General features: G+C 38.0%; 3 protein-coding genes across 5 annotated transcripts in view; 2 read left to right on the top strand and 1 right to left on the bottom strand.

Moving 5' to 3' along the window:
- Positions 1–4,936, top strand: part of AP1G1 (adaptor related protein complex 1 subunit gamma 1) — a 53,353-nt gene extending 48,417 nt beyond the window's left edge. For both annotated transcript variants that reach the window (XM_044663128.1, XM_044663130.1), the window contains one exon: positions 617–4,936. In XM_044663128.1, the coding sequence (XP_044519063.1) occupies positions 617–718 (102 nt within the window). In that variant the 3' untranslated portion in view covers positions 719–4,936. The remainder of the gene's footprint in view (positions 1–616) is intronic.
- Positions 4,937–27,585: 22,649 nt separating this feature from the next.
- On the top strand, positions 27,586–125,891 carry PHLPP2 (PH domain and leucine rich repeat protein phosphatase 2). Of its 2 annotated transcripts, XM_044663126.1 has the most exons (18): positions 27,586–27,851; positions 43,610–43,743; positions 72,262–72,452; positions 72,815–72,940; positions 74,402–74,556; positions 82,330–82,476; positions 83,607–83,837; positions 85,757–85,959; positions 87,389–87,449; positions 89,657–89,752; positions 90,867–91,022; positions 93,015–93,215; positions 95,488–95,650; positions 95,891–96,021; positions 117,183–117,293; positions 117,845–118,039; positions 121,889–122,120; positions 124,503–125,891. In XM_044663126.1, the coding sequence occupies exons 1-18, from the start codon at positions 27,592–27,594 to the stop codon at positions 125,649–125,651; spliced, it is 3,942 nt and encodes a 1,313-aa protein (XP_044519061.1). In that variant the 5' UTR covers positions 27,586–27,591; the 3' UTR covers positions 125,652–125,891. The 2 variants fall into 2 exon arrangements, with proteins under 2 accessions (XP_044519061.1, XP_044519062.1); XM_044663127.1 differs by lacking the exon at positions 93,015–93,215 and having other exon boundaries at positions 27,592–27,851.
- Positions 125,892–134,123: 8,232 nt separating this feature from the next.
- Positions 134,124–144,179, bottom strand: part of MARVELD3 (MARVEL domain containing 3) — a 21,754-nt gene continuing 11,698 nt past the window's right edge. Inside the window, exon 3 of the mRNA XM_044660491.1 lies at positions 134,124–134,942. Within this exon, the coding sequence (XP_044516426.1) occupies positions 134,305–134,942 (638 nt within the window). The 3' untranslated portion in view covers positions 134,124–134,304. The remainder of the gene's footprint in view (positions 134,943–144,179) is intronic.

Here is a 144,179-nt window from a genome sequence, read left to right as displayed (position 1 = left end):
GGAAACTCAGTATTCAAAACTTTAAAGAGATGAAAGTAGTGGTTTTCTAGTATAGAAGTTGTGCCATATAGACAGACTTGTTTTAGAAGACCTAAGTCCTGCTGCAAATATGAATTGGGTAAAATCATTAGAAATCTCTGGATCTGTTTTCTTATATGTAAAATGAAGGGGCTTAGACTCATTAATGCAAAACCTACTCTATTACTCTAAATGTATGATCCTATAATTTTTCTTCTTGTAACCCTTACCTTCTGCCTTAGAATCAATATCAAGTATCATTTCTAAGATAGAAGAGTAAGTAAGGAGGAGTGTGTGCGTGTGTGGGTTACTTAAGTAAGTGACTTGCCCAGTCAGCTAGGGAATGTCTGGGGTCAAATTTGAACCCAGGACCTCTCATCTCCAGACCTCGAATTCTATCCACTGAGTCACCTAGCTGCCCCCAAAACAGTTTTCATCAGTGCTTCTTCATCTACACAAGAACAAATTCTAAAGTTGTACAGATCCCTTTCGATAAAGTATAGTTGCATTTATTAATCATTGTTTGTGTTTAGGGAAGTGTTTTATGAAAGATCCTGATGGTTTTTTTTTCTCTCTCCTCACCCCTGTACTTTTGCAGCAGCAGCTCCGAATGAGGATCAAGCTTACGTATAATCACAAGGGCTCTGCGATGCAGGATCTAGCTGAAGTGAACAACTTTCCCCCTCAGTCCTGGCAGTGAGGCTTTGGCACCATTCTTACTCTCGTCCTACCCAATCAAAGGAACTCTGGGAAGGAGGTTGTGATCCCTGGCAAGCCCCCCTTCCCACCCTCCCCTCCCAAACTGCACTGTGGGCACGAGGAGCCGAGGAGAGCTACTGAGGAGGATTTTCCTAAAGTTACTGCTGACCTCAAAGCATAGCTTGTTAAAGACTAATCTCCTCCCCTCCTCAGTTGAGGCTGGCTGCTTCAGGAGGCTACTGTGCACTCTTCCTCTTCTTCCCTTTTTTTCTCCCTTCCCCCCCTCTCCAACCCTCCCACATTCACAGCCAGAAAGAATATTCCCCGGGCCCCTAAGGAAATATGCAGCTTGTCTGGAGGAGAAGACTGGAATTCATGGCAAGAAAACACTCGCTCTCTCTGAAGCAAATGGTTGCCCCTTCTTTCTGCTGTTGTTTCTGTGGGGTAGGGGAAGTGAGGACATTTATTCCTCACTCTCTGGGTTACCATCTTCAGGCACTTTTGACATCTGGCATTCAGGATGGAAATCTATCAAAAGGACATTAGGGAGCCCTGCCTTTTTCTTTTGGTTCCCCCAATGTTTGAAAGAGGCGTTAGGTTCCTAGTAGCCTTTTCTGTGCATTGCTGTATACACACAGACACACACACATGTATGTTCGTTAGCTGTATGATAACCAAGAGCAGGTCAGGCCTTGAGAGGTTATTTGTAAACACTGGACAGATGCAGTAAAAAATTTCTGATGAGATTTGGTGTGAAGGTCATGGTGCTCTATTTGTGATAGAATTTTCCAAGGCTCTTCCAGCTCCCCTTGTTCACCACTCCTTGGCTATAGTCATGTATACTTAAACAGTTTTCAAAATAAATCTCTTCCCCTAAAATGCAAAGTAGACAGCTTATAAAGATACGCTACAAGCTATCATACCTCTACCTCCCCAAGAATTTTAACCTTCCCAAGCCAGTGACTTGGCTGCTTAAACATGGTAGCAGGTAAGAAAAGAGGCGGCACCAGTTGTAAGGATCAGACTAATGGACACGAAGCCCCTTTGCCCATATGAAGAGTGAATATTTGACTCATCCTAGAGCACATTGGAGAGTCTTTTTTTCCCCATTACTCCAAACTACCCTTTTATTTCCTGAGCCTGGCTTGGACCTTGGCATTCCGTTTGAATTCCTTCTTCTAACTGGAACATTTGTGTTGTATCTGTAACACTGGCACTGAAATAAAGACCATACAGTTAAAGAAATCTTTCCTATATTGTACTTAATGGTGTTGGAATGAAGCCTTGTAGCTTCCTCGCCCCCTGTGTCAGTGAAAGTCACTTAGAGAATGTAGGATAGGATTAACATCCTGAGTTTCACAAATAATATACTGTTCTCTCTATGGAGAAAATCTTTTCTTGAACATGTGGGCCAAAGACCCAAGGTCTGAGCTTTTTTGAGTGGGGTATGCTGAGTGCCTTTCAGAAAGGATCAATGTATCACTAAACTGTGCACCTTAGAATTGATTTGATAGAGTAATGAGGTGAAGATGACTCCTGTAGTACACATTGAGTGTACTGTGTACATTCAAATATATGAGTACTGTGTCTTTCAGGCTCTAGAAGATGGGGAAAAGTGGTGCCCACCTCTCGATGTCATCCTTTATAAGTGCTACTGTGTTGAGAACAGTACAGATAACTCATTTTTCTGTTGTCTTAAAACTGGTTAAAACCCATTTCTTCATTCCACCAGTCTGAGGCTGAAAGACTTTTCAGTCCCCTGTCAAACCTAGCTCTGTATCAGATGCTAGGATATTGTTAACGTATCTGACAGAGTTGGGCTAATGTGAATGTCCGGGTTTTGTTGACACAGGAGAATAAAATCAGCTGGAACTTTTATTCCACTGGTATAGGATTGACTAAATCTGGATCCAGATATGTTACTTTTGCACATAGTCTTTAGTAAATTGTGGACTTGTCAAAACTTAAGGAATCTGGTCCGCCTCTGTTTTGGAAGGTAGTTCTTAAAGGTTTCTTTTCCCAATACCTTTATTGGGTGCTGTGAAGCCTGAGCTAGAAAAGCCTATATATAATTTGTGGCTTTTTTGATTGGAATTTTGCTTTAACATACTTTTGTAGTAGTATCTCTGTTTGCTCTCTTGTTTATAGGTGACCAGTTGAGATTTTTAAGTTGGAGAACTGAGTTGAGGTGCTGAAGAAATTTATGGGCGATATTCTCTGGATAGGACATAGCTGACAAGTGGGACTAGAAAGAATGAACCACACTGACAAAGCATTTCTGGTGGATCATAGTTTGAAGAGGAAATAGTATGATCCTCCACATATATATGTCTGTAAGGAAAAGATATCTTAGCCTTAACACAAAGTATATTGGTTGGGACATGAACATATTTGGAGACAGAAGCCATAAAAGTGTGGCCCAAACTCATCTGACCAGTGGTAGAGCTCTTTCCTGAAGGATTAGCAGTCAAGTAACTGTGTAGGGTACTGATAGTTGTGAAAACTCTTTCTAATGTTTGGATAATGGAAAGCTTCAGTGTGCCTTAGTTTCTGGGACCTGGATTTGCTCTCCTTTCATTCTGAATGACTTGCAGCTAAAAGAATTTACATAATTGCTGTGAACACTTGAACATTTCAGCATTCAGTGATTCCTTTCCTTAGGAGTACCATTTCAGGAGGAGCAAATAGGGGATATTTTAGCTACAAGGACCATTGTGGGGAGCTAGACACTCTCTAATCTGTTTTAATAAAACTTGGGGTTGGGAACTGTACTTGCACACATGCACACGTCTTGGACAATTTCACATGCACTTTTACCTCATTATCTCCTCCAGAGTAGCTTGCATTTTCCCCAGAAGCAGTCCTGAGGGAGGATTCATCTAAGTAAGCATATAAAACTGTGAATGGCTCTGTCTGAGAGACTTTGACCACAGGACTCCACCGTTGTTATCTTGAAATGCCTGGGACAGTGTAGTGGAATGTTTTATGCCATCTTTAGGGCATAGTCTTTTGAGATCATCAGTTAACTATGAGATCTTCCTCATTTAAATAAACATTCCTCATTGTAACATTTGGAATACTTTTTTCCCTTTTGCTTGGATAAGTTATGGTTTTGTACCCCTTGCTTATTCCATTAATGTGTGAAAGAATTTTGGATTTAGCCCTAAGAGTTTGAGTAATGATTTGCATCTGTTTTATGACATGCTTCTCTTTGTGCCCTTCTGAAAGGAGTTATAAGTTAGGGGATTCTGACTTGGAGATTAAACTTACCTTCTTATACTGTGTATTGGAAAATAATTAGAGCCAAGAGAACACATGGGAGAAAGGAAGTGGTGGAATGGCCAATGTTTTTTCTAGTGAATGTATTTTAACTTCAGTGTCCTGAACCAAGAGACAGCAGGAGAACAGCAAATAAATATTTAAGAATTGTGTGTATGTATGTGTGCACCTGTGCATGTGCCTGTGCGCATGGGGGCTTGATTGCAAATTTGGGGTTTGGAGAAGAGAACTACCAAGGCTTGAAGGTTGAACCTCTTGTAGCCAGCCCTGGTAAGGGGAGAGAGAGGAAGAAAGGAGACAGGGGCTCGTGGACTGAATGTGAACCAATTCTCTTTGAAGCAATAGCAGTGACTGGTTTCAGTTAACTGCACAAGGCCTTCAACATTTATCCACAGAAGAAAATGCTGTGGCAGCTTGCACAGACAGGCAGCGCATTCCTTGCCACAGGGCTGGTTCTTGCTGCAAAATGGAGCAGTGAGGAGGTTTTTAAAAAAAGAAAAAAGAAAAAAATGTTAAAAACAAACCTGCTGTTGAGCTTTGTGTGTTCTGTGTTTTATTTTCTATTCGGGGGCTTCGAGAGAGAAGGAGCCACTGAACTGTTTCTATGTGAACTTTCACTTTGTTCCTGTGAAGTCCCTTTTCTTTCATGATGTTGTAAGTTACATTTCACATCAAGCCCCATCCCATCTCCTTTACTGTAAAAAAAAAATATTAAAGGCTCTTTCCAAGCGGGGTGCCTGATGAAGTTCTAATTACTGCAGACATATTTTTGGGATGTAAAAAAATTCAAAATGATAACTCTTAGAAGAGAGCGAGGAGTATAATGGATGTAAACATTTACATGGGATGCATTAGAATTCTGCTGTGTGTATTGTCTTTCGGTTGAAACAAATTATGAACGGTGACTAATAATAAAAAGTCAATACTCGATGATTTAAAACTGCTTTGCTGCTTCTTACAAGTGCATCAGAAGACCTTGATGGGTTCTTAACTGAGTCTTCAGCTTACTCACTAACAACTTTGTTCATTTTCAAAATCTAAGAAACCTCCCCAGAGATAGCAACCTGAACAGTTAATCTAGGAAGTGCCATTGAGCCTAAGTAATACAAGGTAAGCAGAAAATGAAACATCTTCAGCATGGTAAAAATTCCTCCATAAATGTTTAATTCTGTATTTGCCTTTTGTCCTTTATTTCTCTAGGTTGTGCCCACTTGAGCATAAATAGATTAGCAAATTATTATGTGTAACTGAAATCTCTGGTGATGAGGAATGGGTGGCTGGGGCTTTGGTTACTAGACTTGTTTGTGAAATTTTCAGCTGTCTGGACAAAGGGAAGGCTTGACTAGCCAAAGTGAGATTTGTTACATAGCTTATTACGTATAAATGCTATTCCTTGTATCTGATAGTAGCTAATGATTTGGCAGCTACAGATAGCTATTGTTCTGCTCCTAGAGATGATCCCCTTATTAAGAAAAAATCTTTAATATATTATTTAACATTGCCTTTAGTAAATTATTTGTTTTGTCTGAAAGTGCCCTTTTTTTTTAAACCCTTAGCTTCTGTGTATTGGCTCCTAGGTGGAAGAGTGGTAAGGGTGGGCAATGGGGGTCAAGTGACTTGCCCAGGTCACACAGATGGGAAGTGTCTGAGGCTGGATTTGAACCTAGGACCTCCCGTCTCTAGGCCTGACTCTCAATCCACTGAACTACCCAGCTGCCCCCCTGAAAGTGCCCTTTAGTTGAAACTTAGAAATGAAAACTCAGTCTCTGAGGTTTTATGAAGTGATGCAAAAGTACCTATAGCAAAATTGAACTAATATTTTGTATCTATGAAGTAACACACATAACACATTTTACTCTTAACTCTAGAGAAAAAAATGTATTATTGTGCTGTGTATTAAATAATTATTTTTATATATAACTATTATATAAGTACATAATAGTAAATTATATTTTAAATGTTATTAATATTTAATAAGCATGTTACTGTTTCTTGTTTATTCATCCCTATATTTTATTAGCCAAAAAATATTTACCTTACCTTAAATTCCTTTATTCAGCCCTGAAGGCAGGTTAATGTTTTGTGGTATAGATGTCTCTAAGCCATGAAAGAAATGTCCTCATTTAACCAAGCTGTGGTGTAACTTTCAGATGTGAAAGCTCGTAGGACCCTTAACCATTAGCTATAATATCTGTCTTGAGATTTTGTGGGGCAGTTTTGATAAGTGTTTCTCTGCATTGACTGCTGCTAAACATCTCTCTCACACTCTTTGGCATTTTCCATGGCCATCCTGTAGTGTAAGTAAAGGTAGCATTGGAGAAAGAAGACTGGACAGCCCTCTTGCCTTGATCTAAATTTGGTATTTTGGGGAAGGAGTTTGCTTTTCCCCAGAAGAAGAAAACAGATTTTTCCATGATTACTTGTGATATCTGCTCTGAGAGATTGTTAACTCTCTCCAGAAATAATGAATGCAGTCTTTCAGAACCAATATATATGATACTAATTATATTTAAGGGTCCAAATTTTCTAGTGGGAAGGAAAATTAAAGTACCATTGGTTTTTTTTTTAAACCCTTACTTCCCATCTCAGAATCAATAATGGGTATTGGTTCCCAGGCAGAAGAGTGGTAAGGGCTAGGCAATGGGGGTTAAGTGACTTACTCAGGGCCACACAGCGAGGAAGTGTCTGAGGTCAGGTTTGAACCCAGGACCTCCCATCTCTGGGTTTCACTCTTAATCCACTGAGCCACCCAGCTGCCCCCACCATTGGTTTTTAATATCACCTCTAGAATCTATTATTTTGGTTTAGACACTACTTTTACTGATGTAGAATACAAGTATTCTCTACCTTAATATATGTTTATAAGTTTCATGGCCAAATAACTCATTACCCTGAAGCTGATCCTGATAACTAGGCTAGACTTAAATCAGTATGGTCCATTACTAGACTAACCTTGAAACCTTTTCAACTGGGCAAGACTTGCTAGAACTTGTGGCATTTTGAGTACCTGGCGTCTCCTCTAGAATCAGAGAAACATGGTAATGAAGGTTTGATAATAAGTCCACATTAATTTAACAATAACATCTTAAGACATTGATCCACATCGAAAGGACTGCTAAAGGGAGTGTTCATCATATTTTGTGTCTAGTGAAAAGGGCTCAAACAGATTTTGTTTTTTCAGTTTTGAAAAGAAGATGATGAAAATTCAGATAACCAGAAAACAATGTCAATTACAAGAATTAATCATAACCCTTTATGTTTTACTTTAAGCCTCTGTTTTAATATACTTCTAAAAAAAACTTCCCACCTCAAACTTTTACTTGGCCGCTTTCTGTTACATTCTTCCCTCACTATAGTGCCAACAATATCTCTAACCCAAGTAGAGGGAAATCCTACATGTGCTTAGAGATCTTCAAAATTTTAAAGTATGAAATTTCAATAAATATACCTACTTAATGCAAAATTCTAAACTTGGGTTGGGGATACAAAGATGAAAAGGGAGGCCTTGCCCTTAGGGAGCTCTATATTATGTTCCTATGCTGATTGTTAACATAACCTCTCCTTTTATGTCTTCCCAATCACTTTGAATTCTTATTCTTGTCCTACAAATCCAGATGCAAAAATAGGGAATCATTTATTATAAGTGACTTCGTGCTGTCAGGATACAAAGGCAAAAAAAATCATTGTAGAGCATGTAGGGGCTGTTGGGTGCCAAATATAAAGCAGTCCAGCCCCTACATACAATTCTTGTGTGGGTTTAATCACCTGAGTAGGGAAGCTGAAAGTCAGAAAGTAATGGATTAAGATTAAGAACTAGAGAAAGTGAGGCATAGATGAAACAGAGACATGGAACACAGAACTTTTTTGTGGTGTCAGCAGGTCAGTGCTCAGGAGTCGGAGAGAATCCAAGAGAACAGGCTGAGCAAACTGCATGTTTTTTATTATTGGATTTTAGGATTGGGGATCGCATAATGCCAGCTAAGTAAGTGGCACAACAGAAGTATTAATATAATATTGACAACCAATAACAAGATAAAGGAATCGAATAGCAACACAATAGTATAGCTGGGTGCCCAAGGAAGAAGCTTATTTGAAAGTCCTTCCTGATTGGAACACAGGCCCAAGCTTATTCAGATATAAGGGTATATATGTCTTTGACATTTCAAAGGGCCTTTACAAATAGCTATCTTCCAGCCTGCAGCTAATAATAAGAGGCTTAATTTTTAAGTTCCACAAAATTTAGATCCCGTGCAATTTAAGGATTCAGAAATCAATTGTGAAATATTAGAAATATATCCATGTCTGGTCCATGAACACTTTGCCCATTAGTCAACTTTTGAATACATCCTTAATACCTTCATGATTTACTATAACAAATCCTTCAGAGACACATAAAAGTATAGGAAAAGGGGCTTAGACCTTTGATTTCGCTAATGTAGGCAAGGGTTCATGATGTCATGAAACTTATACCAATCTTCTACCAGAGTTGCTTGGAGCACTGAAAAGCTGTGGTGGGCCAAGGTCAAACCAGCATGTTTCAAAGGCAGAACTTGAAAATAGGCTTCCTCACTTGAGCCCATCTCTTCCCCTCTGCTACATTGGCTACTCAGAAATATCAGAACAGTGAGATGACATGTTAAAAGCACTTTGCTATCCTGAAAGTACTGTCATCCTCCTGTCATCATCATCATTGCCATCGTAATTTTTAGGTGGGAGAAAAGGTACTGCAATAAGGAGTAGTGAAGGCACTGAATCTTGGAAAACAGGATTCTAAGAGGTAGGGGAACAGCTAAGAGCAGAGGTTCAACAAGATTTAAGAATGGAATGGAAATGTAAAAAGATGTATAAGGCTAGAAAGATAGGCTAGATGTAGGCAAAGGAAACTACCAACTAACAAATTACTATTTTATTCTAAAGGTAAGAGAGAATCACGAGTTTGAATAGTGGAGCGGTATCTGAACTTTGGATGGGGATATGGAAGATTGAGGGAAGATCTTGAGGGCACAGAGACCTTAGCTATTGCTGTATCTCAGGTGTAAGGTTGTAGTGGAAGAAAGGAGGGATCAGTTGAGTGAATCATGGAGATTGGGCTGAGGTGTGTCAATTGGAGGTAAATCAGGAGCTAACTTGGGAGGCTAGAAGGATGCTGGTACCCCTGACTTGAGTAATTCTGAAGAGGAAAGGGATTGATCTGATTAATTAGAGAGCTTCCTTTGACTCTAATATTATGAGAATAGAAGTCACAGGTAGAACTCGCTTATCTTTGTTTTTTGTTCCCTCTTGCTTTTTATTTGAAAGTAACCTAAACTTTTCAGATCTGGAAAAGACGATTTAGTCTTTATGATCTCTGGTAAAACTACCTCTTTTGTAGACATAATCTATTACTTGTAACTGAGAATTCTTGTTGAAAAGACGAAAAAATTTGCAATGGAAATCCTCAAATTTGTATTGCTTTATTGATAAGTTTCTAGAAAATCAAAAGAGAAAAATATAGTCATTTTACACTCGGATCCTCTATCTGATTGAAATAAGATTGGCTTGTTAGAGTGTAGAGAGTGCATCAAATTAAAGTAAATAATAGCTATTTCATATACCACTTCTAATACATTTGAACCTCATCCTCATGAGATAGTAAGGAAAGGGAATGAGCATTTATATAGTTCCTATTATATGCCATATTTTGTGCTCAGGGCAGAAATGACTTGCCCAGGGTCACACAACTTGCGTGTGTAGTTAAGATTGGAACTTGGGTCCTCCTGACTTCAAAGACTTTGGTCTGTGCAGTGCCAGCTAGCTGCCTGTATGATGTGGGTACTATGGAAATGTGATGAGAGATGGACCAGTTGGAAAAAATAAATTTGCTGTTTTTAGAAGTGATTTATCTAGGAGTCGGAGTGGTTGGATAAGCCAGTTTCCAGTCTTAATGTACTTTCTGCTAGAATATTCCGTTTTTAAAAAAAAAATCTTTTTTTCACAAGTGAAAAGAACAGGTAGCCTGAAACAAATTGGGTTGTAATGTCACTTTTTTGATGTTCGTAAGTTTTGCTGAATCAGTTTTTTGTCCTCTTATCCTTTGTGGTAAGCTTGAGATTTATAGTTGATGGTAAAACAAAAGATAGTAAAAATTTTAAGGTGATTTATTCTCAGCCTTTCTGGCAGATTATAGGTGGTTTGAGACGGGCAACTTTTAGCAATAGAAAATTGGTGATAGTTTTATTTACTAATGATCTCTAGAGATTAGTGGCTTTTGCTGCCAAGTTCCTTACAAGCTGCTTTTGAAGGATGAGTCATTAGCACCTGTGTGAGGACAAGGTCTTAGAAATCTGGGAGGCTTTTGGAGAGATAAATATAGGAGGAATTACCGGGTAAGACAGCAGAGGGAGGCGGGGAAAGGGAGAGCTCTGGTATGTTCACTTAATTCGGAATGGAAATAGAATAGCTGAAATATCTGGAAACGACTTCTGAAGCAAGTGCTTGTTTGCCCCAAACTGAAGGGCCCCAATGGGCAGTGACAAAACCCTTGTATGTCCCGAGGTTGGGCCAGCCCTCTTCAGGGGCACATCTTCCTGCTGCTTCAGCCGCCAAGAACGGTCCGCAGGTCCAGGGGTCGGGCCCAGGTCCAGTTTAGAAGCCCGAAGAAGAGCTTTCCTCGGCCACTCCACGACGTCTGCTCGCGGGAGCCTGTGCACGGGTGGAAGCGCCGAGGAGCCGGGAAGGCAGGCGCCGCCAGCCCACGTGCCATCTCTGCCTAGGGCTTCTCGGGCTCCTCCAGCGGCTCGGGTGGCTCCGGGGTCACAGTTCATCATTAGCATAATCTCCCTCCTCCCCCTCTCATTCCCCCTCCCCCAGCTTCAGTCACCAGAACCGTGTTCAGCCAATGGCAACGGAGCGGAGGCCGAACCCTGCAGCACTGAGTAGGCTCCGCCTGCCGGGGTTGACTGCGGGAGCCCGGCGGTTCTGCGGTGAGGCCAGGACGGGCCCAGCCTCGGGGCGGGGCGGGGCGGGGCGTAGGGGCGGGACTGCACTAGGAACTGCGGGGGGGCGGGGTTGCCTCTGCCTGGTCTCGCGCGGTGGTGCGTCTCGCGCCGTCTGTCCGTCGTGCGGGTCGTTTCTCTCTTCTCACCGCTGCCTCCGCCGCCACCGCGGATGGGGGAGGTGGAGCAGGGGCCCACGGGCCCCCTGGAGCCTCCGGAGCCACCCGAGGTCTCCGCCGGGAGCCGCCGACCGGGGGGGATCCGAGTCCTGAAGGTGAGGAGGGGGTTGCGCATCCCAGGCCTGCGGGTCCCCCAGGCCCGCTCCAGCATCCCCTGCCCCTGAGGTGGGGGTGGGGCAGACTGCCCTGGGGAGGAGCGGTGTCTTTCTGGCCCAACTCTGGAGGACATCCTGTCCTGAGGGCTGGGGGTGCGGCGGCGAGCATTTATGAAGTACCTGCTGTGTTCCCATCGCTGCCCCGAAGTGACCTGGTGCGGGAGATTCTCTGGCGTGGGACCGAAAAGTAGTACCTTCTTCCCAGCTAGCTCTCCTCCAGTGCCGCGAGCCCGGGTGGGAGATTGAGCAGCCTGGGAGGTGGGGGCAGCTGGCCTAGAAGAGGAGGATAAGAGTGAGCGTAGGAAGGAAGGCAGATAAAGGGGCGCGCTTAGATTACAGGCTGTGGGGCTGGGTGAGGAATTGGGGGGCGTTTAGGAAGAAATGGAAATAGATGCAGGTAAGGGGGTAGTAGCGCGTTCTAGGGCCTTGAAAGCCGGGAGCAGAAGCTTGGATTTCATAGAGAGTATGAAAGGAGGGGCCGGGCAGGGGAATGTCACCAAAGTATCCAGAAGGGAACTCCTTGGAGAGGGTTTCAGGGTATAGAAGGCGTATCCTCCCCCCCCCCCCCGGGTTGTATTTAATTAGCTTAGGGAAAATGATTGTAAGTGACATAGATGGGCAAGAGCTTCATCTAAAGACCACACAGTTAATCTGTTCTAGGCAGAATTTTTTAACAGCTTATTGCGGAAAAATTGTATGCAATCTAATTTTTTAGAAAACAGCTCATTATCAGTTAGTAAGGAGCATGAGACTCACGAAGAACCTCTATTTCCATGTTAACTGTCAGAATGGAGAGAGCTATAACACTGGAAGAAAAAAACAGTAGGTAGATAGGGGAAATTGTTTAAACCCTGAGAAGGAATAAAATTATGAAGTTATTTTTACTCCCTTCCAACATTAGTATTTTGCTTCTACCTCGTCCATAAACTTTTGAGTTTTACCATATGGTGATGACAATAAATTGCATTTGCCTAAAGACTTTAAAATATTTATTCAGCAATATATGGCAACACAAATATATATGTTAAACACTTCAGGGAAGAAAAAGAAAGTTCAGTAAGGCTCTCCTTATCAGAGAATAACAGGCCTTAAAGATAGGTATTGCCCTCTGTCCTATCAGGCAGACACACTGGATTGTTTTGACTTTAGTGCCCAGGAACTCTGGAATGAGTACCTGTCTTGGAAGATAACTTGTCACTTAGTGCACCAGAACTTAATCTGAGGACTTATTGCAAAAACCATTCAATTTATTTTCATTATAATACTCTGATCTCATCATAGCTGGTGCTATGGGAGGGTGAGGTCTCTAGGGTAATTAAGTATGTCTTTACTGATTACAGTCCACAAGTTGAGTAGTTTTGCAAATAAATAGACAGCCAGTGGAGAATGTTAAAAGTTCCCTTAAGTAGATGAGTAGTATTTTAGAATGTGAGACTACTGTCTTTAACAGTTTGTAATTTGTAAGTGGGGGACAATAGAGAATTCTATTTAGTTGATCCTAAAGCTTTATCACAAAGAACATTTTGCACATGCTCTCTGTGGGGGTTGCAACCACATATCTAAAAAATAGCAACTTTAGGCCTGAAGTTTGTATACAGAATTATAGATTTGGTAGATTTAACTTAAATACTTCTTAAATAAATTTTTTTTCTTCCAAGTGAATAGAATGAGTGGACTTAATGCTTTTTTTTTTTTTTATTATTCTTACTCTCCCTCTTAGAATAGTTATTAAGTATTGATTCCAAGGCAGAAGGTAGGAAGGGATAGCCAATGGGGATCAAATGACTTGCTCAGAGCTCAATCTGAGGTCATATTTGAACTCAGGACTTACCATCTCTAGGTCTGGCTCTCAATCCACAGAGCCATCTAGCTTGCCTCCTGGACCTTTGGTTTTAAAATTATTTTTTATAAGGTGGACTGTCTGTGTTGAAGAGAAAGTAGATGTTTAGCTGCTTTATATCATGTTTTCATTTTGTAACTCGGTCCATAGAAATTGCATGAGGTAAAGAAATACTAAGATGATATTCTTATGTGTATCTCCATGTGACTAGTCCTTCCAATTTTAAAATTTTAAGTGATGGAAAATTAATTTCATTATTTAAAATATTTTGCATTCAAAATGTACTAACATCTGGGTTTCTTTATTATTGCTCATTAGTATCCTTATTTTGGCTTTTCATTGGATACCTGTGATGTCACTGATGTAGGAGACTCCTAGTGAGGTATTCCTTCCTCTCTCTTCCTCTCCCTCACCCCCTTCTTCTCCCTCTCCTAATGTGGCACTTAAATGAGTTGAGTGTTTACTGATCTCATCATTCTTCTTTTAGCCTAGGATTTCTGTTCATTTTTGTCCACTTAAAAATGTAAAACTGTAATGGTAAATACCCAAATGCAATTCTTGGCTAGAAAGATTTGCTTTCTGGAAGTATCTTTTAAATATTAAATATTTTCTTTATATTCTTCTTTTTTGTAAAGATTGGTTACAGCCTTATTCTCCCTTAGATGAACTATCATGAAACCAGCTCATGGATGATACCGTAGGGTTTAAATGCTATGTTTTTACCAAAGAAGAATGCTGTTGAATCTAAAAGCTCAGAACTTCTCAGAGACAATGCTTAGGACACATTTCAGGCAGCTTCAGAGAGGAAGAAATCATCAATACTTTGCAATCTTATTGCAACACAGCCACTGACAGGTTTTTGCCAGAAGGATTTAACTTATTTAGTCTTTTTTAGTATGATTGTGAATCAGTTTAAAAGAATTGAGGATAACATACAAAAAATTAGAATTCAACACTTTACCTAAGCAAGGTTGAATATATGTATATTGTGTATTAAGGAGCATATAGATTGATAATCTGTATTATAGATATCGAATCTTGTGTTCAAAGTACTTAATACAAATGGGAAGAGGTTATATTGACTTATAGATGTTTCCTGCTTTCAGAATTTTGGGATTACTTCATTTTTTAATATATCTGTAATCTCATCATGGTTGGTTATTACCAGGCCAGGTGGCAATCCATTTATATTGCTTTACTATATATGTATATATATATATATATATATATTTCCATTTTCTTTACATAAATCTTCCTTAAAGGATCTATTCTAAGTGATAGAAGTTGCCTTCTGATACTTCTAATATTTTATGGATACTGGTGTAACATGTCGATTCATCTTTTATCCTATACACAACTGATACACTTTTTTTTCTCATAAACATTTTTGCCATGAAAAAGGAAATCCAGACCTATGTGAGAAACTTTATTATGGGGCTGGGTGGATGAGGCGAAAGGACATGTGGAGCAGAAAAGGAAGGAAATTCCCTTAGCACTTGAAAGGAACATGTGTACTCTAAAATAGTAACTACCTATTCTCTTAAGGAATGTTAAGTGGACAACATAGTTAAGTTGTAAGTTAGGAGATAATAAGAGTCAGAGGAAAACAGGTTAGCAGCTACTGCTTTTTTTTTTTTTTAAACCCTTCCCTTCTGTCTTAGAATCAATAACTGTGTATTGGTTCCAAAGCAAAAGAGGGGTAAGGGGTAGGCAATGCATGTTAAGTGACTTGCCCAGGGTCATACAGCTAAGAATTGTCTGAGGTCACATTTGAACCTGGAATCTCCTGTCTCTAGGCCTGGCTCTCAATCCATTGGGCCACCAAGCTACCCCTATAGCTTCTTCTATGAAGATGGTTAATTTAAAAAAGATTTGGTGGGTATAGTGGACTGTAAGTTAAATATGAGTTAATAGGCAGCCAAGAAAACTGATCTAATCTTAAACTGTGATGATAGGGATAATTAAGGTAGCATCCAGGACTAGGGAAATGGATTGTCCTGTAAATATTATGCCCTTTTCAGATTATATCTGAAATATTATGTTCAGTTTTGGAATTAAATTGATAAGCCACAAAGCATCCAGAGGGGAGCAGTTAGGATGGTGAAGGGCCTTGAGTTTATGCCATGTAAAGAAGTGTTGGAAATATTGAGGATGATTGACAAAGAGAAGAGAAGACTTGAGGTGAGAATGACACAACTATGTTCAAGTATTTGAAGGGTTAGCATATGGAAAATGGATAGACTGGTTCTTTTTGGCCCCAGAGGACAGAACTAGGAACGATAGGGCGGGCATTACAAATAGCCAGATTTATTCTTGATGCTGGGAAAAACTTCTTAAGCATTAGAGATAATCCAAAATGAATGTACTGTTGTGTATTCTCCCCTTTTTGAAGGTCTTTAAGCAAAATCTGGATGAACACTTGTCAACTGTGTTCTAGAAAGATTTCTTGTTCAGATCTGATTTAGATTAGATGGATTCAGCTTCTTGAATAAAAAATAAACCACTGACAATAAAAGATCCTCAAAAAAAGAAGAAAAATATACAATTAAAACCATACTGAGGGCATCTGGGTAGCTCAGTGGATTGAGAGTCAGGCCTAGAGACGGGAGGTCCTAGGTTCAAATCCGGCCTCAGCCACTTCCCAGCTGTGTGACCCTGGGCAAGTCACTTGACCCCCATTGCCCACCCTTACCACTCTTCCACCTAGGAGACAATACACTGAAAGTTAAGGGTTAAAAAAAAAAAAAGAAGTAAAAAAAAAACCATACTGACTTGAATTTTTCAGCTCTTTATTATAATTCTTTTAACTTTTAACTTTTTAGAAAACTATACTGGGACAGTATAGAATCACAAAATTACAGAATTTGAGAGTTGTGGAGGAACTCGGTGGCCATTTAATCCATATTAAGGAATTCCCACTGTAAATGAGAAAATATTTGTAAAGCCCTTATAGTGCCTGAATAGAGTAAACAGATACTTATTAATAAATGCTTGTTTTCAGTTCTTCCCTGAAAAAGGAGTCATCCAACCTCTGTTTGAAGAAATCCTTACTTCCAAAGTCATCTCACTTCATTTTTGGGCAGCTTTAATTATTCTTATTCTTATTCTTATTCTAAATCCATACTTTCCATCTTAGAATCAATACTGAGTATTGGTTCCAAGGCAGAAGAACAGTAAGGGCTAGGCAACAGGGGTTAAATGACTTGCCCAGGGAACCTGGTTCTCTTAAATGCCTACTAGGTACAAGAGATAGCAATAGGCTCTGGAGATACAAGAAGATCCTTCTCTTAAGGAACTTGTATTGAAGAGTTACAACATATACCTAAATAGCAGGGATGCATTTATCCTGCTTATCTAAAGTAAGTCAACGGTATTGAAAAGGTATCCTCTTTCCACAAGATTCCTTTTTCTCTGTCACCTCCTTTCTCAGGAGATAACTTCATCTGCTGAGAAAATCAAAGGCTGTGCCATTTTGGACTTCTTCATCTCCTGTATTCCAAATCTGATCTGCCCTGCATCTAAAAACATATTTTATTGATGCCTTATTTATACTTCATTGTCATTTTTCAGTAATCCCTTCCTTGTATTAACAACTTCCTTTGTAATAAACACTTAAGGAGAACAAACCAATGCATGGACCATGTCTGACAATATATGTAGTTTTCTTCATCCCTAGTCCCCTGCCTTTTTTTTGAGAGAACCCCTATATGTATTGACCCCCATCTCCCCTCTTTTTTGCCAGGCTCCGAGGAAGATGTCCTTTTATTTATTTGTCAAGTTCAGCCCTGCATTTTTACTCTTCAGTCTTCTAGGAGCTTTCCTCAATGATTATTTCCTCATTGTTCCTCTTTTTTGTTCTTTCCCTGTCTATTGTCTCCTTTCTTGTTGCCTACAAACATTCTTAATTCTCTCTCAGAATTTAGATACCTTTACTTGACCCTGCAATCACCTCAAGTCCTATGTCTCTCCTTCCTTTTGCTGTCAGACTTTTTAGAAAGAATGGTCTGTTTTCCCTAGCTTCACTTTTCCACATACTTCTCAAACTATATATTTGTGTTTTTGCTCTCCCAACACTACTGAAATTTTTCTCTCCAACATTACCAGTGGTCTCTTAAATGTTGTATGCAGTGGTCTGTTAAGTCTTCAATGATGACCTTTTTATAGGCTTTTCCATTTAATTATTCTCTCTTTCCAACTTAATCAATGTGTATGATGCTTCAGCAAAGGAAAGTGAGAAGGAACAGACAACAGGAGAATCAAGGACAGAGAAGTGTCACAAAAACCCAGAGAAGAGAGGGTGATCAACAATGTTAAATCAGAAAAGCATCAAGGATTGAGGAAAAGAATATCGGATTTGACAATTAAGCTATCACTGCTAACTTTAGAGATAGTAGTTTTAGATGAGTGAAATCAGAAGCTAGATTTCAAGAGGTTGAGAAGTAAATGAGATTTCATACAATGGGGGGCAATGAATATAGAAAATATTTTGAGGAGTTCAGCTGTGAAAGGGAGAAGAGATATGGGGGACATCTGGATGCATTTGTAGGCAGTAGGGGAAGAAATAGTAAATAGAGATTGAAGATGAAAAGGGATAATTGTCAAAGGTCTATTGGAAGATGGGGGTGAATCCATAGTATAAATGAAGGGGCTCATGTTCATGAGAAGGACCACTTCTTCTTCAGATACTGAGGTAAAGGAGGGCAGAATGATGTAGTGAGATGTAGACCAGGGAAGAAGAAGCTTGCAACAACCATTTATTTCTTATCATTTTGCCTTCTATTTTTACTGTAAAGTTGAAATTCTTTGTAGTGAAGATAGAAGAAGAGGTGGTATGGGAAACTTGAGGTATCAAACAACCCTTCCCAGTCCTATACATAAGAAGTCAATTTCCTCAACCCATGGATAATATTTGACATTTCTCTTGATTGAGTTTCAAATCATTAGATTCAACTCAAAGCTCTAGCACAGTGATGGTGAACCTTTTAGAGACTGGGTGCCTAGACTGCCAACCTCAGGCCTCATGGGAGTGAGCTGCCTGCCTTATCCCAGACAGGAGAGGGAGGCAGCACTCCTGTTGGGCTGCTGGGTGGAGGGGCAGGCCATGTGAGAAATGTCCTCATGCACACATGGAGAGGGGAAAAGGAGCAGCCCCCTCTGGCATATGTGACATTGGTTTGCCAACATAGCTATAGCACATCAGGTTCTTTTATTTCCTCCTAATTCTAACCCTTACCTTCCATCTTAGAATCAATATTGTAAGGGCTAAGCAATGGGGATTAAGTGACTTGCCCAGAATCACACAACTAGGGAGTGTCTGAAGTCAGAGTTGAACCCAGGATCCTCTTTCTCTAGGCCTTATTCTTAATTCACTGAGTCACTGAGCTGTCCGCTAGGTGCATTTTTTAATTGAACTTGTCATATTCTGGCAGGCCTCCCTTCTCCCCACTCCAAACTAGGTGGCACAATAGAGTCCTGGGCCTAAAGTCAGGAAATCTTTTCCTGAGTTCAAATCCTGCGTCAACTACTGACTAGCTATGTGACACTGGGCAAGTCATTAAGTCTATTTGCCTCAGTTCCTCATCTATAAAATAAAAATATTAACACAGAACTGATTATAATTTAGTGGTGCACCTGACTGTAGATCTCCTGCCAAGTTTACATTGAACTGTTAATGAATTATCTATGTATTTGGTTACTTAACCAGTTTTGAATCCTTTTAATTTTACTGTCTTCTTGCTGATATTGCCTAAGATTTATTTTACCAAATGCTTTGCTGAAATTACTAAACTGTAGCCTTGGTTGTACCTTGAGTTCCAAGTTAGTTACTGTATCAAAAAATGAAAATAAGTAGCCTGCCATGTTGTGTTCTTGATGACACAATGATAAGTCTTTTTGTGATCCTTGCTTCTTGATTTGGGTGGTCACTAGTGATTAATAATGTTACAGCATTTTCTCAGTAATCAAAGCCAAGCTTACAGACTTTTTGTTCTCAATTTCTTTTTCTTCTCATTTTAAAAAATCTCAGCATTTGCCTTTCACTAATCCTACAGTGTATCTCCTGTTTTCACTATCTTAAAATATTGACAGTGGTTCAGCGATCACATTTAGCAGGGTTTTTTTTCTTCCCAGAACCCAGAACATGGTTCATCTTAGCCAGTGATTATGAGTTGATCAAGGACAATTAAATGCTCTCACTCTTTTTCTTGACTTGTCTGCTCACTTTCTGTTAACCATTTTTTAGTCCTGCCCAGCCCAAAGGTCATTCTTCTTGGCAAAGGAAATAGGAACAAAAAAAGGAGTTAAGCAGCTTTACCTTCAGTCATAAAGGTTCTTTCCTTGTGGTGTTTTTCCTTTCCTCACTATAACTAAAAAGAAACAAAAGAACTCTTTTTGGTTTTCCTTAGCATTCTTCCTTAGCTTTTGCTCATTCTTGACACTTGTATTTACAGAATCATGCATTGCTTTTGAATTCATCCTCTGTTGTTTTCCTTTGAATCCATTTTTGGGCAAATCCTTTCTAAATCAGAGTGGATAGGTGAATTACTTGTATAGTATGTTGGTCTCTTAATACAATTTCCATTTTTCTTCTTCATTGGATTTTTTTCCTTTTATGATTTCAGAATCAGCTTTCCTTTTCCTCTTCATCTAATATGCTCTGAGGGTTTTTAGATCATTGGATCCTATTTATCTTTCCTCTAAATCCCTTGAAATGTGTTCTTCTGAAATCTATGATATATTTCTTTTCTCTTCTCTATCATAAACTCTAGGAGGGAACATTAATTTTCTTTGACGGTCACCATCATTTCCTCCCAAGCAACTAGTTTCTCCCTACTGGTGAAAATCAGATTTAGGATAGGATTTTCCTCTTGTCTAATTCCTTCACTTTTGAAGAATGAAGTTGTTATCATAGCAGGCCAAGAAGTTATTAACATCTCCACTGGATGTTTAAATAATTGATGTCTTCTTCTTTTTTTTAATTAGAAGTTTTATTTTTTTGATGAACAGAAATCTATTTTCTCTTCTACCCATGCTTCTCCCCCCTCCCCCGCCCCATTGATTTAAAAAAATTCCTTGTAACAGATAAATAGTCAAGCAAAATATATTCCTCCATCACTGCTACAGTCATGTCTATACCAGGCTCGTGATCTGTTTCCACAAGTTATCTATTTCTTCTTTTTGCTGGGGTGGTCTGTATACTTGACTGACAAAAAAGTCTTCACCCAAATGCTCTCTGTTTCCCTCTTCTGCTTTCTAGATTTCTTCATGTGTATAACTTCTTTTTTATACTTTTATACCTTACTCCCAACTCACATTTTCCTGTCCATCTAGTACCTCTGTTCCTATTATAGATCTTATCCCACCAAGCTTCAGTGATGCTTGTGAGATCTAACTTGCTTCCTTGTTTCAAAAGCACTAATTCACTTAGTGCCTGAAATTTGGACATTTTAAAAAATAGATATTCAAGGCCAAAGGTTTTACTCTATCTTCTTTCTTGAATTTTTGTGTCTCCTGTGAGTTGTCTTTACAGTAATTTTTCCTATGTCATAGTTTCTTTATATTATCTAGTTTGATGAAAAACTTAGACGCTTTTCTCTTTCTTGTCCTTTTAGGTTTAAATATTTTCTCTCCACCTCCCTCCCAACCTTGTCTGTAAAAAGGCATGCTTTTAAAGTTCCAACCGATCACTATTCTTTTTTTTTTTTTTTTAACTGATTTATTTATTTATTTAAACCCTTAACCTTCTGTGTATTGGCTCCTAGGTGGAAGAGTGGTAAGGGTGGGCAATGGGGGTCAAGTGACTTGCCCAGGGTCACACAGCCAGTAAGTGTCTGAGGCCAGATTTGAACCCAGGACCTCACGTCTCTAGGCCTGACTCTCAATCCACTGAGCTACCCAGCTGCCCCCGCCGATCACTATTCTTAATATCGTTCGTTGTTTTTCTCCCTTTATATTATATTTGTTATTGTATACACATTTCCATTTAAGGTAACCTAGTAGCTCTAATAAGCCATCTCACATGTCTGGAATACAACTTTGTAGAATACTCGCTTTCTTTAACAGCTCAGCTCTGGGTTCATCTTCATGAATCCTTCACTAATGCCTGCAGTTGTTAATGCTAAGTATCTCCTCAAATTATCTTGTATTTACTTACCTATGGACATAATATATATTCTATTAAGGCAGCTGATGAGAAATGGATAAAGCACTAGTTCTGGAGTCAGAAACATCTTAGTTCAAATCCAGCACCAGACAGTGTGGCACTGTATAAGTCACTTCACTTCATCCCCAAAATGTGGGTAATAATAGTGTCTTTAAAGGTTCTTTTGAGGATCAAATGAAATAATATTTTAATTTTATTTAGTTAAAAAAAATTGAAAACCCTCATTTTCTATATTAGTATCATTTCTAAGACAGAAGAATGATAAGAGTCACACATTTGGGGTTAAATGACTCCCCAGGATTATACAGCTAGGAAGTGTCTGAGGCCAGATTTGAACCTTCTGACTCTAGACTCTATCCATTGTATTGCCTAACTACCCTGAGATAATATATATATTTTTTTTAACCCTTGTACTTCGGTGTATTGTCTCATAGGTGGAAGATTGGTAAGGGTGGGCAATGGGGGTAAAGTGACTTGCCCAGGGTCACACAGCTGGGAAGTGTCTGAGGCCGGGTTTGAACCTAGGACCTCCTGTCTCTAGGCCTGACTCTCATTCCACTGAGCTACCCAGCTGCCCCATGAGATAATATTTTTAAATAGCACAGTGCTCTTAGCTGAAAGATATCTTTGATAGAGGCAGAGATTGCTTTTTTTCCTTCCCTTTGTGGCTTTAGCAGCTAGCACAATCTCTTCTTGAGTGTTGTAGTGACTTAATTTTTAAAAATTGAGTACTACGATGAAAATCCACGTTTATATAAAACATTTTCTCATAACCCTGTGTAGTTAGTAAGTTCAGAAGATAGAAGTAGAACAGCCTATCCATATGGACTATTGTAATACAACATGCTATATAATACATGTATTTTTTTTCCTCCCTTCCCCTTCCCTGTTCCAAATACAGATATGCCACCAAATCTTTTTTTAAGTGGGTGGTAGATCTAAGATTTTAAAAGGGCTCTTATTGATTTCCTTAATTTATTGATGAGGGCATGCTCTCCAATAATCCAGATCATAGATGATGGTCCATCCCATACAACTGAAGCACATTCTTTAGGCTTACCCTCAGAACATTAATTTTATACTGGCAGGCAGAGTTCCATGAGAGTGACTGCCAAATTTCCCCTCAGTGGTCTAGGAGTAACCTTTGAGGAATTGTGTTTTTTTTTTTTTCTATAGCTTTAAAATTTTTTAAATTTTTACTATAGTTTACAAAACCCCACCAATATGTTTTTCCCACTGATTATAAGTGGATCAGTTGACCAGAATTAATTACCGTTTAGAAACTGCTGTTCAGGTGAAATTGATCTCTGAGAGAGAGAGCATTTGGCAAAGGAGTAATTTCATGGTTCCTCATTGCTAGAAATCCTACCCTTGTCTTCTACTTCTTAGGGGACTTGTGAAGTTCTCCTTAGGTTAGGTATAGTATTGTTCTGTTGTATTCTTGGAAGAGTCCTATTCTAGTTTTCTTTTTTTGGGAGTTGATTTATGACTTGTTCATTTTCTTTTTCTGAGTGTGGGTTATTTGAATTTTTTTGGTTTATAAATCCTCATTCATTTAATATTTATTTGTTTTATTGGCATATAATAGACAAGATATTTTCTGCTATTTTCTTTACTAGCCATTTCTTGTGAATTTTTTGATACTGGCATTTTTGATATTTCTTTAAATTGAATTACCTAATGATTTATCTATTTTATTGTCCAGGTATTCCTTCCACATCTGGAGGGTTATCAGCACAAATTATTTTTGGCCTCCCTTCATACCAGTCCGAATTGTTTCTTCTGTTATGGGGTGTTTATAGCACCTTATTGTAAAATTTGGATTAAGTATTCAATCATAGGCTATATGTAGTTCACTATTAACATTTCTAGCTTTTGTTGTCTATTGGCTTTTGCGGTATTTTTGAAAACTTTTCTTATTTTAACTTTAAGAAAGAAATTGTGGATATTTATGGTATTAAAAGATGAAATATGTTGGCATTATGCAATACTGCATACATATTTTATGCATTTCTGAATTTTTAAACTTTTAATGTGTTGTTTATTGCATGTTGTCTGTGGCTTCTGTAAAACTCTAAAAAAAAAATTCCCATTTAATTTCTCATACCAACTGGTGATTTATTGAAACTGAAATGATAGAAGTTGCATTGTGGAAGGAATACATGTATTTTTTAAGGACAAACTTCTAGTTTTATTAATTTTCTTTTTACTTTTGGTTTTGTTAATCTTATTTTTGATCTTCACGATTTCTATTTTGGTTTTAAAATGAGGACTTAAACATTTTCTTTGGAGAAAATTGCTATTTCTTTGATTTTTCTTCTTCAACTCATTAAACTCTCTAATATTAAGTTATTTGACCTTTAATTTTCAATCCTTTCTTCAGCCTCCCCTTTAAAATATAATTTCTATTACATCGTGGTCAATAAAGTATATATTTACTATTTCTGCTTTTATGCATTTGTGACTGTTTTCTATTCTACCACATGACCAGTTTTTGTGAATATGCTCAGAAATATGCATACTCTTTCTATCCCCATTCAATTAATTGCCAGAGATCTTTCATATCTAACTTTTGTAAAATCTGTTCAAATTCTTTCTTTATTTTTGACTGTCTTTCTCCTTGTAACTTGATTAGCCATTCGGTGCATATATGTAGAATATTTATATTCAGTGTCTGTTTTTTTTAGCAAATCATAGGGTTGCATGTTAATCTATTTTGATTTTGGATTTGTTTGAGACCATGATCGCTACTTCAATTTTTTTCAGTTCTGTCTTATTTTAACTCTGAACCCTTGCATTTCAAATATGTATATTGTTAACAGCACATTGTTAGATTTTTGCTTTCTAATCCATTCTTCTCTCTTTTTCTGTTTTATTGGTGTTTATCCCATTCACATTCACAATTATGATGGTTAATTGTGTGTTTTTCTCTATCTGTTCTCTTATGTTTTTTCTACTGCTTTTCCCCTCATTCCCTTCTTTACAAAGAAGGAGAGTAGTTAGAATGAAGTATGCTTAGGGCTTGGTGTGGTCTGCTTTTTGCTCCCCTACCTACCTCTCTTCTTCACCCATCTTCTGAGGTTTTTGAGTTGGTATTGCCTATGATTAATTTCTTTCTCCCTGAATCTTCCTTCCCTCTCCTCTTCTTGTTCTCAAACAGTTGCCTTGTTGATTTGAATGCATTACCACTACAAACTTGTGTGTGTGTGTGTGTGTGTGTGTGTGTGTGTGTGTGTGTTCCATCCTTCTTTGGACCAGTTCATAGAAAATTATAAAAGTGAAGTTCAATTGACAACTTGTCTTCCTACTACTCCCCATTTTCATGTTTGCATAATCTTCTTATTTGTTTGCTTTTTTAATATCTAATAAACTGAGGCCATTGAAGAGAGTTTTCTGTTGCATCATGTCTGAAGACTTGTTTGATTTTGACAGATGGACAGCACTTTTTTGGAGGGGGAACCTTTAAAGGAGTGTTTAGTTCTCCTGAATCAAATGCATTTTAAATAATTAACAAACAATAAGCAAGAGCACAGTAGGATCTTGTGTTCACTACCTCTTTCAGGCAATTGAATGACCCCAAAAATGTGATCTGTATAATATTGTTTAGAAAAGCCTTGCCTTCTTCAATCACAGACCTTCATCAAGAATGCCCATTAATGTAGATGTAGATTACAATCAAAGGTTATATAGAGGTGGGAGAGAAGGCAGACTTTTTGTGTGTGTATGTACATACATGTGTGTACGTACACACACATACATTTTTTTTTGGTTAATTAAATTTAAGGTGTTTTCTAAGCCTCTTTCTTCTTTCCTTTATCATGAGCATTTTCTTTAGTGCTCTCAAAATTGCATTGCCTCTGTCTTAGAAATTTCTCTTTGTATACTTGGCCTTTTTTCTTTTTTTTTTTTCCCAGTGCATCTAGGACTATGGTATTGAGAGTCCAGATGTGGTAGGAGATGCCACTATTTTTGATACTGAAAAGAATTCATTATAAAAATGTTTCTAGATCTCCATTTCTCATCTCTTTATCTGTTTAGTTTCATTCTTAAATGCCCTTAGAAGGACTTGTCTTAATTTTCCCTCACTATGCTTTCTGTAAATGGTTATACCCTTCCCTGTTTCTGTTTTGAGGTAATACCACTCCGAAATTTCTGCCTTTCTCTTTAAGATTTTATTGAGTTATATTCTGAGCCATTTTTTAAAATGTTGTATCTTTCCCCCTTGAAAGAAGATTCCATTTATCTCATGAAGATTGGTTTGCACAGTCATATCCTAAGGCACTTTAACCTGTATCAGTGATGTGCAAAATGGGTAAGAGATAGACCACAAAAGTTGGTCTGCATTCATGATTTTCGACCTCCCTTTTGAATGCATGTTTATAGGACAACTGTACATTCCTCTTCTCACCTTTACCTTATAGAATATCTCAGTTTCTTCTGAGTTCATTTTATATGAACTCCTCCTATGGTCAGGCCTTTCCCAATTCCTGACACCCCCACACACACACACATACACTTCCCTTCCTTCAATATAACACTTGGTATGTATTTTGTATCGACTTTAATATGTACTTGTTCTTTTCTCCTAATAGATTGTAAGCACTTAGACAGCAGGAACTGTTAATTCTGTATCTACTCATTATAGTATGAAATAGGCGTGTGACTGCTTACTGATTGATAGGTCCGGTCATAGTTGTCATAATGCTCACTGTATCTTCTCGTTTTAGGCTTTCTTTTAATTTGTTTTGTTTTTGTTTTAACAAGTCTGTGACCTGTACACAAACCACTAACTTAGGGACAGCTAGGTGCTCAATGGATTGAGAGCCATCCCTGGAGATGGGAGGTCCTGGGTTCAAAGGTGGCTTCAGACTCTTCCCAGTAGGGTGACCCTGGGCAAGTCATTTAACCCCATTTACCTGACTCTTGACTGCTCTTCTGCACGTTGGAATTGATACTTCGTAATCAATTCTAAGACAGAAGGTAAGGGTTTAAAAAAAAACATCTGCCCAGTGACAACTTTCTTTTTTCTGTTAAAATTATATTTAATTCTTTATGATATTATTTGATATTTTCCATATCTAGCACCTCTGGACACTTAAAAAATATGAGGCTTCTTCTGTGTGTGGTATAAGTTTTTTTCCCGAATCGTGTTTTTTGACTCATTTTTTACTATCCTCCCCATTCCAATACTTTTCATTAAAGTCATTAAGTATTAAAGTATATGTTGACTTAATTTGGAGCGTCTTATCAGTTGCTTTTTGTAGGCTTCACTTAGGCAGCTAGACCAATGAGCCTTAAGCCAGGAAGCCCTCAGGCTTAGACACTTAAATCAGCTGTGTAACCCTGGACAAGTCACTTAACCTCTGCCTGAATTTCCTCATTTATAAAATGAGGATAATAATAGCACCTACCTCTAAGGACTGTTGTGAGAATCAAATGAGATACTATTTGTAAAGAGCTTAATTAATGCAGTGCCTGGCACATTAATAAATGCTTATTTCTTTCCTTCTCATCCTTTTCACTTAAATGTTGATGCTTAAGTAAACAATTCTTTCATGGTATTCTTGGTAATGTTATCCTAAGTAAATGCAATATAAGATGATTAAATATGCCCTGAAATGTTTAAAACTAACCCTACCGATGTATTTTTTGTTTCTTAAGGAGCACCTGTGAAGCATCATTGCAAATAGTTGTAGTTTCTTTTTGTGTGTTTTTTTTTTTAATTTAGAATAAGGATATCAAGATTGAAATGGTTAGTGCTCCAGTAGTCTGTTCACTTATTGGACAAATGAATTGGAAATTCTTCCTGAGTAAGAGGAGGCAGCAGAAACATTGATTCAACAATAGGCATATTCTCATCAGGAGAACTTTGTCCCCTTAGGCTCCCAGTTGTACTGGCAGTGGGAGAACATGGAGACTATGGAGATGACTTTTCAGTTTATTGTGGTGGCACTTAGGCTTTATGGGATTAGTAGTAAGAGCTTGTGAATAGAGCTGCTATTTCTAGTAGATCTGGAGTTCCATGTGTCTGCACTGGTGTGAAAAATTTGTCAGATGCAGGAATGATATAATTTTTTTAAAGGATCCTCGGGTTAGGGAGAATGCAGAGGGGAAGTTTTTGGTTCTGTCATGATGTTGCCTTTCTTGCTTAGTGAGAGAGTGTGAGAGTGGGTTAGAGAGGAAGATGAAGGTGATGAAGTCATGCAGGTGACTGTACAAACAAAATCATTTGATTAGGAGGTTGGCTATCCTAGCCAGTAATTGCTCTTTGTATTCCTAGAGAAACATGAAACGGAGTGGAAGCAGGCACTGTTTGCACAGGAGAAGTAGGTTCAGCTCCCGGGAGAGAGACTGGCTGAAAGAGGATGTGAAGAGGGGCTGTGTCTACCTCTATGGAGCTGAAACAACTGCTGCCACTGCCGCTGCCACCTCATCCTCTTCAGAATTACACCTCGTCCTTTGTACAGTAGACACAGCAGCATCTGAGATATGTGCTGGAGAGGGAAAGGAAAGCCTTTATTTACAGCTCCATGGAGATCTAGTCAGGTAAGTTGGAGTTACAACCTATTTTCTTAAGGAATATAAAAATACAATTAAGGCATACTGCTTGAAAGTGGATTATAGGGAGAGGAGTCTTTATGCTGGAATGGATGTGATGTGATCTTTGACCAGAGTGACCCTAGAATTTGAGGATTTAAATTGGGGAATGTCTGGTATAGGAATTTGTATAGTTAATGTCAGTTTGAATTAAAAAAAAAAATTAATTATCTTTTTTTTTTTTCAACTTTAAATATTTTTAATATAAAAACAAAACAATCAATAAAACTTTAAAAAATTGTTGTTTCAGTGTCACCTCTGTGAAACCATCCTCAATTTCCCAGTTGATAATGCTTCCTTATTTAAATTTTGTATCTTGCATTTATTTATCTGTCATGTTATAAATTTCCTTTAGTTCATGGGCTATGTTGATTTTTCTTTCCTTTTTTCTCAGAGGTTGTCTCTTCTGCTTGCCAAGTCTGAACACTCTACATCTATGTAGGATTTCATCTTTTTCCACACTTTTATGAGTTTGTCTCATTGATCATTACTATTGCTTTGCTCTAGGATGCAAGATATAAGTAAGCACTTAAATACTTGTTGATTTATTCATCTCTCTAATACATTCACATCCATTTCCCCCCATGCTGCCTAAAAAACATATTAAGACCTTTTCTATATNTATCATACACTGTCTTGCTGATGTCATTTATCCCCAGTCTATTCCATTGATCCTCCTCTCTATCTCTTAGCCAGTACCATATTGTTTTGATGACTGCTGCTTTATAGTATAGTTTAATATCTGGTACTGCTAGGCCCCCTTCCTTCACATTTTTTTTCATTATTTCCCTTGATATTCTTGATCTTTTGTTATTCCAAATGAAATTTGTTATAGTTTTTTCTAATTCAGTAAAGAAGTTTTTTGGTAGCTTGATAGGTATGGCGCTAAATAGGTAAATTAATTTGGGTAGAATGGTCATTTTTATTATGTTGGCTCGACCTACCCATGAGCAATCAATGGCTTTCCAATTGTTTAGATCCAGTTTTATTTGTTTGGAAAGTGTTTTGTAGTTATTTTCATATAATTGCTGTGTTTGTTTTGGTAGATAGATTCCTAAGTATTTTATATTGTCTAGGGTGATTTTAAATGGTGTTTCTCTTTCTACTTCTTGCTGCTCTAGTGTGTTGGAAATGTATAGAAATGCTGATGATTTTAATTATCTTTTTATGTCACCTACATTTCCAGTTGTATCACTTCCCCTCCCTGAAAGCTGTTCCCTTTAAAAAAGAATTAAAAAGGGAGGAAAAAAACCAACCCAGAAAATGAACTAATACGTGGAAAAATCTAACATATGCAGTATTTCCCATGCATAATCCCCCAACTCTGCAAAGAAGTTGGGCAGGTATTTCCTTATATGTTTTCTTTGGAGCAAAAGTTGGTTATTTCACTCTCATTGCATTTAGTTAGACTTGTGATATTTTTCTTTTTGGTGTTGCCAGTCATTATGTACATGTTCACTTTTAATCAGTCAGTCTGGGAAAAAATTTTTTGATGGATCTCTGTTTTACGCTTCATATTCAGTATATAGTAGGATTTATAAACTATCAGAGGTGACTACCTTCATTTTGCTAGGTCCAAAGAGGTGACCTGATTTGTGACAAGAGAATTTGGTTCTCTTGCCTTCTCATTCTACTCCTCTTTCTATTATCCTCCAAATGGATGAGATGGTGCTCCTCTCCCTGTGTGCCTGTGAAGGCTGTGCAGAGAAGTAAGTGACTTGTTTGAGTCACCACTAGGAAATGTAACTTCAATTCTATCTTGAAGCCCAATGTTGTTCTTAGTAGTCTGGACTGTATGAGAGCGTATCTCTCAACTTATACTTTAATTGACTTCCTGAAAAGGTATGCAAATGATTCCCCCTACCTCTCCAGTACTACATCCATCTTCAAAACTTTCATCCAGCTCCTCTTCCCTCTCTAGTCTCCTCTTCACCACATACTCTCTGATTCCTCAACCATCCCCCTAGCTGTGAGCTTTTTCTTTGGCCTTTTCCTGAGAATTGTTCCTCATTCACTCTTCTAGCTTCCCTGGCTTTTTTCAAGTCTCAGCTAAAAACTCCTGTCTTCCTTTTGCAAGAAGCTTGTCCCAGCCCCCCTAATCTTAGTGTTTTCTCCAATTTATAGCAATTATTATTTAAAATCTACTTAATGATTGTCTCCAACTCACCTCTGGTGTGTCCTCCTTGTACTTAGTTGTTTGCATGTTGTCTCTGTCATTAGACTATCTTTGCTTTTTTTTGTATCTCTCCTGCTTAGAGTAGCGCCCAGCATATGGTAAGTCCTGAGTGAACACTAGTGACTCCAACTAAATTGAGTCATAGTTATTCTCATACTTTAATTTCAGAGATTCCTTGTGTAGATATGGTCTTATTTGGGGTTTTAGTTGTCTCCATTCCCCAACTCTTTTGGCAAATAGATAATGATACATCATCCTCTTTGACTACACTGCTGCAGCTTTAAATACTGTTGGTCAGTCTCCTCTATACTCTGTCTTCTTGACTTCTGTGACTGTTCTCCTACTGTGAGTTAGAGTATTCCTTCTTACATTTTCGTTTTCTGGTCATCATCCATTTTCTGCCACCTTGGTTGGACAGCTGTTGCATAGGTGGTAGTTCTGGCCTGTCTTCTCTGTTTTTCACTTAACTCATGGGGGTTTCCAGCTCTAATTTCTCTCTTGAACTCCAGTCACACATTATCAACTCCTGCTGGATATCTCTTTGGGTACCCTCTAGGCATCTCATACACAGTATTTTATGTCCAAAACAGAACTCTCTAGCCTCCCCCAAACTGCCTTTCCTACCAGCTTCTCTCTTTGCTTGAATGTATAGCGTCTTTCCAGGCACTCAGGTTCATAATCTCAAAGTCATCCTTTACTCTTCCCTCTCTCTCTATCCTCTCAATATTCAACCATTTGCCAAATCTTTAACATTGAAAGCTTTCTACAATCCAGCTTTTATCTATGCTTGCAGTCTTATTCCTTTCAATGTCAAACTAAGGAATTTGTATTTTATTTTATTAAAAATTTTTTAAAATAATTTTATTCAAATATATTTTATTTCCCTAATTACATGTAATAATAGTTTCCAATGTATGTTTCTGAAATTATAAGATCCAAATTATCTCCCTCTCTCTTTCTCTTCCCTCCCCCCTCTTGGAGAAAGTAAGCAATTTGATCCAGTTACACATATATTATCATGCAAAACATATTCCCAGAAGAGAATACTCATATAAAGCCAAAACCCAAAAGAAAACCGTAAATAAATTGTGAAAGGCAGTATGCCTTGATCTGCATCTTACTCCAACCATTCTGTCTCAGGAAGTGAGTAGGATTCTTTGTCATAAGTCCTTCAGAATTGTCTCAGTTTATTGTATGGCTGTGAGTAACTAAGTCTTTCACACTTGATTGATCATTGTACAATATTGCTGTCACTTTGTATAATGTTTTCCTGATTCTTCTTATTTTGCTCTGCTTCTGTTTCATGTAGGTCTTTCCAGCTTTTTCTGAAATCATTATGTTTATCATTTCTTAAGAGTGCCATAAGCAGAAATTTGTGTTTTATCCAAAAGGCAGCAGGGAAAGTTTTTGGACAAAGAAATAACTAGATCAAATTTAATCAACAGCAAGATTTGGCAGCTCTGTGGAAAATAGATTGGAGAAGAGAGAAAGTGGAAATAGAAAGACTAATAAGAAGTCTACAGTTATAGTGAAGGCAAGAAGTGATGGTGACCAGAGCTAAGGCGGTGGTTGTATGGGGGAAGGGCAGGTGAAATATTTCATAGAGGCTGACTGTATAAGAGATATCCAGCAGGGAGTTGATCAAATATTTTTTGAGTTCCAAATATTCTTCCTATCTCTTGCCCATCCCCCAGTCCATGAGAGGGCAGGTGATATGTTATCAATTATACATGTTAAGTTATGGAAAACATTTTTGTTTTTTCCATGTTACCAAAAAGAAAAAGGCAGAAAAATTTTAAAAAGTGAGAAAAGTCTGTTTCAATCTGAAGGGTTCAAAAATCAAAAAGTAAAAAAAATATTTTTCACTCAGTATCCAGACTTCACCAATTCTCTCTGGAGGTGAAGAGTATTTTTCATTATGGATCCTTTGGAACTAAGTCTTTCACAATTGAAACTAAGCCCTGGATATGGGATTCTTGATTTCCTGTCCTCTTGTCCAACAAGCTAAAGAAACTTGGTAACTTCAGCTTCCCTCATAGTTGGGCTTACCCTTGTGTGTCCCCTGGCCTGGCCTGGCTGTCTTATATTCACATTGGCTGCTGAATGCAGTTGGGAGAATTTCTACAACCATGTAGACCACTATTGTCTAATGAAAGTTCTCTGATGATGGGAGGGCTGATGGTTAGGAAAGGAATCAGTAGAGAGGGAAAGGTTTGTAGATAGAGTAGAGTAGAGTAGAGTTTACAACTGGCTTAACTGCCCAGATTAAAGAAAGAAGAAAGTGAAGCCAGAGCAGGGACCAGTGGCCTTGGAAAGTTCTGACCTCTAAGGATATGAGTGCAATTCCTACCTCTTATTACTTGACATTTGGGTAACCTTGGATAAGTCATCTCATCTCTTTGGGCCTCACTTTTCTCATTTGTAAAATGAGAAATTTTAAGGTTCTTCCAAGTTCTGAAATTTGGATCCTGTGATTTACATTAAGTTTACAGTCTATCTGGGTCCCCAGATACATGTCTCTTCCATCTAGTACTTATGAAATTGGTCTTTTCAAATCCAAGTGAAAGACTGTATTTATCCCTCTTCTCCCTTGATTTGGCCCAAAGTTCTAGGCTGTGCAGGTCTTTTTTGACTATAATTCTTTCATCTAATGTATTCAGCAGTGTAATTCCATTTGTGTCATATGCTGTCTATAACCCTGCTCTGTCCTGCCTTCCTAATCTCCTTACACTTTACTCCTCATCACTTGCTTTTTAATCCAGTGATACTCCTTTTCTCGACTTGGGGCATTTTAATCTCATGCCTGTTCTTCATGCCTAGAACTTTCTACCTTTTCATCTTTATCTACTGACCTGACTTCCCTGACTTTCTTTTAAGTTAACTAAAATCCCATCTTTTATTGGAAGCCTTTTCCACCCACTCTTTAATTTTAATACCTTCTCTCTTAATTATTTCCCATTTATGCTTTGTACATAGTTGTGACTGGTCCCCATTAGGTTTTTTTTTAAACCCTTACCTTCCATCTTAGAATCAATACTGTGTATGGTTCTAAGGCAGAAGAATGGTAAGGGCCAGACAATGGGATTAAGTGACTTGCCCAGGGTCACACAGCTAGAAATGTCTGAGGCCATATTTAAACCCAGGACCTCCGGTTTCTAGACCTGGTTCTCAATCCACTGAGCCATCTAGCTGCCCCCTTTCCCATTAGATTTTAAACTCCTTGGGGCAGAGACTGTCTTTTGCCTCTTTTTGAATCAATGCTTAATAGGTGCTTAATAGTTTATTGATTAGTTCATTGATCTGAAGACTTGATAAACATGCCATCTCTTCCTTTATCCAAGTCATTGATAAAAATATTTAAAAGCACAGATCTCTGGACCCCTTCTTCTAAGGTGACATCAAGGCCACTGTAACTCTTCTTGGGGTCTAGCCACTTTGGCCACTCCAGACTCCACCTTTAACTCTCCCATCATTCTGAGGGCCTGAGAAGGATGAGGATAATTAAGAGATATTGTTAAGGGGCCAACTTTGGAAGGATTGGTTTCAATTGAATGAAGAAATTGGAAGCCAGATTATAAATAGAGTGGAAAGATTGTGGTGTTCAATTCTAAGTAAACAGCATCTACAGTGTTCCTGTGATCTAATCAACCTGTCAAACAGAACTGAGTTCAAGACTGCTAATCCCTCCTGGCTCTTTGGGATCATTATTTTCCTCTTCCACATTCACTGAGCACATCTTTTATTTGTTGTATATTATAGAAGTTTTATAAAGAACCAAAGTCTAACTCTGGAGTCTGTGGTTTTCATACTTCCTTCACCCTTCCCTTTTGTTTCCCCCAGTAAGAATGTAAGCTCCCTGCAGACAGGGACTTTAAACATTTTTTTCCCTTTGTACCCTCACTATTTAGTACAGTAACTGGCACAGAGTAAAAGTCTAACTGCTTGTTGATTGATTTTTGGAAATCAAGACATTTGTGCTTCTTTAGTCTTGTAGTTCTCCCATTCTCAAGGTCTTTTAGAGATGAACGATAAGTGTCAATCACATTTGCTGGTCTTTCAGTACCTAAGTATGTAATTTATCTGGTGCTGATGAATTAATCTTATCTAGGGAAGCTAGATGCTTCCATTTTCATTTATCTCTTAACTTAGCTGGAAGTTGACTCCTCCTTGTTCTTTTCAGACCAGAAATCACCCTCTTGGCAACCTTTCTTACCCCCCTCCCCCCAACAACAACAACAAAAACAGAAGCAAAATGAATTGAGCATTCTTAGTTTTCTATAATCATGTTTCTGTTTACTCTGAGCAGTAATTTGGTTCTCTTTATTTCCTAAATAGAAAATAGAAACCAACAGTTTGTTATTTTCTTCATCAACCTCAACTCATTCTGAACTTTAGTACTTATAAGACTATTTTTGCATTTTTATCAGTTTCTTTTTTTATGTCATTTTTACATTTCCCACCATACCTCTTCCTCATTTCTTCCAAGGAAACTTTCTCTTCAAATAAAGAATTTAAAAAAGAAAGAATACAGAGGTCAGTGAACCTAATCAATTGAAAATCTCTGACATAGTCATTGTACTGCAAGCAAGATTCATCACCTCCACAATGAGAAATGAAGCAGTGTAATCACATAACTTCTTTTTTTTAAAAATATCTTTCCATGTTTCCATAATTCATTTTCTTTCCCTTCCCTCTTTTCTCCCCACTCCCAGAGTTGATAAACCAGTTCCACAGGGTTGTACAGATATCACACACTTCTTACAGGATCATGCCTCATTTTTTATATTCATCTTTGGCTATCCTTGTTTTAATAATCTTCTGCACATAAACTTTTTTAAAAATCTAAGATTGTTGAGTTCCTTATAACATCATCTACCTTGTTTACTTTAGATAGTTTTCCCTTTCCCTCCTCATTAAATGATTTTTTCGTGCATTCGAATTTCAGCCTTGAACTTCTCATCCTTTCTCAGTTAATTGTATTCTTCTATAAATTGTAGTCCAAAGAAATCTTTTCCTTTCTCCAAACTCTTTATTTTTTTTTAAAAATTTAAATATTTTATTTTTTTTTTTTAAGAAAAATTTTCCATGGTTACATGATTCATGTTTTTACTTTCCCCTTCACACCCACCCCCCATATCCAATGCATATTTCCACTGATTTTAATATGTGTCATCAATCAAGACTTATTATTTCCATATTATTGATAAATAATAAATTATTGATAAATAAAATTTTCCATATTATTGATAATTACATTGGTGTGGTTGTTTTGAGTCTACATCCCCAATCATGTTGGCATCAACCTAAGTGTTCAAGCAGTTGTTTTTCTTCTGTGTTTCCACTCCTGCAGTTCTTCCTCTGAATGTGGGTAGTGTTCTTTACCATAAATCCCTCAGAATTGTCCTGGGTCATTGCATTGCTGCTAGTACAGAAGTCCATTATATTCAATTTTACCACAATGTATCAGTCTCTGTGTACAATGTTCTTCTGGATCTGTTCCTTTTGCTCTGCATCAATTCCTGGAGGTCTTTCCAGTTCACATGGAATTCCTCCAGTTCTCCAAACTCTTTAAAATGGGCTCTTATGAGATTTAGATTGTGCATCGAACTCTACCTGTCTTCTTTCTCTTCTCTCTGAAAACTTCTATGATATAGTGATCACTCCCTACCTTCTTTTTTTAATGTTCCTTTTATGTCAAGGTTGCTGACATTTCTATCCTAGTAGCTAGTTCTATCTTTTGGGGAGAATCAGATTAAGAATAGCATTGGCTTTTGATGGTTTCCTCAAGTTTGACATCTCTGACCTAGAGCATTGAGAATGTGACTTGTCCAAGGTCACACAGCCATTCTTTGCCAGAGGCAAAACTTGAACCCAGGTCTTCCTAGATCTAAACTGGTTCTGTGTATACTATACCTTGTGGAATATCATTTCTATTTTTGATTACAGCATTTCTGTTTATTAAAGTCACTTTGAATTTCAAAGTACTAGAAGCTTCAGATTTTGTGTATGTCTTTACTGTTGTCCCGACTTGAGCATTAGCTTTTATCTCTAATTGATTGAAGCCTTAGATTTGGACTGTGTATAATATCACATGTGATATCTCTCCAACTTTGGGATATACACATTGAATTGAGAGGAGAGTATGTCAGTTTAGTTTAATGAAGTTACCATTTATAATATCGTAGATTTAGAACTGGAAGGGACCTCCAAAGCAATCAGAGCCAACTCCCTTCTTTTATAGATGAGGACAGAGGCCTAGAAGGTGAAATTACCTGCCTTAAGTTCACACAGATGGTAAGTGCCTGAGCCTGGATTTCAAAGCAAGTCCTCAGACTCTAAATGCAACAGGTTCTTTCACTGTTCTATGCTATTTCTCCAGGCTTTGTGTGTGTGTGTTTAATTTTTAAAATGCCTTTTGGTTCATATGTTTTGTTTTTACATTCATAAATTTCTTGCTCTATCTCATCCTCTGCTCCTTTCCAGAGTGCTATCCTTAGTAAAAAAGAATATTTAAAAGAAAGGAGGCGGGGGGGGCAGCTGGGTAGCTCAGTGGAGTGAGAGTCTTTCAAACCTGGCCTCAGCCACTTCTCAGCTGTGTGACCCTGGGCAAGTCACTTGACCCCCATTGCCCACTCTTACCACTCTTCTACCTATGAGACAATACACCGAAGTTAAGGGTTTAAAAAAAACAAAACAAAACAAAAAAGAAAGGAGGGGGGGAAAAGTTCAGCAAAATAAAACCTGACTTACAATGTTTGATATCCATGAACTCTCATATGTACAAGTAGAGGTGTCTTTTCATGTATAGATATATTTTATAAGACTTTGTAACACCCCTTATGTCAGATTGTTGCTATTAACATTTCCTTCTCAGACTTTTTACTATTATCAGTTAAATTTTGAGTTCTAATAGATATAACTTGCATTATACTGTTATTGTCATATGAAGCAAAATGACCTACAGAAATCTGATCTTGTGAATTAATGAAACTTTGTTTGAGCCACCAGGATACATCATTTCACAGTGAAATTCCTTTGGTTTGAATGCATTTTAGGACACATGAAAAGAAAGCATTTTAATTAATCTGGAGAAAACACTTATTAAGCAGATCCTCCAAAATCCAAGCCTGGACCTATCCATTGTGTTACCTAACTGTCCTTACAAGCATTTATTAATACTTGTTATGTCTCGGGTATCGAGCTAAGAATTGGGCATATGAAAAAAAAAGGCCAAGAAAACACAATCCTCTACAGTCCCTTTTCTCTAAGAACTTACATTCTATTAGGGAAGATAAATATGCAAATAACTCCATATATCCAGATATGAGAATGTAAATAAAAGGTTATCTCAGCTGTTTGGCCCTTGGGAGGTTGGGAAAGAAACAGGAGAGGCCTCTTGCCTAGAGAAGTGAGTTACCTTGAGAAGTTCAGAATCAGCATTGAGGAAAGAGATTCATTTTAGTGTTGGAGGACATGTTTGGGAAGTTGAAATGTTTTTATTTGAGGAACAAGTAGGCCAGTGTAGCTAGATGGCAGTTATGGTACACAGAAGAGAGACTACCAGAGATTGGCAAGCTATCTATCCCCTGCCTGGCCTGTGGGTCCTGAGAGTTAAGAATGCTTTTTTATATTTTGAAAAAGTTAAAAAACAAAACATTCTTTGCTTTACCAGAATTGGCTCTCAAGCTGTATAGTTGCCAGCTCCTGGACTAGAAGATTGGAAAAGTAAAAAGAGATCTGGTTGAAAAGGGCTTTAAATCCCAAACTAGATTTTAAATTTGATTCTTGAGATAATAGGGAACCAGGGAATTTTTGGAAGATAACATGCTTAGGCTTGTATGTTAGGAAAATCACTTCAATAACTGGCTAGAGAATAGGTTGGAAAGGGAAGAGACTTAAGATATGGAACCAGTTAAAGAAGGCTATTGAAATAGTCCAGGGAGAGGGGAATGAGCACTTGAACTGTGAAGGTAGTGGTTATGTGAGTGGAAATTAGGGGACATATTTGGGAGATATTTGCAGAGGTAGAAAATGATAAGATTTGGCAATGAATTAGATATTTGGTGTGAGAATGAGGAGTGGAAGATAACACTTGAGTTTTGCAAGCCTGGATGACTGGGACAGTGAGGGTATTCAAAGTATTGCCCTCAAGAGTAATGGGGAAGTTGTGAAAAGAAGAGAGTTAAGGAGGAAAGAGTTCTACTTTAGACATGTTGTTTTAGAAACCTATAGGACTTTAAATTCAAATTAGAGATGTTTTGAGATGCAGTTGGAGAAGGTACTGGAGCTCAGAAGAGAGATTAAAGCTGGATGTAGAGATCGAAGTATCATCTTGATAGTTGTAGAGAGCAATCTGTCAAAGGACCATATAAAACTGTGCATACTCTTTGGCCCAGCAATACCACTACCAGATCTGTATCCCAAAGAGAGCATAGAAAAAGGGAATGATCCTATACATTGTTAAGGGAGAAACCAGGGAAAGGTACCTTAAACAGTAAACAGGTAGGTGTGTGGGAGACAGAAATGACAGGAAGGGGCCCAAAAAGTAGGGAGAGTAAAGTTTAACAGCAAAAGGGTGTCTGTTACTGAATTGGCAGTTAGGTCCAACTGCCACTCTGAAGCACCAAGACTAGGCCTATGGTAACCAGCAAAGTAAAGGCAGGAGTTTATAAGTTAAGGCAACACATTTAATCGAGGACAAACTAAGATTAAGGATGGGAATAGGGTTTACTATACTTAAAAGCTAAGGGCAAACCACAGGGGCAGGGGTAGGACTTGACTACACTCTCCTATGATCTAAGCAAGATAGGTATCCAGGTAGGGAGAGATAGTTTGCAATGCTGTCCACCAGATCACAAATCACTTCCCTACTCGGTGCAGCTCTGCAGGTCTGATGTCCTCTGCTGTAAGCCTTCACCACTCTCAGGATCCCAGGGAATCTGGATACGACTCCCCTAGCTCTGAGATCTCCCAGGGTCAGCAACAGTTTGTGCCAAGCCACTTCCTCCTTCCCCTGCATTCCATTCAGAATGTCCATGACCTCCAGCTAAGGCTTTTTCTAGCCTGCTTACACACCTACTTTTAAACTTATGCCTCTTATAACATGCAAAAATATTTATAGCAACTCTTGGTAGCAAAGAACTGTAAACTGAAGGATGTCTGTCAGTTGGGAATGGCTGAACAAGATGTGAACAAGTATATGATGATAATGGAATGCTATTGTGCCACAAGAAATTCTGAACAAGATGATCGCAAACAAACAAAAAAATACAACCTAGAAAAACTTACATGAAGCTGCAAAATGAAGTGAGCAGGGCCAGGACAACATTGTTTACAGTAATAGCAATATAAAGTACACTGATCAATTGTGAATGACTTAACAGTTATCAGCAATGCAAGGACTCATGACAACTAAGGACTCATGACAAAAAAGGCTATCCATCACTATAAAGGGAGCTGATAGAATCTCAATGCAGATTGAAGCATACCATTCTTCACTGTATTTCCTCCATAAATTTTTCTTTAGTGTAAATGGTATGTGTTTTCTTTCATACTGAGATGAACATGACATATTACTTGTCTTGGGGGTGAGATAGTTTGGGGGGAGAAGAGAAGAGAGCCTAGGACGTGTGTGTGTGTGTGTGTGTGTGTGTGTGTGTGTATGAAATTAAAATTGCTCCTAGGATTTTGGGTCCTGGATTCTAATTCTTTCCCCGATTTCGTGATATTTTTTTGACAAATCATTGAATATCTTTATTATTCTGCTTTAAAAAAATTAAAATGGAAGTAATCCATTTTTGTTGTGGGATTTGTGGCTGTGAATAAGTTAAATCTGTAAGAATACCTTCCAAATAAATTACTTCAAAATATAAGATAAATAAATAAGATTATTATTATAATAAACCCTTACCTTCTGTCTTAGAATTCGTTCTAAGACAGAAGAGTGGCAAGGACTGATCAATTAGAGCTAAGTGCCCAGGATCATACAGCTAGAAAAGTAGCTGAGGCCAGATTTGAACCTAGGTCCTTCTGACTCCAGGCCTAGACCTCTCTATCTGCCATGCTACCTAGCTATCCCCAAGATAAAAGAATGATTTTAAACATTTTCTTGTTCTTAAGACCATTGGAGCACTGAGCTTTTATCTGAGAATGCTCACTAAACCTAATTCCAAATCAGCCACTGATTTAAGGAAATTAATGCATCCTTTCCTGTGACTTCATTTTAGTAGGCAGAGCTTGTTTCATATTACTGATTAGAATTCACATTTGTGAAATATTTTAAATAAAATTTAACTTTTATCTATCTTTGGTGAGTCTTAATTGCAGATACAAGCATAGGATATCTGCAGTACTAGAATGACATTGCTCTTGGCAAAAAACCCTGAGTTTTACAGATAAACATTGCTGTATTCATTGGCTACTTTGTGGAGGAATGGGCATATATGCATGCTTTTAGCTTTTATGAGAACTGTTGTAATTTTTTTAAGCATTTAGAGAAAATCCAGAAACATTTAAAGAGCCCTAATATCTCTTTGGAGCAGTTGTTTGTATGCTCATTTAAACTCTCTACCAACAATTTCAGTCCCTCTCCTGGTTTATACCCTATTACTTTGACTTCTGAAAGATTTAACAAATAGCTAAATGTCAGCCTGTTAAGTCTTTGTAACTTTGAAACACAAAATTGAGCTGTAAGCAGATTATAGCTTTTTCCTTCCCCCACTGTACAGCATTTTAGGAGAAGAGTTTAATGAGTAAAGTGGAATTAGTCTTTTGATGTGCTTGTTTTTTTGCAATTCTTGAAATGTTGCATATTTAATTAGTTTGGATTCTCTGTGTTTTTCACTGAGGAAAATTTTGAGTTGCTACAGAAATATGCAAAACAAAGGTCTCGTGGTGTGAGCGGCATTTCTGTAATTTAGGGGGCCTGGGGTATGCCTATCTTTCCTTAAGCATTCATTAAATACATACTATGTGCTAGACATTGCAGGAGACATTGCAGATACAAGGAAAGGCCTTTCCTAATAGAACCGACAGCTCATTGTGGGAGATAGACCTAACAATAGTTAGGTGCTACACCAAGCACACATTCATAGTAAATGGTTCTGGGAGCTGTCTTGAAGGAAGCCAGAAAACTAAAAGTTAACCAGTGGCTAGGAAAAAGAACATTCCTTACATATACAAAAGGTGTTGCAGCTACATGGAGCCTCGTTTTTTAGAATCATAGAGTGTATAGAGGGGGTGAATATGGAGAGAAGACTTGAAAGGTAGGAAGGGGCTTCATAAACAGATTTTCTCTTTGCATGTGGAGGATCTGGATTGGTCATCAAATGGATAAAATTAACCTCTAAGTAGGGGAGGAAAGGTTATTTTCTGGGTGATGATGACAGGGGACAGTACAAGGGAAGTCAGAGAAAGTGTGGTCAGTATTGGAAAGGATGGCAATAGAATTCATGTCATCAGGAGAGAACTAGATCTTGAGCCAGAATATAGTAGTGAGCAGAGAAAGAGAAGTTTACTTATGGAGCAGGCATTCCAGAGGCAAATTTGTTTTGCCCAGAACTAATCCTTTCCTTAATTTACCACTTTTTCCCTTTTATTATTATTCTCTTTTCCTAATCTCCTAATTTTGTTCCAATTGAACTATTTTTTGGTACCTATGATAATGATAAATTTCCTCTCCTTTTTGCTGCCACTCTTAGAAATTAAAATTAAAAACTCCTGGCCTATTCCTGATGTTCAATGGTTGCCTGTCTTTAGAATCAAGGTATCTAGAACTCATCAGTCCAAATATTCAGAAAACTGGGAGATCTGGTTTACCATCCAATCCAAACTGATTCCGTCTGAGAGCCACTATAAACCAGAAAAAAATTAAACTGATTGTGTACTCTTGGACTTCTTAGTCTAAGAGTCCCCATGATCCAGCCAGTTTTTCAACTGTGCAAATCCTTAACAGACTTGGGATGCTTTAGGGTCATTTGATCAAGGACCTCCTCCTGCTTTGTCCCTGCTCCCCTGGATCTCTTATACACACACAACTCCCACCTTGCCCTGTTTCTGGCCAGGCCTCTTGCCCTGTCACGCATTCACATTCAAGGGAACACTTCAGAGCCCAGACTTACTAACACCTCCCCTCCTCTTGGGCCCCTATGCATACATACATAATTTTTGTAGCCTTTTGTTTCAAATCTTCAGTGCTCTTTACAACTTGCTCTCTTATCCCTTCTGGGTATAGAAGCTGGCAAAGACTCACAGACTCCCTCCCCTTGGGAGGGTGGCCAAAGTCATGACTGAGAGCCTGGTGCTTTTCCAGAATCCCCCAACTGAGACCCCAGCTGAGTGGGATAAAATAAAAATGGCCTGAAAATTTCCCACTTAAGAAAGTAAACCAGAAAGCAAGAAGGAAGATGCCCTAATGGCAAATGCAAATGCATGAGTGCAAGAACAGACCTCTTATAGAATATTAATGCTAGAGTACCCCAAGACTTATATGCTAATCACATAGGCTAGGTTCAAAGAACAGTGAAATGAGAGACTACAATATACAAAAGAAGAGTTATATCTTCGAACGCTCACATGATTAAAAAAAAAATAACTGAATTGTGTATTGCCCTTGAATCAGGGGCCTCTGTACTTTCCCAGACTTGCCTTGGAATCCTTCAGATAAATGGTCAACAAAGAACCCCTCCACATCTCCCTTTCAACTGGGGTACAGCGGGTCATTTCTGCCCTGAGAATATGGGTTTGCAAGCCAAATGCCATTCTGAGAATAATACACTTAATTCCATCTCACTCAGTTCTAAATTAGACAGTTTCTTATATTGACCTCAAAAAGTAACCCTCTGTTACTTCTAACTTTTAGTCTTCCATCTTCTGGAGTTTTACAATCTGTTTATTTCATCAGAGTGACAGCCATTCAGATATTTGGCACTAACTCTCAGTGTCTCCCTTTAACTTTCTCTATACTCTTGCCATTCAGTTAGAAAGCATTTATTAAGCACCTACTGTGTGCAAGACACTGTGATAAGACATAGGGATTTTTTTTCTATAATTTCATTAATAAAGGGCATCTTTGATGAAAAATTCCTTTCCTAATGTAGATTGGCATCTGCTCTGCAGTATAGTCTTAGAGAGTTGCCAGAGGTACCGAGAGATAAAATGACTTGCCCAGTGTCTCTGATATTGTTTGTCAGAGATGGAAATTGAACTAAGAGTTTTTGATTCTTTAAAGACAGTTCTCTATCCACAATTCCATACTTACTTTCTTTTGATCTAATAATAGGGGCTAGGCACATCTACTAACAAATATCAGAGGTAAAATATAACAAGAGGACTATGTCTAAGTCTCTTATTTTGTATTTCATAATTCCCTAGCTTTTATGTCGACTGGTTACATTCTCATTGACTAGGAATGTTGTATTTTAATTAAAAGTGAAAATTAAAAATGTATTGGATAGTGTACTTTGTGAATTAAGAGACTAGACATTTATTTCTTTATCAAATGCTATTTTTTTGTTTTGGTTTTTATCCTCAGGAGGCTGGATCCTGCTGAAAGACCTCTTCAGATGGTGTATGAATATTTAAGTAGCCTGGGCTTTGAGGATCCTGTTCGTATACAAGAGGAGGCAACAAACCCTGACCTCAGCTGTATGATTCGCTTTTATGGTGGTAAGAATCTTATTGGCTTAACTTAACAAACTTATTAGCTGTCCTTAATAATCTCCAAGTAGTCTAGATTTTAACTTGGTATCAAAACTTGTTTTTATCAAGACTTTATTTTAAAGTCTTTACCCAGAGTGTTGATCAGTTTTTCAAAAGGTTATTTTTCATACCACATCCATTTCCCAATACCTTTTCTCTCTTAAGAAAGTAAAACAGATGCCCTATAGGTTGATTTTGCTAAAGTGTAACAGTATACAGATTTCTGTATCTATAATGTGCCATTTTTTTTATCAAACTGAAGGAAGTATCCAAATTGTTATTTTTAAAAGGAAAACTCAAATGATCTTAGGATGTAGATATATAAAAAAATGACAGCTTTGATGTTTTTATTCCTGGATTTCTAACCACTTTCTCATTCTTTCCTGACTCATCCACTTTATCACCTTCAAACCAAGTCTTCCCTAGGTTTCTGTTCTAAGCCAAATCCTAGGACTTGATCTTTTCTCTCTTCTTCCTCTTGGTAACCTTTACAGCAACCATGGGGGTAACTACCATCTGTATGTAGATGACTTCCGAGTCAATATTTAGGGCATTTCAAACTAAATTTACTAGAGGGGAAGTGGTTGGGAACAAACATTTATTAAGTGCCTATTATATAGGCACTGTGCTCTGCCATTTACAAATATGATTTCTTTTGATCCTCACAAGATCTTTTATTTTCCCCATTTTACAGTTGAGGAAAGTGCCTGAGGCTGGATTTGAACTTCGGTATTTTTGATTTCAAGCCTATCCATTGTACTTTTTAGCTTCCTTCTTCTAGAGACACCTTCAAAACCACAAACCTAAACACGAACCTATCTTTACTCTCTTCCAAATTCCCTATTTCTTTAGAAGGCACCACCATCCTTTCAGCCTTCCAGGTTTAAAACCATTATGTTCAACTCTCCACTCACTGCCATATTTAATCATTTGCCATTCCTCCTTCACGGTGTCTCACACATGTCCACTTCTCTTTTCTCATCTAGCTACTACTTTAGGACAGGCCCTGATCGCCTCTTGCCTAAATTATTGCAGCCGCTTCATCATTGATATCTTCTTCTTCTTCTTTTTTTTTAAACCCTTAACTTCTGTGTATTGGCTCATAGGTAGAAGAGTGGTAAGGGTGGGCAATGGGGGTCAAGTGACTTGCCCAGGATCACACAGCTGGGAAGTGTCTAAGGCCGGATTTGAACCTAGGACCTCCCGTCTCTAGGCCTGACTCTCAATCCACTGAGCTACCCAGCTGCCCCCCATTGATGTCTTGAAGAAGTCTACTCTGGACTGTCCTCTCGTAGATCTGACCCTGTGACTCTCCAATTCAGCCAACTCCATTGGCTTTCTGTTGCCTCTGGAATAACATACTTGTTGTTCGCTTGTGTTTTTAAGGCTCTACATTCTGTCCTTAAACTATATTTTCAGACTCTTTGGATATTATTTCTCTATTCACTGCTCTTCCAGATTGTCCTTTTTTCTGTTCCTCACATATGACAGTTCAAATGCTTGTCCCCTGCTTCCAGACCTGTCTTGGATGTAGTCACTTTGCATTTATTTTGACTGTCAGCTAATATGCATTTATTCAGTGTTTATTATGTATTGTGCTATACTCTGGAGATACCAAGAAAAACAACCAATATCAATCTACATGAACCATTCTGATGGAGGAGACTGCCTTCCAGTCCTCACATCCATAGACACATAGATGGTGTGCATGTTATTGGGAAGGAGAGCACTAGCAGCGAGGGGCCTTGGAAAGCCTCATACACAGAGTGGAGTTGAAGCTTTGTCTTAAAGGATGTTGGGAGGAATGAGGGGAGGAAGGAGTCTTCCCAAGCCAATGAAAAGAGACAGTCAGGAGATGGAGCACTGGGGGAAAGGAACAGCAAGAAGGCCATAGTGGCTTGGCTGTAGAGTGGGGTAAGTGTGAAAAGACAGGAAAGGTAGAAAAGGACCAGGTTATGACAGGCTTTAGAAACTAAATCAGAGGCTTTCTCTAGACTTGATCCTGGAGGTAACCACTCGAGTTTAATGAGTAGGTCAGGGTGGCATGGTTGGGCTTGTGCAAGTAAGAATTCTTATTCCTTTTCATTGTATTCCCAGTGCCTAACACAATTTGTAGAACAGAGTAGGGACTTGTAGTTTGATGTCATAAATAGAAATCTTCCTTTTTTTAAAAAAAATATTGTGCCATTTACTAAAATTCCATTCTGCTTTGTGTTTGTGTTAAGGAGATGGTATTCGTCTGAGTAATGATGGTACAGCTCTTTGAGAACTTGTTGCATGGCCAGATTTAGAGTAGTTGTTAATAAATTGATGTTACTCCGAACATAGTATCAGAAAGTACTATTTGGACACCTACTGTTTAATAACATTTTTATCAGTGACTTGGGCAAAGGTATAGACAGCATGTTCAAGAGATTTGCAAATGATGCATAGCTGGGAGGGATAGTTAACACCCTGGCTGATAGTCAGCTTCCTCAAACATCTTGAGCAATTGGAGCACTGAGCTAAATCCAAAAGCTAAAGGGAGCAGGGAAAATACAGAATTTCATTCTTGGTTTCAAAAAAATCAGCTTTACTAGGACAGATTGTCAGCTCTGTGTGTGAGATTCAGGGGGAGGAAGAGAGGGAGGGAGGAGAAAGAAGGGGCGGAGAACATACTCAGATTGCAATTTGTGTAAAGTGATCTGGGGCTCTGTGGACCAAAGGCTTCTTATGGAGTTATCAGTGCAATATCTTGGCCTTCTTTAAGAAAAGGAGGCTTCTTCCAGGGATGAGACATGCACGATAATTCCACCATCCTTTTCTCTGGTCAAAACACATCTGGAGTATCTTGTTCAGTTCTGGGTGTCCCAGTTTTCAATTTAAGAACATAATCTGGAGGATGTCTTTGCAGTCTGAACCTTCACAGCAGTCCATTTTACTAACTTGAAGGATGTCAGGTGTAAAAGGGGTTAGACTTGTGTTGTTTAGACCAGACAGAAGAACAAGAGGCAGTGGGTAGAAGCTAATCAGAGACTAAGTTAGACTAGAGGACAGGACAAACTTCCTCAAAGTTAGATTACCTCAGAAAGGGGTTACTTTCCCTTCACTGGGGTTATGATTAAAATTGATATACATGGATATCAAATAAAGTATTAATATTTTATTTAAAGTCATGTTGGTAAATTCAAGAAGACCACGCGCCTGCTAAGATCTAATTCAAATTGCCCGCCATACCTTCTGCCCACCTGGCTGCCTCGTACCAAAGAGAGACCTCCCCCAATGACATCAGGAGTACTTATACTGTTTGTCTACGTAATCACACTTCCTGTCTACCTGTATTACAAGAGGAATCATTGGAAATGTAGTTTCAAAGTTCCCTAAACGTCCACAGGAAGTTTATGTCATATATCTAAATATTTAAGGCTCAAATGAACCCCAAAGAACCCCCAAAATTCCAAATAACACATTCCCCCCTGAGATCCAGCAAAAAGACTGGTCTTTCTTGACGGATCTTGTAAACATAGCCAACTTTTAAATTACAGGAATTTGGGCATAAAGAAAAGAGGATAAAAAACTAGCCACGTTGACAAAAAGCCAATTGGGGCAGTCCCCTATTGGCATAAGAGTGTACATTCAAAACAAATCATTCAACTCACCATAGTTCAATCAACTGCACCCCAAACTTCAATTTGGATCTTCATGATCCAGTGAAGGCTCTTCAGGCACCTTCATGGTGCCTTTTCCAAATAGGTTTGTTGTCTGGATTCTGGGGAGATGGCAAATTTCTTATCCTAAAATTACTCTCAAAGAATTTAAACTTTACGTTATAGATTATAAAACATACATTTCCTTCTGAGAATTATACATTCCCCTCTGAAATTACTCTTAAAAGAGTTAAAATTTTGCATTATAGATTATAATACAAACATTATGATTATAAAATTTAAATACCTCCCTGAGGAAAATTCCAAATAACACATTCTCTCCTGAAGAGGGTACCCCAGGTCAGCTAAGGATACATGGCTGAGTCACGGGGTTGTATGAAATCAATTGGCAAAAGAAAGAAAAAAATAAAATCCAAATAAAAGAGAAAAAATTAAATTGTGAATGACATGTAAAATGTCAAAGTCTTATGTGCAAAAAAAAAAAATGTAAGGAAAAATAAACTTATAACAAACAGGTCCTTGAATCAAGGTCCAATTAAAGTGATTTAAGCAGTTTGCAATTACCCATGTGGGAGCCAGGACTACAGAAAGTTGCCATTCTGTATATAAGAGAAATAACAGGACCAAATATGTGTGCAAGGGAAGTGTCTTTTGCTGGTCTGATTTCCTGCACCTTCTCAGGGAATAAGGCATAATGATAGCCTATCTTAGGTACTTTACTAGGAATTTAAATTAAGAGGAAGTCTGGCCTCTAAAATGTTAGAAAGCTGCAACCCCAAAACTCAAGCCCTTCATTATTGGCATAGAATTTCCTTAATCCATGGTCTGCATGACCTTGCTCCTTGGCACTTATATTCTCAGTTGGTCTCCATGACCTTGTGGCTCTTTTTCTCCCTTCTCCTGGAATCAGACAGAGAGACATTAATCACAGTCCCATAATATTTACCAATAATTGGTGGGTTACCATAGTCTAAGGCTTTTGGGGTATGCATTAATATTATAGCAAATATATATTTACATTAAACTTATATCACTGTAAAATAAAAAAGGATTAACATTGATTATATGTACTTTAAGTAAAAAAATGAGAAAAAAGAGTCAATTATTCTATTAAAAATTAAAAGGAAAAGCAATAAGAAAAATTTTAAAAATCCAGGGAAAAATACAATCCTCTCAAGCATAAAAATGAGAGAAAAGAACACATATTGCATTTGCACATACAAGGAAGAAAAATAAAAGAATGTTTTAAAAATCAAAAAATATATAGCTTAGAATTAGTGAAAGGTTTTTCACCCAAAAATGAGATCCATTTCGTGTTAAGCTTTTGTATGAACTGTGAGTGTAAATGGTTTTTATAAAATAGCAGATTCATAATGCACATTCAAATAAAGTACCATAATTTCCAATAACATATTTAAAAACAATAGCAAACAAACCCATTATTATAACCACTTGTTATGATGTTTAAAAAAAGTTGTATACTTGTTATAAATTCAACAGGTATAGTAAATCATTCAACCTTGGCTAAGATATTTTCTTAACAAGCTCTTATTACTGCCTCCATAGCAATTATGGGGCAGAGCCTAAAAAAAAAAAATCTTTTTAAAAAAACCTTCTGGATCTAAATTATCCTCAGGAATTCTAGATCCTTCTGATGGGAAAGCAAGTCAAAATATAGAGACTAAAAATCAAGCATACAGGATCTCTCCTGGCTTCTTATGTTAAAAAAAAAAAAAAAACCTTTAAGACAACAATTCTTTATAATAAATATGTAAAACCTTATCATTTATACAGAAGGGTACTCGGCATCTAAAGTCAATTCTAAAGACCTCTTATAAAATTATAATTTAAAATTCTCAAGGTATCAAAATCTCCAAGGTTGTACACAATTATCAAGATAGAATAAAAACTTAAGACATGTGATCCTATAGTTGAGATGACAAATTCAGTATACATAAGGCTTATGGGCTTTTACAACTTAAAAATGTTTAAGATGTTCATAAATGGTACAGATAACAGAATTAGATTAATACAGGTAAACTTAGAAAAAAAATTGAAACCTTAAAGAAATCAGGAAATACAATATGAAGAACAGATTACAAGCAATGTAGTCAAAAAACCTTTTTTACCAATTCTGATAGATTTGTTCACTATTTGGGAGTTACAATAAAATCATAAACAGAATTAATCTAGCAGCCAAAACTTCATTAGCTTAAAATGATTCAATGCAACAGAAAAATCAACAAAACAACAGAATTAATTTACAAAACTAATCAGCAAAATACAATAAGATACAGAGACTTTTTAAAAAGAAATAAAACCCATTCAGTTCTGAGGTTTTAAAATCCACCTCTGGTCCAATTCAAGTTCCTTCTAACTGAGCTCTGAGCTTGAGCACAGTGTGGATGACTCCATAAGGGTATATAGTTCAAAGTCTTGGGCAGGCCTAGAGTGTATACGGGGTGAATTTCTCCCCTGAGTTTCAGGCAAGATAATCGCAAGGAATAGTTTGAAATAGGCCATAAGGCCCACACTTGCCATTCTACTTTCTGTTTGAAGAGTAAAAACTAGGGCCCATGTGGAAGCCAACTGGGGTAAGGGCTAGAGAAAACTGCAGGTTGGAGATCCCACATGGAGGCAACCCCCGCCTAGGCCAGGTTTTAGAAAAACCACGTGGAGGGCAGTAGTGGAGTAGAAGCTCCCTTCAGGTTAAAAGTCATTAATGGAAAATCCCAGGTGTGTGAAATGAGAGAGAAAGGGTTTTTGCATACTTCCCAAGTCTCAGGAGGTGACAGAAGCAGCTCCAGAAGTGGCAGCTGGGGTCGGGATCAGCAGCAGAAACAGCAGCACCAGCAAAGCAGGAAACTGGCATTTGGGTGGAACATCAGGTTTTCAGCTTAGCAGGAGTAGGGATTGGCTCTGGGCAGCAGGAAAACGCTCTGGACCCAGGGAGGGTCCTGTGGGCAGGACCGGCAATCGTTGAAGCCAAGTCCATGGGGAATGTATGAAGTAGCAGCCAGAAATGGGCTGTTGGAAAAATGGCATTCCCCTTTCCTGAAAAAGTCCCTCAAAAGAAAATAGCGGGTATAGAAAATTAACTTTCCCCTTTCGAAAAAATGCTCAAAAGAACTGAGCAAAGTGGCCAAAAAGAAAAGCGCAAAACCGGCAGAAGCATGTCCATAGCTCTGAAGAGGATTTTAAATGCTCTCAGAGTTACATGGCTTGGTAGGCTATCTGAAAAATTGAGAATTACGTAAAAAGGCTGACTTGGGGATAGTAACAAAAGTAAATGAAAAGTCAGGAAAATATAGGAAGATTGAGGGTATCCAAAACTGACATGGTCAGCCAAACTGTTTATTCTTTCTCCCTTTTATTTCCCTTTTATCTCTGAATTATTGTAAACTTTAATTTGATTATGTTTTCATGATCCATTGGGGAGACTGGTTTCCCAAAGGATCACAGATGGGAATATAAAGTTGAAAAGAACTTGTAACCCTTTAAACTACATTACCCAAACGCCTTTTCACCATACCCATAATTCCTTAGGCCTTTTCCTATTGGTCGTTGGTTTTCGCGGGCTTTATTGTAATTTGTGTTTTGGCCTGGTGATGGGGCTGGTGGACTCGAAGCAGTGTGGTGAAGGGTGAGTTGGGACTCTTTCCCTGCGTTTTAATAAATCCTTATAAATATCATACTTTGGAGGTATTGAATATTAATTTTAAAACTAACACTGGTCTTCAAGCAGAAGGTGGACGACTACCTGTTAACCATATTATACTGGACTGCTTACTCAGGTCTCTTTAAATGTGAAAACTCTTTGTGAGTTTTGTGAAGTTATCTTTGGTACTACTGTATGCACTTATGGCTATAGTTGCATTTTTTGTTTGTGGTATACTATTTATAAGCCTAACTTTTGAAGACCTCATCCTGTCAAATTATTGTTTTGCTTTTTGATATAAATAGAATTTGAATTTAGAACTTTATCATTTCTTGTCTCCTCAGATTTGTAGAGGCCAATTAGGTGGCATAGTGGATCAAGTGCCAGGCCTGTAGTGAGGAGAAATCTGAGTTCAGATTTGGCCTTAGATACTTAATAGTTGTGAGACCCTGGACAGGTCACTTAACCCTTTTTGCCTCAATTTCCTTATCTGTAAAAATGAGCTAGAAAAGGAAATGACAAACCAATCTACTGTCTTCATCTAAATGGGACCATGAAGAGTCAGATGTAACTAATGACTGAACAACAAAAAAAAAGACTCATGGATTTTAGAAATTTTTAATACTTTTTTCTTGATAGTTTCAAAGACTCTTTGCTTAATTTTTATTTGCCTTTTAATACCCCATACCTTCTATGCCTGAGTAACAGCAAATATAATGGAAAGAGTATTGATCTTTTGAATCAGATACTTAATCAATTGAGTTGAATTCCTTTACAGCATTATAAATAAAATTTCAAGTCCAAGATAGTAAATTTTTTAAAATTATAGGACTCCCCCCACCCACAAGAAAAGAAAACATAAAAAAATGGACTTAAAATTAGACTGTGTTTGATGTAGGCTATCAACTGTTTCACAGTCTTTCTAAAGTCAAATGGCATATACTTTCACATTAAACGCTAACTATGGTCCACTGTATTCCACTCTCAACTTATTTGCTTTTTCAAACACTGCATTTCTTTTGCCTTCAAAAACTTGGTAGATTCAAATGTTAAACCAGTAGGATGTATCATAATGAATGAGTTTTGTCTTCTGCATGAATTTCTGTCTTAATGGGTAGCAGCTAATATAATACCAGCTATGAATATATATGCCTTATAGTAAATCATTTTTCTCTCAGTTAAATTGTTTCTTCACTTAAATCAATGGGTCAGCTTTTTACTTAATGTTTTTGTTTTATTTTAAAATTTTTATTTTTCAAAATTTTGAATTTAAACACCAAATAAAATGAGCATTTCCATGTTCAAAGTAGAATAAAGGACTGTACCCAAAACTATTTCCATTACATTATACCATAATTTGTTCAGTCATTTCAGTCTTGTATTACTCTTTGTGACCCCATTTGGGGTTTTCTTAGCAGAGATACTGGAATTATTTGCTATTTCCTTTTCCAGTTCATTTTATAGATGAGGAAACTGAGGCAGACATGGTTAAGGGGCTTGTCTGAGGTCACAAAGCTAGAAAGTGCCTGAGGCTGGATTTTAACTTGAGCCTTTCTGACTCCAGGCAGGCACTTTATCTATTGTGCCATCTAGCTGCCCAACATAATTAGTCTAGTTACTTCCAAATTTATAGATACCCTCTTAGTTTTCAGTTTTTTGCCACTACAGAAAGTGTTGCTATAAGCAATTTTGTTTTTGTTTTTTCTTTTTTAAGCCCTTTTTGTCTTTCTTTGATTTCTTAGGGGTAGATGTCTAGTAGTAATATCTCTGAATCAAAGGGTATGTACAGTTTAGTAACTTGGAACACATTTTCACATTGCTTTCTGGAAGAGCTGGTCACAGAGTCCACCAATAAATAGTTCATTTGATGTGCTTATTTTCCACATTCTCTCCGATGACTGGATTGGTGGTAACATCTTTGCTTACCCAATGTCTCTAAGGTGAAACTCAGAGTTGTTTTAAGTTACATTTATCTAATTTATCATATTTACATTTATCTAATAATTTGGATTGACATGAATTTGGTAAAAGACTGTTAGACCTAATGTTTAAATGGCAAATTTTAAAAATTTAAATTCTTTTGTGTTATTGGTTACAGTAGTATTTATAGCTTTGTTAAAGGAATGATGTAAATTGTTTTAAATTGTTCATTTGCAAATACAATGGATAATAATGTTTTTTGCTGTGAATTTTATATAAAAAATCTTTTTTGTGATACCCTCTTCTATATAAGAAAAAAGTTTAAGATCCTTCCAGACTTGCATGTAGGGTGAAGTATTTTATCAACAATGACTTATAATATATGGCCCAGCATATTTTGAGTTAACTCTGAATTTAAACTAGTAATATCTTATTTATCTTAGGTGACTTCATTTGACCTATATGTGATATCTTTTTGCTAATTGAATCTTTGTTAAAAGGTAGTGTAGCACTGATACCTTTACAACTTATGAACATTATGATTTTACAAGTCTCTTATAGATGGTTTTTCTGTATAAATGCAATTTTGAAATGCACTTGACCAAATTAGTATTTGATTAGTGTTAAGTTTACTTTTAAATACAAGATGCAATTATCATCATGTTTTTATGTTTGGTTGTGTTGTAAATCCTGGAAATCCATTGTGTAAGAAATACTCTGTTAAGGGAATGGTAAAATTATTTCATTAGAGATTTTATTTCCAGATTTGGGTATAGTGAAATTGACTGATGTTGAAATAAGATTATTTGAGATATGATTGGTAAAAGCAAGTAGAAGAAGGTACAAGGATCAGAATATGAAAGAAACATATTAAAGGGCTTTAATCAAAGTCCAAAGGAGGGCAATATATAGAAAATATATAGCAGTTCCAACAACCCAACTATTAGATACAGCTTTCCAGTGATCATGGAAGCAGTGCATTTGTGAGTGATGGCAAATTCAAGGTTGTGACCATCTTTGTGTGTGGTTGAGGTATTGGGGATGAGTAGCTCATGGAAAATGGAGGGGAAGCCAGGAGGTAGAGGTGAAGAAGGAGAATATTTCAGGCATAAGAAACATCCAGAGAAAATGTTGGAGTAGGGAAGGGAAGAGCAAAGAAGACCAGTGCTATATTCTACCTGTTCTTAGGTGATAAGGAAACTAATTTAGAAAATTTCCTGAGTTAGATGAGACTTCCTATCTCCCTTTCTCCTCAGCTCCTAGCAATGGTGTGAAGGTTCCTGAATGTTTTCTCTTCCCATTAGCTTTCCTAATCCCCATATTTCTCCAGATTGTCTTTGATTATGTTGAGTCATGCAGATTAAGTTAGGACTCTTTTTTTAAAAGTACTGGAAATAAGATGGAGGGGGCCAAAGCTGCTGCCTTCTTCTAGTGTAGGAGTTAGGGTTGGGGGAAGAGGGGACCAGATGCTAATCTAACTAATATAATAAAGAACAAAGAAACCATCATCTGCCAAATATAAATCCAAGATACAGAGAACTCACAATGTGTGCATACTGAAAAAAACACACTAATAATGTTTCACTCTATTATCTGGTTTCATCACTTCATTTTATACATGGGAAACTGAAATTTATAGAGGTTACATAAATGATCTCTGACAGATCTGGTGCTTCTGACTTAATCACTTGTACTTATCCCTATATCCCATCGCCTCCACTAAACTGGGCAAAAGTTTTAGTGAATACTTCACTTCCAGTGAGACTGAGATTGTCTACAGTTAATTTATAGTTGGAACTGATAAATTTACTGAAAGGAGTGGCTATCTTTAGTCTCTTCGGTCTAAATCCTTCCCCCTCATTCCTTAGGTTTTGAAGGCTTTTATTCTTTTAGGGTACCACATTAAAATGCAAATATCCTGGGTAGTAACCTTTATCTGCTAACACTTAAGTCTTTGCAGGAAAGAGATTTAGGGTTGGATGGATTTTGAAGAAAGAAAAAGGTACCCAGATAGGGAAATTTACTTTTATTTCTTTGCTTGGAACCCACTGTAATTTGCCTGTCTCTTCCTTACTAAAATTTTCTGCCATAAGTGAGGCCATGAGAGAGGAAATGATTTATAAAGATCACACAGTAGAATGTGAATTCAAACCCAGGTCTTTTGAGTTTAAGAAAATGTTCAACTTTTATATACTGCTTTTTCAATGTTAACATGCAACTACTCTCCATTGATATTTGTGGATCAGATGTCTTTTATTTATAAAAAATAGTTTCAAATGCCTTAAGATTTTGATTTTTGTCTGTAAGGTTAGTGGGTATTTTTACTTTACAACTTGGCCTTTACTATAGAGATGCTTCCTGATAATTTGCTAATCCCCCTTTCTTTCTCTTAAAGCCACTGCCTTCTTAGTGACCTAGTTCAATTTTAGCCTTAGAAGGAGTCTGGATTCATCTGTGTCCCTCTCCCCTCATTATCTAATCAGTTGACAAATCCTGTTATTTTGACATATCATTTGTTGTCTTTAATTAGTCCCCTTTTTTCTAGTCACATTGCCACCAACCTTATTTTAGGCCCTTATCACCCTTTAGCTGGACTATTGCAAGTCAGTAATTGGTGCCCTATTCCTTGTTTCTTCTTTCAAAGAGTCATCTTCCCAGAAACTGGCAGAACAATCTTCCTGAGACATGAATGTCTCACAGCTATGGTTGTCCAGAAAAACTTGTTTCTCTAGGTCTTGCTTTTTTCTTGATGGCTGGAATACCCTCCTAGAAACTTCCTTCTCACAGGATTCTTATTAGTAACACCCTCCTTATAATAAACATCAAATGAGATACCTCCCCTCGTAGAGTTGAAACCTTGTGAAGAAGACATAATTCATGAATGGTTCCTGTGACCAGGGCTCTTGCTTCCTCTCCTTCTCCTTCTGTATATCTTCTGAAAAGAATGGACTCCGGATTAATAATAATAACAGCAAGCATTTATATGGTGTTTTGAGATTTATAAAGTACTTTCATACATTATCTCATTTGATCCTTACAATAACCCTGTGAAGTAGATGTTTTCATAATCCCCATTTTATAACTGAGGATAAATGACTTGCTAAAGGTCATACAACTAGTTAGTAAGTATCTGAAGTGTAAGGAATCAAATTCAGATCTTCTTGACTTCAGATCTAATGCTTCATCCATTGTACCACCTACCTCTTTGTTTTAGATTATAATGATAATTGTTTTTCATCCCTTTGTTTTTTTTCACCTTTTCTCTTAGACCTTCTTGGGCCAGAAGCACATGGCAGAGGCAAGTTCCCAACCAGCACAATGATAAGCATACCTGGAAAAGAATAGGCATGTTCTTGCCCATTGGCTTGAGAAGGGAGTTTGTGGATGTTTAAAGATATTTTATTTTTCCAATTACATGTAAGAACAATTTCAACATACATTTTTGAAAATTATAAGATTCAAATTGTCCCCCTCTTTTCCCTCCCCCCCTTTGAGGTGGTAAGCAATTTGATCTGGGATATACGGGTATTATCACACAAAACATGCTTCCATATTGGTCATTGTTTTAAGAGAATACTCATCTAAAACCAAAACCCCCAAATAAAATCATAAATAAACAAATATGAAAAATAGTATACTTTGTTCTACATCTGAATCTTTTTCTGGTGATGGATAACATTCTTTGTCACAAGTCCTTCAGAATTGTTTTGGTTCATTGTACTGCTGGGAGTGACTAAGCCTTTCACAGTTGATCCTCTCACAATACTATTTACAACATTTTCCTAGTTCTGCTTATTTCACTCTGCATCAGTTTATGGAAGTCTTTCCAGCTCTTTCTGAAATCATCCTGTTCATCATTCCTTATAGCACAATAGTATTCCATCACCATCATATACCACAGTTTGTTCAGCCATTCCCCAGTCCTTCAATTTCCAATTCTTTGCCACTAAAAAACAAACAGCTATAAATTTTTTGTGTAAGTAGGTCTCCCACCCCCCTTTTTTTTGATGTCTTTGGGATTCAGACCTAGTAGTGTTACTATGGGATCAAAGGATATGCACAAATTTATAGCCCTTTGGGCATAGTTCCAAATTGCCCTACAGGATCAATTCACAATCCATAGCATATTGGTGACCCAATTTTACCACACCCCTCTCAACATTTATCATTTTTTTTTAACTGTCATGTTGACCAATATGGTAGGTGTGAGGTGGTACCTCAGAGTTTTTAAAATTTGCATTTGTCTAATCAAGAGTGATTTAGAATATTTTTATATGATTATTGATAGCTTTGATTTCTTCATCTGAAAACTACTTGTTCATATCCTTTGACCATTTGTAAGCTGGGGAATGATTTATAAATTCTTATAAATTTGAACTGGTTCAAGCAAAAATGCCATCTAGTATTGGGTCATAAATTCTTCCCTTGTCCATAGATGTGCCAGCTAAACTATTCTATGTGCCCTTGATTTTCTTATGTATCACCCTTTATGTATAAATCATAAACCCAGTATAGGGTAGTGATGGTGAACCTTTTAGAGCCTAAGTGTCTAAACTGCAACCCTCACGCTGCATGTGAGCCGCCTCCTTACTGCAGACAGGGGAGGGAGGAAGTATTGCTATTAGGCAGCTTGCTGGACAGAGGGACAGGTCATGTAAGAAATGTCATCAGGTGCTTGTAGAGAGGGGGAGGGGAGCAGCCCCCTCTAGCATGCATACCATAGGTTCACCAGCATGTGATGGCAAACCTATGACACATGTGCCAAAGATGGCACACAGAGACCTCTCTATGGGCACACAAGCCATTGCCCACTAGAGCTGCTCCATTCCCCCTCTCCACTGTGCCTTCCAGCTCCTCCACCCAGCAGCCCAATGGAAGCACTTACACCCTTCCCTGAGCAGAGCACTCAGACTTCTTACCTCCCTTTTTCCCTCCCCTGTCTGGGGGAAGGTGGTGGGGTGGGCCAGCACAGTATGCAGTTGGGGGTAGGGTGCAGAGCATGGCACACAGTGGGGGTGGGACACGACACACAGTGTCTAAAGGGTTCTCTATCACTGGTATAAGATGTAAGATTTTGATATATACCTAGTTTCTGCCATACTGTTTTCCCAGTAGTTTTTGTCAAATAGTGAATTCTTATCCCCAAAGCTGGGGTCTTTGGATTTACCAAACACTACATTGCTATAGTCATTTACCCCTGTATATTGTGTATCTAATCTACATTGATCCACCATTCTATTTCTTAGCCTGTACCAGATTGTTTTGATGATCACTGCTTAATAGTACAGTTTAAGATCAGGCACTGCTAGGCCCTTATCCTTCACATTTTTTTTCATTAATTCTCTTGATATTCTTGATCTTTTGATTTTTCAGATGAGCTTTGTTATACTTTTTTCTAATTCTATGAAAAAGTTTTTTGGTAGTTTGATAGGTATGGCACTGAATAAGTAAATTATTTTAGGTAGGATTGTCATTTTTGTTATTTTAGCTGTCCTACCCATGAGAAATTAATGTTTTTCCAATTCTTTAGATCTAGCATTATTTGTGTGAAAAATGTTTTTTAGTTGTGTTCATACAATTCCTGAGTTTGTCTTGGCAAATAGATTGCCAAATATTTTATGTTGTCTAGACTAGAGTGTTTTTTTTGTTTTCAATTATATTCTTATTTTTATTTTGAATATTTTCCCATAGTTACTTTTCATGTTCTTTCCCTCTCTTCAGCTCCCCCTAACCCTCCTTAGCTGACGCACAATTCCACTGGGTTTTACACATATCATTGATTAAGACCCAATTCCACATTATTGATAGTTGGACTAGAGTTATCGTTTAGTGTCTTCAACCCCAATAATATCCCCATCAGCCCATGTGTACAAGCAGTTGTTTTTCCTCTGTGTTTCTCCTCCCACAGTTCTTCCTCTGCATGTCATTAATTTTCTGTCTCATTAGTTGCTCGGCCTTGCTCTGGATTCTTGCACTGCTGTTAGTAGAGAGGTCTGTTATGTTCGATTGTACCACAGTGCATCAACCTCTGTGTATAATGTTCTCTTGGTTCTGCTCCTTTCACTCTGCATCAATTCTTGGAGGTCATTCCAGTTCACATGAAATTCCTCCAGTTCTTTATTCCTTTGAGCACAATAGTATTCCATCACCAACAGATACCACAATTTGTTCCAATTGAAGGATATTCCCTCATTTGCCAATTTTTTGCAACCACAAAGAGCGTGGCTATAAATATTTTTGTACAAATCTTTTTCCTTATTATCTCTTTGGGGTATAAACCAAGCAGTGCTTTGGCTGGACCAAAGGCAGATAGTCTTTTAAAGCCCTTTGAACATAGTTCCAAATTGCCATCCAGAATGGTTGGATCAGTTCACAACTCCACCAGCAATGCATTAATGTCCCAATTTTGCCACATCCCCTCCAATATTCATTACTCTCCCCTGCTGTCATTTTAGCCAATCTGCTGGATGTGAGGTGATACCTCAGAGTTGTTTTGATTTGCATTTCTCTAATTACTAGAGGTTTAGAACACTTTCACACGTGCTTATTGGTAGTTTTGATTTCTTTTTCTGAGAATTGCCTATTTATGTCCCTTGCCCATTTATCGATTGGGGGATAGCTTGATTTTTTTGGTACAATTGATTTAGCTCCTTGTATATTTGAGTAATTAGACCTTTGTCTGAGTCTTTAGTTATAAAGATTTTTTCCCAATTTCTTGCTTCCCTTCTAATTTTGGTAGCATTGGTTTTATCTGTACAAAAACCTTTTAGTTTAATGTAGTCAAAATTATTTATTTTACATTTTGTAATTTTTTTCTTGCTCTTGCTTGGTTTTAAAATCTTTCCTTTCCCAGAGATCTGACAGGTATACTATTCTGTGCTCACCTAATTTACTTATAGTTTCCTTCTTTACATTCAAGTCATTCACCCATTCTGAGTTTATCTTGGTATAGGGTGTGAGGTGTTGATCTAGACCCAGTCTCTCCCATATTGTTTTCCAATTTTCCCAGCAGTTTTTGTCAAATAGTGGGGTTTTGTCCCAAAAGCTGGGTTCTTTGGGTTTATCATAGACTCTCTTGCTGACATTGTTTACCTTCTGTGTCTTCGCCAGTACCATATTGTTTTGTGTTTGTTTTTTTTTTAAACCCTTGTACTTCGGTGTATTGTCTCATAGGTGGAAGAGTGGTAAGGGTGGGCAATGGGGGTCACATGACTTGCCCAGGGTCACACAGCTGGGAAGTGGCTGAGGCCGGGTTTGAACCTAGGACCTCCTGTCTCTAGGCCTGACTCTCACTCCACTGAGCTACCCAGCTGCCCCAGTACCATATTGTTTTGATGACTACTGCTTTATAGTACACTTTAAGATCTGGTACTGCTAGGCCACCTTCCTTCATATTTTTTTTTTCATTATTTCTCTTGATATTCTTGGTCTTTTGTTCTTCCAAATGAACTTTGTTATGTTTTTTTCTAATTCAGTAAAAAAGTTTTTTGGTAGTTTGATAGGTATAGCACTAAATAAGTAAATTAATTTGGGTAGAATGGTCATTTTTACTATGTTAGCTCATCTTACCCATGAGCACTCAATGTTTTTCCAATTGTTTAGATCTAGTTTTAATTGTGTGGAAAGGTTTTTGTAGTTGTGTTCATATAATTCCTGTGTCTGTGTTGGCAGATAGATTCCTAAGTATTTTATATTGTCTTGGGTGATTTTAAATGGAATTTCTCTTTCTAGCTCTTGCTGCTGAGATGTGTTAAAACTATATAGGAATGCTGATGATTTATGTGCATTTATTTTGTATCCTGCAACTTTGCTAAAGATGTTGATTATTTCCATTAACTTTTTAGTTGATTCTCTAGGATTTTTAAGTAGACCTTCATATCATCTGCAGAGAGTGATAGCTTGGTCTCCTCATTGCTTATTTTAATTAATTCAATTTCTTTTTCTTCTCTAATTGTTACTGCTAGTGTTTCCATTACAATGTTAAATAATAGAGGTGACAATGGGCATCCTTGTTTCACTCCTGATCTTATTGGGAATGCTTCTAATTTATCCCCATTGCAGATGATGTTTATTGATGGTTTCAGATATTTATATATATATATATACCATTCATTATTTTTAGGAAAGGCCCTTCTATTCCTATACTTTCTAGTGTTTTCAGTAGGAATGGGTGTTGTATTTTGTCAAAGGCCTTTTCAGCATCTATTAAGATAACCATGTGATTTTTGTTGGTTTGCTTATTGATATAGTCAATTATGTGAGTGGTTTTCCTGATGTCGAACCATCCTTGCATTCCTGGTATAAATCCCACCTGATCATAATGAATAACCCTTGTGATCACTTGCTGGACTCTTTTTGCTAGTATTCTGTTTAAGATTTTCGCATCTATGTTCATTAGGGAGATTGGTCTGTAGTTTTCTTTCTCTGTTTTTGGTCTGCCTGGCTTTGGGATCAGTACCATATTTGTGTCAATAGAAGGAGTTTAGTAGAACTCCTTCTTTGCTTATTACGTCAAATAGTTTGTATAGTATTGGAATTAGTTGTTCTTTCAAGGTTTGATAGAATTCACTTGTGAATCCATCTGGTCCTGAGGATTTTTTCTTAGTTCTTTGATGGCTTGTTCATTTTCTTTCTCTGAGATGGGATTATTTAAGTATTCTATTTCTTCTATTAATCTAGGCAATTTATATTTTTGTAAATATTCATCCATATCACCTAGACTAGAGTCTACTTTGATCCCTTCAATTTATTTTTCTTCTCTAATTGCTACTGCTAGCTAGTACTGCTACTGCTAATACAGTATTAAATAGTAGTGGTGATAATGAGCATGCCTACTTCACTCCAGATCTTATTGGGAAGGCTTCTTACTTGTCTCCATTGCAGATGATGCCTGTTGATTGTTTTAAATAATGCTTAGCATTTTTAGGAAAGGTCCTTTCATTCCTGTACTTTCTAGTCTTTTCAATAGGAATGGGTGTTATATTTTGTCAAAGGCTTTTTCTGCATTTATTGAGATAATCATGTGATTTTTGTTAGTTTGGTTGTTGATATGATCATGTTATGTGGATGGTTTTCTTAATATTAAACCAGCCCTGCATTCCTGGCATAAATCCCACCTCTCAAAGTGAATAATCCTTGTGATAACTTGCTGTTGTCTCTTTCCTAGTATTTTATTTAAGATTTTTGCATCTATGTTCACTAGGGAGATTGGTCTATAGTTTTCTTTCTCTGTTTTTGGTCTTCCTGGCTCGTGAATCAGTACCATATTTGTAAAAAGAATTTTGTAAGACTCTTTCTTTGCTTATTTTGTCAAATAGTTTGGATAGTATTGGGATTAGATGTTCTTCAAATGTTTGCTGGAATTCACTTGTGAATCCACCTGGCCCTGGGGATTTTTTCTTTGGTTTGGGCTTATTGACTTGTTCAATTTCTTTTTCTGATGAGAGATTATTAAGATATTCTTTTTCCTTTATATTTTCGTAAATATTTGTCCATTTTACCTAGATTGTCATATAATTGGGCAAAATAGCTCTTTACCTTAATTCCTTTTCCTTGGAGTTGATACCTCCTGTTTCATTTTTGATACTGTTAATTTGATTCTCTTCTTTATTTTCTAATTAGATTAACCAATACTTTATTTCATTTGTTTATTTCAAAGAACCAATTCTTACTCTTATTTATTTGTTCATTATTTTTTTCTTTCAATTTTATTAATTTCTCCTTTGATTTTTATGATTTCCAATTTATTTTTTATGTGGGATTTTTTAATTTGTTCTTTTTCTAGTTTTTTAAGTTGCATGCCCAATTCATTAATCTTCTCTCTATTTTTTTGATATAGGAACTCAGGGATATAAATTTTCCCGAGTGCTGCTTTGGCTCAGTCCCATAGATTTTGATATGTTGTCTCTTCATGGTCATTCTCTTCAATGAAATCAATAATTGTAGGGGGCAGCTAGGTAGCTCAGTGGATTGAGAGTCAGGCCTAGAGACTAGAGGTCCTAGGTTCAAATCCGGCCTTGGACTCTTCCCAGCTGTGTGACCCTGGGCAAGTCACTTGACCCCCATTGCCCACCCTTACCACTCTTCCACCAAGGAGCCAATACACAGAAGTTAAGGGTTTAAAAAATAAAATAAAATAAAAAGAAATCAATAATTGTTTCTTTGATTTGTCCTTTAACCCACCAGTTTTGAAGAATTTGATTATTTAATTTCCAATTGATTTTAAATTTGCCTTTCCATGAGTCCTTATTAATTTTTATTTTTATCACACTATGATCTGAGAAAGTTGTATTCATTATTTCCGCTTCTCTGCATTTGTTTGAGGTGTTTTTATGCCCTAGTACATGGTGAATCTTTGTCTATGTATCATGTGCCGCAGAAAAGAAGGTATATTCCTTTTTGTCCCTATTCAGTTATCTCTGGACATGTATTAGCTCTATTTTTTTCAAATTTCATTCACTTCCCTTACTTCTTTATTTTTTGGTTCGATCCCTCACTAATATGGTTTTACTCTCTATTTCTTCCGTAAGCTCCTTCAATTTCTCCTTTAAAAATCTGGAAGTTGCACCATTTGGTGCATTATATGTTGAGTACTGAGATCTTTTCATTATTTATATTAACCTTTTATCAAGTTGTAGTTTCCTTCCTTGTCTCTTTTAATCGAATCTATTTTTACTTTAGCTTTGTCTGAGATCATGGTTGCTACTCCTACCTTCTTTGTCTTATATTCTGCTCCAGCCTCTTACCTTTATACCCTGTGTGTGTCTATATCAGTGATGGGCAAACTACGGCCTGCAGGCCAGATGCAGCCCCCTGAAATGTTCTTTCTGGCCTTGTGACATTATTCCTAATCTGACGAATATAATGAGTAGGATATGATACAATGAAACTTCAAAAGAGTTGCCTTAGAAACAGACTGACAGATGAGTATTTCCTTTGCTTTGGCCCCCCCTCTTTAAAAAGTTTGCCTATCACTGGTCTACATGCTTTGTGTGTGTTTCTTGTAGACAACATATGCTAGGATTCTGGTGTTTAATCCACTATTTAATCCACTATTATTATCTGCTTGCGTTTTATTTTATTCCATTTACATTCATAATTATGATTACCACTTGCGTATTCCTCTCATTTTTGACTTCCTTCTTTAATCCTGACCTTACTCCTCCTATTCTTTCCCTTCCTTCCAGTGTTTTGTTTTTAGTCAGTCTCCCCCCTTTCCCCTTCCTTATATTACCCCTTACCTAACCCATTCTTATTTTTCTCTTACTATAGGACCTTAGAGGACCTTTTGGTCTCTTCTGCTGCCCCAAGGCTCTCCCTTTTTTGTATTATTCCCCTCCTCACCACCCTTATTCGTATTCTGTAGGGTAAGATACAATTCTATACTCCTGTGAGTCTAGTTGTTCTTTCTTTGAGCCACTTCCAATGAGAGTACAATTTAAATATTACCTGTCACCAACCTCTTCCTCCTTTCCATTATATTGGTTTCTCACCTCACCCCAACTTACTTCTTTATGTGATGTGTGTGTGTGTGTTTTGTTTTTTTTTTAAACCCTTAACTTCTATGTATTGGCTCCTAGGTGGAAGAGTGGTAATGGTGGGCAATGGGGTCAAGTGACTTGCCCAGGGTCACACAGCTGGGAAGTGTCTGAGGTCGGATTTGAACCTAGGACCTCCAGTCTCTAGGCCTGACTCTGAATCCACTGAGCTACCCAGCTGCCCCTTTATGTGATATATTTTGCCCCATTTTAACTACTATGATAATGGTAACAATTTTTAAGCATTATAGGTATCTTTCCATATAAGAGTAGAAGTCATTTGACCTTACTGAAGCCCTTAAATTTTTCCTCTTTCTTATTTACCTTTTCATGCTTCTCTTGGATTTTGTATTTGGGTCTCAAAATTTCTGTTCAAGTCTGGTCTTTTCTTCAGGAATGTTCCCCTGAAAGACTATAGTCAGTTTTTCTGGGTAGCTGATTTCTTGGTTGTAAACCCAATTCCCTTGCCTTCTAGAATATCATATTTCTAGCCTTTCAGTCCTTCAATGTGGAGGTTGCCAGGTCCCGTGTGATCCTGCCTGGGGCTCCATGATATCTGAATTATTTCTTTCTAGCTGTTTGTAGTATTTTCTCTTTTGTCTGGGAGCTCTTGAACTTGGCTATAACTATAGTTCCTGGGAGTTGTCATTTGGGTGTAATGCAGGAGGTGATCTGTGGATTCTTTTAATCTCTATTTTACTCTTGTTCAAGGATATCAGGGCAGTTTTCTTGGATAATTTCCTGTAGTATTATGTCTAGGCATTTTTTCTTTTTTTCTGTGTGTTTTTTTTTTTTTTTTTTTTTGGTTTGTATTTTTTTGATCATGGCCTTTTGGTAGTTCAATAATTCTTAAATTGTCTCTCCTGAATCTATTTTCCAGGTCATTTGTTTTTTTGATAAGATATTCCAAGTTTTCTTCTATTTTTTTCATTTTTTGATTTTGTTTTATAGATTCCTAATGCCTCATTAGCTTCTAATTGTTTAGTTCTAATTTTTAAAGACTGAATTTCATCCATGACTTTTTAATCTTCCTTTTTCTTTTGATTTATTTTTCTTTGAAAGTAATTCTTTTCATCTTTTTTTTTTTTGTTTAATTTTTAAGCTGGTCAATTCTGACATTTATGACACTATTTTCCTGTTTTAGTTCATGTGCCTATTTCCAGATGACCTATTTTGCTTTCAAGTCCTTTTCCCAATTTTCTTCAATTTGTCTTATTGGTGTTTTGAATTCTTTTTTGAGCTCTTCTAGAGCCTGGGTCCAATTTGCTGGAGTTTTTAGGTTTTGCTTGATGTCCCTTGGTCTTCTTCTGTTCCATCTGTTCTTTGTTCTTTTTTCTGAATAGAAGCTTTCAATTGTAATTTATTTTTCTTTTATTGTTTACTCATATTTTTTCTTTTTCCCCTCATTTGGGCTGTACACTTGCTCCTCTGGTTGTTTGTTGGCTCTGTGAGTTTGAGCTTTTCTGCCCTCCAGGGGCTTCTTCTTTGCTTTGCTGGTATACTGGATTAGACCTTTTGAGCTGACCTGCTTGTGCTAATCTTCCCTGATGCCAAATCTTCTCTAGCTGCTGCCAGAGGCTGAAGGTGAAGGTGAAGGTGAAGGTCTGCCCTCTCCTCTACGCCGATCTGCTAGCTGCCTCCCTGCCAGCCATGGTTAGAGTCCAGAGCTTCACATGGTGGTACTAGGGCTCCAGTGTGGTTGTAGCCTTCATGCAGTAGGTGGGGGAGGGTTGGGACTTTCCTTCTTCCCTTATACCTGAGAATTCAACTTTCTGTGCATACCTTTCAAGTTGAATTGAATAAGAGAGCCATGTGCCTCCATCTCATTCTTTGGTTTGGATTTCTATCTTTTTTGAAGGGCCTTGTTTTAATTGGTGTAGATCAATGATTCCCAAAGTGGGTGCTACTGCCCCCTGGTGGGTGCTGCAGCGATCCAGGGGGGAGGTAATGGCCACAGGTGCATTTATCTTTCCCATTAATTGCTATTAAAATTTTAAAAAATTAATTTCCAGGGGGCTAAGTAATATTTGTTTCTGGAAAGGGGGCAGTAGGCCAAAAAAGTTTGGGAACCATTGGTGTAGATGGATAGTCACAGAGGGTTTGGCTTCTGCTGTTTCTAAGCCACCATCTGACTCTGCCTTCATTGTTTCTGATACCTCTGGAAGACAGAACTTTTTTGTCTATACCTTAACCAGTGGACTTCTGTTTTGCTTCTAGTTCTTTCCTACCCCAGAAGGTGATACTGTTTTCTAATGCACTGTTGATGGAACTTTCAAATGTTTACCCATTCTGAAAGCAATTTGGAACCATATCTTGAAAATCACTAAATTGGGAATATTTGTAGTAAAGTATTAGAAACAAAGTGGAACATTTGGGAATTTGCTAAGAAAATTTTGGCTTAATCAATATAATGGAATTCTTATGCTATAGGAAGTGATAATCTTGGAGGACTTGTGTGAACTGATTTAAAGTGAACAGACCCAAGAGAGAGATTATAGAAAGATTGTGACATTGTAAAGGATGCTTGTTTATAAGGCAGCTTGGAAGGTCTTAAAAATTGTGATCACTGAGGTAACTTGGTGATTGATGATGAAGGTTACTGCTCTGTGTTTTTGTGGAGAAGTGATGAATTGTAGGGGCAAAATGAAACATGTATTTCCAGGCAGATCCATTGAAGGCCAGGTTTGTTTAGTTGATTTATAATTTTGTTTGGGGAGAAAGATAGAATCATAGTGATAAGAGAAAAGGAAAGAGTGTCAAAATATTAAAAAAAAAAAACAGAACAGACCATAGAGGAGGAGAATATGATCATGTTATATTTAATGTTTTTTTTTAAAAGAACAGGTTCATCTTTAGTCATTTTGTAGTTTTATATACAATGTTCCTTGATCCCAAATTTATATATGGGAATCATGTTTGATTTTCCAGTTTATAATTTTTTAAAGTGGTCCTACAGTTATTTTGATGTAATATAGTGCCATTGTCCTTTACAGAACTAGAACTGGTTGAGACTAAAGAGTCCATCTGGAGGTTAAATGACTTGTTCAGGGTAATTCACATGGTAAGTTTTAGAGCCAGGAATCTGATCCCTGGCCTTTGGATTCCAGAGTTGATTTCCAAGGTCCCATTTAACTTCCTTTGTGGTGTATACCTAGCTCTGGAATCTCTTTAAGTCAAAGTATGAATGTTTTTATAGGACCATTGTGGGTAGTTCTATTCACTGTAGCCCGAAGACTGTCAAGCACCAAAACTCCAATGACTCTGTTGTTTGTATTCCTTCCTTGTCTTTCCTACCCTATTTTGGAGATATTTGCTCTTTGCCTTTCTGCTGTAGGTAGTTAATTTTTCACTTGTTCCCCCTCTCTTCTCTCAGCTTTGGATGTTTCTGGTTAGGTCTGTAAATGTGGCAGGTCTCTTGTTTTTCATTGCTGGACAGTTGATTATGACAGTTGACTGTCATAACCTTTTCAAAAACAAGGCTCATTGCTGTGTTAAACAACTTAATTGCTTCAGCATCTTCATTGAAAACCTGTTTCCTCTAGAATGAATGCAAACTCCTCACCTTGGCATCTAAAATTCTCTACAGTATAGCTTCTGTCAATTTTTCCAGATTTACATCACATTGTTCCCCTTCATGTACTCCTTCCAGTGAAACTAGGCTATTTGCTATTCCTTTTAATTTAATATCTCCTCTTCTGCTTCCCATCCCTTCCTACAATGTGTTATCTCCTTGTCTTCACCCAGAATGTCCTTCTTCCTCACTCCTGCCTTTTAGGTTTTTTTTATTTCTTTCAAGGCTTATCTCCTGCCTTGAAGCCTTTTCTGATTTTTCCTAGTTGTTAGTGCAGTTTCTTCCCTCAAATTATCTTATATTTACTTATCAGACTTATCAAATAATCAATAAACATTCAGGGCTTGCTATGCACTAGGCACTGTGCTAAATACTAGGGATGCAAATAGAGGCAAAAAACAGTTCTGGGCCTAAGGAGCTCATTATCCAACAGGAAGATTATACTTAACTGTTTATAAGGTTCTTAAGGGAAGGCACTGCTTTTCATTTTCTTGTGTATATTGCTAGCAAGATGCCTTCTTGCATGTATAGTGCTTAATAGGTTCTGGCTGCATTGAATTAAATAGACCTTATCTTTTTTTCCCCCTTTCCTTGTCCTAAAAACAATCATTGTGCATATCTTTTCTCTTAGTACATTGTTGGACCAGAAATGAACATAGAGTTCCACCCAAGTTGTTTGTCTTTAGGAACAGTCATTTGGGGACTGTGAGTAAAACCGACTAGTTTTTTATGCTTTTGTTTTTGGAAAAATGAAGTAGTTTACCTACCAGGTACTCTTAGGCAGCACACAGAACACCCACATCAATACAAGGCTTTCTATACTTCAGAGCCTTGTATTATATCTCCAATGAGACAGGAAGAGAAATGTTAACAATTTATATGGTGGGATACTGTTATGGTGCTTCTATCCTGGCCTATACCTGTTGTGTACTGGGCTAAATGACTAGATCAGGTGGGTCAAATTCAAATTGAAACTTATCCTATCTGGCCATATAAGGATTGTAAAACCACCATTTAGCATTCTTTCTATTGTGCTTATTTTTTTAAGCATTTGGCAATTACATTTTAATCTGGTTTGGCCCATAGCCTTCTGATCTACATAAATTATAGACACTTTTGACCTTTTTCTTCATATATTAGCCAGTTCTTACTCCCTCATGTTACTCTTTGTGGATAAAATGAAACTTCAAGATTGTTGGAACAGATAACCAACTTAAAGGAAAGCTTGTGGGAAAAGGGAGAAGGGATACACTTTGAGAGATAGTCAGTAGAGTCAGAAAAAAAGGACATCTTTGTTCTCTGCCTTGTCTTCATGAATGATAATAGGAAAATTATTGTTAAGATTTTCACAAAATGTGAATAGTACTCTTCCTTGGGATGGCTATTTAATAGTGAATATGACATTATCTATGAGGTCATCAGAAAAATCATAAAGAAGAATAAATTTAAAAAGTGATTATTCTCCCCCACCCCTAACAGTACTTTCATTATATAAACTTTTAATAAACACTCAGGGAATAAAGTGGTAAGGTGAATGTGAATTTTGAGTTAACTAGAAAGTTCATTTTGCTTCATCAATTGTGAAGAATTTTTTGTTATTTTTTTTAGTCTTAGTAAATAGAATGTTTTGAATTTGAACTGTATACATTTAGAAAATGTAGGGGATTGGACTGAACATGGCGTTGAGCTCCACAAGTGTAAATGGTGAAAACTTCCTTTATTAATTAAACCTGTTGCTGTGATCTGGGCATTGATACTAATTGTCCCCAAAATCTTAGTGCAGGTTTGATCTTTAATAACTTAAAACTATCAAATAGCACCAAGACTTTTGGAATACTATGTATTATGATGGTCCCTTTAAATTTGAGCAGTAATTACATTTAAAAAAGCCCAAACAACTTCTTTCCTTCTCTGAATGTACAGATTGTTCTAATTAAGGTCATTGTACTTCTGAAATGGAGGTCTGAGTTATCTAGTTCTAAATTTTATCACTATCGACTGGTCTTTTTTAACATAAAGGCTTCAGACATTCTTTGCTTCTGGGCAGTCCTGCAAAACTACGACTAAAACAGCATGTGAAGTAAGAAAGAAATGTCATCCAAAACAAAATTGACTACTCCCTTCTCAGAGATGGCAGATTTAGAAGTTTCCTCTGAAATAAAATGTGGAGCAAAACAAAGATTTAAGCAAAGAAATCCAAGGATTTATAGACCGATTACCATATATGTCTTTATAATAGATGATCAGGCAATTTTAGTGTCACATTATATTCATAAACAAAGAATATAACTATAGTAAAATAGTGTTTTGTATAGTTCTATTAAAAATTATAATGATTTTTTGCTGAGTTGTGGAGTATCCTATTTAACAAAGGAAGGACCTTGTGTATTTTATTTTGTTCTCAAATAGATTGTTAAATTATTTTTAAAATTATAAACTTAAGAGGGGGAAGGGAGGCAGGCCTGGCAGCTAGGTGGCTCAGTGGATTGAGAGCCAGTCCTAAAGGCAGGAGATCATGGGTTCAAATTTGGCTGCAGACACTTCCTAGCTGGATGACCCTGGTCAAGTCACTTAACCCTCATTCTTCTACCTTGGAACCAATACATAATATTAATTTTAAAAATGGAAGGGTTTTGAAAGAAGGAGGTGAGATAACAGGTTGGTGGTAATGTTGATGGTGGGACTAATATTTTGCTTCTTAGTATCTCAAAGCTACTTGGGATTTCCTTTTTATCTAACATTCAAAGAAAGATTCCTTTGCCTTTTCAGAGATCTCTAGAACTAGGAGGTAGCAATGTAATGGTAACTTGAGAGAGGAGTAAATATCTAGGAGGTGGTCATTATTCTTAATGCTACAGAGAGGTTAAGAAGGATGAGGATTCAGGAAAGGACATTGATTTAGTTAGGGAGAAAGGAGACTTTCATTTGTCAGTGTCTAAGACAGCTTATTATCTTTCCCCCTTATTCTCCTTTTTCCGTAACTTCCCTATTACTGTTTAGGATTGCCCCCATCTTCTCACCCATATTCACCTAGATTCCCAACCCTCTAATGTCACCTCTGTTCCTCAGTCTTTATTCTTCCATATTTACTCACTTGTCAGTGTCCTGTCTTTTTACTTAATGCTTGAACTTTGCCTTAACCTGCTGGTTGGTTTCTTTGCTTCAAGTTTCTCTGCCCTCTAATTCATAACTATAAAATTTTCTTACAGCTCAGTTTGACCATATTTTTTCCCCTTCTCCCCAACCCCCTCAGTTCCTACTCTGTGGTTCAGTGACCCCGATCTCCTTGCTATTCCTCCTCTAAGTTACTCATCACCTCACTGGTTCTCCTTCATGACTGGTGCTCTCTCCCTCCTAATCTCTGCTCCTTCACTTCCTTCAAGTCTCAGCTAAATCCTATCTTCTTCTTCTTCTTCTTCTTTTTTTAAACCCTTGTACTTTTCGGTGTATTGTCTCATAGGTGGAAGATTGGTAAAGGTGGGCAATGGGGGTCAAGTGACCTGCCCAGGGTCACACAGCTGGGAAGTGTCTAAGGCCGGACTTGAACCTAGGACCTCCTGTCTCTAGGCCTGGCTCTCAATCCACTAAGCTACCCAGCTGCCCTAAATCCTATCTTCTGAAGTGTTTCCTAGTCCTCTTAATCTTGGTGACTTCCTTCTGAGACTACTCCCAATCTATTTGTATGTGGTCATTTGTAGGTTGTTCCTTCATTAGACTGAGTTATTTGAAGGCACAGAATGTTTTTTTGCCTTTCTTCATAACTGGCACTTAGCATAGTGCCTGGCACAGAATAGATGCTGAATATGTGATAGATGATTGAGAGATGTAGGTAGGACAGAACATCTTAAGCCCTTATAAGGCAATGACTTTTTTCTTTATCCCAGCACTCTTCATTACTCATAACCCCTTTTCACCTTTCTTTTATGAGTTATCTTTCCACATTAGAATGTCAGCTCCTTGAGGGCAGGTTCTGGCTTTCTTGTTATATCTACATTCCCAACATTTAGCACAGTGCCTGACACGTGTAGTGAGTGCTCATTGATTTGATTTTTTGACATACAGAGATATTGATAAAATGAATGAATATTGATCTTTGGTAGTTTTTATTTAATAAAGTCATTATTTAATAAAGTGTTTTACTCTTTATTTCAGAAAAACCATGCCAGATGGATCATCTAGACCGAATCTTGCTATCTGGCATCTATAATGTCCGCAAGGGAAAGACCCAACTTCATAAGTGGGCTGAGCGCTTAGTCGTTCTCTGTGGGACTTGCCTTATTGTGTCTTCAGTGAAAGACTGTCAGACTGGAAAGATGCACATTTTGCCCCTTGTTGGGGGAAAGGTGAGAATGGCAAATGGGATACTCCTCATTCTTTTAGGTTATTTTAGATAGGGAAAAGGCTGATCCATACTACCTTGTATTTTATATTTTGGAAATGTTTTAAATAGAGCAATATAATTTTGGTTCTTCTATTTGTTTTGTATATATTTTTACAGTGAAATTATTTGCCATTTCCAAACAGTAATCACATTTGGGGTTTGTATTACAACTGAATAATATGAAATCATTATTACCTGTGATTTCAAGGAACTTACTTAACATTTTGATTATATGGAATGTTTTGTGTTTCCTCTACTTGGTGCCTCACTTTGGTCATCCCAGGGCATGACTCTCCTGATGATTCCTTTGTCATCTTGTTTCAGGTAGAAGAACTGAAACGACGGCAACACAGCCTCGCCTTTAGCTCTGCAGGAGCCCAGGCTCCGACTTACCACGTCAGCTTCGAGTCCTTGGCAGAGTGCCAGAGGTGGCACCGCCAGGCCTCCAAGGTACAAGGCTGAGATTCCCTGCCTGGGGTGGGGGCTGCATTTATTCCCCAAAAGAGTGTATCCCAGCTCTTAACCATCCTTCTTAGGCTCCATAAATTATAAATAATGAGCAATAATGCATTCCTAGGGAGAATCTACCCTCAAATACATAGCTAGAAAGGATATTATAAGATCTGTAAATGTAATTTCAACATATATACATATATTGATTCATATAAGTTGAGCATAAAAGTATATAGCTATATTTTAAAAAAGATTTTCATGTAAATTAACTTATTTCATCCTCATACCACCCCTTTGAGGGTAGGTGGAGCAGTTACTATGTCTTATTTTGACAGATGAGGAAATGAAGATAAGATTACTAGCCTGGGAATATATCGCTTAGTCACCGCTAGAGCAGAGGCAAGGATCCAGCTTCCCTCTGTCTCAGGACTGTACCTTTTGTGAGCATGTCCAACTCTGAGCTTATCCTTAACCTGTAATATTGCTATTCTAGATAATCATTTAGTTGTGAAGACCTGTTTTGGGGCAGGGGGGAGTGGGGTGGCTTTCTATGAGCACCTGCCAGACCTTTTACTATGTTTCCTCTTTTAAACTGTAAAGGCCAACAACTGTAAAAGTTTATCTAGATTCCCTTATTAGCCTAGACTCTGCCCGTTTGTATGCTAACTCTGCACACTACTTGTTTTTAAAATTAGAGCAGTTAACCTTTATCTATGTACTGCAAAGGCAATAAAATGTGTAATTATTCAATGTTGAGATACGTAATCAAAGCATAAATGACTTCTTGATGATATTTTCTCTATTTTTCATAAATTGTTTCTTTAATCCAGATTACATTGTTGATTTAACCAATAACCTTTGAATTAACCCTTCAGTTTCTAAAGTTTAAGCATTATCTCTCCGAGGTTAGTTTTAGTGTATTATTGAAAGGGTCTCTATATTCCTACAAACTGAATAATTTTATATTTACCTTGTGACTTTAAGTATTAACTTTCACTTTTGGTAACTTAATAAAAAATTTTTTTCCTTACAACTCTTATCTTCCATCATAGGGTCAATATGGTATATTGATGCCAAGGCAGAAGAACAGTAAGGCTAAGCAATGGGGAGTTAAGTGACTTGTCCAAGGTCACACAGTTAGAAAGTATCTGTGGTCATATTTGAACCCAGGGGCCTGGCTCTCACTGCATTAAGCCACCTTGCTGCCCCTAGTAATTTAATTTATAGCCACTCATTTGAAGATATGCTGTAGTTCTTCATTTCCTTGGAATTAAACTTCTTTTTTTCCTAACATTTAGCTTGATTGGTGGGGAGGGAAATGGGGAAGAAACAAGAATGAGCTGATATTGCTACTAGTGACTTTTCTTCTTTGCATATCTTTGTAATCAGTGCTGCTCTTTTTGTGTAATTTAGCCTCAGCCATTTCATAAATGTTTCTTTCTTTGGTTTATTTTTCAGGTGGTGTCACAGCGGATAAGTACAGTTGATCTCTCATGTTATAGCCTTGAGGAGGTTCCTGAGCATCTCTTCTATAGTCAAGATATCACCTACCTCAACTTGCGGCATAACTTTATGCAATTAGAAAGACCAGGAGGCCTTGATTGTCTCCATAGGTATGTGGAGATCTATCTTTCTTTATATAATAGAGTCTTAGATAATTGGATTAAAATTGAAAAGTAATTTATATCCAAATGGTCTATGCCTGAAAGTGAATATCATGCACCCTATTTACTCATATAATTTATCTCCATTTTACATTTTTTACACTGCATAAAATGCCCTTTTTATTTCCTTAATACTAACCTCAAGGCAATAGGATTTCCAGAAATATTGCTCCTACTTTCAGTTCAATTTTTAAAAAAACATTTATGAACTACCTACTATGTATAAGACACGGTGTTCTTTTTGGCAGGGGGTGGGGAGGGAAGTATATTAAATTTTATTTTATTTTTTTCCCCAATTACATGTAAAAGCAGTTTCCAACATTTTAAAAATAATACTGAGTCTAAAATTTTCTCCTTTTCTCTAGATTTGCCACCCCTGTTGTAATAGTAAACAATCTCATGAAGATTCTACAAGAGTGTAGTCATGTAAAATGTTCTCCCATATTAATCTTTTTGTGGAAGGAAACTCAAATAGAAAAAAAAAAAAGAAAAATGAGAAAAGTTTGCTTTGATCTGGATTCAGATTCATTTCTTTTTCTTTGGAAGTAGATGGCATTAAAAAAAAATACCCTACCTTCCATCTTAGAATCCATACTATGTATTGTTCTAAGGCAGAAGAGTGGTAAGTGCTAGGCAATGGGGGTTAAGTGACTTGCCCAGGGTCACACAGCTGGGAAGTGTCTGGGGCCAGATTTGAACCCAGGACCTCCTGTCTTTGGGTCTGGTTTTCAATTCACTGAGCCCCCTAGCTGCCCCCAGATGGCATTTTTTATTGTGAGTCCTTTACGATATATAGTTTTGGATCATCGTATTGCTGAGAATAGCTGTGATTCACAGCTATTCATTGTAAAGGATTCCTGTCACTGTGTACAACGTTTTTCTCGTTCTGTTTATTTCATCCTGCTTCAGTTCATATAAACCTTTACAGGTTTTTTTCGCGCTCTTCCTGCTTATCATTTCTTACAGCACAATAGTATTCCATTACAATCATATACTATAATTTACTTAGCCATTCCCCACTTGATAGGTATCCCCTTCTTTCCAAATCTTTGCCTCCCCTAAAAAGAGCTTCCTTAAATATTTTTTGTACATATGGTTTCTTCCCCCCCCATCCCTCTTTTTTTTTTTTTTTTAATCTCTTTCGCATAAAAACCTAGTAATGAAGGCACAGTGTTCTTAAGAAATAGTTTGCTGCTCTCCTTGACTATTTGTTAGGTGAGTTCTTATCATTAATGATGGGCAAGATAGATTTTTATTTCTGTGGAAGTGTACATTTCTAAGATAAAACATTCCCAATGTTTTTTCTGGAATGAATTCCTTTTGGCATCTTCTTTTTAGATTTCATGGTTACTGTTTCACTTCTTATACTCTTTTTCTTCTTTCCCCAGCAGCTAATTTCCTCTCCCTTTTTCTATCAGTAACCACGCTCTTCCTCTCCTAATTTCAGGTTCTGAGAATGTCTACACAAAAATTATAAAGAAATCTATTTTGAAATGGTGATTCATTTGTCATGGTTCACATATTGATCCTGTTTTTCAAAACAGACAGATAGAAAAACTAGACTTACAAGAGGAAATTTAACATTATAAGAAATTAGACTTAAATTTTTTCCAAAAAACTTTAATAATGTTTTTGTACAAAAAAAGGTCTCCCCTCACCCTTTTAAATTTTTTATCTTTTTGGGTTATAGATCTAGTAGTGGTGTTGCTAGATCCTTTGGGCATAGTTCCAAATTGTTCTCCAGAAGAGTTGAATCACACTACAATTCTACAGTGCATTAGTGTCTCAATTTTCCCACTTCGCCTACAACATTTATTATATTTCTTTTTGCCACATTAGCTAATGTGATAGGTGTGAGGTGGTACCTCAGAGTCTGAAAATTCATATTTTTAAAGCAATGTATTTAACCTAAAATCAGACTTTTCCAAAACAACAAAAGAAAACTGAAAATTGAATTTATACAGAAATCTTTAGAAATTAAGATGGGGCCTCCAAATGATATGACCCACCAATAAAACCATGTTGCGTCAAAGCGAAGAAACTTGCTTCAAAGACAAAAAAGACCTGGTAGAATTTATCAATAAAAATCTATAGGGTCAGCCAGTTGGCTCAGTGGATAGAGAGCTAGGCCAAGAGATGGGAAACCCTGAGTTCAAATCTGGTTTCAGATACCTCCTAATGAAACTGGGCAGGTTATTTAACCTGAGTTGCCCAGACCTTACTGCAGTTCTGTCTGGAACCAATACTTTAGTTTTGCTTCTAAAATAGAAGGTAAGGGTTTTAAAAAAAGAAAACTATAACTAATGAATAATAAGTGATGGCAGAAAAAATCCAAATTGATTGATGAATGACTAATAGAAATGATATATTTTAAGGTTATTATATTTAGTTAAGATTTAATTGGAATCAAGATGATATTTTGGATAAAGAGCTGGTCACAAAGGCAGATTGAGGCTTTGGAAACTCAAGTCACTTAACCTCAGTGCTTTAGGCAATTCTGAGACAATAAATTGCAGATAAGGTGATGACTTGCTTTGGTAGTAGTTTTTCCTCACCTAAGAGTTCCTATAATTATGAAATCACAAGTCATATCACTATCTGTATCCCATAAGATTTAATATAAATAAAAATCTAAGAATAATTTACATAATCTTTACCAGTTCTAATAAAATCAGAATTTGGAATGAGAATGCATGTTATTAGCACAGAAACATAAAGAACATTTTAAGAGAACCCTATTTGCTATTAAAAAGATATTTTGACTCGTTTGTCTTTTTAAATGTTCATAATAAGACAAAGTTAAAGTACCTCCCCAAAATTAGTTTAGCTCAGATAAGAAATAAATTTTTTAAATAAAAGGGAATAAAGGAGAGAAATTGACAATATCAAAGGTAGTTTCTAAATTAGAAGGGAAGTATAAAAACTTAGAGAGGTATAATTAATAGTTAGTGAATATTTCACCACCCCTTCCTTTCCCCCCAAAATAAAAAGTACAAGAATCAAAACCCATCAGTAAAGGGGTTATCAGGAAATATAACACAGTGCATGCATGTCTGTGTGTGAAAAACTAAAAACAGCACAAATAATGATGAAAAGAAAAATACCAAATATGTAACAATTTTCAAATTATAGGCATCAAGCAATTCAGCATTTAAACTCAAAAGATTATTAATATTGATAGAAAAAGAAATCGATCAAAATATAATAGAGAACCTGAATATAGTATATGACCAATCAAATAAAAAATAATAAGAGAACTCAGATAACTGCCTATTTAGTATTGTTGAAATTAATTGATAAATAAGGGAAAATCACATAATTTGTTTAAGAACGCATGGAACATTCACAAAAATAGTTTGCATACTAAAATTTAAAAAGGCAACAGTTAATATATACTATGTTCTCAGAGCATAATGCAACAAAATTAGAATTAAGTCACAAGAGCAAATGTAAAATTGATTAGAGACTTAAAAAACTTTAGAGATTAGATTATAAAAGGACTCATAAAAACAAGAGTAGAATAATTTAAAATGTTAATACAACATATTAGAACCCAAGGATTGGAGACAAACCTGTTTACAGAACAAATTTCTTATCACTACATATGTTAGTTAATAAGGAAGTGGAAAAAGTAAAAGATTAAATTTTCACCTTAAAAACTCAGGAAAAAGAAAAAATCAATAATTTAAAGGAAAAATTTTAAAGAGAGTTTATAAAGAGAAAGCATAAAAACGCTAGAGAATGTGAAAGAGCAATTGATTTGACCAATCAGTTTTGAAGCTGGCTGTTTTTTAATGCTAATAAAATGACATGTCCTTATTAGCAAATCTAATCAACAAAAGGAAAAAAGAACACAATTGAGCAAAATTTAAAGTGAAAACAAAATCCCAAGAAACTCAAGCGATCCAAGAATATTAATAGGTTATATTATATTCTTGTTAAAACTTTCTCAAAGGGAATAAATAATTATTTACAAAAATTTAAATTCTCTAAACTTCAGGACAGAAAGCACATATATTAAATAGACTAATCTCAGGAGAAAGGTACAAATCATTGAAGAATTGCTTGGAAACAAAACCATCTAGCCAGATGTATTCACAACAGAATTCTTTCAAACTTCCAAGAATAAACAAAACTGCTGCAGAGATTATTCATAAGCATGGAAGAATGCATTTTATAAGGCAAATAGAGTATTTTTCATATTAGTAATGAGAATACTAAAAAAGTAACCTTTTCTTACAGCTGTAGCAAAACATTAAGAAAATATGAGTTGTAAATTTGCTTCTGAAAACATGTCTGAAGCTCATAGATTTTGATATATAATTTTTAAATATTCACTGATTTTTTTTAAATTAATAGTTAATAAACATTAATTTTCTTTCCTTACTTCCATTAGATTATCAACGTAATGTAAACAAAATTTTTAAGACCTCAAAATCAAGTGATTATAGCAACAGATGCAGAAAAAACTTTTAAAATTAAAAATCCAATCTATTTCTCATTATTAAAAACATGAGGAAATATAAAAGATTTTTTATCTTCAACACAATAAAAAATATCTACCTTAGCCCAAGAGCTAACTTAATGTGCAAAACCCTTTTTTTTGAAGATTGTGACCATTTATTGATGTTACCATTATCATGAGTTTTATCATATGTAATGCATAAAATACTGCATAAATGCATAAAATTGTTCCACTAAAAACAGACACAAAGGGAATGTGATTGTTGTTATATGACTATTGTCCCTGATTTTGTTTGACATGTATTAGAAATTCTAAGAGACAACTAGGTGGAGCAAAGTTGGTCTTAGACACTATGCTCTGCTAGATAATATGTGTTATTTAATGCAAGATCAAGTAAAAAAACATGGGGACTTGTTTATAGAAATGGACAAGGTTATGGTGAAATGTATATGTTAAAACAAACAATCAAGAAAAAATTAAGGTGCATACTGAAAAGGAGAGAAAAAACAATAGTGGTCTTGGACTACCAGACTTAATTCCAGCAGTTTTTAAATTTATTTTAATTTATCTGATACTATGGGAAAAAATAGAGCAATAGCTCAACAGAACAGAATAGCTATACCAGATTATGCAAATGGTTCAAGTTTGATAAGTCTATGGAAAGTAAAATCTGAGGATAGGATTATTACTATTATTATTTAACAAATGTACTTCTGAAATTAGACTGGCCTTTCGAAATTACTTAGACTTACATATTATGCCCTAGTGAATTTTAGCTAGATGACATTTTAACAGCAAAAATAAAAAGTATATTAAAAAGGTGGAAGTAAATGGAATAAAGTATTTATCACAATTGTTATGGGGAGTTTTTTGAAAAAACAAAAAATAGGGGCAAGACATGTTTGGTTACATAAAAGCAAAAAATTATATAATAAAAATTAACACAATGGAGAAAATTATTTACCATAAGTATGACAGGTAAAAATCTTACAATCCTAAGGAATTGCAGGATGAGACATATTTTCAGACACAGCAAGTATGAAAATTTGATTTGCTTGACTATATTGTTACGGGGGCTTTGTTTTCATTTTTTTATATTCTCATGTATAAATGGGAGATGAGAGGATAAGGAGTAAATAGGGATAGGGTAGCAATAAAAAGAAAAGAATAGAAGGATATAAGAACAAAGAACCAGTAGGACAGCTTTGAAAGCTACAGGTAGATCTTATTACATATATGCTCAAAAAGGAAAGCTAGCTATATATGCGACCAGCTGTTTCATGTATATGCCTCTTTTTTCGTTTCCCAATATGTATTTAGATGCCCATTCTGTTTTTTTTTTTTTTAAGTTCAGAATAAAAACTTTAAAATATATGAAGAGTTGTTAAACAAACCACTGTGGCAATTCTCAGTCTTCAGTGGTAATTGCAAGACCATTTGGTCTGAGGAGATATATATATATATATATATATATATGTGTGTGTGTGTGTGTGTGTATATATATATATAGTTTTCAAAAGAGCAGATTATTAACAATCACTTGAAAAATGCTCAATGACTAATGATCAAAGAGATGCAAATTAAAACAACTTTGAAGTACCATCTCATCTATCATTGTCTAAAACAAAAGTTTTTTTTTTTTTTTGCTGCTTATGTGTGGAGGGCAGATATATACATTCATTGCTGATGGAATTGTAGACTTGTGGAATCCTTTTTGGAAAGCATTATGGAAGTACAGTTAAAGCTACAAAAATGTTCATACCTTTTAGTATAGGAATTTTATTTATAGGAATATACCTTAACAATGTTATTAAAAACAAAAAAGCCAACCCTTCAGAGATTTTTATAGTGTTATATATAATCACAAATAGTGAAATAAGCTACACATTGAATTAGAAGTTAATAGTTAAATTAAATCTTTTATTCATGTCTAGAATATTGTAATGCAATTAAGACCACATTCAAGAAGAAAATTTTTAGGTGATGGATTTAGTGAGCACCAAATATTAAGGCCAGAATACTGTAATGCAATTAAGAATAGTAATCTGATCAATTGGCCAATGATTTCAATCAGAATTCACAAAAAAATTCCTCTAGGTCAAAATTTGCTTTATAGGATCTGAGCTGTGGTGTGTGTCAGGTATTCAATAGACCTTGATATAGGACAATTGTGTGTTGTCTCTGGAGTGGAGAACAGTGCATTTCAAGCTCATGGAATAACAAGGTTGTATAGAAATGAGTTATGTTTTACAGGCATATGGGGGATATGAAAGGAGGCAGCTGGGTGGTACAGTGGATAGAGTGCTGGAATTTGGAGTTAGGAAAACCTGATTTCAAAATGTGCCTCAGATACCAACCAGCTGTGTGACTTTGGACAAGTCCCTTAATCTTTGTCTCAGTTGCCTCATCTGTAAAATGGAGATGATAGTAGCACCTGCCTCCCAAGGTGGTCGTAAGGCTCAATTAAGATAGTACATATAAAGTTTTTGTATAAATCACGAAGCACTGAACAAACGGCTAGTTTTTATTGTTGTGATTAGTGATTGCAGCATGTAAGAGGGGAAATCTACATATTTAAGGTATGGTCGCGATTTCAAATTAAAATAGACCCAAGTCAGGATGACTTTTATGGTGGTTTATTTACAGTTAGGAAGGTCGAAGATAGGGAAGTTGAGAGAGAAAAACTTAGAGACCCCAGCAGACAGGCACAGAGGTTAATTAAACAAGGCTTCTAGCCACAAGGCTTCCTCCAAGAGAGGCCTCCTTAAGGCTAGAGCCTCCAGAAACGCCAAGGGAGGAGAAAGAGTCAGCCTCACTTACCCACGTGACAGTTCAGAGAGGAGCCGTCTGAGGTCTCACCAGAGATCCTTCAACACCAAGTTCAAAGCATCAACTACTTCCATAGGAAGTATTTAAAAGATAAAAAACCATCATATTTAAAAGATAGCATTTTTCGTCACTTCCTGCATCCACCTCCAGTTTCAAATGGACAAATGACAGCCTCAGTACTGTTTTGCCCCAAAGGGCAGTCCCTTGTTTTTGATTTGTTACTTACTATTACGTGTGGGTAACAGACCTCCCCCCTTAATTCTAGGTGGGGTGACATTATTTCTGATGGCTAGAGTCTAAACAATGAATGAGGATGAGGTACATTTACACAAGCAGAAGGAGATGAAGGGAGTCAGTGACTTCAGGTCTGAAATCTAAAGTGACTTTCTGTTGGCAATGGGTATGATTCCTTTTTTTTTCCTCTTTAGGTTTTCTCAGCTGAAGGGACTGAACTTGTCTCACAATAAACTTGGGTTATTCCCCATTTTACTTTGTGAGATTTCCACTCTAACAGAACTCAACCTTTCTTGTAATGGACTTCTTGAGCTGCCTGGTCAGATTGGCAATCTTCTTAAGTAAGTATCTGACCTTCATTAGACTTCCTGAGTGATAGTGTGGAAGGACTGCTGGCTGGGGAAATTAGAGATCCCGGGGTCAGATGTTGGCTCTTCAGCTTAAGACCTTATGTCACATCCTCCCTGGAATTGAGGGCTCTCATCTCTGTGATTCTGCCTTTGCCTCATGGTCTAGGAACCTGACTTAGCGTTGGGAATGGAAACAGGAGGATGTTTGTTGCAAAAATACAAGTCAAGGGGGCAGCTAGGTAGCACAGTGGATAGAGTGTCAGTCCTGTGTTGGGAGGTCCTGGCTTCAAATGTAGCCCCAGATACTTCCTCCCTGTGTGACTCTGGGCAAATCACTTAACCCAGTCTGCCCAACCTTTTAGAGATGAAGCCTCCCCCCCTTCCTTTCCCCCTCACTGAGTGCTATGCCCTGTCCTCTCGCCCCATGGCCCCCTTCCTTATCCCAGACAAGGGAGGGAGGAAGCTCTCCCATTGAGCTGCTGGGCAGAGGGGTGGATGAAGTGAGGAATGTCCTTGGGCATATGGAGATGGGGAGGGAAAGAGCCCTGCCCCGAGTCCCTCTGGCTTGCTAGTAATGAACTCTGGCAGGCAACATCACGCATGCCCATAAAGAGGGCTCTGTGGGCCCTTTTGAGCACATGTACCATAGAATTGCCATCACTGGCCTAGTCCTTGCTGCCCTTTTGTTTTAGAATTGATACTAAGACAAGGTATGGGCTTTTAAAAAAAATGCAAGTCAATAAAGTGCTTCAAAAGTATAGTTATGTGCTGGTATATATGAATGCAAATCATTGGCTCTTGATAGAAAATAAATCACATCTGTATTTAGGACTCTCACCCAATGTCCAACACCAAATAGCAATTGCCAGTCACATTAAATCAACAAAATTCTAATTGTACATGATATTGACTGAGCCCTTTGACAGCTTTTGCACTTTATGATTTGGTGTTCTGCTGGGGAATTTGTTCTCCACATAGATGGAAATTTGGGGGTTAGTTGCTATGCATTTTTTCCTTGTCAGGATGCTTCTAGAATTAGAATTCATTACTTCCAAATCTGCTCATTTTGATAAATTCTTTGCTAATTGAGGTTTTTTCCCCTTGAAATTCATTTCCCACAGTCTTCAGACTCTCTGTCTTGATGGCAACTTCCTCACTACTTTACCAGAAGAATTGGAAAATTTGCAACACCTTTCCACTCTTGGACTCTCGTTCAACAATTTCAGCCAAATTCCTGAGGCTTGTGTGAAGCTCTCAATGTTAGATAAACTGGCTATGGCAGGAAACCAGCTAGAAGTCCTGAATCTAGGGGTTTTGAATGTAATGAAGCATATCAAGCATGTTGATTTAAGGTAAGGACATTTTGCATGTCTTCTTTAATTGATTTTTGATCAATTTTAGGTTTATTAAGTTTGCTCTTTTACTTCTGAGACTTAGGGTTTAGAATAGTCTAAGAGGAAAGAATTTTGTTTTAAAATAAAGTTATCAGGCATCATTGGGGAATGTGCTGTTCAGAATAAATGAATTTTCCAGATTAGTTAAGCTTTTCCTTTAAGTATGAGATTTTTTTTTGTTTTAATTGGTTTCTTTTGTTTTTACCTAATGTAATTTTCTGAAGATGTCTCTCCCTCCTCCCCTATCCATCACAGCATAAAAGAAGGTAGGAAAAAAAGGAAAAAGAGTTCAATGGAACCAACTATCACATCAGCTGTATCTAATGATGCATTCAGTATTCCTCATCTAAATTTCCAAACCTCAGCAAAGAAGGGAGGACAGAGTCTTATGATGATATAGTGTTTTGCCTCAGTTGTTGGTTCATTGCATTTACATTATTGTAGTTATTGTGTATGTTGTTTCTCTGGTTCTGTTCCACTCTTTATCAGTTCATCTGTCTTCTCAGGCTTCTCTGAATTCTTCACATTCATTTTTTTTAAACTGCTCAATAATATATTACATTCATATACCACAATCTGTCTAGCTGTTCCCTAGTCAGTGGGCATTCACTTTGTTTACAGTCTTTGCTGCAATAAAAAAGTGCTGCTTATTAGTATTTTCTTGTATATAGGAGATTCTTTTTCCCTTTGACCTACTTTGGGGTATGTACTTAGCATAGAAATCCTTTGGTAAAGACATTTTAGTCACTTTCTAAACACAGCTGCAGTTTCAAATTTACAGTTCCATCAACAGCCTTTTAAATGTCTGTTTTTATTAATTCTATGGAATATGGAAATATTTCTGTGTTACATATAGAACATACATATGGGACATTTTCTGCCTTCTTAAATGTAATACTTCTTTAAACCTTTACTTTTCCCAAGGAAGAAGACGGGTAAGGGCTAGGCAGTGGGGGTTAAGTGACTTGCGCAGGGTTACACAGCAAACTGTCTAAGGTCAAATTTGAACCCAGGACTTTGCATCCCTAGGTCTGGCTCTCAATCCACTGAGATATCCAGCTGCCCCCAAATGGAATATTTTTAAGTAACATAGTTTAATCTTTCCTTGCTAACTCTGACTTATTGTTAAGAACATCAATTCCTATGCATGTTCTTTATAAGGAGGGAGAAAAAGTAAGAAATCATTTGCTGTTTATGTCCTTGGAGGCTATCTGAATTTTTTCCATGTATAAGTGGTTTTCCTTTCCATTGACACCTTTGCTTTGAATATTCCCCAAGCAGAGGTGTTCAGAAGTACAATTTTTAAAAAGCCACTGTTTACGGGCAGCTGGGTAGCTCAGTGGAGTGAGAGTCAGGCCTAGAGACAGGAGGTCCTAGGTTCAAACCCGGCCTCAGCCACTTCCCAGCTGTGTGACCCTGGGCAAGTCACTTGACCCCCATTGCCCACCCTTACCAATCTTCCACCTATGAGACAATACACCGAAGTACAAGGGTTTAAAAAAAAAAAAGCCACTGTTTGGCTCTATTGTAAGGAAATGTGACTATTATCTTTACCCTCCTCAGTTTGGAATGGAACACTTTTTATTTCCCACACATTTAAATTAAGTTTTCTAAACAGTCAGGATGCAAGAACCAAAACAAAACCCAACTTTTATTTCCTTTTCATGGATAAACTTACTCTCTATTTTGCTCTCTATTTAACTTTTATGTGTTTCCAAATCTGAGTTGACTTAGATTACAGATTATTAGTGGATAGGGACTGATTTTCTATGGTTATTTGTATGGTATAATAGTATTTGGATATTAGGGATAGGAAAAGAGACATCACACTTTTTTTGAGCTGTTAACTTTCCAATAACTTGTTGACTAATATTTAGGTTGAACAGTTTGAAGAGAACAGTTGTTGACAACATGGAGGGGAACAAGCATGTTATTCACATGGATTTGCGTGATAATCAGTTGACTGACCTGGATTTGAGTTCCCTGGGAAGCCTGCAGCAGCTTCACTGTGAACGGAATCAACTGAGGGATCTAACACTCAGTGGCTTCACCCTTCGGGCTCTCTGTGCCAACTCCAACAGTAAATTTGCTATTTTTCCTCCACTTGCCTGTTCTTTGTGAACTCTAGGAAGGAAGCACTTTCTAAGAAAATTGCTCCTGTTGTGCTAATTGGGTCATTTGCCAAATGATGCTGGAGGCTTTGTGAGAGTCATTCAACCTGCATTCATTAAACACTGACTCTGTGCCAAGATTTGTGTTAAGGGTTTGTATCCCTGGGGACACAAAAGACGTCTCTAACCTTAAAGAGCCCACATTGTAATGGGGAAGTCAGAACATGTAGACAGCTATTCCCAAATCAGATGGATACCAGATAGATGGGAGAAAAACAAAAGGAAAGTTATTAGCATTAAGGGGGATGGGAAAGGCTTCTTAAAGAAGCTGAGGTTTTTGCTGAGACTTGAAGGAAGCCAAAAGGTAATTGGGGGAGGGAAAAAGAGGGGAGGGGAAAGAACATTCCCAGTCTGGCAGCAGACCATTGAAAAAGTGAAGAGTCAGGCAAGAGAGTGTTGTGTGTTTGAGGACCACCCAGAAGTCCCAAAACCATAGATCATAATGTTAAGTAGGAAGGGATCAAGTTTTTCTGCCAAACAGAGAATTTTGTGTTTGTTTCTGGAGGTGATAGGGAGCTGCTGTACATTTGGGGCATTCTAGGCAAAGGGATTGTGAAGACCTCAATGTGAAATTGGTGAAAAGAAGATGTCTGTGAGAAAAGTTATGGCCATAGGATAGATAAAATGGCCTGATGGAGAGGAAAGTATAATTCTTGAGGTTATGAACCTGGGTGACTGGAGAATGGTAGTACCCCCAACAAAAATAGGGAAGTTTTTTGTTGTTATTCAGTCACATCTGACTCTTTGTGGACTCTATTTGGGATTTTCTTGGCAAAGATACTACAGTGGTTTGCCATTTCCTCCATCTGCTCGTTTTACAGATAAGGAAATTGAGACAAATAGGGTTGAGTGACTTGCCCAGGGTCACACAGCCCAGAATTGAACTCAGGAAGGTGAATCTTCCTGACTTTAGGCCCATCATTCTAACCACTTCACCTAGCTGCAAGAATGAGTTGTTTTGAGATGTCTAGGCAGAATCACAGCTTTTCTGAGTGGGAAGGGAGGTCAGGAGTCACATAGGCCAGCCCTGCCTGAAAGGCTTCTTCCCTCAGTGCCTTCATTTGGACTAGGAATATCTGGGACCCTTTTGGCAGCCTGGGGAAGCGTATGGGCCCCTTCTCCAAATCATGTTGTTAATACGTGGATAAAATAGATTACAGGATTAGAAAAGAAATCAATTATATTGAATCTAGTTATAAAAAAAATATTCTTTAAAAGTTCACAGACCTCAAATTGAGAACACCTGACTTTTGAGGTTTCTGTTCTCTGGTTTTAACGTTCCTCTTTGCTTTGCTTTCCCTCAGTTTAGCTAATGATTCTGCTTACTTTTTGTTTTAGGGCTGACAACTGTGAATGTTTATCCAGTGCCCAGTCTGCTTACTTCCTTAGAACTCTCTAGGTAAGTGTATTTTATGAGGGAGGAAATATATTTTTGTGTGTTTTTTTGTTATTTAAGGATATATAAAATGCTTCTTGAATTCTCTAGGGAATAAACATGCAAATACACAGAAATGTTTTGATGCCCTGCAGGTGGGGGTTCTTAAAAGGAATGAAGTAGCCTGGTCATTACTAGTAAAGTTTCTACTCTTTGGGTTCAGCTTCTATGCTGAGAAAAGAGCCTTTGGGGCACAAGTCAATAGTTCTTTTAAGTCAGAATCTCAATTCTAGTTTTTTAGGAATGAAGAAATTATTTTGAGTTTTAAAAAAGTATGATAATTTCATCCTTTGCCTATTGAGCTTTACAGTTACTTGGGTTTGGATGGGGGAAACATTTATTTCACTTGAGGGCTTTTGGTTTTTATTTCTTGTGTGTTTTAGATTTTGTTTTTTAAAGATTTTCCCTGACCCCTTCTGGTCTCAATTCTGAAAAAAAAGCCCAGTTTTCAGTCAACACTATACAGTCTATAGGTGCTATAGGTCAAGAATAACATGGATAGCTCAGATTATAAGCTTAGAGTTAGTCTCCTCAAATGTCAGATCATTTAGTGCACTCCTCTTATTTATACTGAGGCCCAGAGAGGTGAAGGCCTCCAGGAATAAGTAGTGGAGCAGAAATTGGAGGTCACTTTTCTCTTTCTCAGCCTTCATACTGCCTTTGGGTTCTGACTGAAAAACTAACTTAGTCATGAAATGTGGATTAGCAGAAATTGCTCATGTTTTCCATTCAAAGTTTCTTAAGTTGTTGAGATAATATGAAACTTTGGAATGCCTTGTTTTTGTGTTTAAAAATTCAGTGAATTGGATTGTTGTATCACAGTCTTTTCACCTATTAGTCTGAAGAGGCTCTTAAAAGTTCATGGAGGTGAACAGACTTCTCTTAAAGTCATAGGCAAAGAAACTGTTGACATGGAATCTAGAAACCCCAAACTTGTAGCCTAGTAAGATCTGATGAACCCCAAGTTTTAGGACTAGCTTGTAAGATGGAGACCCCAAAGCTTATACTGGTTCTCTGTTTTCGTGAGAATCTACCCTGAAGGGAATATCAGGCTAGCAGTTTCAGATTCAATAATGAACCCTAAGGTAAAGACAATCCCTTTCAGGTGGGGCCAAGCCCAAGCCAAGTGACTCTTTAGCGAAATAGGCAGCACACTCAGTCTCCTAAGCTGAAGGTCCTGAGTTTGATCCTCGAAAGGAGGTTGTGATACAGTGGGAAAAGCTTCTGGAGACAAGAAGAGTCACTTGAAGAGTAGTAAGGGCTAGGCAATGGGGGTTAAGTGACTTGCTCAGGGTCACACAGCTGGGAAGTGTCTGAGGCCAGATTTGAACCTAGGACCTCCTGTCTCCAGGCCTGGCTCTCAATCCACTGAGCCACCCAGCTGCCCAACCCCCCCCTCCCCCCATCCTTAACTTTCTAATCTACTTCCTTACCAATGAGCCCCTTTGTCTTCTTTAGAGAATACATTAACTAGTAATCTAATAGCTTCATTGGCTATCATGTAGCTTTGTGACAGTTTGACTGTAGTGATCAGTTTTTTCCTTTATTGAGTAACAATATGATTTTTGTTTATAAGCTTTTGAAGGGCAGAATGTATATACTTTTAAGTAGCATCACATTAAGAATACAATACGCAAACCGTTGAATGAGTAAATGAGCCTGGTACCTTTCACAAAATAATTCATTCGTATGTATAATACTTGCATAGAGATATAATACTTCTAAGGTAGATATCCTCAATTTTCAGTTGGAGAGACTAAAGATCCATGACTGAAAATTCATTGCTCTTTCTTCTAAGAACAATTATCACAATAGTCTGAATATTTTAAAAATATATTTATTACATTCCTTTTCTACTTAAACACTTTTTAAAAAAAATCTGTGATTTTATTAGTACGCGTACTCTTTCCAGTTACACAAATACCATTCTCAGATGAATGTCTCTTCTCTTGGTGATGATCCTTTCCAGACTTTACTTGCTCAACAGGATTGTAGATGAGACACAATTTCATTATTTGGCCTGGTGAAATTAGCCAGAGTTTATGTTTTGTTGAAACATGTTTGAAAAAACCAAGTTTCATCTTCACAACATGATCTGAGTAGGACTTGAATGGTTCTCCATTTCTAGAATTGTTTATAAAGGATACCTTTTTAATTGTGTGTTTTCCTAGGAATCAATTAGAATATATTCCTGACTGGGTCTGTGAATCAAAGAAGATTGAAGTGTTGGACATGAGCTATAATCTCCTAACAGAGATTCCTATTAGGTAAAAAAAAAAAGTGTGTAAGTGAAATTGTGTGTGTGTGTGTGTGTATGTTTAAAAATACTACTAAACCATGTTTTCTCTAGATTTATGGTCCCTTCCAAATGCTCTTCAGGATAGTGGTTTTAAAATAGGGGGCAGCTGGGTAGCTCAGTGGAGTGAGAGTCGGGCCTAGAGACAGGAGGTCCTAGGTTCAAACCCGGCCTCAGCCACTTCCCAGCTGTGTGACCCTGGGCAAGTCACTTGACCCCCATTGCCCACCCTTACCACTCTTCCACCTATGAGACAATACACCGAAGTTAAGGGTCTAAAAAAAAAAAATTAAAGCAAAGTAAGGGGCAGCTGGGTAGCTCAGTGGATTGAGAGCCAGGCCTAGAGACGGGGGAGGTCCTAGGTTCAAATTCGGCCTCAGACACTTCCCAGCTGTGTGACCCTGGGCAAGTCACTTGACCCCCATTGCCCACCCTTACCACTCTTAACACCTATGAGCCAATACACAGAAGTTAAGGGTTTAAAAAAAAAAATTAAAGCAAAGTATTGTGTTTCAGTTGTATATTTAGAGCTATATAAAATGTGCAGAAATCTCTCTTTAGACTTACCATCTAGAGTGATTTTTTTTTTAAACCCTTAACTTCTGTGTATTGGCTCATAGGTGGAAGAGTGGTAAGGGTGGGCAATGGGGGTCAAGTGACCTGCCCAGGGTCACACAGCTGGGAAGTGTCTGAGGCCGGATTTGAACCTAGGATCTCCCGTTTCTAGGCCTGACTCAATCCACTGAGCTACCCAGCTGCCCCAATCTAGAGTGATTTTGTTATAGAAAATAAGATATAGTTCAGGTATGTCTTATATTTGCTGTTTTTATTAATTCCCTTCTCCCTAAACAGTCATGCTCTCCATTTTATAATCAGCTAGCAAAGCATTAGAGATGCCCTTTTTTGGTTAATGTATTTTTCCTAATTTACATTATCAGACAACATGCCCTTTTATTATTTTACTGACATGGTTAAATAAGTGACTCAGGATAAATCCAGTATTATAGATATTTCCCCTCTGTAAGGCTTAGCAAGAAACACTATTAAGTTTCTTATTTGTTCCTTTGGGCTTTCTCTCCTTGTAGGATTCTGAGTAGTCTGAGTCTTAGGAAGCTGATGGTGGGTCACAACCAGTTGCAAAATCTTCCAGGCCTTCTAGAACACATTCCCCTTGAGGTCTTGGATCTACAGCATAATTTACTTTCCAGATTGCCAGATACCCTCTTCTCCAAGGCCTTAAAGTAAGTACCATAAACAGATTTTTTTTGGGGGGGCTCTACATGGGGGGTAGGGTTGAGGGAAGGATAGAAGAATCTTTAAATGAGAGCATTATATTGCCCTACACCTATGATGAAAGATATGTTTGTTTCTTATAAGTGACCTTTGGAACTATTTGAGATTATGAGTGTCTTTGCGTGACTGTCTCCCTTGTAATAGAGGATTTATTGCCAGTTAGAAGAGATCGTATTGTTTTTATGAAGTGTAGTAATCCACATTCCCAGTGAGGGTGGGAGAGTCTGATTCCAGTTACTTGGGAGAGCCTTTGTGTCTTGTGCTGAATTGTCATCACAGATAATAACACGTATAGCCGTGACCTTTCCAAAAAAAGAGAGGGAGGGTGGGCAGTTCTGAGGCTGCCACCCTTGAGAGTACCTGCCCTCTGTGGACAAAAACAAGTCTCTAGAACTGAATTCTTTGTTGGGTTGCCTCATAAGCTTGGATAGCCTCATTGATCACTTCTGTTCATTACCGGCAGAGCTTTCCTTTACATTGTAACTTTAAAAACTCTAACATTGTGATGTGAAGATCTAGCTGTTGGTCTTTAAATATAAATTCATAGATAGGCTTGTTTCTCTCCCTTCTTGGAGAATAGAAACTGGTTGGTAGAGGGAGTTAATTACCTATTGAACATCTTCTGCACTCTGTAGTGAAATCACATGAGCCATCAGCTACAAAAAATTTCTCTGCCAGATGAAATGAAGTATGATGGTCTCATTTTGGAAATGGAAAAATGAATTCCAAGAAACTTACCCAAAGCCATAGGAGAAGGGCATGAAGCCCTTAACTTGTTTTGTACTTCACATATATCTCTTTAAATGTATTATATTCCTATGCATTAAAATTATATGGTTATTTAATAGAAGTTTGAACATTAGGGATATCGTAGTAAATATTTGCTGCTAGGATATAATACTTGGTGGTTATTCCCCACACCCTCCCCCCATTTATGAACATTTATTTTGGGTAGTATACGAGGGGCTTCAAAAATAAATGAAAATAATGGTGCTTGCCTTTAAAATACTCATTCTTCCAAAGACACATGCATAAATATATTGTGGTCCAGAATGTCTTAAGAGAGGTGCTAGAGTAGGAGCTGGGTAGCACAATCAATAGAGCACTAAGCCTGGAGTCAGAAGGTCCTGGAATTAAATCTGGTCTCAGATACTTCCCAGCTGTATGACCTTGGCCAAATCACTTAACCCTGGTTACCCAGCCCTAGAATCAATACTAAGACAGAAATTATGTGTTTAAAAAAAGAGAGATGGAATGCAGTAATATACCACAGGATTCTGGAAGAGGAGTAGTTACTCTTGGCTAAGAGATTGAGGGAAGTTGGCAACTAAAATGGATCTTAAAAGCTGCATAGGATTTTTGACAGAAATTGGTGAGAGGGAGAGGATGTTTTCAGGTTGGGAAAGAGGTATAAAAGCTGTTTCAGAGATGAGAGCACAGGGTATGTCTGTCATGGTAAATGGTCCTGTGTGGCTCAGGAGGAGTGGTGGGAGTAAAGGTCCTGAATGCCATTGGTGGGAGCCAGATTGCCAAGAGAGAAAGCAAAGGCATTGAAAAAGGGAGCAAGAATAGAACCTCAGCAAAGACAAGTAAGGAAGACCAAATATTCTTCCTTGTTATTGAGTCATTTGTCAGTTATGTCTGACTCTTTATGATCCCATTTGGGGTTTTCTTGGCAGAGGTGCTGGAGTAGTTTGCCATTTCCTTCTTCAGCTCCTTTTATACAGATGAGGAAAGTGAGGCAAACAGGATTAAGTGATTTACTCAGGGTCTAAATTCAGGAAGATTAGTTTTCCTGATTGCAGCTCCTGAATCACCTAGCAGCCTTCCGAGAGACCATGAGGCAGTTTCTAGAGTTCTCCTTCTGAAACAGTAGATGCATACTTTGAATATGGCTATGGATGTGTATTCTCCTTGATAATTCTTGACTCCTCTGTTAGTCTCAGGTACCTGAATGCCTCTGCAAACAGTTTAGAGTCTCTGCCATCTGCTTGCACTGGAGAAGAGAGTCTTAGTATGCTGCAGCTCCTCTACCTGACCAATAATCAGCTGACAGACCAGTGTATTCCTGTCCTGGTGGGACACCCGCATCTCCGCATCCTGCATCTTGCAAACAACCAGCTACAAACTTTCCCAGCCAGGTGAGAGGCAACACAAATGTTACATTTTACAGACTGCTGCAATAGCTGTCTTTGTGTGTTTTTAGGGTATAAAATTGATGCTGAGTTGGGTGTCATTAACATTTTGAGTTCTTCAGCTGGGTGACAACAGTAAAATCTTCTAATGTCTAACTTAAGAAGAATGTTTGGTCACTGTCATAAATTTAAGCATCAATAACAATTAGATAAATGGGGAGAAATTTGGTTATGTTTAATTTCTAGGCACCTAATTCCTTTAGTTCAGTGATGGCAAACCTATGGCATGGGTGCCAAAAAGGGCACTCAGAGCCATGTTGTGGGCATGTCTGTAGTGGCGCATCAGAGTTCCTTACTAGAAAGCCAGAGGAGGGACTTGAGGCAGAGCTGCTCCCCTCCCACTCCCCAGATGCCTGAAGATATTCCGCACATGACTTGCCCCTCTGCCCAATGGTGAATGGAAGTGCTTCCTCCCTCATCTGTCTGGAGTGAGGAGCTGGGGGAGGAGGGGAGTTGTCACATGGTGTGTGAAGGTGTGGTGAAGGTGATTCTCTTGGAGGGGGGGTTGGAAAGGAACTAGGTTTGAGGGGAGAAAACTCACAGTGTGGCACATAGCTGGAGGGTAGCAGAGTGCTCGGGACATTCTCCTCCCCCTTTCCACATACCCCTCTGCCCAGCAGCTAGTAGGAGCACTTCCTCCCTCCCCTGTCTTGGGTAAGGGGGGAGCAGGGGTTGGGGCAGGCCAGCACTTGGTCTGGTGGTGGGTCGGGACAGGGCCCAGCACATCATCTCTAAAAGGTTTGCCATCACTGCTTTAGTTCTTAGTATTCTAAAAATGCTAGACTTTTTAGGGCTTACCTATAAGAAGAATTAAAGTACGTTTAAATTAAGTTAATTTAATGGATTAAAGAGTGTTTTCCTCTCTCATTACTGTTATTACAAAATACTTGATTCCTATTCATTGCACTTTTATCAGCAATAGGAGGAACTTTTTAACCTTTTGAGCTTTTTCTATTTTGTTTTAATGTGTTTTGTCTCATAGAATCATATGCTTCTGTTTCATCCATTTTATTTGGGAGCTAATAGTTTGAAAATCTGAAAGAATTCTTTCTAAATATGAAATTGCTCATGGCTGAGATAGTCAGTATAGTAGAGTAAGAATTTAATTCTGTCATACTTGTTAAGGAAAATATAAAAGCTTTCCAGAGGGTAGGAAAAGAAATCTTAACAGAAGAAAGTAGATAGATAGTGCTTGAAAGGGAAACATTTTCTGATCCTTCTAAAATGACTTTAGAGACTCTTGACTCCTAATGTATTTTTTTTAAACCCATACCTTCTGTTTTAGTGTTAATTCTTCTTCCTCTTCCTCCTCCTCCTCTTCTTCCTCCTCTTTCTTTTCTTTTTCTTCTTCTCTTCCTCCTCCTCTTCCCTTCCATCTTGGAATCAGTACTGTGTATTTATTCCAAGGAAGAAGAGAAAGGTAAAGGCTAGGCAGTGACTTTCTAGGGTCATAAAGCTAGGAAATGTCTGAGGCCAGAATTGATCCCAGGTTCTCTTGACTCCAGGCTTCACCCTCTATCCCTTTTGCTACCTAGCTATGCTATTAAAAGGAAGAAGTCATGGAAAGAATGTTAATTTTGAGGTTATAGAATAGAGTTCAAATTCCAGCTCTGCCATTTAACTTCCATCTGTATATAAGATTACTCAGCCTCTCTGGCCCTCAGTTATTCATCTGTAAAATGATTAGATTAATTTAGATGCCCTCTGAGTTTATGATCTTTTCAAATTTTTTAAAAATTTGGTAAAGGAAAATTTAGGAATTTTTACATGCTCAGTCAACAGAAGTGAAGGGTGCTACAAGGCAGAGATAAGAATGAAGTATATTCCAGGTGAAGAGGATGCCTGTGCAAAGGCCTGTTTGTAAGAGATGGAATGTCATGTAAGAGAAACAGAAAAGAGGATAATGTATTGGGAAGGTTGGAGCCAGATTGTGAAAGGTCTGAAATACCAAGCAGAGGAGTTTCTGTTTTATGTTAGAGGTGGTAAGGAGCTACTTAAGTTTATTGAGCAGGACATTGATATGAAAAGATATGTGCTTTAGAAATTTCCCTTTGACATATATGTGGAAGATTAATTGGAGAGAGGCAGACATTCTTCCTGAAGTGGAGGCAGGGAAGCTAGTTAGGCAGCTTTTATAATAATCAGGGTGAGAAAGATGAGAACCATCTGAGTATAAAAGGGAATGCATGAAAATTTTGTTTTATTGTTTCATCTTCAGCAAACTGAACAAGTTGGAACATTTGGAGGAGCTGAACCTGAGTGGCAACAAACTAAAGACAATTCCTACAACCATTGCAAACTGTAAACAGCTGCATACTCTTGTTGCACACTCCAACAATATCAGTATATTTCCAGAGATCCTGCATTTGCCACAGATCCAGGTATTCACGCGGAAGTGAGGGATTGCTTTTGGAAGTAAAACTGACTGATCTTGATAAGGGCTCCCTAGGTATGGAAGTGGAAAAGTAACCTAGAAGGATTGAATGGTATGTTTGGTTGGAGAAGTGATGATTTAATAATTAATAATAGTATACATGGTAGGGGGTCATGAGTGTTTGGGAATTTTGAAGGCTTTGTTTTCCCTGATGAAGTCTCTCTTTTTGTTTCTTTGTTCTTGTCAGTTTGTAGATTTAAGCTGCAATGACTTAACAGAAATTCTGATTCCTGAGGCTTTGCCTCCTACCCTACAGGACCTTGACCTCACTGGAAATACAAATCTTGTTCTAGAACATAAGACATTAGACATCTTCAGGTAAGTTATATGTAAAAAAGATTCAAATCACATGTGACTATATTCCTGCAACTCTCCCATTCTTTAAAGTTTTATCTAGACCTTGTTCTGTGAGAGACTGGGAACAAAGTAGGATTGATGCCATTGTTATGTTCTTTGATTTATCTCCTGACAGAAGTTTAATGCCAGTGATCAGACCATTCCACCACAGTTGGACTTGTATTGGGACACAGACATCATTTATTTTGCCCTTTTAATTATTCAGATGAGGAAATTCTGGCCCATAAAAGTTAAATGACTTGTCCAGTCACACAGGTAGTGAAAAGGAGAGCTCGGCAGAATCTTGGAGCCTTTGCATCCATGTCCAGTGCTCTTTTCCCTTCATTTTGATGCTTGGTTAGGGATAGAGTACCCCCAACCTGGGCAGGAATGAGTGTGTATATGGGAGCAGCTAGATGGCTCAGTGAATTTGAGAGCCAGGCCTAGAGATAGGAGGTTCTCAGTTCAAACCTAATCTTAGCACTTCCTGACTGTGTGACCCTGGGCAAGTCACTTAACACCCATTGCCTGGCCCTTACCACTTCTGCCATAGAACCAATATATAGCATTGATTCTAAAACAGAAGGTATGGGTTTAAAAAAAAATGGGTATGTGTACATGGTGTCTTACAAATATAATCAGAAGAACTTTAATATGAAAAGGATAAGAGAGAGAGAATTTCCCAAGATTGTGTTCCCAAGATAGATCCCAGGAAAGGAAGAATAGCTGTTCAGATATCCAGTAATTCATAGGAGATAAAATCCAAGAAAGAAGCCAGTGTTTCTGTGTGAATGCACAAAGTCTAGGTAGCAAATAAAATGACCTATAGAGGTCCTGATGCAGGTAGGTAAATTTGATCTTGCTCATTTCACTAAGCTTGTTGAAGTATGAGATACATGACTAGCCCAGTGGTAAACTCAGGTAGAAATAGCCCATACTGTGAGGATCCTTGTGGGCCCCACATTGAATTAGAAAACCATATGGTTGACATTATTTATGTTCTATTGTATTTTTATTTGTTTTGTTAAATATTTCCTAATTATATCTTAATCTGATTTGGGCCCTACTTGAGAACTTAAGAGCATTTTTCTGCTCTAGACTGTTTATTTAAATGAGTATGCTTTATTTTCAAAGAAGTCATATTTTTTTAGAAGGTGGGGAATGGAAGAGATACTGTGTATTAAGAAGACATATTTGTGTAAGAAATCAAAGAACCATGGTTGAAAGCATTTGGGTAAAGATTTGGGGGAAAAGCAGAAGTTATTTTTTTACCTAAATATACTGTATATTGACTGAACAGAAAGTGAAGATAGATATGGGAAAGAAATCACAAGGCTGGCACCAGAACTATGATATAGTAGTGACAGGGAACTTCAGAAGTTATCAAGACATCCGTTGGAGTGCTCTGTTTGCTGAGAGTAGAGTAGATAGTATTATTTTGGCTTGCCTTAGTGAGAATTTCATATTTTAAATGATACACGAACCAATAGGAAATGCTGTTCTGGATCTGTTTATCACCAAAAGGGAGAATGAGTTTTCTGGGCATAGAAATGATGAGGACTTTGGGAGGAAGTGATCATTCCTTTCTAGAGTTTTGTTATAGAAAAAAGAAAGGAAGCTTTCCATATCCTAACATGTACCCTCTAGGTTTTAAGAAAGGAGATTTCAAAATTAATTAAGAGTAGAAATAGAACCCTATGTACTATCACCCTTTAGGGGAATTCAGACTAGAAGGACTGAGAGCCACAAACAAAATCCTAAAGACTTGAAGGAGGATACAGTTCTGAGAAGGAAGAAACAAAGGTGTTCCCTGAAGAGACTGGTGTGAAAGTTATGGAACCTACCAAACAATTGAAAATTTTTTTTTAAAGATCGGTGCTAAATATTTAAGCAAGCACAGGTAACAAGGATAAATCAAGTAGAGTGGCAGAATCTTTCACAGATGCTATTGGGAAGTTCAAAATGACATGAAGCTGGAGAGGAAAGTTATAGACAACAAAAAAGGCTTTTGAGGTGATATTAGGGAGAAGCTGACAAAATTCTATTCAGATGCTACCAGCTCCACCAGCAGTGTGCAAGCTCTGGAAGGCTCTTCCCTGGAAGGTTTTTGAGTATGCCTCTGGCAACAGATAGAATGCTTTCGGAGGAAAGCCTAATTACAGAAAGGTTCATCACCTATTGACTGGGCAGCTGATGATGAATGTTTTAACCATAGAACCTTGTAAAACAAAAAAAGTACAGAATAGCCCTTAATCCTTGTGCGGCCTCCTACTTTTGCAGAGTGGTAGCATAGTGAAGGAAAGGAGAGCACAAGGTGCCAAGAATAATGTGGTTTTAGACAGTCTATAAACTTTAATTTGAATATTTCTCTACATCTAAGGTCTTTGTCCAGTTATCAAGAAATTGGGCATATTGCTGGAGATATTCAACTATATCTGTCTTAATAGTTTCAGTATAAATGAAACCGGAAGAAAAAAGAAAATTTTACCTAAGGGGGATGGTGACTCATGAGCACTCCTTGGAGAGGCAAAGACATTGACTGAATTGGTTTTATAATTGGCCAAAAGCAACAAAAAATGTTACTTTGTGGGATATTTGGTCATCTCATATTTTAGTACCTATAAATATTTGCAAAAATGATAGCATGAAAGTATTTACAGCTTATGTACCATCAGTTGCTGAACAGAGAAATCCTACAAAGAACTTGACAAAATGCTCCAAATGAAGTCCTTTACTCTCTGACTTCATGGCAAAGATGTGAAATTATGAGTTATCAAAAGCATGTTTGAGGAAGAAGGCAATCAGAGACCAAAGACATGAAGACTACACAGAAGCCTCGTGTTTTCTATATAACATAACCACATTCAAGAAGAGAATTTGTAGGTGATGGATTTAGTGAGTACCAAATATAATAGTCAAGAAAAAGTTGTTATTGATGTTATTCCTGTGTAGTATATGCTTTGAAGTGACCTTTCTCCTTACCAAAGGCTAATAACCTCTACCTTTAGAAAGGACTATATATACGGTGTAATTGGTTACAAACCTCCAACCCCCCAAATTTGTTCTACAATCTAAGCTAGTGTTCTCCCTATCCCAAACAACTCCTCAAAGGATTTAATATTATAGTATTTCGTACTTATTTGCTGCTTGCTGGAATCTTAAGTCTCTATTTCTACCATAGCCACAAAAAAACTTTGTTTCTAAACTGGCCTTTTTTATAGTTATCCTACAGGGCATGACTGAATTGCCTCAGTCAGTCCAAACATTATTCAAGTCAGCAAGCATTTCTGAAGCTCCTCCTGTGTACCAGACATTGTGTTAAGTGCTTGTTCCTGGCAATTTCTCTACAGTTGGTTGATTGGGACTTGTTTTCACCTTAAGGCCTAGGAGAAACTTAACTGTTTTTGCTTTAATTTAGAAATGGCATTTTATTTCTCAATCAACCCTTATACCTGAATCCTCTGTCTGGGTATGTCAAACTATAGACTTGTCAGAGCAAAGTTTAGAATTAAAAAACAAGAAGAAAGTATAAAATGAAAAAAAGATATGATGCCAAAACAGTTAAATCCTCAAATATTTAAAGAATTATTTGGGAATGAAAAAAGATTATGGAACACAGAAATGATATCAAAGCTTAATTATTCTAAATCTATTGCTACAGGAAGACCAAAGGAGCTTAAAAACTGCCTTAACACCTCTGCAGGAATATTTGATCTAACTGACCAAACAGAGAGAAATGGCTTCAGAAGGAAATACAAAGGAGGATGATTAACCATTGTGTACAATATCATTATCTAAAGCTGAGAAAAATAGTAGAGGAGACATCAACCAATGAGGCTTTTTTCTAGGCAGACTGCCATGTGAAGGGAACCTCCTCCCAGGATTACACATTTGGGTCTGACCTGCTTCCATGTGCCCCCACTGTAGGTCACAGGACTGTGGTGTATGTACTTTATCCAGAGATAATTGAAGGGAGGGGGGAGTTTAAAAGATTCAAGACAAGAGAGTACGCTCTCTCTGTTCCCTTGGACGCAGTGATGAAAGGAAGGTGGAGGAGAGAGTCATGTGGAGAAGCATCCATGTGGCTACTTAGAAATAGGTTTTTTCTCTTTATCTGTCCACCTTCTTTTACTCAAGTAAATATTAATAAAATCCATAGAAATGAAAGACTGGAATTTTAATTTACCTTTAGAACTGCTCAGTTTCCACATAACTGCTTCAGCAAAAACTTGAATTTTTTATTTTTTTAAATAACCTTTACCTTCTGTCTTGGAGCCAATACTGTGTATTGACTCCAAGGCAGAAGAGTGGTAAGGGTAGGCAATGGGGGTCAAGTGACTTGCCCAGGGTCACACAGCTGAGAAGTGACCAAGGCCAGATTTGAACCTAGGACCTCCCATCTCTAGACCTGACTCTCATTCCACTGAGCTTGCCCCCTTGAAATACTCATAAAAATGAATAATGATCAAGAAATCTGTTGTAAAAATACAGTCACTTCTTCTTCCCAAGAACTACCCAAAAAGTCAATCAGAAGTTCACTAGAAATAGGAAAGGAGTCTGCCAGCAAAGACTTTTAAGTACAATCAAATAAGCCCCCTTCCTCATAATAAAACCATAGGCCAAAGATGTGTTTCTTATAAGACTGTTTATGGCACCACTAAAAGCAGAGGCTTCTCAAGAAAAGTCCCAGCCTTTTTGGATACCCACATCAGGGCCTTGAAGGCCACTAGAAGCAGATGTTACCAGTGCACCTTGGTACCACTTAGATCTGAAGTCACTGGCTCTGAGCTCCTTAACATTCTGTCCTCAGCTACAATAGAGGGCCCTGAAGATATAGTGTACTGAAACTCAAAGAACTAACACGAATCTTGAAAAATATTGAGATCAGTGCAGCACAACCCAAGGAGAAATCAAATAGGGCAACCGCTACACTAAAAAATATAGTGTTGGGCAGAGACTAGTCTTGCCCCAAAGCCATAATTCAGAAACTAAAGCTAGAGATGTGAGCAAAGAGAAAAAGATAAAAAATTATTTTAAATCTAGAGATGCCCCAAAATCAGCCTAAGAGAAAGTAATTGTAACAACTCTAAACAAAGACTAAAGGGAAAAAATGAATTCTCAGCCAGGACTACTTTAATATGCCTAGAAGCAATAAAATGAGATGATAAATGAAATAAGAGTTCAAGGAAATAATTGAAAGCTTAAAAGATAAAGTAGTCGGGGGCAGCTGGGTAGCTCAGTGGATTGAGAGTCAGGCCTAGAGACAGGAGGTCCTAGGTTCAAATCCGGCCTCAGACACTTGCCAGCTGTGTGACCCTGGGCAAGTCACTTGACCCTCATTGCCTACCCTTACCACTCTTCCACCTATGAGCCAATGCACAGAAGTTAAGGGTTTAAAAAAAAAAAAGATAAAGTAGTAAACCATATATAAATAACACTCTCTGAAAACTGGAATAGACCAATTGTGGCAATGATTCTATGAGATAGCAAGAAATATTAGAACAGAATCAAAAGATTTAAAAAACATTATTACACATAAAAAACAGCTGACCTGAAAAACAGGTCAAAAAAAGGAAATGTAAGTCATTGGATTGTTAAAACTGATTTTTTTTTTAAGCCTGAAGACACTTAGTTAGCTCAGTGGTTAGAGAGCCAGACTTGGAGACAGGAGGTCCTATTCTTAAATCTGACCTGACATTTCCTAGCTGTGTGACTGGACAAGTAACTTAACCTGTTGAGTAACCCTTACCACTCTTCTGACTTGGAACTGATACATAGTATCAATTCTAAGACTGAAGTTAAAGGTTAAAAAAAAAACAAAAAACACCCAACCGTTTCTATAAGTAGCCAAAGAAGAGTTCAAGTACTAGGAAACTCAGTCAGACAATTTCTGCTGGTGAATGAGAGTTCTTGGAATGTTACCCCCCAAAAAAGCTAGAGACTTCTCGCCAAGAAAAACAGCCTGCAAAACTGGGTATAATTCCCATAGAGGGAAAAATAGTCTTTAAAATGGTACAGAGAACTTTAAAGCATTTCTAATGAAAAGACCAAAGCTACATAGGAACTTTGAAATATAAACACAAGAGTTGAAGAAACCTAGGAAGGTAAAGTAATTTGAGCAAGTGGTATGGTATGTATCATGCTAGCATTCCAATAGGAGAAAAAAACAAACTTGCTTTCAGAACTATGTCTTCCAAGGGTGTTGAGGGAATTTGATAAAGGAAAAACAATGCCTACTGATGACTCTTCTGAAGAGGAGAAAAAGAATAGAGCGTAGAAGTAATATACTAGTATAAAAAGAAGAAAGAGTAGAACTTGATATAAGAGAATATACAAATGTGGAAGAATTAGTGGTGAAAGTAGTTTTTAGATAAACTTCAGTTTTATGTGAATCATAGAGCTGAAAAGTCAGTTTGGTGCAGGGTTCAGGGGATGGGGAAAAGAAGTTAAGAGGAAAAAAATAGTTGCAATCAAAACAAATTTCCTAATCCTGAGAGAAGGATTTCAAGAAAAAAAATGGGAAGAAAAGCAAAGAATCTAAGGAGGCAGTATAAAAGTCAGGAGTTGGCTTGAATGCAAAGGAATGTTATTGCATAGTATGGCAAAAGAAAAAGCTTCCAAGGATCCAGTGAACTTTGAACTGATTCATAGTGAGATGAGCAGAAACAAGAGAACAGTTTATATAGATTGGTAAAGAAAAAGAACTCTGTTAGACCAGAGGGTGTCTGGTAACTTGTGTTGTTCAGCTTGCAGCTGAGAGGTGGGAAACATTTTTGGACAGGGCCACTGCCATTTGATTTTACTTGAATACAATTATTTAAGGAATTTTCCTCCATTGATATTTAAAGGCAGTAGGGGGAAGTTGAGAGTAGTAAAAGTGATACAAAACAAATGGGAGTCATTGAAACATAATTTAAAACTCACAGAAGAAAACTGAAAGAAATAAAAATAAGTAGAATAATGTTGAAAGTAACATGTCAAATTTAAATTATTTTAAAAAGCAAGTGGTATGAAATCAATATTAACAGTTCACACGTCTTTTTGTGCTCTGTGTGTGTAAACTCTTCTTTAGGGGATGTTTAGGTTCAGAATAAAAGAATTAAAATTTTAAAATGTTTAAATGAAACCTTCTTTAAAAGTAGATTATAAAACCAGTTTAAAGAAAATTTGGCAAGACATCCTTCAATAAACTCACCCCAACAGCATTTTAAGGATTGAAATGGAAGAATGAAAACAAACCAAAGAAAATAATCGGTCTCCGAAGATTGCTGTAACAAATGGATCTCCACATCAGAGAACATGGAATCACCACACTTAGACCCTCAAATCACCATCCTAAATGTGCTTATCTGGGAGGTTCCCTATACAACTCACATAAAATACCAAAGTAGGAATAACATCAATAAGAATAACACCAAAAAAAAAAAAAAAAAAAAAAAAAAGAGCTAAGGAAAGGAGAGAAATCTGTGCAGGGACTGAAACAAAGATATATGCAAGGTATCCAAAAGAGGGTGGGATGCAAAGGCCTGGAAAAGTCTTGAAGCTTAATAATCCACACCCCATCCAAAAAGATAAGCAATGTCAATAAGGACTGACCTATCCCTACTGTACAGAATTTTGTGAGTCATCTGTATATATTATTAAGAGAATCCTTGATAAGAGCGTCAAAGCAGACAACTCTTTTTAGAAATAAATGATCTCCCTAAGTACAGTATCCTCTTTTTTTAACTTACTGAAGGGATTTGAGTATTGATCAAAGGGATGAGGTTTCCTTTTTTGTTACTGCTCTGGGAAAGCCTTTAAAGGAAGAACTATCCTAGAGGAATTAAGTAGTTTCAGGAAAAATAACTATCCAAGAAGAGGCTGAGATTAAATTCCTCTTATTTTATTATATGAAAGGAAATGTTAAACCTGAGGTATAGAACTAAATTTTATCATATATTGTAAAATTTTTCTGGTTTAGCATTCCTATCAAAATTACTTAAAAATTGTCTTGTTTGGGAGGCATGCTCAAGAGTAATATGTGACTATAAGTTTGGAAATTTTTCTCAAGCAGAAAAATGCTTGAGGGAAGGGTGGAGCCAATATGGCAGAGTAGAGAAGAGAAGCTCAGAGTCATCGTGAGAATCCCCTCCAACCAATCTTAAAATAATGTCACAAAACGAATTCAGGAGTGAAAGAACCAACAAGGAGACAGAGTGAAACAACTTTCAAGAAGAAGAAAACCTAAAAGGTAGGCAGAGAACATCTAGGGCACTGGGGTGAGAGGGTAGCACAGACAGCAAAAGGCTACAGCAAGGAGTGAAGAGAAAGCCAAGAGTGAGCCTCACTCTAGTCCCACCCTCACATCTGCTGTGCCAGGTTTTGAACCTTAGCCCAGCCAACATCTAGACCCTGAGACACTGCCTGGGCAAAAAAAGATCCAACCAACCTTCACCTCTTGAAATTCCAAACCTGGAGTGAAGTCTGGAATTCCAGCCCCGAGAAGTCTGTGCTGAAGCAATCAGATCTGTGTGGGCTCAGAGTGAAGCCAGGAGTCCCAGTCTGGGTCTGTGGCGAGGACATAGATCCCAGTTTGAAGTAGTTAGTAGACCAAAGGGGGGTTCCCCTTGATCCTCTTGCCAAAAGCTCAAAGCGGAGCCTCAGGACAGGGCAGTCTATTGTGTGCCTGACAAAGTCAGTGAGAACAAAAGCTTATACCTAAACCTGAGGCTAGAATTTGAGCAGTCTCGGTCCTGATCAGCTACAGAGTGAGACCAAAAGCTTACACCCAAGCCTGCAGTGAGAACTTCCACTATCAGCATCTTAAGAGTTAATTGAATCAGCAGTAAGAGGTGGCTCTCAGCTCTCAGCCCTTGGCCATCATACCATTTTGGAAGAACTGAAACTGGCAGAAACCCAGAAATAAAGATAAAGAAGGCCCGAAGCTTAAGAGGGTACCCTAACCTCCCGGAAAACAGAACCTACCTATAAAAAGGTAGGAAAATGATCAGACAACAAAAAAAACCACCTAACTCTAAAGAATTTTTATGGAGACAAAGAGTAAGATATAGAAGGGAACAGTGAAAACGAAATAAACACACACGAAATTCAAAAGAACAATATGGATTGGACACAGATTCTGGGAGAGCTCAAAAAAGATTTCAAAAACCAATTAAGAGATGCAGAGGAAAAGTGGGGAAGGGAAATGAAAGCAATGTAAGAAGAAATGAAAAAGGAGACCCAAAAGCTAACATAGGAAAATTAGCCCTTAAAAATTAGAATTGAACTACTAGAAACTAATGATTTCATGAGAAATCAAGAAACAATAAAACAAAATCAAAAGAATGAAAAAAAAGAAAACATGAAGTATCTCATTGTAAAAACAACTGACCTGGAAAATAGATCCAGGAGAAACAATTTAAGAATCATTGGACTACTGAAAGCCATGATAGAAAAAAAAGGCTTGGACATCCTAATACAAGAAATTATCAAAAAACAATGCTTGGAGGGGACAGCTGGGTAGCTCATTGGATTGAGAGCCAGGCCTAGAATGGGAGGTCCTGGGTTCAAATCTGGCCTCAGACACTTCCCAGCTGTGTGACCTTGGGCAAATCACTTGACCCCCATTGCCTACCCTTACCACTCTTCTGCCTTGGAGCCAATACACAGTATTGACTCCAAGATGGAAGATAAGGGTTTAAAAAAAAATGCTAGAATTTAATATAATGGTCAATTAATAAAACTTGTCAGGTCTGTGCCTATAGTAGAGTACAGTGTTTCTTCTCTATAAGTAAGTGGGGAGCAAGCAGCCCAGTGTTCAACAGTAAACTATATTTGTCATTTCTTAATTGTCTAAGACAGTGATTCCCAAAGTGGGCCCCACTGCCCCCTAGTGGGTACTGCAGCAATCCAGGGGAGACAGTGATGGCCACAGGTGCATTTGGGGGCGTTGAATAAGGGGGCAGTGATAGTATGTGATAGGGGGCACTAAGTAATATTTTTTTTTGGAAAGGGGGCAGAAGGCAAAAAAAGTTTGGGAACCACTGGTCTAAGAAATGTAAAGGATATACAGTATCATTGAGCTTCTATTATTTGATTATGAAAAAAAGGCATTTGGTAGTGCAAAATTCCACTTTCTTCATAGGGTGTCTCCCATCTAAAGATTCCTTGAGACAGATAGTAATGGAAATAACCCTGCTCCTGCTCAATGATCCTGTCTTGAATATTATTGATTCTTCTCTGTTTCGACTATAATTTTTGGATTCTCTGTAGCTAATAAGGCTGCAGCATTAGAAACTTAAAGTATATAATCCTTGGTCATTGAGATCTGAACAGGACTAGGCTAAATGCTCTGAGACCCACTTTCATATGTTTTATTACCATGTAGGCTATATAACTCTTATTAGTTTGCATTGTGGTCTCTTTAGTGAGAACCCGGAGAGCTACATCTGTCAATACATATCTTTGTTGAATCTTTATATTTAGCAAAAGGTCTTCTTTTTTCTTATATTTATTTATGCCTAGCTAACTCAGTATCTCCAGATCCTGAATTTGCACTAGGGATAAGTGTATATTTGGCAGGGCAAGCTTTGGTTACATTGATGATAGTGGTCATGGCTTCCTTGGAGGAGAAATGGATGGGATGCTAAAAGCCACAGTGACCTAACATTGGGCCATATTATTAATAACTCAGAAATTTCAACTTGTATGGGATGAAGCCTACTAATAGGTAAAGTTGGGAGTATATCTTCTTCTCTTTCCTCCCTCCTTGCCCCCTGTTGGAAGAGAAGAAGGAAATAAATGGGTTTACCATTCCTTGGCTATTGCTCATGGTATTGAGAAGTTATCCAATGAATTGGTTATGTAATGAATGAGACTACTGAGGTGGACTGGTTGATGGCTTTTGAATCAACTCAGTTGAAAATAGGAGAGGAAATTGGAGGAATGGGAAGGTTTCTTGGCATCAGTTTTAATTTGATTTTGTCTCCTCAGGAAATATAAACTGTTGGATATGAGGTTTAGGAAGAGGGCAGGAACTAGAGTAAAGATGACTCCCTCTTGCTCTGATTTTTCCCATTCATCTTGGTCCCAGTCCTCACTCAATCCTGGAATTGGGACCTAGAGGAAATATTTGATTAAGGTGGGCCTCCTTGATATTAAACAGACATCAGTGGCGCTGTCTTCCCAAATGGCTCACCCTAAAAAAGAAAAGGAGACAGGTTTATCAATCCTGGAGTTAGAGATCTGACTATTAAAACTGGTTATATATCTAATATAAAGGGTTGATTCAAGGGAAATTGACAGCCAGCCCTTTAGCACTCTGGTTAGAGAATACCAGAAGAGGAAGATGCAGTGGGTCCATTGACCCCAGATTTTCCCCTACTTTCACCAACTCCCTTGTATTTTTATTTATTTGACTTTTTGGTTTTGAATTTAAAGACTGTTGTGGTGGGGCAAAATTCCTTTAACTCATTTAAATTTTTACCTTTGTGCTGAAAGAGGATCAGGGATCTCATGCCTAACTGACACTTTCATGGGTGGAAGGTGGACTTTAGATCCTTTGGAATCTATTGGGCACAGTAAGGCTTTCACAGGCACCATTATCCCAGTGGATCCCATTTACTATAAACCTGGGATCATCATTAAGATGGGAGTTTGGTGGGGAGCTATCACTTGTTGAACAAACATTACATTTACCATTATAGTCATGTCAGCCTGAAAATATTATGGGGATGGATTTATTAATTTTGTGGAGTATGGATCCGAATACACACTTTCATTTGATCATTGCAGTTCATTATATAATGGTGAAAGCTTCTTAGAAACTCCTGGATTTGCTCAGATTATCCCACATGGTTAATATCATACTTCATTAATATTGCTCAGATTTCTACTTCCCTATAGAAGACTTCAACATTAATATGATAGAGAAGGTCTAGTAGTAAGTTTAGCCCAGACTTTCCCATATCAGGACCCAACCAGAAAAGATCACTTATCTTCCTGAGGATGATGTTAAGCTAATTGCCCTAAAGTTTAGTTTGTGAATATCTCTGCTCATTATAAGTATGGTATTCATTGGTGGTTCTTCATTAAATTCAATCTAGTTTAGTGAGTCCCTGAGTAATAAGGGACCCAGATAGCTCTTTCAGTGGGCTGAGTTCTGCCCAGTGGAGCTGCTCTGCATGGCAACAAAGGATGGGCATGTCATCTTTTCTGTAGACCTTCTCCTTTTAAAGGGGTCATTTATGTGTCACTTCCTGTGCCTTCCCCCTAGTTTGTATGTCCAATCACAATAGACGCTTCTCATAGGACTGTCTAAGGGGCAGTCAGTTGATTCTGATTCGTCACCCACTCTAACACATGTGGGTTATGGTGCTCCCACCTTTGGTGATTAAATCTAAAGATGGGCAGTGTAGACTTAATCTAATTATCACACACAGTACAAGGTTTTTGCTTTTCATCCTTCAATTGGGAAGAAGGATAATGAGGAAAAGAAAGAAAATAGATTTTTCTTTATCGAAAAATATTAACTTTAAAAACTATTCTGGGGGGAAAAAAGACCCACATTGTCAGCTCCTGCCTTTATTAAATGAACTGACTTCCTCGAAGTGGTATTCATTTTCAATCACTGCTAGTTCTCTAGGGGAATGACTTTTCAGCCCAGGATTTCTTTAATGCAGGCAATTATAGACAAAAAGGTTGCAGCTAGTAAAGATGTGTTACTGATCACCATAATCTTAGTATGACTTAGGAAAATTTTTTTCATCCTTCCCATTTTTTAGGGAGCCATGGTCCTGCTATTAAGAAGAGCACGTGTATATATATCACCTTATTCATAGGAGAAATCTCAAGGTCACTTTGCCCTCCTAGATGATTTGAACACATTTGTCTCCCTAAAAACCAAGGCTGGCTTGGCCAGGGAAGGAGGGATAATCGACTTGGCCATACAGAGAAAATTTTAAGGGACCCTGCACATGAAATAATAAGTAAGACATAAAAGGAAATTATGCACAGTTGGTCCTTCTGCTGAGCCATCTTTAAAGGTTGAGATGAGCAGTGAGAGCCTTCCTCTCCTTAGGAACTTGGAATCTTATACTCCTGGTTTCACTTGACATGGGGTGAATATTCCTATAATGGAAGGTGGTAGCCAAAATATTGGAAATATTAAAATAGGTAGTAATGAAGCCGATTTTTAGGCGAGGAGATGAATTGCAAGCAAGAGGATTATAAAGCTTTAGCTTCTGCTTTTATACGTCATGTTGTAAGTTTTTTAAAGCAGAGGTGTCCAAGTCCATGAAGTCAACTTTCTGTTCCTGGTGGTTATTCTTCTAACATTATCTTCAGGTTAGTCCCTAACTTCACTATGATCTTAGACTTTATAATTTTGACATCACTGCAATTATTCTGACTTCAGGGGAAGGGTTATAATTTGATCTGTGATTGCTTTTTTACCCATCTCATTTAAAGTTTGCCTGATGTACTGTTCTAATTGGGTGTTTAATTTATTAATGGCTAGAACTTTGGACAGCCAGGTTGCACAATGGATAGATTACTGGGCCTATAGTCAGAAAGAACTAAGTTCAAATCTTGCCTCAGACACTTAGTAGCTTTGTGACCCTGCGTAAGTCACTTAATCCTGTTTCCTTTCATTTCCTTTTCTGTAAAATGAGCTGGAGAAGGAAATGGCAACTCCCTTTAGTAGCTTTGCCAAGAAAACCCCAAATGGAATTGAAGTCAGACACAACTGAAATGATTGAATAACAACACCTAATGAAGCAGAAGAACCTTTGGATCCCTATAGAACCACACTGCAGGATGAAAATTAGGGTTTAAAAGAGAAGGATTAAGAAGGTAGAATGAGTAGCTTTCATTACAGAAATAATTGGCAGAATATCCCCCCCAAAGAAATAAAAGAGAGAAGTGATTAGGGAAACAAATACACAAAAGTGAGGGATAATATAGGAGAAATTAAGCAAAAAGAAATAAAGTTAAAAGAAAACATGATCTCTATACCAATAAAACATTAATCTTAAAGACAGGATATATAGAGATGTTCTAAGGATTATAGGTCTCTCAGAAGAAAATGACAAGTCAAAAAACCTGAACTCTATAATGTAAGAAATAATACATAAAATTGCTGAATACTTATGTACATAGAATAACTGCTTATCACTTCTAGGGTGCAGGGTGCTATAAACTACAAGATACATATCCAAATGATTCAGTTTAATAATTCCAGTGACAAGAAATTCTGCAAGTAACCAAGAGACTCTCCAGAAACCATAATAGGGGATGGAAGAATATATTTTAAGGAGTACAAGATACAATCCAAAGTGACCTACCCTGCAAACCTCATCCTTACCATTCTTGAAAAAAAGGTAGACATTCAATTTAAAAGGTGTTTGAAAGGGGGCATCTGAGTAGCTCAGTGGATTGAGAGCCAGGCCTAGAGACGGGAGGTCCTAGGTTCAAATCTGGCCTCAGACACTTCCCAGCTGTGTGACCCTGGGCAAGTCACTTGACCCCCATTGCCTACCCTCACCACTCTTCTGACTTGGAGCCAATACACAGTATTAACTCCAAGATGGAAGGTAAGGGTTTAAAAAAAAAAAAAGGTGTTTGAAGCATTTCTAGAAGAAAATCTAACCTGAATAAATTATTTTCTTCTCAAATACTCCAACAGAAATATAAGAAATAAATACAAAAACAGTAAAAGAAATGCAAGTCCACCAACCAAGGGCAGCAACAACAGCTTCTTTCTAAAAGTACAAAGATAGACAAAGAAGAAAGTAAAAGGCAACAGAAGGGTTAGGGAGAAACAGGCCTAAAATATGGCCAACATTCCACTTTCAGATGAATCAATTTTTTTTTTTTGGTGGGACTAGATTACAGATGGGAGGATAAATATAGAAGGTAATATGCAATGTACCCTAATCAAGTCAAAGACTAAAACTGAAGGGTAAATAATTCCTGTAATCTCTCAGAAAAAGAATGCCTACTGGAAAAAATGCAAAGCTATAGAAAGGGTAATTGAAAAGGGGGGGGGGGGGATAGAGACCTTAGAATCTACTTCTTGCCCTAGGAGAAAGGGAATTAGAGCTCATTCCTTAGGGCAGCTAAAAACCAGATCTCTGTTGGCTTGTTTTCTCACCCCTTTTGTGGAGGATTAAATGAGATTAGCACAATGCCTGGCCTACAGTAAATTCTATACAAATATTAGTTATTATTAATAAGTAGCATTATTCTGGAAATGAGGCACAATAGAAGGGGGAAAATCTATGGAACAAATCCTACAAAACAATAGCAGAAAGTATCTAAAGGGGAATCCTTAGTATGGTTACATTGGAAGCTTTGATAGCATGAAAAATACAGAAAAAAGAGAGAGGCCAGATAATTATAGGAGTCATGAATCAGATAATATGAATCTGAGGTAAACAGAAAGAGAAGATAGATAATGAAGAAAATGAGAGAAATCTTTTTTGGAGAAGGATGCCTTTTAAAACTAAGGCACAGGACTAGCCAAAAGAGAGGAAGTGAGACTATCAAAAGAGAAGAAGGCTTCAGGAGTGAGGAAAGGAGAGCCACTGGAAATAGGACCACCTTAAAAAAAAAGTCACTAGGGGCATTTTTATAGCAGAAGAGGGATCTTGAAACTGAAAAACTGCTTCACAAACATTAATGCGTCTAGGATAAGGAAAGGGTCAAATGGGAAAAATAATAAAATTTCTGATAAGGGCTTAGATATGTAAACTATATAATATAATGTATTGTTACATTAATATAGTTTTATATAAACTACATATAATAGTATACATAATATAATAAATATTATAGTTTATGTATCTGAGATACCAATCCTTTATAAAAATTTTAATATATGTCCCATATCAATTTAAATATAGCCCTTATTAGAAATTTCATATATATATACATATATATATATATGATTAAAATTCTCTGGTAACTATTTTATATTTATTAAATAAATTTAAAAAGCAAGTGTGAAAAAGAAAAGGCACCAGCCACATGTGGTCGGCTGTTCCCTTTGCAAACCTTCTCCCCTAACCAGTGCTAGCCTGATCTTGTGCTCTGTTAACCACCTTTCTCTTCTGTTCAGGGCAAAAAGAGGCCTATTTCCTTTCCAGATCCAAATATATTTTTCAGTGATGTCACTTTTCTGAGTCCCTCTGGTTTGGTGGACTTGACCTCAATCCAGATCAGAGGCTAGTCTTCCAGGTGCCAGGGAACCATGAGGCTTCTGGTGCCCGCCCAGAGTGCTCATTTGTTCCCCCTTATACAGATAAGCCTCAGGCCTTGTTCTTAATTCAGATAAAGGGTGGAGTTGGATTATAATCTCAAAGAATAAACTGTATTCAAACTCAGTATGCAATTTCCCCCTTTAAAACCCAACCAATCTTAGAATATTAAGAAAAAGAATAGAGTTCAGGCTAATATTAAATTCTTCCTATTCCTCCCTCTGATTTGTTGGAGGTTGTTAGTCTCTACTTTCACTCCTTCCACCTTTTTGTAAATAAAACTACTAAAAGTCATTGTGGCTTGAGCAATATTTTAAAATTGGCAACCACTGTATTATTTTAAAATTCTCATATATTTAGCCAAACCCTTAATTTAATTCCTTACACATACCATTTCTTTTTCCCCCTATTTACTTATTTTTTTACCAATTACATGTGATAACAAATTTCCGCATTAAGTTTTTGGAATTTATATGATCCAAATATTACATAGCATGGTAATATTCCCTTATATTCATAAACCACAATTTGTTTAGCCACTCCCCACCTGATGGGGATCAACTTTGTTTTCAATTTTTAGTTATCACAAAAACTGCTATTAGAAATATCTTGGAGTATTAGAGTTTTTGTTGATTAATTTAAAAATAGGCAAGGGGAGAGTTAAACCTATCTTCACATATGTGATAGATCATAGAAACATGGAAAGCTCTATATCAACTCATTGAAAATGAAGTAAGTAGAGCCAAGAAAACATATACAGTAACTCTATATTATACACAGAAACTACAGTTTGTCATGTGGGATGGCTCTCTGGAAGGGACAGAGGGATTGATACATAAGATACTATGTTGATGTAGGAAACAGAAAATATCAGTAAAACCTTTTTATTTTTTTAAACCCATACCTTCCATCTTAGAATCAATACTGTGTATTGATTCCAAGGCAGAAGAACGGTAAGAACTTGGCAATGGGGGTTAAGTGACTTGCTGAGGGTTACATAGCTAGGAAGTATCTGAGGTCAGATTTGAACCTAGGACCTCTTGTCTCTAGGCCTGGCTCTTAATCCACTGAAAACTTTATTTTTTAAAAAAGGAATTCCAAATAGAAGCTTTAATTTCATGAAGGATACAGACTATGGAAGGATTAAATAAGCTTAATGATCATGAATCAAAGAAAAAAAGTCTAAAATAGAAGAAGAGAAATAATAAGAGAATAAAGAAATTATTTTTAGAAAAAGATTCAGGAAATGAAACTTTAAAAAATAACAAAATAAGTTGGAGAGAAAGGGGAACTTTACTACATAACTGAGAGAGGGAAAGGAGAATTAAACAACCAGTTTTTTTAAAAACTATTAAGCAGAATTCCAAAACTAGGGCAAAGGAGGAGGAATTGAGAATGAACAGAGAGCCAATGGAAATTGGGTTACCTTTAAAGTGGATTCAGATAAAAAAAAAAAATTAAAGAAACAAAGTACTATCTTTACAGAAGAAGAGGTGGGAAAAGTCCTAAAGTCCTATATTAGCCAGAAATGGAGAATCTAACTCTGATAACTTTAAATATGAATGAGTTAAAACACTTCAATAAAGTAAAACAGTGACAGATTGGATAAGAAAATAAAACCCTAACAAGAAGCACACCTAAGAAACTAAAGCACATACAAAATGAATGACTGGAAAAAACATTTACTATCCATCAGGCAAATCCAAAAAAGCAGAAAAATAGTGCCCCCTTGCCCTTGGTTTAACTTTCTTTGGTTTCAGTTATCCAAGGTCAACCCAAAGCACAGGAAGATTCTTCTGTTTACACTTTTACTTGTGTGTGATTGGGGGAAGCTGTAGTTGGGGGAGGCTGAAGAGCATCCCAGTGGAACACAAGAACAGGGAGAGAGAATGGAATATAGCTAAAGGTGATAATCATATCACTGCAAACATACATTGACAGAAAAAATGAGCCCAACATGTGGTTTTTTAAAAATAGAAAGTCAACAGGTAAACCTAAGAACAAAAGATAAAACGTTAAAAAGTAGAGAATAACTTCTATGCTCATGAAGAAAAAATAACTGATCCAAAAGAAGATATAAGACAGTAGTGGCAGATTTCAGGGTCCCCATTTCAGTTTTAGATATGTCTCTCAGAGGAGGAAACAAAAAGGAAAATACAGAATTAAACAGATAGCTAAAGAAACTGGAGCTATAAGACCTTTTGGTTTCTTCTAAATGCGATCAGTAAAGATTATATGTAGAACTAAAAATTCACCATGTACTCAGGCATAGGTAATGCAAATATGTGAAAAGGCAGAAACAAGAAGCATGTTCTTTACAGAACATAACCCAATACAAAATAACAATGAATTCAAGGCCCAAATGGAGACTTAACAATGAAATTCTACATTATGTGAAAGAAAATATTAATAACATATCAGCATTTCTAGAGTCTTTACAAACATACATTGACAGAAAAAGAGAAAATTATGAGCCAGATGGGCATTTTTAAAAATCAGAAAATCAACAAATGAACTATTTTTAAACACTCATAAAAGATAAAACAGTAAAATCAGAGAAGAAATAAATTGGATGATAGGTTGGAGATTTAGATTATTAATATAAACTAAAGTATCTGATACTCTTTTCTTTGAAAAGACTAGGAAAGTTGCTGAACATTTAGCCAATTTGATTAAAAAGAGGGCAGTGTATAGAGCACCAGGCCTAGAGTCAGGAGGTCCTGGGTTTTCAAATGTGGCCTCATATACATCCTAGCTGTGTGACCCTGGGCAAATCACTTAACCCCATTTGCCTAGCCCTTGCCCTTCTGTCTTAGAGTTGTTACTAAAACAGAAAATAAGGGTTAAAAAAAAAGGGCCAAAAATTACATCAAAAGAGTAACGAGAAAGGTGACGTCACACACATACATACGCACAAACAAAAGACCACACAATGAAAATCATTTGAATTAAAGTGCTATTTTTCATCTAAAGATGATTTAAGGGAAAGAGAATTTGTCTTCAGGTATTTAGAGGGCTATAATATGGAAAAGGAATTCTTGTTTTCTTTGGCCCCAGAGGAAAGAAGAAGGGGCAGCAGGTAGAAACTTCAAAATGGCAAATTTAATCCCAACATTGGGAAAAAACTTCTAACAGAGCTATCCAGAAGTAGAACAGACTATTTCGGGAAGGAGTGGTTTCTCCATCCCTAGAGGCCTTCAAAAAGAGGATAGATGACATGATGGTTGTATTGAAGTGGGAATTCTGCTTCAGATACGGGTTGTACTAAATGGATACTGTAATTTGGAAATTTCATACTGTCCAAATTCCAGTACAATAGACTTGAAAGACCAATTGAAATTAATTCGTTGTATCCGAATTTTTTTGTACTAAGCATTGTTTGGAATAAGTGGATTGATAGCTAAAGCTTAGAGATCTCTTTGTTGTATGAGTCTATGAAGCAAAATCTGCCTGTTTTTTTTTTTAATAGCGTTGCCCATATTTTTTCAAATCCATTGCTATTTTTTAATAAACTTTCAACTGGGGGCATGTTAGTAAGATACACCTAGATCTGTTGGCAGACCTTTGGGTTCCAACAGATTGACAGTAACCATAATGAGCACATACCTTCTCCCCTCTGCCACTATCCTCCTCACCTCACACCTAGACTGTTGATGGTCTGCCTGCCTCAAGTCTCTCCATTTCATCCTGCATTCACATCAGAGCAATCTTCCTAAAGTACAATATCGAATATGAAATCCTCTTTGGCTTCTCAGCCTTTTCCCAACCTGGCCCCTTTCTATCTTTTCCATTCTCCTAATAATTCCCCCCACCTTTTCTATTGACACTGGCTTCCTTTGTGTTCCCCAGATAAGACATTCCATTTCCTAACTCCATTTTCACTGGTCATCTCCCCTGCCCAGAAGGCTCTCTCCTCTTCTATGTCTCCCACCTTGCCTTTTTTCAGGTAATATCCAATATCCCACCTTTTTCAGGAAACCTTTCCTGATCACATTTATTGCTACTGACTTCCTCTGGGAAATTATCTCCCAATTCTCATTCATAAGTGATGAAGTAGACAGGAGTGCTAGACATGGAGTTATTCCTGAGTTCAAGTTTGGCTTCAGATACTTACTAGCTGTATGACCCCGGACAAGTCACTTAACCAGTTTCCTCATCTGTCACATGAGCTGGAGAAGGAATTGGCAAACCACTTCATTATTTTACCAAGAAGACCCCAAGTGGGGTCATAAAGAGTCAAACATGACTGAAATTTTTACATAGGTTTTTTAACATGTTGTCTTCACCATTAGCTTGTGAGCTCCTCGAGGGCAAGGACTGTTTGCCTTTCTATGTAACTCTGGGGGAAAAGGGAAGGGAATAGGCATTGGTAAGTGCCTATTTTGTATCTGTGTAACTGGGTAAGTGCTTTACAAATATTCTCTTCTTAGATCTTAACAGTTTATCATGCCAGCTGGCACATAACAGGCATTTATTAACTAAATATTTATTGAATTGTACCTGATAATTATTACAACTGAAGTCTATATAGAGCTTTAAAGTGTGCAATGCACTCATTTGAGTTTCTCAAGAATACTGCAAGGTAGAGATGCTAGTTGAGTTTATCCCATCTTACAGTGGATTCCTAGAATTGTGACTTGCCCAAGGTCATGTAGATGGGGTAGGGGCCAGATGCCTTTACTCTAGCGAAATGTAGTTGGCTGGTAACTTTTCAGGAGCATTTAAAATGTGGTTCACTTTTATGCTAGAAACAGTGGTGCTAAACCTCATATGGGAGCTGCCTTCAAAACAGGAACCTGCTATTGAGTGACTTTGTGTTTTTGTTCATGTTAAGTTTAAAGAAATAAAGGTCAAGATAATGCAAAATAGCATTAGTGCCTCACAGTAGTTTGAACTTTTCTACAGTCACATCACCACCCTGAAAATTGATCAAAAACCCCTGCTAACAGCCGATTCTGCAAGTACATCGACCTTTTGGAGCCATGGGCTTGCTGAGATGGCTGGTCAGAGGAATAAGTGAGTACATTAGTTTGAACCAGAGTTTTCCTTGGTGGTTCCCCAGAGAAAATAGATTTCCTCTGCTGTTTAGGCATTACTTTTATTTATTTATTTTCTGGGGCCCTTCCCTTCCATCTTAGAATCAATACTGAGTATTGATTCCAAGGCAGAAGAGTGGTAAGGGCTAGGCAATAGGGGTTTAAGTGACTTGCCCAGGGTCACACAGCTGGGAAGTGTCTTGAGGTCACACTTGAACCCAGGACCTCTTGTCTCTGGACCTGACTCTCAATCCATTGAGCCACCTAGTTGCCCCCTAGGCATTATTTTTTTAAAAGAGCCTGTAATTACCTGTTTAAATTAACAAAATTAATCTCCCTTTACTTAGGCGGTCATCATTTTTCAAACTCAGTGTCCTTTCTAGAGACAATTTTTATTTGTAGATTCTTTGTCATTCTTCTACACTTTATCTCCCTAGCGACCCCTCTCCCCCAACTGATTATTGACTTTAATTTTTAAGACTGCCCACTCCGCAGATAGGAACAATGACTTCTCTGCCTCCACTGTTGTAGACTGTGTGTGTCCGCTTTGGCTGTGGATAACTTTGCTGAAGGTGTGGAAGCCGTGTACGGCATGTTTGATGGAGACCGCAATGAGGAGCTCCCCCGCCTCCTCCAGTGCACCATGGCAGACGTGCTTTTGGAAGAGGTGCAGCAGTCGCCAACTGACACCATTTTCATGACTAACACGTTTCTGGTATCTCACAGGTGAGCAGATTGCCCAGGCAGCCTCCTAGTCAGAACTTTGAGAGCCAAGCGTCTGGGGGTCGGGGTCTGCATGACACAGATTGACGAGACCAAAGGACAATTAGCCTCACCTAATGCTGTCCTTCTCCCCCCGGATGGGCCAGGGGAAATCTGAGTCATCAGTACAGGAATGAGTTGTCTGGTGCATGAGCTAACCTTCCCTTGTGTTCTCTCTCATCTTGGGTTATCAGTGAGTCAGTTACATCTGTATTTTGCCATCTGGGCTCCCCCAGGAAGAAGGCAGGACACTGTAGCCAAGACAGTGACTGTCTAGGGCAGAGCAAAGATTAGGGAGTTGAATTAGAAATCTGGGATGAGAGGATTCCGTAGCTTGGCGGCCATGTCCAATTGAAGTATTCAAGTCCTGTAAAACCTTAAAGAATGCTGGGGGGACTTGTGTATCATCTCTTATACTTCTTTCTAGAGCAGTTTTCTTGAGCAGTGTTATTGTTAGAGGTTCATTTAGGTTTGATTACTGTGTCAAAATAAAATTCATCCATTAAATACAGTGAAGCATAAACATGGTCAATAAATGATGATGACTAAAGACTTGTAAGGAAGACTAATTTACGTAATCAAGCCAGATTAGAATATACAATGTCCCAAAAATCTTAGGGCAGAGTTAAGCTTTAATAACTTATGAAGTATAAATAATATAAACATTTTAAAAATCATTTTAAAGTTTAAATAGTCACATTTATTTTACATTTATTTAGTATTTTGAATAACACATTATAAATTTAAGTTTATGGATGATAGTCTCAGAGTTATGTACTAATAGAAGTCATCTCTTTCTTGGCCAATTCATTGACTTGATTAATCTCCCATTAGACTTCTTTTGTTAAGTTGATTAGTTATGACTGACTTCCCATGACCCCATTTGGGGTTTTCTTGGTAAAGATACTTTAATGGTTTGCCATTTTCTTCTCCAGATCATTTTTTTTTAAGCCCTTGTACTTCGGTGTATTATCTCATAGGTGGAAGATTGGTAAGGGTGGGCAATGGGGGTCAAGTGACTTGCCCAGGGTCACACAGCTGGGAAGTGGCTGAGGCCGGGTTTGAACCTAGGACCTCTCGTCTCTAGGCCTGACTCTCACTCCACTGAGCTACCCAGCTGCCCCCTCCAGATCATTTTACAGATGAGTAAACTAAGGTAAACAGGGTTCCAGATTTGAATTCAGGAAGAGGAGTCTTCTTGACTGAGTCAGGCATTCTCTATCTGCTGTCCCACCTAACTATGCCCACCCCAACAATAACAAGAATTATTGCCTGTGTGATCTTGGACAAATTACTTAATCCCTTTAAGCCTCAGTTTCCTCACCTGTAAAATGAAGGATCTTGACTAGATGCCCTCTACAGTCCCTTCCTGCTCTGAATTTCCAGTCCTAGGTAGGTCAAAGCTTTGTTTTTTGCATTTGAATAGATTATAAAAACAAAGGCAATCCCTCTTCTCTCCTCTTCCAGCCTCCTATCATTGAGATGCCTTCTGCCATTATCTCCTTCTTCACTAGTCTCATAAGTAGCCTTCTGCCCAAGGCATACTCTTTTTCTTTAACCCTTAGACTCAATGCTATGTATTGGGTCTAAGGGAGAAGAACAGTGAGATCAAGGCAATCTCTTATGACTTCAAAAGCCATCCAATTCCATCCTCGCTTATCTAGCAGATTGCCTCCTCTATCATCCCTACCCTTTCATTTGTCTTCAGCTTCTCAGTGTCTACAGGTTCCCTATTGCCTACAAACATGCCCATGCTTCATCCAGTCCTCAAAAAAAACTCCCTTGATCCTTCTCTCTATAACTGTCATCTTAAATATCTCCCCCTTTTTGTGGCTAAACTCCTACAGAGTGTTTCTAACAAGTGTCTCTACTTCCTTTCCCCTCACTCTCTTCTTAACTCTACAATCTGGCTTCTGTCCTCATCATTCAACTGAAACTGCTCTCTCCATAGTTACCAGTGGTTTCTGAATAGCCAAATCCATTGGCTTTTTCTCAGTCTTCATTCTTATTGAACCCTCTGAGGCCTTTGACACTGCCAGGCATTCTCTTCTCTTTGATACTCTCTTCTTTCTAGGTTTTGGGGACACTGTTCTCTTACTTTTCTGATCACTCGTTCTCAGTCTTCTTTGCTGCATTTTCATTTAGGTTTTGCCCACTTACTCTGGGTATCCCACCAGGCTCTATCCTGCACCCTCTTCTCCTTTATAGTATTTCTCTCCTGTGAGTTCCATTATCTCAATGCATACAATTCTAAGATCTATGATCTAACCCTAACCTCTCTCCTGACTTCCAAGCTCACGTCTCCAATGACTTTTAAATATTTCAAATTGAATTTCCAGTAGATGTCTTTTTTTTAATCCTTTCAGTCTTAGTAACAATTCTTAAGACAGAAAGGCAAGGGCTAGGCACATAGTTAAGTGACTAGGGCGAGCATACACACACACACACACACACACACACACACACACACACACACACACACACACACACACACACACACACACACACGGCTGGGCTCTGTATTCACTGTGCTACCTAGGTGCTGCTCCAGTAGACATCTTAAATTCAACACATCTGAAACAGAACTCATTATTTCTGTCCCTAAACTCTCTCCCTCTTTATTACTGAAGGCTGAACTATCCTTCCAGTCTCTCAGACTTGCAACCTATGTGTCATCCTAGACTTCTCATTCTCTCTCACCGCCCTCCCCCACCATATAACTAATCTGATGCCAAAACCTGTCTTATCTTTGCAGCATTGCTAGATTATACCCCTTTTTCTCCTGCCACCACTCCTGCTCTGATCACTTCTTTTCTGGATTATTGCAATAGCTGCTGGGTAGTCTACCTGCCTCAAGTCTCTCCCCTACCCCATTCCATCCCTTTGTTCTTTCACTAGAATGATTTTCCTAAAGTACAGGTCCAACCATGTCACCTCCTACCCAGTAAATTCCAGGTATTCTCTATTACTTCCCAGATCAAATATACAGTTTTCTGTTTGGTCTACAAAGTTCTTTGTCATTTACTCCTCACTCCATCCTTGCCTTTATATGGCCTTCTATCCAGTGCCACTGGTCTAGCTATTTCTTGAATAAAGCACTCCATCTCCCAGCTTAAGCATTTTCTCTGGCTGTCTCCCATGGTTAGAATGCTTTCTGTCCTCATCTCCACATCTTGGCTTTCCTGGCTTCTTTCAGGACCTAATTAAAATCCTACCTTCTGGATGAAGCCTTTCCAGATACTCTTTAATGGGAATGCCTCCCCTCTATCATTTCTCATTTATCTTCCTGATGTTCAGCTTGTTCGTACATGGTTGTGTTATATGTTGTCTCCTCCACGAGATTATGAGCTCTTCAAGGGCAGAGCATTCTTTTGTCCCTTTTTATATCCCCAGAACTTGGTACAGTGCCTGGCACATAAGTAGGTGCTTTAATAAGTGCCTCATAACTCACTGACTGACTTTGAGTCATAGCATTAAGTTATTTTTCTTAGGCAATCAACTTAGAGGACTTTAGAATGATAAACACAATGGCCAGTATCTATAATACTTTAGTTTTCCAAGGTCTTTCCTCATAATAAACTTGTAAGGGAAGAAGAGCTACAAACGGGCTCTTACCGGCTACTTGCTGGTACTACTGCTAGCCAGGGGCTTTTGATGATAAGGACCAAGTCTGGATTATGATTACCTCATAGGGGAACAAGGAGATTTACTTGTCTTATTGATGGACACTCAGACTTGAAGCAATGATAGGAAATAATTGCAAGGCTGATTTCAAAGTATTTCCCATTTTATTTTACTTCTTTCCCCAAACAGAAAATTGGGAATGGCTGGCCAGAAGCTAGGTTCCTCTGCTGTCCTCTGTTATGTCCGACATGATACTGCAGATCCTACAAGTGGCTTCACCCTGACAGTGGCCAATGTAGGCACATGCCAAGCAGTCCTGTGCCGAAATGGGCAACCCTTGCCCCTCTCCAGACTCTTCAGCTTGGAACAATGCCCAGAGGAGTTACAGCGAGTGAAAGAACAGAAAGCCATCATAACAGAGGTTAGTTCTGTACATTTTATAACTCCTCTTGGTGGGAGGTCATCTCCATGTCAGCCAACTAATTTCCTATATTTCACCAGCTACTATATAATTAGAACTCCTTGAACATGATCAGAAAATATCTTGAACATTTTCTCTGCTACATCTGTTCTTGGCATTAAATTCAGGTTTAAGAAAATGTTTAATATGTTTTAACAACACTGCTGGATAGTTGACAAATAGTGAACTGTAAGAAAAAGCTTAAATTCATTTGAAGTGAAAGATCCAGTCTTATTTCTACATATTCCTTTCCATGTAGTATCATGTTAAAAGAAACAACAAAACCAAATTTAACATATAAGAATCTCCTTTGTTTGACTGATTAGCAGTTTGTTAGTACACTCTTCCTAACAAGATGCTCTAAGGCTCAAAGCCTCGTAGTCTGATGATGTTCCCTGCTCAGAAATGCAAAACTATAATTTCTTTTTTAAACTTGACAGACCTGGAGATGAGAGGTTCTGAATTCAAATGTGGCCTCAGACATTTCCTAGCTGTGTGACCCTGGACAGGTTTCTAACTCCCAGTTGCCTAGCTTTTAACTGCTCTTCTGCCTTGGAACTGATACTTAGTATTGTTCTAAGACAGAAAGTAAAGGTTTTAAAAAAACAAAAAGTAAAAACAACTTGAAGTATTAGTAATCAGCATCTTTAATATGTTTATATCTTTTTTTAAGAGTTAGGATAGCATTTTTGTCTTTGTTTCATAAAGAGACTGATTTATGAATACCTAGAATCCAGTAGTACAGACATATAGAAGAAACATGACTTTTTGTATTCATACAAAACCTTTTTAATTTAATAATTTTTTAGTATTAATAGTAGTAGATCATACAAGTTATTTGTTTCCCAGCAGTACTTCTGCAGGCAAAGGAAGATTCCTAGAGATGTCCTAATAATTATGTTGGGACAGTGAATCCTAGGAATCACAGATTGAAAGTTGGAAGTGATTTCAGAAGTCTGGCTAGTTTGTCCAGCTCTCTCCTTCCATCTTATAGATGAGGAAATTGAGACCTGAAGAATTTAATTGGTTTCTCTAGCACAGAAACAGTCATAAAAGAGCCAAGATTCAAGCTTGGGTCCTGTAACTCTCATCATTAGTGATCTTGTGCTTTGTATTAATGATCTATGAACACATCTAAGCACCAGGAGGGCTCATGGAGACAGCTCTGTGGTATAAATCCTGGCCTGTTCCCCTCACTGCATCAGAGGTGTTATGTCCCAATTCAAGGCCAGGACTTCCTTCTCTGTTAATTGATTCTATATGAGAAGGCAGATAAAGGTAAAATCCTTTAGAGGAGGTAGCATGGTGCCATGGAAGGAGATATGGGCAGAGCACCTGCCTGTCATGCATAGACAACTCACTTCCCTCATTTATGAAGCTCTGAATCCACGAAGATAAGTACAAAGAAGATATTTTTAATTAAAAAATTTAGACAGCCCAAATGTATTTGTTTTACATTATGGACAGCTTTTGAAACTGATATGAAGAAGTCGTGGATAAAATTTGATAAATTTATGTATAGAGAGTGAAATTCTCTTCTAAATTTGCATCAGTGGCTTGTTTCCTTACAGAGAAATAAGTATTTTGACTTCTAAATTTGTTAAAAAGTTAATATATAGCAAAACAGTTAATTTAGGTTTTTTTGGTACATCATGTGGACTTAGATATTTCTTTAAAGTTGAGTTCTAGAACATTTGTTTTTTACTTCTTTGTTCCAAGTTTCATTGATTCTAATCTGACCATTTCATTGTTCATTTTTATGCTTTGAGATCAGGGTAGACAGGTTTGTTTCTCACTTTGGATTTCTTAATCTGCTTCCTTCCAATTTTTGTTGTTGTTGGTTTTTGTTTGTTTTTTTGCTTTTTGCCTGCAAAGATTTCAGGTATCTCTTTAGGTCTTTTTAGATAGTCTCAACCTCCTCTCTAATGAAGGACAATTTGCATTGATTCATTGGATTCTGAGCCCCTTTTACAGTACTAGTGACAAGGAAAAGTGATGTGACTTGTGCTGGCAGTTTTTTCTAACTCAGATATTTAAGTAGAAAAACAGTTCTCTTTTCATATAATTTGCTGTTGGAGTCTTTAGAGACAGTAGGGCCAAGCAACTTTTGTTACTGGATCTGACTAGTTAGTATGAAAACAATAAAGTGTTTTTGGTCAGTTTTTTTTTTTTTTAAGCTCTGGCACAGGTAAGAACTTTCAGGTCTCTGGAAAATATTTATGATATATTTGTTTTCCTCTGTGATGCAATCTTAAGCAGAAGGAGATATATATATATATATATATCTTGTCAAGATCCTATGGTTCATTGCTTGTCATTTAAGCTAATTATGTTTATCTTTAGGACAACAAAGTGAATGGAGTAACCTGCTGTACCCGGATGTTGGGGTGTACGTACCTCTACCCTTGGATCCTTCCAAAGCCCCATATATATTCCCTTCCACTTACAGTACAAGATGAGCTGCTGATCTTGGGAAACAAAGCACTTTGGGAACGCCTATCTTTCCCAGAAGCTGTCGCTGCTGTACGGCATGTCCATGATCCATTAGGAGCTGCCAAAAAGCTGTGCACTTTAGCACAAAGCTATGGTTGTCAGGACAACATTGGGGCAATGGTGATCTATCTGAATGTTGGGGAAGATAGTTGTACTTGTGAGGTGAATGGGCTCACCCTTCCAGGCCCTGGGGGTTTTGCTTCAGCCACCACCATTAGGGATGCTCCAAAGCCAACCACCCCTTCCTCCAGTAGTGGCATCGCTTCAGAGTTCAGCAGTGAAATGTCTACCTCGGAAGTGAGCAGTGAAGTGGGGTCCACAGCTTCTGATGAGCACAATTCCACAGGCTTGGATGCCAACCTGCTGCCAAGGCCAGAAAGACGCTGCAGCCTCCATCCCATGCCCACCTTGGGGATATTTCAGCGCCAGCCTTCTTGTGCCACTTTCTCAAGTAATCAGTCTGACAATGGCCTGGACAGTGATGATGACCAGCCAGTTGAAGGGGTCATAACAAATGGCAGCAAGGTGGAAGTGGAAGTAGATATCCATTGCTGTAAAGGAAAGGGTCTTGAGGCATCTCCTCCTGCTCTTGAAGAGGCTTCTCTGCCTTTAGGTCCTGAGGAAGACTCTGGAGGATTGTTCTTTAGATTCCGGAGACAGAACAGTGTGAACTGTGGGACACTCCTTCCATTAAGCAGGGAGTTACAGAAATCTCCATCCACTTCTTGCCTCTATGGGAAAAAACTCTCCAATGGCTCTATTGTGCCCCTGGAAGACAGCTTAAACCTCATTGAGGTGGCCACAGAAGCACCGAAGAAGAAAACGGGATACTTCTGTGCCCCAACTCAACTGGAGCCAGAGGATCAGCTCATTGTACCTCATGACCTAGAAGAAGAAGTGAAGGAGCAGCTGAAGTCCCCCCAGGATACCCGGAATGTTGCAGAGCCCTGTGAGGAGGCGCAGGTGGACCGTCCTGAAGAGTTTGACACTGCTCTGTGACACTTAGGAAGGAGCTCTGGAGTCTGAGAAGGCTACGGACTCTTGGGCCCGTGGTCCTCCTGGACATGTTTGGCTCCTCTGTTGGCCACCCACACTGTAGATGGATAGAAAGGAGGTGCTTGCTTAGAGGTAAAAAATGAATGCAGCCGGCGTCTTATTTAGAATGAACAAGAAATCACCATCAGTGTTGGATTGAAAATTTAACTGGCTTTGGAATTCCCTGGAGAGGAAGAGATGGTCTGCCTCAGTCCTACCACCTGCCATTAACCCCTTCTCTCCTAGGTTAATTTTGAGAATTTGCCTGCCTGGGCAGTAAGGGAATTTGTTTGTGTGGAAAAATTGACTGAAAATTGATTCTCTTCATGATCCCTCCTGGAGTATCTCTGACTGAAAAGTCATTTGTCCAATGTCAGAGCTCAGCCTAAATGATGAGATGTGATATAGTCATATGGCTTTTTTATTCTTCTCTAAGAGAATACAGCCTATAGAAATAAAGCTCACTGAGAATGCAGAGCCAATCAAACAATTGATTTATGTATGTACTGTAATGGAAGCACTTTTCAATGACTGAAATTTATTTTTGAATCTGCACTCGAGCCAACCTTCTAAGAGGCAGTCCACTACCTTTTCCCTCTGGTTAGGGACAGCAAGGTGTTGGTGCCTCTCTTACAAGGGTCCCAAGAAGGGTTGTAGGGAACAGAAATGGGAGAGAATTAAGAGTTCTTGTGAATTTATAAAAAAGTAAGAATGGAAATGAAGAGAGGGGCTGAAGAGTCTCCTGGTCATGCTGAAGGGATTGAGTTTAGATCTCTTAACAAAAAGAAAGGGCTGGAAATTTCCTATAGACAAGAAGGAAGTGATCTGGAGACTGACATAATTCCATAAAATGTGGTAGGGAGTTGGCGGTTTTCATCTCCTACTAAGTAGGGCCAAGGGCTTTCTCCTATCCAGATGACCTTGAGCTATACCATATTTTTGGGAAAAATTGAGAACAGATGCATGGATCTCACATATTAGAAATTCTTCTCTCCCTCTAGTAGAAGATCATTTTCCTGAAAACCAGAGGAACAGATTTTAACAGTTAAAATCTGTTTTTTATAGGCCTTCAGATCTTAATGTTGCAGTGGTGGACTGTGTTACCCTTTAAAAATCAGTCGTATTGCACCATATATGCTCTCAATGAGTGTTGGACTCATTTACTACTATGTGACTCTTATCTGATTAGAAATATTTCCATGTGAACAGAAAACTCCATTTTCTGTACTTTTTGCACATCACTTCTCATTCCACATGACCCTGTCAAAATGCATTTCCTTGCACATTCTGTCTATTTGCCTTTATAATTAGAAGACTTATGTAGACAGGAAAACTAATTTTTAAGTTTTCTTCCAAAACTTTGACGTCTCAACTAATCAACTTGGGAGTGTGATTTGGATTTGTCAGGTGTTTGCACGGTCCAAGAAGAAAACAGGGTGGAACCATTTGGCATTTGCTTTATTTTAGGAACATAAGGGTTGAATATTGATTTGCCAAAAAATTTTTAAAAGCAGCTTAATTTATACTATGTGGGAGTCTTGTTGTTTGAAGCAATAATAGCAAACCAGTTGACCAGATGTATTAGTTCACTGATGAATCCGGTATCAGTTGTCTGAGAGGTTATCACCTATACACATGAATGTATGCCTCTTGTGTTTGCTTTTGAGGGGGATCCTGCTAACTACTTAATGACCATCTAAAATTTGAGTCTTGTTTTGTTAGGAAAATTTTGGCTTATCTGTCAAACTATTTCTCTGCTACTGAAGAAATTGTAATTTCAAGTCTGATCTGAATAATTATCCCTTAGGAAGAGACTATAGAGGCACATTCTGAGTTTAAGGGTACTAAAAAGACAGGAATGAATTATTTTGTGGCAATAGCATTTTCTCCTTAGGGAAATGGGAAAACAGAATAGGGAAGAGGCTACTGCCAAATAATTTTAGAAGTAACATCCTCTAATCAAGAAGGCTGATTTGTAGAGTTACCACATTGATAATCATGGCTTCTCAGAATTGTTCTTAGTTTATATGCAGCCTTTTAATTTCTTTCACTTTTTTCCCCCAGTCTGCTTGTTTCAATAACCACTAATTTTGGTATAATATGGTGTATCAGGCCTTTCTTTTTGATTTGTAAGTTCATAATTTGGAAGTTACAGATGTCCCAATATTGAAGCTGAAATTACATTTAGCAAATTTTATATTAAAAAACTAAACCTAAATTGGGAGTATAAGGGAAAGGATTCTCTTGAACAACCACTCTAGGAGAGACGAGTAAAAGACTTTTTCCTAAGAAGCCAAGCGGCCTCCTCTATGCCAGAGTAGGCTTGTAGACCTGGTGCCCTAGAAAATGATGCTTAGGAGTTGCATTATCTATCAAGCTATCATTGGTTCATTAAATCTAGCTCCCTACTTCCAGCAGTATCTTCTCTTGTGCTTGAGCAACAAAATCAGCCTCTAGATTCACCTTATACAGTGTCCTTTGTAAAACTGTGTACCTACCATCTCTGTGAAACAAAACAGATTAAGTGGTTTTGGGAGCATGAAATTACTCATTCTAGAGCCTTGAAGCAGCAGTGTGACCCCTCCCCCAGCCGTGGAATGAAAATGTGTGAATCTTAGGAGCCGTGGTATTTAACCAAGATGGATTTGGGAAGCATGTTCCTTTTTAGACTTTGAAGATTAAAATGGCAAGCCACAGTGCTGTTCTAGTCATCATTGACTTACCACTCCAGACAAATGAAGTTTTTATTATACTACTGTCAAGCATACATGTGCAATAAGATGATGTGTTCCCTGTGTGTAAAAGGTAGAGCAGATATGAGCAGCTTGATTACTATTGGGTACTATGATAATTGTTTGTTTGCAGTTGCTGCTGTTTTCCAGGAGATGGGTATAGTTAGTATTAGCCAATCTACTGAGTGTTGAATGATTATCTTATTTTTACATAAAACTTCCAGCAAAATCAAGTACTTTTAAGTCATCAGCTTACCATCTTTTTCTGTTCAATAATTATCCAATGGAAAACCTCCATGAGGAAGCAAGTGACAAATAATAACTGTAGCAGTGGTTCAGCTGCCTCCATGCCGTTCAGTGATTCCCGAAGCAGTCCAGACAGTGTATGACATCTCACATTTCACCTCATTCTGGGTAAAGCCATTCAGAGTCTCCAAAACACGAAGGCATCATTTAATTTTTGGTTAGCAACTACCCTATAATTGAGAAACTACTTCCTGGCTTAGGAAAAGAGCCTGTATACAGTAAGTCTTGCTGTGATCATTCAACCCCACATCAATTCTTGTGCTCTAGACTATCTACCCCTCTCCTGGATTTTGTAGGATTTTTCTCTCACTTTTGCCAATGGATGTCATCTAGGCAGTGAGTCCACATCTTACAGTTTTGTGCAATCATTGTCCTACTCTAGTCTTAAAACTCATTATAGTGTATTTTTGATATTTTTGAAATGTGTTAAATTTTTTAATTCAATAACATGAGCCAGAGCATGTTTCAGCAAATCTATTGTTTGTAATAATAATAATAATAAACAAATAAATAAATATGATATATTTTGGTGCCTTTGTTTTAAAGTGGAGTGCCTATTATTTTAAAAATACTTGCATGTGATATCCTTTGTGTTCATTACATAGATTTGGAATTGAAAGTATCCGCAGAATTTTCTCTTGTTTCCTGCTTTGAGGAGATGAGCAAGACTTTTAGGATGGGGGAAAGCATACTCCACAAAAATCTTATTTCTATTTACATATAAGTTGAGACAGGAATATTTTTAGTCAGCGTTTCACATGGTATGACAAACATCTTTACTTTCATTAAGAGTATACTTTGTGAGGGACAGCTGGGTGGCTCTGTGTAGTGAGAGCTAGGCCTAGAGATGGGAGGTCCTGGGTTCAAATATGGCCTTGGACATTTCCTAGCTGTGTGACCCTGGGCAAGTCACTTAACCCCCATTGCCTAGCCTTTACACACTCTTCTGCCTTGGAACCAATACACAGTAGTGATTCTAAGATGGAAGATAAGGGTTTAAAAAGAAAAGAGAGTATACTACGTGTATGTACTTGACATGAACATAGTCGTTTTCTTTAGTGCATTAGAAGACTAAATTCAGTCTCTCCAATGGAGGCTTGAAAAATTAAATTTCATCTTTTTTTAATCAATAAATGTTCTTTTCCTATTACCTCAACTGAGAAAGAAAAACAAAATCTCCAAGAGTGGAATTCAAGACCTACCTCTGCCACATTCTGGGTAGGCAACCCTTGGCCACTTACTTAACCTCTGAAGTGCCCTGGGAAACTCTTTAAGCTGCAAAACAGGGACACTGATGGAGGGAGTGTCTTCATTGGGTTTTTGTTTTATTGATTAGTCAAGTCCTACTCTTCATGAGCCCATTTGGAATTTTCTTGGTAAAAATATAGTGGTTTACCATTTCCTTCTCCAACTCATTTGACAGATGAAGAAATTGAGGCAGACGGAGTTAAGTGACCTGTCCAGGGAAACACAGGTCTGTGTCTGAGGCCAGATTTGAATGCGGATCTTTCTGATTCCAGTACTTGTGCTGCCCCACCTAACTGCCCTTTCTTCATTGGGAGCTTTCTCCATGCCCTGATCCCAACTACATTCTCAAATGAAAAAAAATAGACAAGAAAAGTGAAAGAGGGACAAGGAGGAAGAGACATCAACCACAGTAATGTAAGTGAAAAGAACACTCAAAGGAAGCCAAACAATTAAATGACCCATCTTGGCCCTTGAGAAGAAATGAGAAAATTCACCACCCTCCTTTTTCTGCAGAGGTAGAGGGCTGTGGGTGTGGAATATGGATTACATCAGATGTGGCAACTGTTCTGTTTTGCTTAATTGTTTCTGTTCGTTACCAAGGAAAGCTCACAGTGAGGAGGAGGCACACATAGATGGTGACATAAACACAAAAGAAATTAATGAAACGTTTAAAAATGAAATATTACGAGAACAAGCCAAATACTCTTAAGACTGAAAAAGGTCAAATGCCCTAATTTCCCCTCAAAGTATCGAAAATAAAGTCCATGATTCCTGGCAAAGTCCTAGACTCAGTTACTAAAGAGTATGACGGAGCTGGCCAGCATAACGTCATGTCTAAGAAGAGGATGCGTCAGACTCACCCCTAGTAACCTCTTAGAGTTACTAGAATGAGAGAGCAGGTCAAGGGACGGCTAAGTGGAGAAAGGCATAAAGCGTTGGCCCTGGAGGCAGGAAAACTCATCTTCCTCAGTATGGTAGTGTTGATTGGATTCCTATGACTTCCCTGACTCAGAGACCCCTCTGCAGATCCCATTTCAGATGTTACCTCCTTCCTGTTAGAACATAAACTTCAACAGTCTTGCTGGGCACAGTCCCATAAGAACCTAGAGTAAGATGGCAGGCATGACAAGATGATGGCCAGGGTAAAGCATGGTTGGGAATCTGGGACCTCTAAAATAGGATGGATTTTCTGTGCTAATAATGTGAATCTTTTTTTTTTTTTAACATTCATTTTGTAAAAATTCTCAGTTCCAAATCCTCTCCCCTCCAGGACCCTCCCACCCATTGAGCAACAGAATTATGTGAAATCATACAAAACATTTCCACATTAACCATTTTGCAAAAAACAAGAAAAATAAAGTGAAAGAAATCTGCTTCCGTCTGAACTCAAGTTCATCCATTTTCTCTCAAGATGGATATTTTTCATCCTGAATACTTTGGATTGTCATGGATCATTCTAGCAGAGCAGCCACGTTTTTTGGTTGATTTTTGCTACAATTTCGCTTTTACTTTGTAAATTGTTCTAGTTCTGCCCACTTCACTTTGCATGAATTCAGTCTTCTCAAATTTTATATGACTAATTGGATGAAATTTCATAGGAATATATAAAGGCTTGATATTGAGATGAAAGATTCAACTTCACAAGTATAAAATAGGGGTGGTGTGTGGATATATCCTCTGGAAAAGGTTTACCCATTTTTAGTGTACTACAAACTCACTATGAGTCAACTGTATATGACCAAAGAAGTCAATTCAAGCCAGCCTGGAGAAGCATGAAGTCCTCCATCTTCATCAGACCAGAGAGCCCTTCTCAGCCAGAAGTGGCATCTTCAGGAAGCAGCGCGTCTCCCCTTCGCTCCCTATCAAGGAAGACAATGTCTGCTAAGCTGTAATGGGGATGATTCTTGTTTGGGTTTGAGTTGAACTATCAATGGTTTCCAAAGTGCCTTCCAACTATGATGACCTCTAGCTTTTAATCTCCAACTGCCTTCTAGGAATCTTGAACTAGATGTTTTAGACATCTTAAATTCAACAGACTCAAAACAATTTATTTTTTTATTTTTTTGCCTAAAATCCCTCCCTTTCCAACTTCCCATCATCCTGAGACCCACTACCTTCCTAGTCCCCCAAGCTTACAACCTAGGGAGTCATCTTGGACTCCTCTCTCACCCCCCGCCCCACAAAGCCACTCAGTCTCACTTTTGCATCATGTCTCCAATATGTTCCCTTCTCTCCTGACACTACTGTTTGGTGCATGACACCTTCTGTCTGGACTGTTACAATATCCTGCTGGTGGGTCTGTCTGCTTCAAGTCTTCCACTTCAGCACATACTCCTCCATCATTCAGCTGCTAGTGATTCTCCTAAAAGGTAGATCCAGCCACATCCTGAACTCTGCATAAAATCCTCTAACATTCAAAGTCTTTCATAGGCTACTTGCTCCCCACCTTCCCAGTCTCCCACCTTACTCCTCTCTCCTCTACTGTATTCTTTAAACAAGTGACACCGGTGGTCTGGCTGTTCACAAGAAAGACCATCTCTTCAATCTGGGCATTTTCTGTGGCCATTTCCCATGGCTGGAATGTTCTCCCTCGCTTCCTTCTCTTGGCTTCCTTTAGTCCCAGTTAAACCCCATCTTAATGTAATTAATTTTCCAATCTCTTAATTCTAGTGTCTACCCTCAGTTACTTCCTATTCTGTATCATCTGTACACATTTATTTCCTTGTCTTCCCCATTAAATGGTGGACTCCAGGGTAGGGACTGCCTGGCCTTTCTCTTCCTCTCTCCAGTACCTAGCAGGCACTTAATAAATGCTTATTGACTGTTTTTCTGTGAATAAAGGCTCCATTTTAAGTTTCAGTGTCAGTGATCTCATCGAAGGGGAATAGTCATTAGTGTAAAGTGAGGTGATGATAACCCTTCAGTGGAGGAAGACAGATTTTTCTTTAGGAAATTTTAGTTATGAATGTGGAATATTTCTAAGAGAATGTTTACCTGTTTTAGGAAAGCCTATTCAATTTTGAGTTCCCCATTTTAAAAAAAGGTGGGAGGGGCAGCTGGGTAGCTCAGTGGATTGAGAGCCAAGCCTAGAGATGGGAGGTCCTAGGTTCAAATCTGGCCTCAGACACTTCCCAGCTGTATGACCCTGGGCAAGTCACTTGACCCCCATTGCCTACCCTTACCATTCTTCTGCCTAGGAGCCAAAACACAGAAGTTAAGGGTTTAAAATTTAAAAAAATACTAATAAAAAAAAAGGTGGGAGTTTTGTGTAATAGCCCTTTTTCCCTAATTTAGGAAACTTCACCCTGAAGGAAGCATGGTAGAATGGAAAGAGCATGAGATCTGGAGTCAGGGAACTCAAGTAGAAACCCTGCTTCTGCTAATTTACAAGCAGCATAACTTCATGTCATTTTATTTCTTTAAGTCTGTTACCGCCTTGGAATTTAAGTAATGGAAGGGTTGGAATGTTGTTGTACAGTGTGACAATTTGTGATCTCATTTAGGGATTTCCTGGCAAAGAAACTGGAGCAGTTTGCCATTTCCTTCCCTGGCTCATCTTACAGATGAGGAAACTGAGGCAAATGGGGTGATGTGACTAGCCCAGGTTCACACTACTAGCAGGTGTCTGAATTTGGGAAGATGAATCTTAATGACTCCAGGACTGTCACTCTTTCCACTGTGCCCCCTAGTTGCTCTTAGATAATCCCTAAAGTCTCTTTTAGCTCTGCAATTCACTCTCCCCATGTCAAACCCTTCCATAGGACAAGCTGCTTGAACTCTTTAGGAATAGCATCTTTGACTTCTGGACCTAGGATGAGGCTATGAACCAGAATGGAGTTGCCCTTTTGTGGATGAATCAGAAAACTGACTTAGGAACTTGTCCTCTGAGCACACACAGAGGTCCTTTAGTATCTGCAACAGCTGGAGGAACAATTTGTAGTTGCTTCTATACAGCCTTAGACTCAGCTCTTGCTGAGATAGCTGGTCTTCTAGGATTTCTTTGACTGGGTCAGTCAGCATTAAAGTGGAAGATTACCTCCTGCCTTCCCTTACTGTATTTAGGAGAACAACAATGCCTTGGTCTTCCTTCTCATATGTATTCTGGGAGCCCCAGGACATCGACATCAAGGAACCCATCAATGATATTTATTGGGCACTTTTCACAACTGGTACCTTTAAAAAGAAAATTTATACATAATCGATGGTGTAAAAAATGGGAACAATCCAGTGTGCGATTTAAAATGGAAAGTAAAATTTGAAAGCTATAATAAACGTAGTTGAAACCTGGGGAATTGGGAATTTGTGGGGGGAGCGGGTTGCAGAGGAAACTCTCATAGAGTTCCTGACCCCCAGTATTCCAGCGGACCTTGGACCATGCTGTGTTGTTTTCGGCCATCTTTGCAGTATCGCTGTTGCTGCCTATAACTGCGGATGGCCAGCACAGCACTGACTCCATACATGATGACCAGAAGACAAGCAAAGGTGGCTGCTGCCCCATCAGTGCCTGCCAGCTGACAGTTCATCCAGGTGAGCCCATTCCGCGCGTACATCCTCTCTCGCTTTTTGCAGGTGTCGGTGGCATTGATCCGCAGAGCCACATGAAGGAAGACGCCAATGCCAATGCAGTAGCCCACAGCCGCCAAGAGGCTAAAGATGGCTTCCACGATCAGCCACTTCCCAGGCAGCTTCTCCAGGCTCTTGGCTCCTTGGAGTAAAACGCCCATGGTGAGGACCCCAAGTCCTAGGGAGACAGCCAAGCCGCCATATACGAGTGGTGCTCGGAGGACCGTATACTGCTGGTCCAGTTGCCGAACCTGCTCCAGCTCCGTCCCTTCAAAGGGAGAGTAATAGTTGTTCCCAAAGCCACTGCTTGCAAAGCTGGCACTGAAACCAGCCAGGACAAAGTAGGAGGCGACAATACACATGAGAACCATGCCATTCAATATCACTTCCACTATCTGTGCCACACCTGGGAGGAGAGAAATTCAATCCTTAATAAACCAGTTAATCACCAAGGAAAAAAGAGTATTAGAATTGGGGGCCGGTAGAAGGGAAGCCTGGCTCATCTCCTTTTGATACCCTTGGCTGTCATGATTGCTGTTAAACAGCAAGAGCTGGTTTAATGAACATAATTAAAAATACCTTAAGGGAGCTTTCAGAGGCTACTGCTAAACAGAGGCTCCTTTAACTTCCAAAAAGGTCTGCAGGTAGATTTTTCTCTTTGACAAGCATTTACAAATGGGTGGATCCTAGAGATCCAATGAAAGGATTAGTTGAAATAATTTTAGCAAACTAGCAGGATATAAAATAAAGCCACATAAATAACCAGCATTTCTATACATCACTAACAATACCCTGCAAGAATAGATAGTTTACAATAATATGGAATTAGGTCTTAATCAATGATACATGTAAAACCCAGTGGAATTGTGCATTGGCTAAGGGGGGGCTTGGGGGGCTTGGGGAGAGGGAAAGAACATGAAACATGTAACTATGGGAAAATATTCAAAATAAAAATACATAAAAAAGAATAGTTTATAAAATACCTGAGAGATACCTGCCAAAACAAGCCCAGGAACTATATAAACATAATTATAAAATGTCTTTTATACAAATAGTCAGATTTAAATAATTGGAGAAATATTCATTGTTCATGGGTGGGTGCCAAGAGCCATCAAGTTCATGATGAATGGCAAAGTCATGCATGAACCCTGAGATTCTGCAAAGCAGGTCAAAGGAGGATGGATTTCTCACTCAGATACCCTTGTTTGACTCTTTTCTTACTAACACTCATTACTGGAATTATTGTGATCAATATCCCCACTCAGCCTCAGGGAAGAACAGAAGAACATTATAGGCTATTACTAGAACCCTCACAGGCCCCCTACAGACTCCTAGGAAATTACCACCTTTATATGCAGTAATACAGAAATTCCCCTAGAAGTCACTTCACAACAAGCCAGCAAATAGTTAATGTTAAAAGATTCAAAAACCCTAACTTAGATCTCCCATATACAGGTGCCTGCAAAAACAGGTCAGAACAGTCTCCAAGTTTTCCCCCTCCCTGATACCTGATTCGGTACAATATGTTAACATAAAAGAACAATGAATGACAAATGTAGAAATTGTCTCCCATGAAAAAGCCTGTACTTTCCCACCACTGTAGCCCAAGAGATATGTCAAACACACCTTGAAAAATATGGAAAAGTAATTGAAGAATGAAAAGTATGACTTAATACATTGTCTCCAAGAAAAGATGTATGTTGAAAATGAATTTCCATGCCAACATTATGTGTGATCTCAAAGCATATAAAAAATGTATAAAAATAAACCTTATTCAAGGCAGAGCAGAGCAATATTCATGATGCCTGCCTGGCTGAAATTCAGACTGTCTCTCATTTGTCTTAATGCATCCATGCCATCCCACCTCCTTGAGGACCTGTGGGAGTTATACTCCTGCAAGTGGGTAGAGCCAATATAATAAAAATGACAATCCTACCTAATATATACTTGTTCAATGCCATCTAAAAATACCCCCCAAGAAATTATTTTATTGAGCTAAAAAATAATTCATTTGGAAGAACAAAAGGTCAAGAATATCAAAGGAACTGATTAATGTAAAAGAGGGAGGTCAGTGCCAGATTTTAAACTGTATTACAAAAGCAGCAATTATCAAAATTATCTAATACTGGCTAAGAAACAGGCTGAGCAGTGGAAGAGAACAGAACAAACAATAGTAAAAGATTACAGTAACCTTGTGTTTGAGTCAAGCTTTGGGGATAAGAACTTACTATCTCATAACAACTGTAGGGAAAAATAGAAGTCTAGCAGAAACTGGGTATAGATCCATTTACCAAGACCTAGACATAAAAGGGAGATATATGCAAATTAGAACAGGGAACATATTACCAATCAGATTTATGAAGAAGAATTTATGAATAAACCATAGAGAGCATTGGGAGATGTAAAATGGATAAGTGATTACATTAAAAAGGTTTTATACAAATAAAACAAATGTAGCCAAGATGAGAAGGAAAGCAGAAAACTGGGGGGGAAATTTTTATAAACAGTTTCTCAGATAGTCTATCTCAAATATATAGAGAACTTGGTCACATTATTTTCCAGCTGATCAACTGGTCAACGATAACAGTTTTTAGATTCAAAAATCAAAGTTATCTATAGTCACATGAAAATATGCTCTAATTACTGATTAGAGAAATGCAAATCAGAATAACTCTGAGATAGCATCTCACACTTATCAGATTGGCTAATAGCAAATGTTGGAAGGAATGGAGAAAAATGGGAGACACTAATACAGTGTTGATGGAACTGTAAACTGATCAGAACCATTTTGGAGAGCAATCTGGAATTCAGCCCAATTCTAGTTGTGCAATTATGCATACCTTTTGATCTGGCCATGCCACTATTGTCTGTTTCCCAAGGCGTTGAGGGAAAAAGGAAAAGAACCACTATGTTCTAAAATATTTATAGCAGCACTCTTTGTGATATAAAAGAACTGGAAATTAAGGGGAAGCCCATCAATTAGGGAATGAGCAAACACATTGTGGCATATAATTGTAATGGAATACTACTGCTCAGTAAGAAATGATGTTAATTTTTTAATAGAAAGACTGACATGAAATTATGAAGAGCAAAATGAGAAGAATCAAGAGAACATGTAGAGCAACAGCAATATAGTTTGAAGAATAATTGTGAAAGTCCATTTTCAGAGAAATAACTGAAACACACATGATGTGTGTGTGTGTGAGAGAGAGAGAGAGAGAGAGAGAGAGAGAGAGAGAGAAATTGCTAATTGCTATTTGGGGGAAAGAGCGAGGGAGATACTCAAACTTTAATGAAACAAACAAATTTTTTTAAATTGTTGATTAAAAAAAAAGATGTAGGAACACTACAAACAGGAGGAATAAAGAAAGGCTTCTAGTAGGTGGGGGAGGGAGAGAATACCAGCCTTGGGATGATAAGACTGTGCAAAGAAAAACAAATGCGTTAGTTTGGCTGGGACACACTGTACAATCAGCATTTAGAGATACCCAGTACATCCTGAGGGGTAGGTTTGATCTTCAGCTCAAAGTACACTCTTGTCCTTCCCTCCCTAATTGTTCAGTGAAAGTTCATGGAAGGCTGAAGGAAAGGTTTAGCAAGAACTTAATTTCTTAGGGGAAGAAAAAAAGATCATCCCACTGACCCATTTTTTATCCCAGATAATTAGCATGAGTTCTTATCCCATCCATCCCTACCAGGATGCCTTAATTACCTTTCCAATTTCTTTACACTCGATTCCAAGTACTCTAAAGACCCATCCATATCTCCTTGCTGTTCCTCACACAAAATTCCTGACTCTGCCCCTTTTCTTAAAGCCTAGCCCAGATCCCTCCTTCTGCAAGAGGTCTTCCTTAGTCCTTCCCACTGAGATAGCCTCCTATTTACTCTCTAAATACCTTGTCCCTACCCACTGGTTTGCAGGGGGTCTCCTCCCATTATATTTGTGAGCTCCTCGAGAAGCAAGACCATTATTTTTTCTTTTCTTTGGATTCCCCATGCTTAGCAGTGTCCAGCACACAGTAGGTGCTTAATAGATGTTTATTGATCTCTATTAAGTTCAGGGAACCTAGTAGGTAGAGCCATGTGCTGGTGTTTTTCTTGTTTTAGGTGGGAAGCTACACTTGTTTTATTTCAGTCCAAAAAACTGAGATGAACTGTATAACTTTAGGAAGACCTCTTTTTAATGTTAAAAAAAAAGTCTAATTGTCCTGTTATTAGAGACTGTAGAACTGAAGAGCTCTTGCAGAATCTAACCTTTTCATTTGACAGATTTCTGTGAGCCTGACTCTTCATAATCCCATTCAGAGTTTTCTTAGCAAAGATATTGGAGTAGTTTGCCACTTCCTTCTCCCACTGGTTTTACAGATGAGGAAACTGAGACAAACAGGATTAAATGCCTGGTTGACACACCTAGGAAGTGCCTGAAATTGGATTTGAACTCACATCCTCCTGACTCCAAGTGATGCTCTCTCTAATCTCTATCTGTTCTAGTAAATAGACAGCAAACATGGACTTCAAATCCTGATCTTTTGACTCCAAAGCCTTTCTGCTGTAAACACTACCATAACCATTGATCAAGAAAATATATGATGTGAAAAAGCTATTATGTATTCATTAACTCTTTTAAAGGAACTTGTTTATTAATCAATCCACAGTATCTACCTACATTTGTAGACCAATAATTCCTATGTGTGATGTATTCAGTGTACAGAAGAAAGCTTTGCTTATTTTACTGACTCATCTATTTTATAGCTAAATAAAAATAAAAAATGATAACACCGGGCTTTAAATACGGATCTGTGGACTCCTTGCTGTGGTACTCCCACAGGTGTGTATTCAAATCCACAACTAAAAATGAACAACAACAAATTATCAACTATGACAGAGAACTATTTTCCAGAAAGACACGTTATCATCCCCTAAAATCTACTGGCATCCATACACACAATTTTTCTTACCCTGTTGATTGAAACAAATTCACTGTATTGGGTTGCATTTGATAGCAACTTTGGAGCAATAATCACACTATCTTATCTGCAGAAACTAAGTTCAAATTCTCTCTTTCATCCATTAGCTAGATGACCTTGACAGATCACTTAACCTTCCTCCACCTCAGCTTTTCCATCAATAAAACCTGGAGATTACTCTTGATAGGCACTGAAATCCCTTACAGATGAGCCTTCCTTCTCCATTCTTACTAGTCCTCCTTTTCCTCATCTCACTTAAAGGGGTGGCCAAAGAGAAGAGGGAATTGTTCCAGGATGCAAACAACTGAAGCATTTCTTTCTGAACCACCATCTCCACCTAAATGCCTTAACCCAACCTTCAAGTAAACCAAAAAAAATAAAATGATTCCCCAACACCAACTTTCCTGTGGACTCCAGTGACCATCTAGGTTGATGGCAATCATATCAGGGGCTTGCCTGGTGTGATTACCTGAAATCCACCTGTAACCACACCTGGTATTCCCAGTTTGCCATCCAACCAGCCCCATCCTACTTAATTTCCAAGATCAGACAAACCTGGAGTACATTACTGGGTAAAACAAAAGCACGTATACCCAAAGAAGAGAAGGATCTGCTTTATTGGCTTTGGAAAATATAGGACCTGGAATGAAAAAAAAATCAGTGGAAATTCTGTTATTGCATTATGAGCTAGTTTTCTCATTGATGCTCTCTCTGGCTGTTGATTTAATGGGGTGCCTTCCTTTTACATTTGTTGTTATATTGTCATTTTTCAGTTGTGTTTAACTCTTTGTGACCCCACTTAGGGTTCTCTTGGCAAAGATACCGGAGTGGTTTGCCATTTCCTTCTCCAGCTCACTTGACAGATGAGGAAACTGAGGCAAAACAAGGTTAAATGACTTGATTATGGTCACACAACTAGTGTCTGAGGCTTGATTTGAACTAAGATAGAGGATTCGTTCTGACCTCAAGGCTGGCATTCTACTGTGCCACCTAGCTGCCCATCCGAAAGGAACATAGCATGTTCCTTTAAAAAAAAAAACATTAATCCAGTTCTATTTTTAACAGGTTTCTTGGCAGCTTACTATTAGAAGAATTCTATTGTGAATCTCTCTGTAAACTTTGCCACCTTGACCCCAATTGGTGTTTTGGGAAAACCTGTACTTTTAATGATTGAATTTGCTTAGCGTAAACTTGTTTGAAGAATGTGATTTAATGGGCAGTGAAGTCACAGACTTGGATAAAAAGATGCTTTGTTTTGGACTTCTCCCCTCGAAGCTCTATGGGGTGGTTCTCAAACTGCAAAGGTCACATCATGGCGCACGCACAGAAGGTACAACAGTTGATCTTCCTAACTGAAAGGCAATGTTGACTCAGTAACATTAGCTACAACTCAGAACGAATGGCTCAAGGGATTTATTTGTTTTCATGCCAGTCAAGTAGTCCAAGGTACCTCTCCATATCCCATTCTCAACCCCCATCCAATCGTCTTTTTAAAAAAAAACTTTGTCTTCTTAGTATCAATTCTAAGGCAGAATTGCAGCGAGGGCTACGCAATCAGGGTTAAGTGACTGGCCCAGAGTTATGCCACTAGGAAGTATCTGGGGCCATATTTGAACCCAGGTCCTCCTGACTCTAGACCTGATGCTCTATCCATACCTAGCTGCCCCCAATCTTATTCTTTTTAATACATAAGTCACTTGTTTTACTAATCTTAGTCTGGAGAATTAAGGATACAAGGAGATACTAGAGAGTAATGGCTGTGAGGGGGTGAGAGGAATTCCCGTGCAAATGAATTGTATTTAAAGCAATTAGGGTCAACTGTCCCAATGCATCTGGTTTCTACTGAACACTGAGAGAAGCGCCTAAAGTCAAAGAAGCCCAGACCCTTCTGCAGTTCTTGGTTTGTAATTATATCTAAGTATGGCAAACCTCAGTCATTTCCCAAAGAAAGAGAATCCATATGTTTGTTACACTCTCAGCTGTGCTGATACACTTCTCACCATGGGAAGGCTGTATTTCTATCCATCCATAGAAATCCTGATCCAAATTCAGGTTTTTGAGAACCAGCAACCCCTGATGAAAGGCTCTATCATTCGTATCCTTCCATCGGCTTCTCTTCAGGCTTTCTGATTCTTCTGTACGCTCTGAAGGCTAGGACAGCCCCAACAGCAAAGACGATGATGCCAAGAACTCCAAAAAGGCCAGCTCCTATGTCTCCACCATGAAAGCTACAAGTGAAACCACTATACCCTTTGCTTTGGTAGAGTGTCTCCCTCTCTTTGCACACGGCAGAGTTGTAGGCAGCCGAGAGATGGTGGAAATAGAAATATAAAGCAGGGATGTAGCTGCCCGCCACGAGCACATCCAAAATGGCTTCAATCACCAGCCATAATGGGCAATACCATGGGATGCGCAGGACGCCTAGGAGAATAAGGAGGCAGGAATAGGCCATGAGGCCCCCTCCATAGGCCATTGCCGCCGTCACTGTGGGCAGCTTGAGCTGGTAGAACTGGACGTCCAGCCGTTGGGCTTTCTCCCCATCAGGACCATCAAAACCATTGAAGGCTCCTCCATACTGGTAGTAGTAAATGCCCCCAAGGCTGGTGATGCCTGTGTAGCCCCCTGTGGAATTGTAAGACACAGAGCTACAGGCCAGAATCAGCAAGTTGAGCAGGACCTCGACCAGTTGGCAGCAGGCTGCAAAGATCAAAGTGGGAGGATGGGTTATGTTCTGGGCGACGCTTCTCTTCCACCATGGAGGTCACCTCCCCTCCTGAATGCAGCTCGCACCTCCCCCGAAAGCCCAGGCAGGCAAGCATTCCTCGGGAGCAGCTGATAATGATGGTGCAAGGTTGTGGAATCCAGAAACCAAGAGATGGGACACATTTTTTAAAGGAGCTCTTAAAAGAAAGGTCTTTCCAAAAGAATAAAAAGACCTAGGGGCTACGAGACATTCAGAAAGACGGTTGAACCACCTCTCCCAAGGAGAAGAAAACTATATCTATGTGGTAAAACAGAAGGTGTTGGCAAATTTATATGAAAAAATTAAAAGACAAAAAGTAAGGGTTATAAACAAAAACACCAATGCAACTTTCAAAAAATTCCACCAATGAGGAAAAAAACCTACATTTTTCATTAAAATGACATAGTTTTCTTTGCTTTATTATTTTCAAACTTTAAAATAGGTATTTTTAATTTTTTGCCTATTTGCATGAATATATACACGTGTGCATACATGTATGTATACCTAGAAACACACATGTGCCATGTATACACATGTATATCCGTGTGTATAGGTAGATGGATAGTAAGACCTTCCTTTTCTGGCTCTCGAGTCATTCCAGTCCATCTTGTATAAGGAAGGCTACTGTGGGACCATTACCAGAGCCATCACTTTGCTGGAGATTGCCACGTGCTACAGAACCCAGTGGGATGTGTCTTTTTATCCTTCTCCCATCCAGGAGCATGAGGCCACCACATGCCTACATTCATATTTGGCCCTTTAAGGCTTAGAAATCACTTTCCTCAAAACAATTTTGAGAAGTAGGGAGTCATAAGAACTTGCATGTAGATGATGATCAAAGGTTGGCCAAGAGCTTTTACATAAGGTTCTCCTTTGTTCCTTGCAAGATAGGGGCCATTATTATCCCCATTTTACTGGGAGGGAGGGGGCGGAAACACGGCTGTGACTTGCTCAGGATCCTTCAACTAATAAGAATAAGAGAGAGGATTCAAATTCAGATTTTCCCCTCTCAGAGTCCAGCAAGTCATCAATCTACTGCTTCATCTAGCTGCCTCCAACATTAACTGGTTAAGAGCAGATTGCCAACAGTACCAAAATTTTGAACAATTTTGCTTTTAGCTCCAAAGTTTTGGACCAGTCTCCTGACTTGAAGCTAGGACTCCTTCTCCTGGGCCATGGTCATTCTATATTTCTTAGCCATGGCATACTTCATTCCTAGGTATGATATCCAATCACTAGACTTCCCCATCTTTTTTTTTTAAACCCTTATCATCTGTCTTCGAATTAATACTGTGTATTGGTTCCAAGGCAGAAGAGCAGTAAGGATTGGGCAATGGGAGTGAAGTGACTTGCCCAGGGAAACACAGCGAGGAAGTGTCTGAAGTCAAATTTGGACCTCCCATCTCTAGACCTAGCTCTCCATCTACTGAGCCACCAAGTAGCACCTCCCCATCCCACCATGTTTTTGTTTTTAAATTCCTTTAAAACCCTTATCTTCCACATTAGAATCAATACTGTGTATTGGTTCCAAGGCAGAAAAGTGGGAAGGGATAGGCAAGTGACTTACCCAGGGTCACACAGCTAGGAAGAAGTGTCTAAGGTCGGATATGAACCCAGGACCTCCTGTCACTGGTCCAGGCTTTTGATCCACTAAACCACCTAGCTGCCCCTCCCACTAAGGTTTTTAACCCTGCAAAGAGTTCACCTTCAGAAATCTCTTAAGGCCAATTAACTATCTGGGCACTGAATGGCCCCCTTTACATTCTAAACTGGAGATGGGGTAGGACCTTGAATCAATGGTGGCCATAGCCCTAGAATCAAAGATAAGTTGATAGTCTCTGGAACAAGTTTCCAAGGCAAGGATTCCATTGGCAGATGCCTCTGTGATGGGCTTAAATTCATAACATTTGTGGTAGGGGTAAAATTGAGATCG

Source organism: Gracilinanus agilis, chromosome 2 (genome assembly GCF_016433145.1).
Source record: "Gracilinanus agilis isolate LMUSP501 chromosome 2, AgileGrace, whole genome shotgun sequence".
NCBI lineage: Eukaryota > Metazoa > Chordata > Mammalia > Didelphimorphia > Didelphidae > Gracilinanus > Gracilinanus agilis.
Note: the sequence above shows the minus strand (reverse complement) of the source record. Positions and strands in the feature narration are given on the sequence as shown.

Excerpts from the sequence above, each read along its gene's own strand:
- PHLPP2 (XM_044663126.1), top strand. The coding sequence starts at position 27,592 with ATGAAACGGAGTGGAAGCAGGCACTGTTTGCACAGGAGAAGTAGGTTC. Across the intron at positions 72,941-74,401 it reads GGCACCGCCAGGCCTCCAAG|GTGGTGTCACAGCGGATAAG; the intron begins GTACAAGGCTGA and ends TTTATTTTTCAG. Across the intron at positions 91,023-93,014 it reads CTCTTCTCCAAGGCCTTAAA|TCTCAGGTACCTGAATGCCT; the intron begins GTAAGTACCATA and ends CTCCTCTGTTAG.